This window comes from Pygocentrus nattereri, chromosome 6, assembly GCF_015220715.1.
Source record: "Pygocentrus nattereri isolate fPygNat1 chromosome 6, fPygNat1.pri, whole genome shotgun sequence".
Classification (NCBI taxonomy): Eukaryota; Metazoa; Chordata; class Actinopteri; order Characiformes; family Serrasalmidae; genus Pygocentrus; species Pygocentrus nattereri.
Genome location: NC_051216.1, coordinates 12,451,120 through 12,572,432, shown reverse-complemented (window position 1 = coordinate 12,572,432; position 121,313 = coordinate 12,451,120). Strand labels below are relative to the sequence as shown.

General features: G+C 39.4%; 2 protein-coding genes and 1 long non-coding RNA gene across 3 annotated transcripts in view; 2 read left to right on the top strand and 1 right to left on the bottom strand.

The window, feature by feature from the left end:
* Positions 1–13,621: 13,621 nt before the first annotated feature.
* zgc:113337 (uncharacterized protein LOC503741 homolog) lies at positions 13,622–47,888 on the top strand. Its single transcript, XM_017713475.2, has 8 exons — positions 13,622–13,721; positions 15,258–15,321; positions 17,009–17,084; positions 17,747–18,067; positions 21,610–21,939; positions 27,412–27,696; positions 32,228–32,329; positions 44,421–47,888. The coding sequence occupies exons 3-8, from the start codon at positions 17,015–17,017 to the stop codon at positions 44,423–44,425; spliced, it is 1,113 nt and encodes a 370-aa protein (XP_017568964.1). The 5' UTR covers positions 13,622–13,721; positions 15,258–15,321; positions 17,009–17,014; the 3' UTR covers positions 44,426–47,888.
* Positions 47,889–57,727: 9,839 nt separating this feature from the next.
* On the bottom strand, positions 57,728–63,873 carry LOC108436783 (B- and T-lymphocyte attenuator-like). The gene is made up of 6 exons (XM_017713476.2): positions 63,600–63,873; positions 60,606–60,944; positions 60,470–60,496; positions 59,816–59,950; positions 59,640–59,671; positions 57,728–58,795 (listed from the first exon to the last, which is right to left on the bottom strand). Exons 1-6 carry the CDS (start codon positions 63,685–63,687, stop codon positions 58,505–58,507), a joined length of 912 nt encoding a protein of 303 aa, XP_017568965.1. The 5' UTR covers positions 63,688–63,873; the 3' UTR covers positions 57,728–58,504.
* A 50,526-nt stretch (positions 63,874–114,399) lies between these two features.
* LOC108436784 overlaps positions 114,400–121,313 on the top strand; it is a 12,048-nt gene continuing 5,134 nt past the window's right edge. The window contains exon 1 of the long non-coding RNA XR_001858551.2: positions 114,400–114,494. This is a non-coding gene — a long non-coding RNA (uncharacterized LOC108436784). The remainder of the gene's footprint in view (positions 114,495–121,313) is intronic.

The window sequence follows — 121,313 nt, the reverse complement described above, 5'->3', positions numbered from 1 at the left end:
AAAAAGCAGTAAAATGTACATAAACCATAGTAAAACATATGTCAACCATATGCATTAATATTAATATATGGGTTATGTGTGAATATTCAATAATTTTGTATTACATTAAAGCTGCAGCCACTATTTTCAGAGAATGACCTTCTGTGTGCTGCTGTGTTTCCTATCACTCTATTAACAGGCTCCATACTGTCTGTGATAGTTTCTGAGCGTGTGCACACATTCAGAAAAACGATTTATTATGGAAACACTTGCTGTTGATTCGGTTCGGCAACCATACCAGTTTACTCAAGCATGAGGTAACTTCCTTTTCTTATATTTTCAAGATAATAAAATTTGATTGTTTTCGGTGAGAATTTTGGTCAAACGGTATCTAAATCTGCCAAGCTCCACTTTGTTTCATCAGCCTTCCCATCACTGCTAGCCTCAAGCCTTTGGTCATTTCATAACTATCGTGAGGATACCAAGGTTATCAGTAGTTCAGGAAGAGCTTTATGAGATGTGGAAACAGAGATGACTAAGCAGTCAGCAGTGACTGGTCTCAGAACAGCTGTGACTAAACTGCCCACTCTGTTAATCTCTGAGATGCTATGCTGTCCAGAAAGGGGCCTACACACTAAAGGCTGACGCAGCATCAGAACCAAAGACCCCCAGTGTATTTCAATTGGGATACTGCGTTAGCTCTGTTGGACTAGAAATATGCCTGTATACAGAGAAAGATGCTCCGCTGAGCCTTGAAAAAGATCAAAACATTTAAACTTTTGCTGCAATGGATTATCAAGTGGAGGCACATCAACCAATAGAAACGTACAAGCAGAAGACGGATGAAAATCCATGATGGAGGAAAGTAGTGACACTACTCTTTTCCTGTTGTATTCTGTCCTTGCATTGTCTAGTATGTAGGCACCCTAATGCTGCATTCACAGGTTTTGAGGTACTCGGACAACAGCAAACCAGATATTCCACTGTTTTCAGTGGAGCTGTGAAGGAAATTTCTGCCATCACCAGTGTCAACAGCCCAGAGACCGCAGCGGTGAGTGGAACGCTCAGTCAAGAGTTCAGTTTTCCCAACCTTTGCCGTCGACCACAGCGGAGGAATAAACAAGATCTTTATTTTTGGGAGCCATGGATGTCAAACATCTTGTTGTTGAATTCCATAGTTGAAAACAGTATTGTACAACAAAAATAAAAGACCCTTTCCAGGATAAATAAACTATATAGACTGCTAAAGCTCTCCTCTAATTAACACACATTTACACTGGCACCACCATCGACCACAGCAACACTGGCATAGCGTCATGCCACCATTGGCCGTCTACTATGGTGAGGTGCTGAATGATGGTCTTTTTTCGACATAAACCTGTGAACATAGCACAAGTCTAGTCCCAGTAGCTGCTCAATATAGGCTACAAACTTATTTGTATTTAAATACAACCTTGTTAACTGTATGAGTGTTCATTCTTCATATAAGCTGAGGTTGGGTAGAGACAGACTTTTATAATGTAGATTTAATATATTGTGGTGTCAGAACACAAAGCCCCTCGTTTAGCCTCGTTTAGCCTTTTCCAGTAACCCGTGAGGAATGAGAAGAGAAAGAAAAAGAGAGCAATGAGAAAGACAATGACAGAGAGAGGAAATTAAATAAGGTCTATCTGAAATTATCACCTGATTTAGCAACATTTTTAGTTGAAAATAAATGTATAAAGAAATACTTAATTACACTCGGCGGCATGGTGGCGTGGTGGGTAGCGCTGTTGCCTCACAGCAAGGAGGGCCTGGGTTCGATTCCCCTGCCGGGTAACCGGGGTCCTCTCTGTGTGGAGTTTGCATGTTCTCCCCGTGTCTGCGTGGGTTTCCTCCGGGTTCTCTGGTTTCCTCCCACAGTCCAAAGACAGGCAGTCAGGCCAATTGGACATGCTAAATTGCCCCTGGTGTGACTGTCTTTGTCTGTCTGTCTGCTCTGCAATGGACTGGTGACCTGTCCAGGGTGCATCCTGCCTTCCACCCAAAGACTGCTTGGATAGGTTCCAGCACCCCACCATGACCCTGACGGAGAAGCGGCTTGGAAAAACGGATGGATGGATTAATTACACTCAAACAGGGTAAATCAGTTTATAGAACAGTAACGGCAGTTTAAGCAAGCATTTATGCAAATGAAGGTGCACTGGTTAGTTTATTCACTATGGGATGGTGGTCACTTTTTTGCAAAATCTACCTCACTAAGAATGTGATCCTAGTTATGACCCTGTTTTCATGCTCAGAATGGTAGGTAATGTTGAAAATCTGACTTTTAACAATGACATATTATTTTAGACAAACTTTAGATTAAAAGTGGGACAAGCGTTTTGTTGCCTTGGCCTTAAAGGGTTACTGGCTCTGTGGATTGACTTTGAGAAGTCAAAAATGTTATAATGTATTAATAATGTATAATATCATCACTTTAGCGGAATCGATGAAATAAGGACTTGGAGAAATGTTTCTGTGTGTTTCTGTGTGAACTGATACAGCACTCTCACAGTGTAGGTATCATGTAGGAAGAGTGGGTGTATATAACTGCTTATATGTCACTTGTATTTTGAGCATCATAGCACCTACATGGTGAAACATGTGCAGTATAAATAGACACAGGGGCTTTCCGCTTTTCACAGAACATTCAATTTAATTCAGTTCCTTTCTGTTGCATTTGCACAGCACTTGCAGAATGACCTCATACTCAAAACAGAAACCCATCTTCCACTGGACTGCATCAGATTAGGAGACGGGTTAGGATATAAATAAAACACACAAACAATAAAGATCCAGAAAGATCCACAGAGAAGTGATTGGTGTTGAGAACTGTGAAAGATTTGATAGGCTCATTGTGCTGAATATATGAGGCATGTAAGATATGATAACACAGTCAGAGCAGATCAGGCAAACAAGTTTAGTTACATGGCATATTTCATATACAAAGGCAATCCAAAGTGCATTACATACACTAAACCACAAAGGACATCAGAAGGAAATTAAAGACAATGTGCTTAAAGGGGAATTCCTCAGATTTTTCAAAATCTCTGTGTATTTCAGTATATGTATTTTTATAGGCCTGTAAATCTCATCTGAAAACTATAGTAAAAATGTCTCAGACACCAGGTATCGGATTCAATGTAACAACTTTCTGATAGAGTGCTTTCAGAGGCATTACACTCGGACGTTTGGTTCCTATCATCACCACTGCGAGTAATTGTGACTCTGTAATCTTCTCTAAAACGCAGTATTTCAAATCAAACCACCCTGAATTGCTTTATTTACATCTTAACCATTTATTTATATGCATAAAAAAGCAGATGTGATAAACTGGAAACTGAATCCAGCTACAGGCCATTTTGTAACATTTGGCCATTTGAGATATTTGGCACTGGTAGCCATGATTACAGTGTAGATAGAAAGGTTTCGGTTTTATAGAATTTCTGGTTCAGTTTTTTCGTGTGTAGTTACTGTTCCCTTTTTGAAAACATTTTGCGGAAGGTGTGATTTTAACATGGTATCTCAATGTTCAACAGCAGGTAGCACCAAGGAGTAACAAACCACCAAGTTTGAGGTCAGTCTGGGCAGAGTTCAGCTCTGGGCAGAGTTCAGCTCTGTTGTGGTCTTGCAGGCTTTATGCGCATGAGGACTGCAAGGCTGCAGGATGTCCCACTTCACATTCAGGCATTTGAAAGACATTCACAAGCCCCAATCATGTGCCTTATTGAGGGCTTTGGCAGCAACCTAATTGCTGTAGACTCAGCAATGGCCTCTTAAACAAAAGTCCTTAAAATATGCAAAGACCAATCAGAGTCAAAGTATGTTTACAGCTGTCTGAGCAACATGGAAGTGAAGAAATATTCACATGTGAGCTGAAATGCTTTTAAGTGGTGATTTAACCTGCCATTATGCTGCATTATGGTTGTAATCTGAAGTGAGCCGTTTAGGTTTAGGTTAACACTGACATTTATTTGCTGTTACAGTATCTTTCCCCAATTCATTCACCTACAGGGTACGCAGCTCAACTAAACACTGTGAAGTTGTACAGAAAGTATTAAAAAACCTAAACATGTGGATTTAAAGTGTAATTCAGCGAATAACTTCCGTGTTTTATCACAGCAATGTTCTGAATAGTTGAAATCTTACAAGCATGTGTACTTTTAACCAATGGCATTTTAAGCAGCCCCTTAGCCATTCATGCATTCATGCATCTGGACTGAAGATTTCAGTTTTGACCACTAGAGGACAATGTTGCTCTTCGGTTTAAGCTGTAATTGACACCACTGTGTTGATTCCAGAGATGTAACATCCAGATGGTCCCCAGAAATTTCATTGGTGAGACAATAAAAGGTCTTCTATGCTCACTGTATAAGAGATTTTATCTGACACAGGGACATCCAACGCTCTGAGGTGAATGTAAACAGTTTTGCATGTGAATGTAACATTCCTGGTGTCAAGTAAATGTATATCAATTAGCTTTTATTATGATTTCACATTTTACATACAATGGCTTTTACAATATATTATGCAATATATTAGCATCACTGTAAATAAACAGGTTCCACAAACAGTCATGCCATAGAATGATCATTTGTGGTTCTGTCTGAAAATAAGACATATTGCAAATCCGGGGCGGCACAGTGGTGTAGTGCTGTCCCCTCACAGCGAGGAGGGCCTGGGTTTGATTCCCCAGGGTCCTCTCTGTGTGGAGTTTGCATGTTGTCCCCAGGTCTGCGTGGGTTTCCTCCCACAGTCCAAAGACAAGCCAAGTCAGGTCAATTGGATATACTAAATTGCCCCTAGGTGTGAGTGACTGTCTGTGTCTGTCTGTCTGCCCTGCGATGGACTGGTGACCTGTCCAGGGTGTATCCTGCCTCCCCTGCTGGGATAGGCTCCAGCACCCCCCCCGCGACCCTGACGGAGAAGCGGCTTGGAAAATGGATGGATATTACAAATACAGCAGTTTAGCCCCGCCCTGAAGTTATAAGGAATGTTTCAGCCTGGACTGCCTTTGGGATGAGGAACAGTATAGGGCAGCCAATTAGAATAGAAGTCATTTACATATCTCAATCGTAAAGGCACAGTAACAAAAACATCCTATTTGATTCTGAGAGAGATTACAAAACGGTTTAGTAAAAATTAATGAGTAAAATTAATGATTTTTTTAGCGTAAAACCCCACAAACATCATAAGTACAGTTTTAATTTATGGACCTATAAAAGTTAAGAATGTTGAATACGTGCTACAGGACTGGACACTGGACCGAAGTTTTTCCACAAGTGTCACTGCTAAATTAAGAGAGGTTCCTCACCCAAAAAAATCCAGCCAAAAGCAACCCTGTGGTCAGTAACTAACCACTATTGAAGAGCTAGAAGATAGGATAAGAGATGAGCTGTACACCAGCAAGTTGGACCAACAATGAAAGAATATCTAATTAACTGGCTTTGTGTATAACTACATTAAAAACTCTTTGAAACTCTTTAATCTACCCTTAACTCTCTCCTTAAAGATATGACAGGTACCCATATTTCCTTGCTGGAGGGAGAGACCTTTAACTTTGATCTGTCGGATGTGCCACGTGGATCCAACATCACCTCAATTGAATGGAGACACAGAAAGAACAGAAGCACATTGCTGGCTATTATTAACCCAGAAAATAACAGTATTGAGAAATTTGCTCAGAGGAGTAGACTTGAAATCATGAAGAATGGATCAGTCTACATCAGAGATGTCCAGCAAGAAGATGCGGGGAACTACACTCCTATAAAGCAGGACTCTTCTCTGTTCCATGAAAGTATGAATAGTTTACTGTGCTTACTGACCATTCTGGATAGGACTCATTTGGACATTACATATCCCTCTGTTCTCCCCTCTTAATGAGAACAGCTAAGCTAAGCTAGCAGTGATTTGAAAAAAAAAAAAACACTTTTGAATATTCTAGATAAAACATGGAACCCAAATGAAAAGTTTTCAGAGTTATATGATACTGTATTCAACAGTAGGGAAGGGCAAGGAAATGTACCTAAAATCCAGTTGGCTTTCAATGATTTTAGTTGCTCATAACATACACAGACTTTATACGGCTCACCATGCACATCTTTACTAACTGTAGTGCTTGAATGGCTATTAAAAAAAAATTTGACAGAAAAATCAGCTGCAGCACAACCCAATATAAAGTACAAAAATGCAATGCACTGGGTTTAAGAAATCAACCAATCAATGAATCGTATTTTCCTTTAGAGAACAGTCTTACTGGTGCAGAGTGTCCACTTCCGGGGAAGCCTGAGGTTGAACTCCATCGCTGCCTTCATCTGATTCTATTCTCCTATAGCATCCTGGTGATGTTGAGCTCACAGCAGAGCAGCACAACTACAGTCCAGTCCATCCAAAATACAGCTGGTGAAATAAATACATTCGTATATAGACATACATTCTGCACCCAGTTTATGCTACTCCTCCATAAATCTGTGATGTGCAGGTCATGTATATGTATTATGTGTAATGCTCTACTTCTTTTCTGCTTTAATGCCCAGAACTAAATGACAAATGATAAAATAAAATTCACTACACGCATGTGGTGTCATTTCTAACATAGATATACCCAATTATAAAGAAACATACCAAGTCCTGTTCAGAATTTGGGTAGAACATGTAGAGGATGAATACTTTCTTGAGCAGCTGGCTACTTCATCCACAGCACAGGTTCTCAACATAGACGTAAAAAAAAAAGAACTAAAAGCAAAATAAAGTAAAAAAGACATAACATTACATAACTAATATAATAATAATAATAATAATAATAATAATAATACATTTTAATTTTATAATGCTCACTGCCCCCTAGAGTGTGTTCACTAGTGTGTATGTGGTGTTTCACTGCATGGATGGGTCAAATGCAGACCTGAAATTTCCCCTTTGTGGGACTAAGAATCACTTAATTAATTGATTATTAGTATGATTTAATGTGTGTGTGTGTGTGTGTGTGTGTGTGTGTGTGTGTGTGTGTGTGTGTGTGTGTGTGTGAATGAATCTTTCAGTTAATCTGTCTTACAGATAGATAATGTATCATGTTGGAAATATTATATTATTATTATTATTATTATTATTATTATTATTATTATTATTATTATTATTATTATTATTATTATTATTATTATTACAGTAATATATTTCAAGCACACTCCATCCAAAGGACAGGTACTAAAATGAATCTACAGAACCCTCCATAGATACTGGCACCCCTGGTAATCATGAGCAAATGAGCAGAAAAAAAAACTCTTATCTTTGCACAAAGTATTAAATGAAGGGGTTGCAGCAAAAAGTAAAAGTAAGATTTTTATTAACATTAATTAACATTAACATTAAAACAACAATATTAACGGATAATTACATGAATTTAGATGTGTACATTTGGGATACTGCACACTCATGATATATCCTAAGGTGTTCTGTTATTTTGCCTCTTTATTAATTAGGGTATGACTATAGGATCTGTGATCTCAGATTTATTGGCACCCTGGTCATATTACTTTTTGATGACTTTCCAAGGGAAAGTAACTTTAATTTACAATTTCTGTTTATATGTAAAGTTTAAGATATTAGAAAAAGTATATTTTAATTCAGGCATTAAAACATGTGGAAGTCTGTCCTCTGTAGAGGTTACGTTAACATAACTTCTCTTAGAAAACCAACAAAACATAGGATTTGACCAAGGGTGCCCAAACCTTCTCATACAACTGCGCGAGAGGAATCTAACTATTCTGTGAAGTTAATTATTTAACCGCTTAAACTTTTCATATCCTAAGGTTAAGTGATTACATGGAAAACAGTGCTAACTGGTTGAGTTATGTTACCACCCTCAGGGAATGTGTGGTTGTGTTTTCTTTCTTGTTGCTCTCTTGACTCTTCTGTCTTTGCAAGAGGATCTGAGCCTGTAGAACTGTGATTGGTTGCAGCAGGGGGCACTCCAATTACATCAAGGCTGAGAGAACAGCATTGAAGGTTTGGCTGATTTGCTCATGTCTGTTTCATCAGCCTGCCTGCTGACCAGACCAAAGATCTAACGTAATACAACAACAAACTTATTATGGGCCAAGATTATGACAACATAATGGTAGAAAACACAAAAAAACATATAAACCTGTCTTTGTATTTATATCAGTACTAGTAGTAAACTCTCACACCCAAAACAAACTCATGACACCCAACAAGTATTTTTCAGACTGCAACAACTACACATCAGATGAAAAGAACAAAGCTGGCATGGTGACCTAATAACATCAAAACTGGTTATGTTTACGATACGTTAAATTCACTGTAGTGTTACAAATAAGATGCCTGACTCAATGATGCAAGAACTGTGCCCTGGATTGACTTGGCTTTTGTGTGTATGACCTGAAGAAGATTCTTTTTCATCATCTCATGCAGGATTGAGGCAAACTTGACTCACTACCGCCTCAAAGTGGTATTACGAGACAGGATGAGCCTGGACTTGCTGGTTAGGATGTTAGATATCTCTGCAACAAGATGCAGAGACGTCTTTGATATAATGTCAAAACTGTTATTTCTCCACATTCCAATGATAATTTGAGTTAATTTTGGAATGTTTTAAGCTAAAATTCTTACTAATTGCTTCTTTAAGCTCATTGTTTCATTGTTGTCTCACAATAATTTAACTAATTTAAATAATTCGAACTGCTTTATATTCATAAGTACTTAAATCTAGTGTACATATTGCAAATTTCTCTTTATCTTTGTTTTAAATTATTAAAGTGTTTATTCTTTTACATAAATGGTTGCAACTGTAACAACTGCAATTTCCGTCTGGGATCAATAAAAGATTCTGATTCTGATTGTGTGTCAGGTGTAATACCCGTCCTCGCCTGAATACTGACATACTCCCTAGCTGCAATCTGACCCCTCGCCTGCAGCTCATTTCACCTGCCTATTTAAGGACCTTCATATCACTGGCTCAGTGCGGAGTATTGCCAGTTTACCTGCATAACAAGCCTTGTTTCCTCACTGTTGATGTTTTTGGATTGCTTTGACCCTGTTTCTGTACTCTTTGACTGCTTCTGGGTCTCCCTTTGGTGCTTTTGCTGGTTTTGAACTTTTCTAGTGTTTTGACCTTCGGACTGCTTTTTGACTCTGATTGTGGTTTTTGTGTATTGAAGGTAACGGGATTATGGATTCCAATCAGCCTGGAGAGTCTTCCTTACATTGTTCTAGTAAACAAAATGTCGAACCAAGTTGCAGTTACTTTAAACACACATTCCAAGACCTCCCAAAAGGCTGGTGAGTTCCAAATCATTTTTCCCTTGAACAGAACAGAATCAGGGTGCTTTTGCGTCCAGCCTCTCTAATCTGAACCTAGATCAGTCATCGTGCTATTTGCAATGCAAGAGGCATAAACTGATCCCGAATCCATGTTCTTACTCTCAGAAATGTGATGAATATTGTCCTACACTTAAAAAAATGAAGAAAGTAGGAGCACATGAATAGATTATAACTAGATTAAATCAGCTGGATAAATTTGCCCACTTACACTGGCTGATCTTTAACAGCGTGGATAAGAATTTAATGTAGAACATTAATAATCAGCCACACCAAGACAGATTTGAAACAGGAGATAAAGCATTAATGTAGACAGAAACAGGAAGATTGCACTAAAAATGCTCTTATAAAGAACGATCACTGAAGTGATTTAAACCCTCATGTTCATGAGCTCATGAGTAGTAATCTGGCTCATTTTCTGTTTTTGAGTAGTTTCTTTGCAAAGCTCTGCAGGTATGCATCCAAAAAGCCTTTGTAAGCTCATGATCCCACTGACATACACCAACATCACTCTAAGACAAACAGCCCCAGACTTTGACTTTTCCACATCTGTGCTTTACAGTACACTTAGCATTGGTGTGGGAGGGTTTTTCTTACACTCAAGCCCCTCCCCATTTTGTCTGAAAATTAATATAGTGACTTTTGTTAGGCTCTAAATGCTTAACATGTTCAAGGTCTGTGTAAAACTCCTGGAGGACTGGCACTGTTTCACTGTGTCTTACAGAAGAGATTTGATTATAAAGCATCAGCTTGATCTCATGGTGCTGCTGTTCCTCATACTCTGACTATTTTTGCCTGATCCTTTTAGTTTGTCATATGACAGCCCCAGCAGATCTGTCTGACTTGAAAACGTGAAGTAGTTTAGCTTTTTACAACGAGCAAGACTGTGAAGTGGAGACATGCATGGAACAACGTAACCAAGGGCTCAATTTAACACAGACTTTTTATGTTGTGAAAGAAGGTCAAGCAGCAGAGCTTCTGGCCACGTTACCACATTTCCTAGCCACAGACTCCTGCCAAAATTCAGAGCGATTCTTCTGCAGTTTAAAGACTGAGCTGTTTGCGGCATATCACTTTAATCACCATCTTGTTTCTTACATTGTAGCACCATTTTTAAGCAGGTGACAAGCTCACAGCAAGTGCTAGCTGGGCTTAAGTACAGCCTCCGTACTGCGGGGTTAGCTGTTACACAGCGTTACAACTAAGCCACATTTAGTAAACAAAGACAAATACAGTAAATTTTGTTGTTTTGTTCCATATAGTTACGCAAATGTTTAAATAAAAGAGAAAAAAAATGAAAACTGGGATTTGTTTCTGCTCTGTTAAGATCTTTCAGATGTTAGTGTTTTATTTTACAGTAACAGTTGTTAAGCTGAAGTTACTCTGAAACAATGTTCCATATTTTACTGATGTGTGATGTTTTTTATTTGCTGTCCTGCACTAGACAAAAATTAATTTGTCAATGTTTGACACATATTTGATATATATATATGTGTGTGTGTGTGTGTGTGTGTGTGTGTGTGTGTGTGTGTGTGTGTGTGTGTGTGTGTGTATGTATGTATGTATGTATGTGGGGCAGTCATGAGCTCAAGGTTAGGGAACAAACCTCATGACCGCAAGGTCACCGGTTTGATCCCTGAGCTGACAGTACCCTTGAGCAAGGCACCTAACCCTCAACTGCTCCCCAGGTGCTGCAGAGAGGCCTGTGTGTGTGTTCACTAGTGTGTATGTGATGTTTCACTGCAAGAATGGGTCAAATGTGGAGGTGAAATTTCCCCATTGTGTGACTAATAAGGGTCACTTAATTAATTGATAATTAATATGATTTAGTGTGTGTGTTTGTGTGTGTGTGTGTGTGTGTCTCATAGATAATATATCATGTTGGAAAATATGTTTGTTACAACAGAATCATATTGAATTAACTTTGCTTGCACTAATTCATCAGACTTTTCTACAAGTGTTTCAACTCACCTGTTTGTTACACTTGAGTCCACCCACGGGGTAATCTGTAACATTGCACTTGCTGCCATTTTTGGCCATTGTACATAAAAGGTAGGTACAAGGAGAGTTCGAGTGTTCATTTGTAGTAGTGATGTATATGTTGCTTGTATAAAAATATCACTATCATCATTATTAACCTCTTAACCCAGATTGGGTCGTGGTAGCAGTTGGGAGAGCAGAGAATCCCAAGCGACCCTGTCCCCACAACTTCCTCCAGGTCATTCTCGGCGAACCCAAGCCCCAAGATATAATCCCTCCAGCTGGTATATTTTTGTATAAAAATATGATCATTCCAACTTAAGTATTTTTAAAATTGTTCAAGAAAAACTAAATGTCTTAGGTTGTGTCCTGCTCTCCCCTCCTCTGTACATAAGTTCTCCTCTGTTTCCCAAGTCCTTACAGAATGCTAGTGGCATTGGCTGCACAAAGGAGAAAGCTTGGTTTATTTCTCAAAAAAACCCTTTGCCATGTTTGTTTTCGCTTTGGTTACTCATTCATCGCTGGCTTTGTTTTCTCACACTCTCAATGGCTGCTGCTCATTACTGCTGCTACTGCTTGTTGTAAAGGTTCTCACACCATAAGATTCATCAAAGAGAATTTCAGGCCTCTTGACAGTATTGGGGTGTCTGCAGCAGCTCGCAGACTGAGAAACTTCACACTTCACAAGAACAAAGTGAGCGCACAAAGAGATTTGTTGCTGATGTTGCCGGGGTTTGCAGATTTCACTTCAACTAGAAAATCAGGGCTAAAATCACTCCACACTTGGCTTAACTGCTAACATCTCACAGTGTTTATGCACAGGTCTGCTTTTGGAGTTACACAAAAGACAATTATAGGAGATTTCTTAGGATTAGGGTTGTTCCTGCGACAAGAAGAAACATTGTTTTTTCATAATTAAAATCAGATCTGGGTAACTACTGTAGGGTCCTGTTCATAAGGCTACACGACCCCTACATGAGCTTGTCATGACAACTGACATAACCCTACATGAATGCTTATAAATACTTATTCTGATACGTGTTGTTCACTATAAAAGGTTACATTTGCCCATTTTTCATCAAAGTTAGCTAAAGTAGCCTTTATGACAGACGATGCCTGTTGGAATAAAGATTTATAAACAGTTATGTAGTGCTACGTCAGTTGCCATTGCAAGCTTATGTAGGTGTCATGTAGTCTTCTGAACAGCACCCTACAATAAAGTGTTACCAAATGAATCTTTGTCTACCTAACAGCACAATAATATAATAACTTTGCCAATAATGTTAAATGCAGTTTGGTTGAATTCTAAGAGTCTGCTACCAGTTTGATGCTGAGCTAAAGGTCTTTTTCTCTTTAATAGAGGTAATATTGTCAGTCTGAAGAGCTTCATTGAAGTTTACTGATGAATAAATGGTTAAAGTGTCCAAATAAGTTTTAGGGCTTAAACAAGGGTTGCAGTATCCTGATGTTTTTGGGGGCCTCACTAATGGTTAAATGGCAAAGGTGCCCAGATACTTATGGGGCTTCACTAATTGTTAAATGATTATAGTGCCCAAATGCTTATGGGGCTGTACCGAAGGTTAAATTGTCAAAAGTATCCAAATAATTTTAGAGCTGTATTAAAGGTTGCAGTATCCATATGTTTTTAGGGGCCCTGATCTGATGTAAGATCAGATTTACACACATAAAACAATTTCCTGCGACCTCTAACCTTTCAAATCTCAGAAGTCCGGACCTGGGCATGTCCTGGTCTTTGGGGTCATATCTCAGTGAATGCAAAGAGTTCAGTGTTGAAGCAGATATCAATGTTCTACACTGTGTCATACAAGAAAACCTATGAAAACACAAATCCGTTGTTTATTTGAGTCTAATGATTCAAATCTGATTACCTTTCGGCACACTGACAACATTGCTCATCTCTCCACAGATCACAGACTCTTAGCATAATGAAGTTACACTGAAATTCTCATTGGAGGTCACCAAAGGTTGCAGCGTCCAGATGTTTTTGGGGGCCTTACCAATGGTTAAAGTGTTCATATACTTATGGAGCTCTATCAAAGGTTAAATGGTCAGTGTCCAAAAGAATTTTAGGGCTTTAACAAAGGTTGTAGCATCCAGATGTTTTGGGGGCCATACCAATGGTTAAATGGTTAAAGTGCCCAGATACTAGAACCCACATCTGCTCATTTCTTAGGCCTCAGACTGACCAGCAGTGTTGTTAGAGAGAGAGAGAGAGAGAGAGAGAGAGAGAGAGAGAGAGAGAGAGAGAGAGAGAGAGAGAGAGAGAGAGAGGGGGTGGAGTAGAATAGAGCAGTGCCCTGTGGAACAGAACAGTGCAGTGTAGTGGAAGACCTGGGAGAGCAGAGAGAGCAGATTTTCCCCACAGCTCTACAGAAACAGTGAAGGTAGGAACTGGATATTGAACTGAAGAACATTGAGAGGTTTCTATCACTTCTGTGATCTATCATTAAGTGCTCATTCTTAGCTTCCTGCTTCTGTCTCCGCTCATGTTTTATCTCCAGACTTATTTTGGTGGTTAGATATCCGAGAACTCCGATCAAAGCCATTAACAATCAGCCAGTTTGAGTGGGTTTAATTCAGCCATAATCTGGTCATTTAATTATAATCTACTGTCTACACTGTTTTTAGCACCAGACCATATGTGTTCAATTTCTCAGAATAAAACTGCAGATCTGGGATCAGCTTATGCTTTTTACACAGCACATGAACTGATCTCAGATCAGCGCTCTTGTTCTGAGATGCTTGATAAATATGGGCTTAGCTTCAGTTCTGGTGGTAATAAATTATGTTTGCTGGAACATGTAAACAAAAACAAGAACATACATGTATACGGACAGGAAGGTATTAACCGTAACATTTTCTGATTTTAGCCATTGAATTTGAGCAAAATATGAAATGTATGCTGCTCAGCTGCACTCAAACAAGTGCTGCTTTGACTTGTCAGTGGGCGTAAATGAATAAAATGAATAAAATCAATGCAATTACATCAGCACAGTTGCTGCGTTACACAGTTCTTTTCAAAAGAAAACTGAAAATGTAATAAGTTTTATTCATGTGAAACATTCAACACTGCTTTTTTTCCTTTTTTTACTGGTTGTCAGACCTCACACTGGTTTATTATCACTTGTCGATTCTCATAGTAAAACTACGTGTCAGTAAAACTATTTCCCACCAACTGTATCTTTTAAAACATACGTCTGGACGTCAAAAACAACTAGAATAACTGTAGCAGCTCAAAATACTGCTTAAGTAACTTGTAGAACTGCAGTGGTACGTCTTAGTATGTCCATCTCCCAGCATAGGAGCTATAATCAGTTAGACTGCTCTCTTTTCAGGATCCTTTTAGTCTAAAATAAAATAAAAAGCCTCAAAAGGTGAGCGGTGTGGCCAATCACAGAGCAGCACAGATGCAGTCACCCATCAAAAGTAATAATATTAAATGCAAAACAAAAAGTAACTAAAAAGTAAAAAGTAAAAGTAGGTTCCTTATACATACAGTGTACCAAATCAAATCAAATTTATTTGTGTAGCGCTTTTTACAACGGATGTTGTCAAAAGCAGCTTCACAGAATTCCAGAAAAGACAGAGTTTTAACAAGAATGTAAACAAGAATACCAAAAAGGATCTGGACATTGGATCTAGAAATGTCAAACCAAGTGGCATGTATGGATTTTCATCATTTTCCTGTGATTGTGTTCTAACAAAAGATCAGATTTCCTCAAATAAAACACTTCCCCACAACCTTTAACCTTTCAAATCCCAGACGGCTGGACCTGGGCAGGTCATTAAGGTCAAACCTAAGTGAGCATAAAGACTTCTGTGTTAAAGCAGATCTGTGTCATGCAAGAAAACAGTTTATTTATTGGCATCTAGTCTTTCTTATGTGTTCACCTTTTGACCTTCTGCTCATCTGTCCACAGATGACAGACTCTTAGCATAATGAAGTCACACTGAAGTTCTCACTGGAGGTCATCAGGCTGGAATGTAAGTGCTGTGTTTGTGTCCTTAGCTGGATGGTCTACTGTGTATCATTTTAGACGACAAACAGCAGTTTTGTTTACTGTTGTAAGAAAGTCTTCCACCTCCATTTTTGTCATTTTATAATGTAATTTCAAAAAATGCCAGCCGGTGATTACACTGTGTCAAAAATTCAAATGACATTGTTTAAAAACATTAAGATTTAAGATTTTTATTAAATTTTTATTTAAGATTTCACCATGTACCAAAGACAAACAGTCCCCCAAACACCCATACCACCCATCCTCGAGACATACATCAGTAAGACAAACTTGTATAAATTCTTTACAGATTCTATAAAAAGCTCAAATACATATTACAGAGTTACATTTTTGGCTTTCATTTTATTCACATATGTCAGGAAGGGCTATCAAATCCTATAAAATCTCTGAACAGATTTTTGAAGAGAGTATCTTATCTTCTCTGACTTCCACTGAGGATAATTAGGGAGAAAAGGGTCCTTCCACCTAAGCAGTATCAATCGCCTGGCCAGCAAAGTACAAAAGGCCAATAAGCATTTATAATAATTTATTTGGGCACCTGGCAGTCCAACACTTAATGCAATATAAGCAGAATAGTGTATTGGTTCTGATATAATCTTAGGCATGTCCAAAACATAGGTAGTAAACTTAAAGGGTCTTGCTTGCACTTATCGCATGTAGAGTCGAAATCAGATAATTTTGGACAATCTAACCTCACACCAATGAAGTCGATGTGATGCCTTTGAAAATGGAAGACGAGTACATTCTTCAAATAATTCTGCAAAGTTTTTTCTGAAATTTGCTCATCCATGTCCTCTTCCTACCTGCTCTTAAGATCATCTAAAGCTGTCAAATTATGAGAGATTAGAAGCAAAGTACATTTTTTGGGGATACGAGGTTTTGTTTCCAACAGTGACAATGTGCAACTTTGTCATAACATGTTTCCAAGCTTAACTTACACTTCATAAGTACTTTCTGTACTGCTTAATTTACTTTTAATTTCATTTTAAACCCTCTTAATTAGAGATACTGCTTCATAGCTCAAGAAGTATTAGGTCGTTGGGCTTTCTATGCCTACAAATGTCTAGTGGTGCAGAAATAATTAAATAAATGTAGCATTTTTAAAACTGATTGCGTGAAATGTTATGCAAAATTTTGGATGCTGTATTATTTAATATAAAGGAATTTTCATGTATGTAAATCAGGAACTTCACTCAACATTTCAGCATAGAGGATAGATTTTTCTCTTATTTTTAGTGTATATTGCCAAGGCATTTTTTTCCCCAGCAATTCCAACAATTTCCAAAACTTGCCAATACTTTGGATGCCTGTGTCATACAGAGAATTTGGCAAGTGCTTGAGCTGTCATGAATATATTGCTAAAGGTATCTACATACAGTGTCAGTAAAGCCTTAATGCACTACCAGTGTCTGCTTTGTTTTCATTGCGTTGCTTTTATCAGGACCATATTTTTGTTCTCATTTTTACAGCTATTTTTATGTGACAATGACAAATGATCTTTGCTTGCAAAGTACTTTACTACTCAGCCAGAGAGACAACATTAAATTGATCATGATACCAGTTGCATAGTGTGAAAGCTTCGGCAAATATTGTGATAAAATATTCTTGCTATGTTTCCCACACGGTTAAGTATGTTTTTCTCTCTTTGCCAGGCTAAGATGTTGGATGTCACTCTACCAAAATGCTTGCAGCTGTTTGTCTCCCTGGTCATTGTGTCCAGAATACATGGTATGTTTTTGAAGAATGTTGAAGAAATAATAGTCTTAAAGGTTTCCCAAAAAATGAAAACATTCCTTCACCCCAAATGAACCCAACAGAACATATGTGGTGCCTGAAGTTTGCTTATTAAGTTTTGCACTGGTACCATGAAGCTAATATTGCTAAAAAGTAATGGCTGCTTCTGTACAATAATTAGCATGATGCACTAAACTACATGCCTAAATCACCACGTTTCTTCAAACCATGTCATGTTGTCAAATAATCTCAAATAGACTTGCTTGTGTGGTTTCTGACACTGAATGACATACTGTTATCTAGAAAATGAACAAAAGTACAGTATGAAAACAAAAGCCATGAATTAAAGATGGGTACTACTGCTCCTTTTACCCATGTACTCACTGACACCTCGATACTTCAGTATGATTTAAGGTGTGACGATTTAGTCATGCAGATTACACAGTGCTAATTGGTGGGTATAAACATCCATTACTAGTTAGCTGCAGAAGCCCCCAGTGCAAAACTAAAGAAGCAAACATCAAATACCAAACATGTTTTGGCTGATCAAATACATTTGAAGTGAGGGGGAAATTGTGTACATTAGAGTTTTCACCAGACTGTCACTTTAATCCCATGGTGGTTTGCATATGTTGGTCATTAATGGTGTGTGTCAGGCAGGGTCATGGCCCCAGCGCGTCTGGAGGCTGTTGTGGAGCGTCCCTTCACGATGACCTGCACACTAGTGAGGGCTAAAGGGGAATCAATCAAGCAGGTGCGATGGCTGGACATGCAGAACCAGACACTTATCTCCTATGTGCCTGGACAGCCGGCCAGTGTGAGTGGACAGCAGCATGTAGAGCTAGGAAGTGAAGCACGTGACATCAGCAATGTGATCATCAAGCGCGTCAGCCACAGGGACGAGGGCTGCTACACCTGCATCTTTGACGTGTATCCGTCCGGCTCCAGAGATGGACGCATGTGCCTCATGGTCACTGGTGAGTCCTGAGTGAGCACACAGTGAAAAAGAAGAGGCTTACTGAAGCAGTCCATTTAATCTGGTGTCCCACTACAAAGCATGATTTAGGTCCCCCACTGATGCACTAACTAAATCAAATGTATACATCATATCTACACCATGAATAAAATGTATAATCAAAAGAAAATGAACTTTATATATATATATATATATATATATTATATATATAGTAAAACATTTTAGTTACAGTGGACTGTATGCATTTAACAAGAAAATGTTGTGCTTTACATAACATTCACGTCTAAGGAAAAGTAGTCTTACTATTAATGGTGGGTATTTGTGGATGTGTGAAAACTGGTTTGCTGGTTTGTTAAAGGGAAAAACAACAAATCTTCAAGACAAGTGGCCATTTAAGCCACAGGCTGTGCATTTCAATGGCCAAAACATGAAATGTGTGAGCAGTACTTCTCAGCCCTGGCCCTGGATGCCCACTGCCCTGCACATTTTACTGATTTTCCTGCCCCTTTAGCTCAATAATGGGCTGTTAATGAGCTGATTAATTGGATCAGGTGTGTCTGGAACAGGGAAAACACTAAAAAGTGCAGGTGTAACATGAAGAAGCGATGATGAGGTGGACGCATGTGCGAAGAGAAGCAGGATTTATTATTGGCAAATCCAAACTCGGGGTCTAAACTGTCCAAGGTCACAGAGCAGAGAAAAGGAGGGAAAGACATAATGAGGAACACAAGATAAACACAACGGAGGCCGGAAGGAACAAACACCAAACAATATCAAACACTTCAAACATCAAGCAAATCAAACAAAGACCAGACTAGGGAAAATACAGGGCTTAAATACAGGGACACGTAATGAGACACAGGTGATTAACATAAGGGTAACAGGTGAAAACAATCAAAGGCAGGGTCTGGAAACAAGGGGGCATGACCAGGAAGGAAGCAAAACAAAAGCATATGGACAAGACCAAAACCAAAACAAAAGCACATGGAGGACTGGGAGGGGCCAATCGTGACAGCAGGGCAGTGGGCCTTCAGAAACAGGGTTGAGAAACACTGGACTAGAATACAGCTAATGGTACTGTGGACCTCTGCCCCTAGGTACTGTTTATTTGATTATTGTGCAAAACCAAAATTAATCAACCCCTTAAAATACCAGGATTATTGCATGCTAAGGTTTATTATCCAGTGACTACAGGGAATTCAGTGCAAACAGGTTAATTTATTCTTAGGTGAAAGAAATGTACTATAAAATGTTGGCCCACTGGGGGGCTCTGGCCATTTAATGGGTTAAAGTGGACAAGTACAGTAGACCAGTCTAACTTCAGAACTGGGCTAGTTAACATGTGCTTGCAGTAAAATGTATCAGAGTTAACAAGTTAGAATACTTCAGGAAATTCCCTGTGCTTTTGTGCTTCAGAGCATTTTGGTGTGAGTATTTGGTCAGTTAGTGGACTCTGACCTGGTTTTAATACTGATTGCTTTTAACTGCGTGTGAATAGAAGTGTATTTGTTTGCCTGGCTTTGGGGCGTGAATGAGATTCAGTAAAACTATGTAAAAACTATGTTTTTTATGTCAGAGAGTTATCATGGACAAAACCTGGAACAATTTGCCCTTTGCCTTTTTTTCCAGTCTCAGTTCATCAAGAAGGAAAAAAAATCTTTTGGAAATCTACAAAAGCGTCTCTGTGGAGTTTTCTAAGAATGTCAGAAGCTTGTTGCCAATAATCTGGTTCCACTCTATTTACCACCATTTTTCATAATCTTATGGTGTACTGGCCTGCATCACATCTGTGAAGAGCTCCAAACTTTAAACTGGATGTCAAGAAAACTTTTATTCTGCAGAGAATAAAGCAGGTTTAAGAACAGACTTAAGAACATCTCTCCTGAAATTCAGGGAGTTTGAAGCAGAGGAAAAAGGCTTTTCTGGGAAGGCTTTACCATAGATCATGGAACAGTGTTGCATTCAGAGCATTAGTGAGGTCAGGTACTGATGTTGGATGATCACTTCTGGATCACTCCAACTCCTCCCAAAGGTATTGGACGGAGCTCCATCACTCCAGAGAACACAGGCTCACTGCTGCACAGCTCAATGCTGGGGGGGCTTTATACCCATCTGCCAGATGCTTGGTATTGGGTGTGGTGACCTTATGCTTATCTGTGGCTGCTCTACAGCGCTGTATTCCGATGCTTATGATTTGATGATTTTACAAGTTGTACCTGCACATTTGAACACCTGCATCAGCAGTGCCTGCCCCTTAAATAACTGAAATCTCTAGATACATGGTGTGTCAAGGTTCATTCGGACATTAAGCACAGCCTATATTTTGATTTCATCCAAACAGAAGTGAGAACTCGGACACTAATTCAGGTCATGCTGTATGTTGTATGAAGATGAAGTTTTGAGAGTTTTTACAGGTTTTGAGACGACTCCCTGGCTATTTATCTGCAGACTCATGATTCAGCGTGTGATCAACAAGTTACTGAGTTGATTGCGTCAGGGCTCGTACAGTTTCAGCCAGTCCCAGTGTCAAACTGATTTGTTACCGCTTCTACAGTGGAACTGAAGAGATCCAGAATGATTGGTTGAACCCATTATCTGTAATGTAAGAGGACACATTGTCTCAGACCTCAACACATTTCTATGGTTGTTAGATTCACTTCAGGAAAACTGAATTATATTTAAAACACTTTTGTCTCCCAAAACTCTACTGCCACCAGAAGTATACTGACCATCTAAAGCTGAAATATATGTTTAGTCTGGATGTCTCTATTTGCTCTGATTGCTGCTGCTCTTAAGAGAATAGAAATGTAGCAACATTAACAGGCCTGTCCCACTCTTTAGTAATGGTTGGTCCCTTTGGTGGAGGCTGCAGGAAAAATATGAATTTTAGAGATTAGAAACAGCTGCAAGGTCAGATGGAGGTCTAACTACTTTTAAAAGCTGAAAGTAATTAGATTTCTACCTGAACAAATCAAGGGTTGATAGGTATAACTAGGTACAACTAAAAATAAATAGGTACAACTAATAAATTTCAAAATTGTTTGATTATAGTTCAGAAATTTGGAATCACTTGTTAGAATTTGTACTATATGTAATAACTTCTATGGTGTTGAGTTAAGTATTATAAATTAGTTTTTTTAAGATGTCTTTTTCCATATTTGAGTATTTTGGGAGCAAAACATTATTAAATTAATAATTATAAACTGCAATTATCTATTTATAATGCATCAAGTTCACTTATCGAATATAAGGTGCTCTGGATGTTGATGTAAAGCTTTCTCAATCATTTTAAAATCGTTTGCTGCTCTGTTCATCATTCTGCAAACATTTAAAACTTTTCAAGTGGTCTTACTAATTATTTGAAATCCATGAAGCTGTACAGGACCAGCCTATTAGATTCATTGTATAAATCAACTTGCACCCAGATTTGTTTTGTGTTGCTAAAAACATTGATTCCAGTCTTTTAAAGATTTGTGTATATAGTAGTGTTATTTCATTCTCTCTCACACACACACACACACTCTTTCTCACTCTCTTTCTCAGCATCAGTGGTTCAGGATGGCAATAAGACAGCGGTCAGTGGGAAACAGGCATCTCTGTCCTGCCGGTACGGTCTGCCTGAGAAGGTGGATCAGGTCTTGTGGAAGAAGATGGCAGAACGTGGTGAAACTCTGGAGGTGGCGTCCTATGCTAAGCGAGGTGACCCCACCATAAACGAGGATTATGCAGACCGCACAAGCCTGAGCCACTCTCTGTCTGACTCACAGCTCTCCTTACGGCCAGTCAGGGTGGAGGACGAGGGCTGCTACACCTGCGAATTCCACACCTACCCTGAGGGCACAAAGAGCGCCACCACCTGCCTCACTGTGTTTGGTATGTTCTATAGATGATCAAAAGATGGTTCTGTGACTTTGCCTGGTGTTTCTTAGCATTTCTAGAAGGGTTTCAATTTTCAAATTTACACCCCTGCAGGCATCTATAGGTGATTGGTCTTCCATCACAATCCTTTAAGTTCTGCATTTTAAGCAAATTGTGTTCTATGATTGTATTCAAATATCCCAACAGGAAAATGTTACACTGTTATAAATGCAAAAGCAAATACTTAAAGTTTAATGTTTGTAATTGTTGCTAGCATAAGAAAAAACTGTCCGTGTGTAGAGAAGCTCCAACATCTGTTTCATCTCTCAACACCAGTGAACGATGGACTGATCCCACACACTCATTTATACAGTATGAAATATTGCTGGGATCTGGGATCTTTTCCACTGGGTTGTGAATGTGTGTTAAATGAATGGTCTGGTGGAAAATCAAATTTATAGAATTTTCCTCTTACTTCAGATGTAATCAATCGTCCAAGACATATTTGCTGTCAAAATTTTGTTTCTTTATTTTTGTGCGGGAGCTAAGAAGCTAATGTTGCTGATTTGCACTTGAAGTCAATGGTCACCTGAATCTTTTCCATATATACACACTGCATCCAGATCTTCATTAAAAAGGTACACAGACATGTTAATGAGGTTTAGGACACAGTGTGACATACTATAAAACACTATAAAACTGATTTTTTACCTCTAGTGTCCGTTAGCAACAGTAACCTTAGGCCTCCAGCTCTAAACTGAAGCAGCAAAATTTGGACATTAAATATGTCTTTATTAATCAACTAGATCTGGACCAGATAGGGTAAAACTGTATGAATTTTAAAAATTGTATAAAATCTTTCTCAAACCCTTAAAATGGCTTCTTACTTACTAAGGTTTATTATTCAGTATTATTCAAAGCAAACTGTTTGAGCTATTGTTAGTTTATGGAAGTGCGTAATAAAACTTTTGGCCTGCTGGTGGGCCCTGGCCATGTGAGGTTAATGTGCTATTTTTGGCAAGCGCTTTGTCTGACTGGTGTAACACTCTGTAGGAGTGCACTACATGCAATTGAAAGAACGAATTGTCTCATATACCACAAGGTGTGCATTTTCTAGTCTATTAGGCACTCGTGGTGTTTTGATTAATCTCAAGCAGTGACCTTTTCTGCCTATTCTACTGTTTGACTATTCAGATTTTATGCTATGCTATTGCAACATGAGTATGTGAATTGGGTAGGAACACAAATCCACCTATGGGTGGGGGGCAGTGACAGACTGGTGAGAGATAGTTGAAGACAGTGACAGACTGAGGGGAGAGAGAGAGTGACAGACTGGGAGGAGAGAGAGACAGTGACAGCCTGAGGGGAGAGAGAGTGACAGACTGGGAGGAGAGAGAGACAGTGACAGCCTGAGGGGAGAGAGAGTGACAGACTGGGAGGAGAGAGAGACAGTGACAGCCTGAGGGGAGAGAGAGTGACAGACTGAGGGGAGAGAGAGTGACAGACTGGGAGGAGAGAGAGAATGGCAGACTGAGGGGAGAGAGGGAGAAAGACAGTGGCAGACTGAGGGGAGAGAGAGTGACAGACTGAGGGGAAAGAGAGTGACAGACTGGGAGGAGAGAGAATGGCAGACTGAGGGGAGAGAGGGAGAGAGACAGTGGCAGACTGAGGGGAGAGAGAGTGACAGGGAGTTGTGAAAGGAGCTGATTGTAGGAGGCTGCTGCTGCGGGAGATGTGATTGAGGCTGTGGGTGAAATGCATGATTGTGTCACACAGTGAATCTCTGTGCTCTCCCACTGCCTCGTTTTGTCTCACCATCTTTCTTCTTTTCTCTCTTTTCACTTTGTGTTATCTTTTATTCCAGTATGCAGACTTCTATGTGCCAAAGAATACCACCTAAATCACCCTGACATTCCAGTCTCTCTCTCTCTCTCTCTCTGTGTTTTTATTCACTAGGAGAGAACATTTATTGCATGCAGTTACCATACCACACACTTGATTTGTAACAGACTTACTGATTTGTGTTATTATGGTTTTCAGTCATAGAGAACACACATAAATATGTTTTTTTTGCCAGTTTTATTGCACAATTTCTATTTATTTATTGAGTTTAACATTAGTGGAAAATTCAACATAAATATGCTGTAACTTTTGCACAGGTCATATGTTTTATTTTTCCCCAATATGATAAATTCAACATATAAACAGTAATCATAAAAGATCAACGCAACATTTAATTTAACCAGGGGTGTCCAAACCTTTGCTTTTGACACACCCAGAGAATGATTACGTCCACAATTTTACAAACTTACACAGCTTTACACGGCACATATTTCTTATCTTTTCAAAAAATATATACATACACTATATTGCCAAAAGTATTCACTCATCCATCCAAATAACTGAATGTGTTCCAATCACTTTCATGGCCACAGGTGTATAAAACCAAGCACCTGGGCTTGCAGACTGCTTCTACGAACATTTATGAAAGAATGGGTCGTTCTCAGGAGGTCAGTGAATTCCAGCGTGGTACCCTGATAGAATGCCACCTGTCCAGTAACTCCAGTCGTGAAATTTCTTTGCTAGTAAATATTCCACAGTGAACTGTCAGTGGGATTATAACAAAGTGGAAGCGACTGGGAATGACAGCAACTCAGCCACGAAGTGGTAGGCCATGTAAAATGACAGAGCGGGGTCAGCGGATGCTGAGGCACATAGTGTGAAGAGGTCACCGACTTTCTGCAGAGTCCTCCAAACGTCATGTGGCCTTCATATTAGCTCAAGAACAGCATAGAGAGCTTCATGGAATGGGTTTTCATGGCTGAACAGCTGCATCCAAGCCTTACATCACCAGGCACATAAAGCGTCAAATGCAGTGGTGTAAAGCGCCGCCACTGGACTCTAGAACAGTGGAAATGTGTTCTCTGGAGTGACCAATCACGCTTCTCTGTTTAGCAATCTGATGGATGAGTCTGGGTTTGGTGGTTGCCAGGAGAACGGTACTTGTTTTATTTTTCAGCAGTTGGAACTCTTAATGCTTCAGCACCAAGAGATTTTGGACAATTTCATGCTCCCAACTTTGTGGGAACAGTTTGGGGACGGCCCCTTCCTGTTCCAACATGACTGTGCAAGACATGGATGAACGAGTTTGGTGTGGAAGAACTAAAAACACCTTTAAAACACTTATAAAACACCTTTGAGATGAACTAGAGCAGAGACTGCGAGCCAGGCCTTCTCGTCCAACATCAGTGTCTGACCTCACAAATGCACTTCTGGAAGAATGGTCAGAAATTCCCATATCCACACTTTTAACCCTTGTGGAAAGCCTTTCCAGAAGAGTGGACGCTGTATAAGCTGCAAAGGGTGGGCCGACATCATATTAAACCCTATGGATTAAGAATGGGATGTCCCCCTTAAGTTCATATGCATGTGAAAGCAGACGAGCAAATACTTTTGGAAATATGGTGTATCTCCACTAAATTTGCCACTGATGTTTTGTCACATGCTCAAGTCATTTAAAAGCAACAAAATAATACCCAATTTATGTTGTTTTATTTCAAATGTGCTTATTTGAAAACCTGATTAGATGAAAGAATACTAAGCTGAGGTTGGAGCAATAATGCGCCTGCCTCTAATCTTGATCAGTCTCAGATTGTCTCAGAAGATACACAAGAGGGTGTGGTCATGAAATTCTGCACAGTTAGTCTGAATAAGAAAGAAACTTGTGGCGTAGATTTACAAACCAAACTTAACTGCTTTAGCCAACACAAATACTCATACTTTATATAAAAAAGCTTTTCTCACAGGTTCAGCTAATAGAGAGCAGGCCGTATGATGTCTTGAGAGACTGTGTATTGCAAGAACAAAGCTTTGCTTGCTGATGCATACCAGGCATTCTTCCCAAGCATACACCCGCTCAGAGTGTTAGATATACTGCTACCCACACAGATCTCTGCCTAAACTGATGGTTCGGCCAGTAAATCAATTTCCATCTTACCCCAAATGCAGCTGATCAGCCAAGGCATGATCAGTGTCTGGAGTTTGCCTCTTTACTTTTGGATTGGGTCTCAAAAGTTAAGGTAGTTAACAAGCAATGGGAGTTTAGCGTTGTGCCAACTACGTGATCATGCATCAACATTACGTTATGTTGAATTATTTGAATAGACAAACTTTTGTGGTTTCTGACATTGTTTGATACTGTTTTCTATAAAAGTGAACATGCATACATTTCATAGTAAAAAAAGACACTAAAAACAATAATTCCAGCTGAATTATAACCTGATTTTTCTTACTTTTGTCCGTTTTTATATCTCGTCACTTTATACTGTATCAAATTTTCATGATGAATGGACCAATAGAAATGACCCAATATGACAGCGAAAAAAATCTGGTTACATTTCCTCCTCCTGTACTGTTTTAAAGATACAAGGTTTTGTTCTGACAGTGACGAGTGTTATACAGCGTCAGGAGCAACATAAACAAATCTATTAGAGATTACTTTAAGGAGCACTCTGTCCCAAAACTAGCGTTTAAAACTGCACTATGTAAGATTCTTTTTGGTAAAATTGCCAAGAGAAAAAACATTTCTGAAATGTGGTGTCCGTGAGCTGCTTCAAATCTAAAATAGTTTGTGTCGGTTTAGATTTTGCTGGAGCTTTTCTGATGATGTCATATGTCTTTATGTATTAACGTCACAGTCACAGGCTCAAAAGGTTTTAGATGTCATTCATAAAGTTCTGACTGTTAATTCATCCACTCAGGGAAGGGGTCAGAGGCACAGCGGACATTAAAAAAATTTGTTCAACATGTTTGTGCAGTTACACATTCCCACCATGGATATATATGTAGCCTTAATATGTTATTTGTAATAATATATAATATACTGTATTGCTGCACTACTTTAAGAACCCCCCACATCACTCCACCCCAACCCCCAAAATACTGTCTTCTAACATAGCCGCTTATGTAGTGGTTAACAAATACAGACGTTATACTCAGATTATACTCAGAGTAATGTCAACAATATAGATTCTTTCTGAAAGTTAATGGACATTTCAAACAGCTCTCATGTATTAACACCAAAGTGCTTTTAGTTTTTCAAAAGTTCTTCTCACCTTCAAGATACATAGAAGTGGAACTTCTCAGGTTTAACCAGAAACTCCCACTCTGGATACATGAGTATGGTGCTGCCGTAGTTGCCAGCAGACTACAGATGGAGTGATAAAAACATTTCCCATTTTTACCTGGGCTCTTTGAAGCAATGTGTGATGATTTAGACATGCAGTTTGCACAGTGCCAATGGTTTGATATAAGCCTCCACTACATGATAGCTGCAGTAGCCTATTAGCTCCAGTGCAAAACTAAACTTCTGCAAACATTTGTGGAAAAATGAGAATGGGATTGATAAAAACATAATTTTATACTCTTCATAAACTCTCGCTCTGCTCTGCTCATGTGGTTTGTATTGTATTTTCCTTCCCTCATTAGTCCTTCCTAAACCTCAAGTGAGCTACAAAACCACGTCTCCAGGTGTGATAGAGGCTAACTGTACAGCCGCGGCCCGCCCAAAGGCTGAAATTGTCTGGAACGTGGAAGGAGACAACAGGACCCTGGGGCCTCCTGTGTTCACCGTCACACCACAGGACGACGGCACCATTCTGGTCATCAGCACTCTCACTGTACAGGCCAGACTCCTGAAGGACGTATCTGTCAAATGCCTAGTCCACCACAAAGGGCTGGAGTCTGCCATAGCTGTATCCATGAACACCAAGAGTGAGTATGAAGATAAGGGTGCTGTTAGAGTGCTGGAAGGCCACAGTGTGGTCCAGTATCATTCGTGCTTAACCATGCAGGAACTTTATAAAATATACCTGAATTTCATTCTAAATTTGTTCGGCATACAAATGATTTATAAAAGCAGAATGTTCATGAATGATTAAGATCAAGTGACCCTTATTAGTCCCACAACGGGAAAATTTCATCTCCACATTTCAACACATTCGCGCAGTGACACAGCACATACACACTAGTGAACACACACTAGGGGACAGTGAGCACACTTGCCTGGAGTGTTGGGCAGCCCTATCCGCAGTGAGTGGGGAACAGTTAGGGGTTAGGTGCCTTGCTCAAGGGTACTTCAGTCAAGTACTTTTGGCTCGGGGGATCAAACCAGTGACCTTCCTGTTACTGGGAGAAGCTTTGCACTGTAAGTACCATTTTACTAAAACACTTGCATAAACTACTGCTACAGTGCATAAGTAACTTCTGTCTAATACGTCATGTTATTATTTTTTGAAGATGGTGCTACATTTTTCCCCTGCCAGACAGGTCTTGAATCACATACATTTCCCAAAGGACTCTGCTACAACAGCTATTTCCACCAGTACACACATCATTGTTTTATGTTTGAATCATTGTCTCCAATAGTATAACTATTATATTATAGTATAGACTTGTCTGGCTGTCTGGAACTGATGGCTTATTTTACACCAGGTCAAAGCTTGACTTAAAGCCAGACTTGCTAATGATTGGAGGCCTACTGATAGGAGAATGTTCCACCAGCAAAAAAGACAAGTTGATGTTGAGGTTTTTGTCACCTGTGCTAAATGTAGTCTCTTAATATATCATCACTGTCCAATTAATAACAAGTATCTCCAAAATATTAACTTTAGAGGAGAAGTCAAAAATACTCTTACCTTGCAATGTAAATCAATGTAAAGAGGTGTTGTTTAAGTGATTTTAGAGCATTTCTGTGGGTCTAATTGTCATGAAATTTTACACAATGTAAAGGACGGCTGGTTGAAACAATGTAGAAAGCTAAAAATCAACAAAAATGGAGATATAGTTTTCATTGGACAGTGACGATTCACATTGATATTACCAAAATAATGATGTACAAAACTCTCTTGCACAAAATAGCAATGATAACCAATATACAATATCCTTAATGTGGTAAAGCAGGTTATGCCTTAAGAGTCAATGAGCCAGATGATGATTGTGCTTCATTCAGTGTTGAATGACTATTTGTAGTTAGTATATTTCTCTAATGCTACATGGTTGTGCTTGACTTTATTGTGCTATAAACAAGCCATGGTCATGCACTTCCAATCCCTAAATCTATGCCATGCTACATTTACCTCCAAAATGCTACAGCAATACTGCTAATGAAGTACTTGATAAACTCAAACCTCTCATAAACATGTAAGAAGTATGTATATCAGTGCTGGAAACTGTAGCTGAGTGTTTGAGTGTGTTTGCGGCTCAGGAAGTAACACTTAGCAAATGTTCCTTTATGCTTAGTCATTTCACACATTTTGGGCATCAGATTATATCTGGACAGAGATTATAGAGATTATCTACCTGAAGATGCACCCACATCTGATCGCTCCAACCAATTCAGGAGATGGTCTGAGATACAGTAGTTTAGTCAGATGTTATACAAGCATTAATGTATCTGTTTCTTTGAGCTACATTCATGAACCAAAACCCCTCCCAGCACTGTGACTCCTCCCTTGTAATGTTTTAGGCATCTGTCATCTTTTTGAGTAGAACAGGAAAAATCAGGAACAACACTGGTGACCAGTTGTTATATATGAGCTGATGTGCCTCTTACGCGCCACATAGCAATCGCATCAGAGTAACAAGAGATGCATTTGACTACCAATTGTAAATGCCTTGGCCTGCTAGGTCCAATCCTAGTGCTGCAATTGCCTGCAAGCAAACTCACAGAGAAAAAGGAAAGGACAGAGAAGCAGATTTGATAGTTAAAAGTCATGTTTTGGGTGGAGCAGTCTGACACTGTGTTTCACAGCCTACTCTGGGTAGGAGAAGTCATGGCGATACTGTACAATGTTTCCAATTTTCCTCAAAATTCTTCTCATAGACCTAATGTTGCATTAAAAGCTCAGGGGCTAATGATTAAAGACCCAGGGCTGTAGCCCAAAATAATGTTCAGCTCGAATGTCTTTGACGTTCAGTGTTCACCTCTCTCTGTGCATGTTTTTCCTGGCTCAGACCCCCAGAACTCAGCTGCTCTTGGACAGAAATATTAGCCAGACTTAAACCCAGAAAAAATAGAAGAATGAATGTCATCTGGTTTTTTAAAGCCAAGCCTTAGAGGTTCTCACACGCAGAAGATGGGTGGGGAAAAAAAAGAGACAAATGTAATAAACCGCAGCTGCTTGAATAGCAGGTACAATGAAAGTCTTCTCTAGTTATCAACTGTGGCTATTTGGACAAAAAGCCTGTTTCTGCCCTCTACTCTTCACCTTTAATAACGTGATATCCAAAGAACACAAAAGCCAAGAATATGTAGATGCATCAGGAATGAATGTTACCAAGTCTCCTTTTACTCTTAAAGAAATGAATAATATGTTTCCATAGCGATGTGAACGGTGTTCTGAATGTGTGGACGTTCACCCAGAAACTATAGGAGGGCATCCAACAATAAAGGCAGCATGAAGCTTCTTTTAGGCTGTGACAGAAAACATAGAAGCACACAGAAAGCTTCAGTTCCACAAACTCATCAATTTTACTATGCTCACCAACTACTCTGGGGGCAGATTTGAATGAGGTAACAGAGATAAAGACAAATAAATTATCAGTTTATGTTAGGTAGGATAGGATTGATGTGCAGACTTAAAGGCATATATTCTATGAATGTGGCTACCAAGCAAAGACAGCACAATCAGTCCAGCCCTTAAGTCAAAGAGGACACAGTAGGAGTCATGCTCTTATATCAAGCCTTGACAAAGTTAATGTGATATATTCCTAAATGTTTATAAACCATTGACAAGAAGTGCTGTGTGTGTCTTACCCTTTTGACCCACATTTTCAGTTGCCAATCTTAGTCTTTGCTTATTTTATACACATGCCAGCTGTTTTTCTTGATGCTGTTAAAAGCATCCAGGCATCAGTTTTAAAGGGCCCATATCCCATTTTTCTTTGTTGTTTGTCCCCTGACGACCCTTTTGTGTGATTCTATGTACCAAAAACAGCTGTTATCAAATTTCACATGACCATTTTCCAACCTCTCTTCATCCCTTAGAATTAAAGAATCCTTATCACTGTTTGTTTATACGTAAATAAGCTCTGCTCTGATTGGCTGTCCTGCATTGTTTCTTAGTCAAAAAGCAATCCAGACTGAAGCACTTCTTGTCATTTATAACTTTGGCATGAATGGGTGGGGCTAAACCACTGTAGGCTGAATGTATTACATCACCAAATAAATAAATAAATTAATTAAAAAGGCAGTTTTTACAGCTTAGTTTCCTTATATGGGCTTTATGGACTGGAGAGTAAAAGGTACGTTGTTTTGACAATGTTTACATCAGTAGCGAGCTCTTAAACGCCAAACAGCAAGGAGTACCAGCAGCAGACCTTTTGCTCCTTGGCTGATCCTGTCAACACGGGGTATCGTGGTGTAATTTTAATTAAGCTCTGGTGTAGGTTTGTCCTTGGCTGATTAACTCTGACTTTTCATTCGAAGTCAATATAAAACGCAGTATGGATAAAAACATTCGCACCAATGTCCTCCTCACTAGCAGTCATGTTACTCTCGGCTTCAGTCACAAACCAACACGCCAGCTTGCTTTTGTCACTAGCTTAGTTTCCAGAGCCTGCGTGTCCCCACAGCAGGCAGAACTTGTCATAAAGTTAGCCATAACAAAGCCCACCCCTGTAGAGGGAAGATAAATGGTCTCTCATTGAATTACTACAGCTTGGCCCTCTGTAAATTTATAGCTGGACCAACAATCACTAACATCCTTTCCAGCAACAGCAGGTACAGCAAAATTCTGATGGGGGAGACAAAGGGGCTTCTTTAATTTAACCCTTCACAGTCCAGTACAAATGGAATAGGCAGATTTAAAGGATTTATTTGCTAAGATTTGGATTAGATGTTAATTGTAAAAATTTGATCAGATAAAAGTAGAACTGCTCAAATTTTAAAATATCATTTTTAGAATCTTAGGCCCTTTCTGAGGGTATAGAGGGCACTGATGGTTCCCCTCTGGTTTACATACAACTTCAAAATCAGTTTTCCACGCTAGGGGCCTTTTAAGATACTTGAAGTTTCACTGTGAAAGATTCTGACACTCTAATAGAGAATGTGACCTTCTGTAACAGCAAGTGGTGATGTTATTGAACAAATGATTAACTATGATTTGTTGAAGTTTGCTAGAGTAAACTGGCATGAATTAGTGTATTGCAAGTGGTGATAATTAGTACCATATAAGCATTTTTAATTAAACATAGAAAAATAAGATGAACAACTTAGCATGCATCTCTCTTTTCTCTCCCTCAGTTGGAACAGCGCTGGCCATCTTGATCTCTGTAACTGCAGTGGCCTTTCTGCTGGTCATCTGTCTTTGTGTCTGCCTGTGGAAGTGCGTTCTGCGTAAAGATGGTAAGTCTGTGTGTGTATATTATTTCCCACTGCAGCCAGCAGGCCTGAATTTGTTCTCAGTTCCTATAAATTACTCTTTTCATTGCCAACCTCAAGGCTGTGGTATGAGTTTAACAATGCAGAGGGTAAATAATATTTGATGCACACCCTACAGAGGACATCCTATTCTGCTATAGACGTAACAGCAAATTATTTCTCAGTAAAACAGCTCTGCATATCGCTGTCGGAGCAAAACCTCATATCTCCAAAATGTCAACTTTACAGGAGAAGGAAAAAAACATGCATTACTTTTAATGTAAGTCAATAGAACCAGAATTTTTTCCAAGTAATTTTTGGCCATATATTTTGGTCCGTCCTTCATGAAATTTACACACAATATAAAGGCCAACATGCATTTTCAAATGGTCAAAAACTGAAAATCGACAAAAATAGAGATACGAGGTTTTGTTCCGACAACAGTGACATACAGCAAAACTCCTGAAGGGCAGTGGGGCCCTCAAAATAGGATTGAGAATGACTGTCACACTATTTTTCTAATCAACAATAAAGAAATGGTTTAATCAAAAGTCAAATATGCATCATTTTACCCCTTCCTTGTACAGAAGTCGATCAGCAAAGCCATGTGTTGTGTCTGAACGCAAGCTGTGAGGCTAATGCTGCTAACAAGTAATGGAACTGCTATAGAAGCCCAAATCTATCAACTGGACAAACTACAAGCCTAAATCAATAAAATAAAATCTGAAGATTTTCCAAGGTTTTTGTATAATTAAGTAGTTAACATGTATGCAAGGTCATTCAGAGTGGTTTGACCTGATGTTCTGTTCCAGAAACATTGAGTCAGAATTGTTTACTGTGGTGGTGATAAGAACCAGACATCTGAAGCTTTTAATGGCTCTAAAAACTACCTCGCAGAGAGTTATAATGCTAAATAGTTACAATTGTGAGACAAAATTTTGGTCTAAAGCAGTTATTTAAATCCATTCAATGCAAAATCGTCTGCAAAGAAAACTTTTAATCAGATTTACCGATTTTTGTCCGTGTCAGCATAACATAAACCTCAGAATACATGTTTCACTGGTGGTTTCGGATAGTAAGTGTAGACATTAGCAAGTCTATAAGCACACCAGGGGTTGTAATGTGGTTTCTGATCCTATGACATACTGTTATATGTATAAAAATGGGCGATCAGTGGGCGATTTCTTCTGACTCAAGCCCGTTCTATTTCTGGAAAAGTGGCTCTAGGAGTCTTTTGAGAAACTATTCAACAGAGGGACTCCCTCAGTGCTATGTGACAACTGCGGTGACCCTTTGTGTACTGGGGGCAGGCACTGTCATTTCACTGACTCTCCACAGCTGGTCAAACATCCTCATCCTGGTGTGAGTGCTTGTCAGCAGTTTGCAATAATGTCTTTGTGAAGTTTATGATTTTCAGTGCCAAATAGGGAGGGAAGATATGGTTATTCCTTAAATAACTGCCTGTGAGAATGTGCTTATACTGGGGAAAAAATAAAAATAAAAAATCAGGATATCCCAAGGACTGCTAGCACAATGGCTGGTTATTTGTCCCCAGAGCACTATTAGTGGAGATGCCACTGAACAAACACTCAAAATAAAAAAAAATTTAAAAAAAGCTTTAAATATCACATGATCTGAATTGGGCCAACACCAGACGAAAATGCTTTGGATGGAATATTGAATTTGATCTGATTCAAAATGTATCACTTCATTAATAACAATGAAAGGTAAAGTAGGTCACATGACAACAGTAATGCTAACAGTATACTAGAACTGCAATTCCTTTTTTAGTCTGTTTAGTAGTTAAGATATATTTAAGTTTATTCCATGTAAAATTCCATGTCTTTCCTTGGACTTGGAAAGTTGCGCAAGTCATGTTGCTATTGTTACAACCCCATATTTAGTCTAGGGCGCTGTGGGATCAGTAACATGCCACAGTCAAAGACTGACCTGGTGATGAGGAGTTCAAAGCTTGACAAAGCAACCAATAGAGCTTTTGAAGCCTTTTATTAAAACAACCACCAGCCACACTGAAAGAATCAAACTGTGCCAGTGCACGCCCGCTGGCCTAGGCAACTACAGAGTAGACGTGTGTGGTGCAGATGTACAGGCACACCTCTCTTACCTGTTTGAAACCCCAGGTTATACAAATAATCAAACAATTTTTTGTAAAACTAAAGTTAAAAGTGTGCAGGGAAAGTACCAAAACTAAAGCACTTCCCCAACACAAGAGACACACTCTGAAAAGCTGCGCCAAAAGACTCACCAGCAAAATACTTAAAGGACACTCCCAACACAAGAGATTAACCCACAACACACATGTAATCAGTTCTCTCTCACTCTTCAGCCATCTTGAAGACTTCCTTTTAAGTCTTAAGCTCCTCCCCCAGATACACCAGCCAGGCCTCTGACTGTTCCGAGGTCTTCCACACATGAGCACCTGTGAAACGAGAAGGACTAGAAGAGAGACACACACAAAAACCCAAAAAAGCATGCTTAAACGTAACACTATGTACTTCTTCCTGTAGGGTGTTTTAGTAGTTTGATGGTACTGTCAGAAGGCCTTCTCAAGCCAAAGTGGCGTTGTGCTATATGGCTTTTTTTCACATGGCCTGCCGTATGCTGGATCATTGATATTAGTATTGGCCTTGTAGTTCAGGCCATAAATATATGTTACTAGCCCCTCTGAAGGAGTTTGTTTTAACATATTTTACCTGGTACATAGAAGTTTTACAGTTTCTCAGTAAAGAGCCCTTGCAGCTGCTATTTTCCATTTCTGCGGTCTAACTGAAACCTGGTTAAGCTATGCCTTATATTTATAGTCAATGACATATCTACAACTTACTGAAGGCCCCATGAAATTTCTCATGAAATTGGTCTCTCCAATTGGAAATCTAAATGCGACTGGTTGATCATACTGTCACTTCCAAATTTTCTTGGAAGGTAATGTATCCGGCCACTCCTCAGAACTCCTCAGAGAGCTTGCTTTTCTTTATCTACATAGACACCATAGTGAAAAAACCCTGATTGACAATTTAGCATTTTCAGGATCCTGTTTTGCTTCCAACCGAAATTTAACAATGAAATAAAGTATTATAAATATGATTACAATACTAACAGAGATTAAATAGAACAAGCTGAATGATGCTATTGGACAAAAATGAATACAGACATGTATTTTTTTGTTACTGGAAATTGTTAGGCTTTCTCTGAAGATCTGAAAAGGCCTGTGGGTTTCCCGCTGGTTCTGTCTAGGCAGCAGGCGAAGGGACAGGCCCAGGTTCTCTTACAGTTCAGTTTGAACCTCCGTGTCACTGTTGGGTGGCAGCATATCTCGCTTCTGTGTTTCTGGCTTCAGCACGAAGGAGGTGTTCTTCCCCCGGCTGGAAACATGGCTGCTTTTTTCCTGTGAAAGAAGCAGGAAGGTGGGTGAGTGGCGGCGGTTCAGCCACTGGCTCAAACTTTCCCAAAACACACAAGCCTTAGTAGGAGTTTTCCCATCATTTTTATCGATTGGCTGAGTTTCAGATGTTCATTTCGGTAGTTTTGACTGACATGCAGTTTCATTTACTTTTTCAGTTGGACTGTTATTTGAAGGTGTCTGTCTCAGTTGGGGAACTACACTGGGCTTCACAGATGCTTTCTGAATTTTGTCACTATGCGGGGTAAAACCCACTATTGGGCTTATTCAAAATGATTGTATAACTAAAACTAAAAATGTGAACATGAGGGAAATACAGATCTGAAGATATGCAGCCATGATTTCTTCACACTGAAATTCTGAACATTCTTCTGAACACCTTTTTTCACTTATGGGTTTACCCAAGCGGTTTATGGAAAATATTTGCACTGGTTCACTTGAGATGCCTTATTTGAATGAGCTGTGTAACATACAGTCACTGTCATAACCGAGCCTCATAAGAAAAAAAAGGGATTTTTGACTTTAAACTACATTAATTAGATTTTCCTTTTATTTTCCAGTGCAACCAATTTTTGGACAAATATTAGGGTTTATAGACTCTACAGATCTACATGTAAGCTTTTTCCTTTTTTTTTTCTTGGAGCCTCTGTGCTCACAAACGGGTCTGTCAGAATGTACAGATTCTTCAGATAGTTTTGCAAAGCCCAAACCACCACTACAGATCAGTGCCAGAATAACCGGCAACCACTCTGGTTTGTGGTTGCCTCTTTAATGAAACGATGCAAGTGGCGCCAACCACAGATAGTTTTGAGGTTTATATGACAGGCAGAGCAGTCAAGCCAAACACATTTCTCAGTAATGCAGGAAAAACTCGGAATTTGGCAGAAAATTTAAGAAAATTTCAAACACTGTGCCAATTGATATCTGTATCTACCAAAAGTTAGAACACCAAACTCATTTTAAACATTTTGTACCTTGGCCTTCACATTCCTTGGAAAAAAAATCCAGATCTGTCATTGGTTTGTATAACCCCAATTCAAATGAAGTTGGGATGTTGTGTAAAACATAAATAAAAACAGAATATGATGATTTGCAAATCCTTTTCAACCTATATTCAATTGAATACACTACAAAGTCAAGATATTTAATGTTCAAACAGATAAACTTTATTGTTTTTTGCAAATATTCACTCATTTTGAATTTGATGCCTGCAACACATTCCAAAGAAGTTGGGACAGGGGCATGTTTACCACTGTGTTACATCACCTTTCCTTTTAACAACACTCAATAAGCGTTTGGGAACTGAGGACACTAATTGGTGAAGCTCTGTAGGTGGAATTCTTTCCCATTCTTGCTTGATGCACAACTTCAGTTGCTCAACAGTCCGGGGTCTCCGTTGTCGTATTTTGGGCTTCATAATGTGCCACACATTTTCAATGGGAGACAGGTCTGGACTGCAGGCAGGCCAGTCTAGTACCTGCACTCTTTTACTACGAAGCCATGCTGTTGTCACATGTGCAGAATGTGGCTTGGCATTGTCTTGCTGAAATAAGCAGGGACGACCCTGAAAAAGACGTTGCTTGGATGGCAGCATATGTTGCTCTAAAACCTGTATGTACCTTTCAGCATTAATGGTGCCTTCACAGATATACAAGTTACCCATGCCATGGGCACTAACACACCCCCACACCATCAGAGATGCTGGCTTTTGAACTTTGCGCTGATAACAATCCGGACAGTCCTTTTCCTCTTTGGCCCGGAGGACACGACGTCCATGATTTCCAAAAACAATTTGAAGTGTGGACTCGTCAGACCACAGGACACTTTTCTACTTTGCGTCAGTCCATCTCAGGTGAGCTCGGGCCCAGAGAAGCGGGCGGCGTTTCTGGGTGTTGTTGATATGTGGCTTTCGCTTTGCATGGCAGAGTTTTAACTTGCACTTGTAGATGGAGCGATGAACTGTGTTCACTGACAGTGGTTTTCTGAAGTGTTCCTGAGCCCATGTGGTGATATCCATTACAGAATGATGTCAGTTTTTAATGCAGTGCCGCCTGAGGGATCGAAGGTCACGGGCATTCAATGTTGGTTTTCTTCCTTGCTGCTTACTTGCAGAGATTTCTCCAGATTCTCTGAATCTTTTGATGATATTATGGACTGTAGATGATGAAATCCCTAAATTCCTTGAAATTGCACGTTGAGAAACGTTGTTCTTAAACTGTTGGACTATTTGCTCATGCAGTTGTTCACAAAGTTTCGAATTAACCTGTTCACCTGTGGAATGTTCCAAACAGGTGTTTTTTGAGCATTCCTCAACTTTCCCAGTCTTTTGTTGCCCCTGTCCCAACTTCTTTGAAACATGTTGCAGGCATTACATTCAAAATGAGTGAATATTTGCAAAAAACAATAAAGTTTTTTCCGTTTGAACATTAAATATCTTGTCTTTGTAGTGTAATCAATTGAATATAGGTTGAAAAGGATTTGCCAATCATCGTATTCTGTTTTACATAACATCCCAACTTCACTGGAATTGGGGTTGTACATTGGTTTTACCCTGCAATAAAACAAGTGAAATCATCTCACATCTAGTCAGAATGTCCAGTGTTGCTAATTTTGTTGAATGTATGCATTTGGAACAAATTCAAGCAGTGTGCTGGCACTGCATGTGTTCTGCATGTGCTGCACCCAGTGAATTAACTGTGCCAGCTCATTTGTTCATCTACAGTGACTCCATTCAGATTACAAGCATAGTGCAACTTAAAGTTAAATGAATGAACCAACGCTTTTTTACTCACGTCTCAAGGTTTTCCAAAACCTATCAATTTTATTAACTTACCTGTATCTTCAGGGATTATGGGTAAGAGGCAGCCTCCACTTTGATCACCATATTATATAAAACAAAATCCCAAATCTAGCTGCAGGCTTGAGTGATGACAAGTGGGCAGAGCCAAGTGGAGCTGGAGCTGGTGAGTTTCTGTGGTGTCTGTCTACAACCCTACTTCCAAAAAAATTGGGTTTTTGTGTAAAATGTAAATAAATGTCAATAAAAACAGAATGCAATGATCTGAAGATCTCATAGACCTATATTTTATTCACAATAGAACAGTGAACACATATCAGATGTTGAAAGTGAGCCATTTTAACATTTCATGAAAAACATGAGCAGCTTATGTCAGGAAAGTTTACCATTGTGTAGCATCCACTCTTCTTTTAAAAACCATTGCTAAATGTCTGGGAAGTGAGGAGACCAGTTGCTGCAGACAGATGTTGTCTCATTCTTGTCTGATGTAGGATTCTAGCTGCTCTGCAGTCCTCGGTCTTCTTTGATGAATTTTTTATTTCATGATGGACCAAATGTTTTCTATTGTTGAAAGGTCTGGACTGCAGGCAGGCCAGTTCAGCACCCGCACTCTTCTTCGAAGCCATGCTGTTGTGATGGATGCTATATGTGGTGTAGCACTGTCTTGCTGAAACACTGAAGGCCTTCCCTGGAAAAGCTATACATTTGATTCAGCATTCATGGTGCCTTGACAGATGTCCAAGACACCTATGCCATGTGCACTTATGCTCCCCTATACCATCATGTATGCTGGCTTTTGAGCTGTGTGCTAAAAACAAGCAGGGAGGTCTTTACTCTGGAGGATGCAGTGTCCATTATTTCCAAAAAGAAAAATGTATCATGTTCTTTATTACAAGAGTAAGGACAGCGTAGAAGATCACCATTTTCGTGACAAGGAAACAACTGCACTGATAATATCTCAGCCTTTGGTGTTTAATGAGGCAGGGTACATATTTAATAAAATTTTGATTAATCTGACCACAGGATACTTTTCCACTATGCCTCGGTCCATTTTGAATGAGCTTTGGCCCAGAGAAGTTGATGCCATTTAAATGTGGATTTTTCCTTATATGATACAGCTTTAACTTGCATTTGTGGATTGTATGGCGAATTGTATGGTGTCCACAGACAATGATTTCTGGAAGTGTTTCTGAGCCCATGCAGTGATTTCCAGTACAGAATCATACCTTTTTTCAATGCAATGCTGCCTGAGGGCCCGACAATCACGAGTATCCAATATTGACCGTCTGCCTTGTCAAAGATGGACAGAGGTTCACCAATCTGCAAAAAATGTAAAGTTGCAGAGACTTCGGATTGTCCACCATCATCAAAGGATTTAGAGAATCTGGAGAAATTCTTGTATGCAAGGGACAAGAATTTCTCCAGATTCTCTAAATCCTTTGATGATGGTGGACAATCCAAAGTCTCTGCAACTTTAAATTTTTTGCAGATTGGTGAACCTCTGTCCATCTTTGCTTCTGAGAGACTCTAAAATGCTCTATTTATAACCAGTCATGTCTCACTTTCAACATCTGATATTGTTCTATGTTCTATTGTTAATAAACATAAAGTTCAATGAATTTTTCAGATCATTGCATTCTGTTTTAATTTACATTTATTTACATTTTATACAACATCCCAACTTTTTTTGTAGAAAGGAGACACTGTAACATTGTGTGTAAATTTCATGATGAATGGACCAAATTAAATGTCAAAGCAAAAGAATTATATATCTATTTATCTATATATCTATGTCTATATTTTAATATATATATATATATATATATATATATATATATATATCTATATCAGTGCAAACTGTTTGAGCTATCCTTAGGTTACAGAAGTGTCTATTAATACTCCACAGAACAAGAAAACTTTTTTCTCAATGCTAAGCTTTTATCTGAAACAATAAAAAGCTTAAAAAATAAAACACTTCAGCAAGACTTCCAGATAATCTATTATGCGAATGATCCCATACTGGAATAATGGTCAAATCTTACTTTGCTTCACAGAAGGCCTGGTGAGATATTGTTTTATTTAATCCCATTAACTGTGACATTTTGTAAGTGCTCACAGTCTGCTTTGGGAAAAGGTTGTTATGGAAAGGCCATTTCTCAAGATTCCACAAACATCTCTTAAGGACTTCCCGAAAACATTTCCTGTTTCTTATTCTCAGTATAGTCATCTATTGCCACCCACATCCCCTGCTCAGCCCTCATTTATGTCACTGTGTATGTCAAAGCTGATCTTTTAGTAGCTGAGGTTAAGGTGAGGGCTGGGTTAAGTGGAGCACAGCAGCAGTCATACAGTAGCACATGACAACACCCCACAAAGACAAGAATACAAACTTGTGTGTGTGTGTGTGTGTGTGTGTGTGTGCTAACATGCTGCACAGAGAGTGCTGAGGTGACCATCAGGGGCTGCTGGGAAATTTGTGTAATATAGAACAGGGGAACTTGCACAGAGACCACACGGCCCTTCAGTAAATGCATTACCTCATGCTGCTACATCTGGAAAGACCCACTTCAAAACGTAGAAGCATTGTGAAATCAAAACCCATCAAACTAAATTTATTCAAAAATCAACAACTACTGTATTATCTACTTACACTGTTTATATACTCACTTATATGGCACCATATTGACAGAGGGTTCTATCTGTTTCCAGCACTAAATGCAGGGGCTGGCTTTAAGTCACAGTGATAACAATAATTATAAAACTTGAACTTTTTCAATATAGATCATTTTGCATTGAGGTACTTTCAGCAAAATGATACCATTCATTGAAGTATTTGCTTAAACAAATTGAAACAGTTGCTACTTCAGTACGTCAGGCGGCAATGTGTGCCTTATACATGCTAGACAGTGAGTGAGAAAATGTCTAACCATTCACTCACAACAGCACAAAACAGTGGACAATTTGAAGCGTTGCACTCCTTTCAATTAGAAAGCATTCTGGTTCTCCTGACTTATCACTGTGTGGTTTGTGCCATAATAAGTAAAAATATTGAGGTTATGTATGAACTGTGTAATCATATCCATAATCTAACTATTCCCTCACAAGAGTGAAAGAATTAAAAGTGTTACGCTGCTTTTAAGCAGAAATTAGCAGTAGTTTTCACCAAGGAGAACCTTGTTCACTTGATATATTGCATTGGTGTGGTCCATGTCAAAAAATAAGAAAGGTTGTGAAACAGTTGTAGTTTTTAGCAATCAACTGGCATCTGTCTGTTTTGTGTATTTAAAACACAAATATGGCAGAAGAAATGTAGGTTATTAACTCACTTTCCATTGATGGACTGGTCAGCCATGATAAAAGTTTGACTGAAAATGTCAGTGTCCCTATTGTCTGCACTGAGGAGAATAACAAGGCCTGTCCACCTCACTGTGGAATTCTTCAGTATTGTTCAGCATTCAAATACCCAAAGTATTCAAATTTTATGGGGGGCATTTTTACATTTTTTTTAGCAAATTTCAGCTTGACCATACCTCAGGAAACCTTTCTTCTTTCTCTGTTCTCCCTGTGTATGTGTGCTCCACCTATGTCACCCCTACGTATTTGAATATTGCTGCAGCTGGTGGTCTCTGCCTGCAGCATGTTTTTTTTGTCTGTATGGGTGGTGTTATGGACCTTACTCACTCTCTGACTAATTGCACAAACATAACGGCTCTATCACACATATTTTCCTTTTCTTGCCAGTTCCTGTTCAAATAAAGCCGGCAGTATTATTTCTGTGTGACACCGTGTCCTGTATGGGAATGTACTAGATCCGCTGCTTCGTGCGCTCGGGTGGGCGCTCTGTAAGGCTGATGAAACAGGAAATTAAACAGAAGTGAGACAGGCTGTGGTTTTGTATAGTAAGGCCACTTACTATAGTCCAGGTTTGATGAACTGAGTCCTTATCATGTGTGGGTTGTGAAAGTGTAAGACGAGAAACGATGTCATCACTGTTTGGCTTAATTTACATGCTTTTCTTCACTTTTATCAACACCTTCACCTTTTTATCCTAAATTCCAACACTAATTTGTTACCTTTATGCATTTTTAACCCTAGTTGGTTTCCAATGGTATATATGGACCTTTTTACCAAATTTGTTAAAACTGCAGTCACGAAAAAGGAGTTTAGATATTTACAAGGTATTATGTTATGATCTACGTAAATGTACAACATTAAAATAGAAATAAGTTAAATACACACAGTCACTATTTATATATACTGTTTTCTATCAGGAGGTGACTTTGTCTACGTTCACATTACCAGGTTGAAGTGGCACAAATCTGATTCTGATTTTTTGCCCTAATGTGACTCAGATCTGATGTTTTCAGGGCTGTTTGGACCCATAAATCTGATCTTTCCAAATCCGATCTGAGCCACTTGGTCCTAGATCGCATGCATACATCAGATTCATGGCCATGCGATGCTCAGATCGGAATTCCTTTTTTCCACTACGCATGTGGCATCATGCAGCGTTACCATGGCAGCAGCGCCAAACAAAAGTTAAAGGCTGTAAAAAATGGAAAAGCAGCACATCTCACCTTTTTCACCATCGTCTTACTCTACTAATGAAGCAGAGAGATCATCAGAGTTGATGATCTTCTCAGCAAAGCTCGTTCTACTCTTTAGTTTGTTTGCTGATGACGCGTGAGATTCATTCATGTGACATTACTGAGTACGAAGTGTGTATGCGGGTCATTTCAGGGCGCCGGTTCGTCAAGATTAATGACAGATTTGAGTCACTTACCTAAATGATTGTGAAACATCACGACAAAGAGATTGGATTTGAGCAAAAAAATTTGGATTTGAGCAATGAGGCTTGTAATGTGAACATAGCTTATTACTCAAAAAAACAAAAACAAAAACAAACAATGTTGTCCCACGTTTTCATGTCACTACTAAAACACAAAGAGTTTTAGTCTGTGGATGGATCCTTATTTTAGCCCCATTCCTGCATCTCTGTCCCTCATTGCCAAGGGTGAGCAGTTAGATCCCATTGTTTTGAAGTAAATGTGTCCCAAATTCTGACAATCAGTGTGGACCATGAGGAATTGTCACTACCGAAACACATCTTTTGCATTTAGATAAACTTTTTTTGCATTATATTGTGGTTTTATGTTTCTACAGCTGTTCAAAGCTGCTAGTCAGGTACTGGTGAGTACTTTTGATTTCCGCTCAAAATAACCAAATCAATCACTACCATGTCATTTGGTAAAGCTTCCGTAGTGTCATGATTGTTTTAGTAGTGACAAAATGGAATGTTCAGTCGTTATTTTGATAAAATTAAAGCCAGTTAAAACTTTCAAATATCTTTTCAACTCTGACCTTAAACCAATTCAGTTGAATGATCCATGTACCATTAAATGCCTATTCGTACTTTAGGTTCACTTATATCTCGCTTGTAGCTCAGAGAAATAAGCAGATAATAAAGATTGGCAATTGCCAAGTAACACCACCTTTGTGTTCATAATTAGAAAAGGAAAGGATTTATTATTAATTATGATTAGATGAGAGGTTATTGTGTTTACAGCATTGGCTTGCAGAAAGAACAACCACCCTTTACATTTTTCTCCCACTTTTTTTGTCATTGTTTGACATCAAAACAAAAGTGAAGACTCAAACATGCCAATGCAATCAATTCCAAATGGAATTTCATAACTATGTAAGTAATTATGTAATTACTGTGTAATTGGCAACAGTAAAATGACCAAGCAATGTGAACATGACTATGTTGGTAATAATCAAGTTCCATTTCAAGCATTTTGACATTTAAAATGGATCTATAACAAAACAGTCCTCTGTCTGTGTCTATGTGTTTACAGACTGATGCGTGTAGACCACTAGAAGTTTCGGAAGAGGACGGCGATGAGCTTCACCTCTAAATCCAACCGAATATTGAGAGCACAGAGACTCGCCCTGCTTCCCCTATGGATTCAACAGCAAACTCCTCAGTATGACCAGCCATGTTTATTAGGCCTGACACCCAACTACACACTGTCCAGAGACGGAAAAAACTACAGGAGGCAATGCGCACTACATGAGTATAGGGTGAATTTTGACTATAGTTAAAAAAATAGTAATATATCTGTTGTTTATCTTACTTATTTTTGCATTTTATACCCAGTGCTGTGTGTAAACTTACATTTGACAAATTTAATACATCCACGTCTGGAGATTTAAGGACACATGCACATATAGCTACTCTGACACACGCAACTGTATCTGTAAATTCTTCCCAGGCTGTTATGTGTGAACTCGAGCTGGGTTGAAATGCCAGGAAAGTTAATCCAGCAGTTTGCTTGAATGAGATGTTGTAAAATGTCTGACAAAGTTTCAGGTATGAACAAAGGTCTGAATCAAAGAGGAGGGCGTTTTGATGATGTTTTTGTCCTGTAACCACACATTCTGCTTGTTATATGGTTTAGTATTATAAATATGCCTTTGTGAACCAAATATTATAAGTAAGAACATCAGCTGTCCATAATGGCCTTTGTAACATGCAAGGTGAGGCAGGATGCATGCACAAAACTCGGGAAAAAATTATGAAAACTAGAGTAACAAGAATAAGCTCATAAGGAAACAGACCTAGAATGACAGACACAAGCACATGTAAGATGAGGTGATGAACAAATCAGGACTAAATATATATATATATATATAGATAGATAAACCAAAACTAGTGGTGCACCGAAATGAATAACTGAACCCAAGGATCAGGACACACTAGGCCTAAAAAAAGTTGACAATAACACTCTAAAGACCCTAAAATTACTACAATATGTAGACCGTAATATGTGCCAAAAAAATCCAACATCCTCAACAACAGTAAACAGTTGGTCGTTCAAGGCGATGAATTCCCTAATTGTTTCAAAACTTTACCAGCTTTATTGTTGTTTGTGACTTTAAGAAACTGTAGCTACAGAAGGCATCTAAGTGCTCACAAGTATTTTATTTTCTGTTTCTGTTGTTTTACTGTATTCTGCGTTTTCAGGCAGGATGTCACGATTTCAAGTGGAAAAAAAAACTAGTGAAGAGTTGAGAGGGTAGAAACTGTGAACTGGTTCCACACGACTGATATCTTCAACCTTGATCTGCTGCTGCTCAAACTGTTTCAAAACATCTGTGCTGCCATGCACAGGAAGGAGGAGAAAAAACTGTGCTTTCAATGACTAATTATTTAGTTATATAGTTTCATTGCCATTAAAATGACTTTTCAAGACGATCCTGACACCACATCAAATGACTGCTTGGGCCACCCTTTATGTTATTGTGATTTATGTAGCTACATTTTCTCCTGTTGTGATGCCCCCAATTTTACACAGAGCTCAGTTTCATTTCATTTCATTCATATGAAAGGATGAATTGATTGTAGATAAGGAGACAGAATCGCATTCCTTGATGATTCTGCAGTGCTTCTAGGACAGGATGAGTGAGGCATCACATTGGTTGTTATCATAGTGGCTACACATTAGATTTCATAGTCTTAACTCACACAAAGCACATTAGAAAAGTCAAATATACAATAAAGACCCATAGCTAGATAAATAAAACACAAATATAGAGATATAGAAAAAAGGAACTCCAATAAAAGCTAGAAAATTTATAAGATGATGATAAAATGTTGCAAATGTGTAAGTAACAAGAGATTGCTGAGTATGGTGAGAACTATACAGCATATTAAAAACGGCTGCTGTTTAACTAGTGACGTGATCCAAATGTGTTGTGTGCAGCTTTGAATTGCTTTGTGTGACTGTCAACATAATATAAATGTGAAATTATGTTGCAGGCAACTCATAACATGCAACTAGATGTATAAGTTTTACTATGTCAAGTTAGCCTGACAAACACAAGACAACAGTGATGGGAATGATATGGGGGCGGAGCCAGATTGTTCAAAAGAATCAAAGCTCTGTATGATCCATTGACCCACCCTTTTTCATAGACCAGATAAGAGACTTTGTATTTTCAGATTTTTTCTGATATGTATGAACTTGCTGAACTTGGCATTGTTCCAGCAATAGACTGCAAATGCGAAAGGGAGATTCTTCAGCACTGCTACAAAATAGCAGATGATGTTTTTGGTTTTATATCTAAAAAGGCTTCATGCTTGTGGCTTTAAGAATCTGGTACTTGGATCACTATTATGGCTTTATGTTACAATCTCCAAGTTTAAGTAGACGCCGAGGGCCTTTATGGTGCTTTGCACTCTCAAACAGGCTTTGCTGCTTCTGTCAAATACGATTTTCTGTAATTCCATGCTGCTTAGAAACATGTCTAGGCAGAAAGGTACAGCAAGGTTATGAATCTGTTGACACTGTTGCTGTTGAAACACTGATTCTGTGTTTGCGTCACTTTCCTGGAAATCTGTGTGTGTGTTGAAGTCTTTGCAGACAGGTTGAGTCTTTGTGCTCTCGCTGTGTGTGCAGCATGCAGTCGACGGCATCAGCTGATGCAGCAATGGGCGTCAGGAGAGGATGGTAACGGCGCCGAGTGTTCCAGTACAGAATGCATTAGCTATAGTGTGTGGGTTTGGGCATCTGTGTGTGTGTGTGTGTGTGTGTGTGTTCAGTATATGAGTCTGGGTGTACGTGTGTGTCTGTGTGCTTATGTAATATGTGAAATGGTGTTGTTTTAACTCATAATGCATTACATTGTTTATATGACTGGTGGACACCAGTGTGTTGTATAGATGCACTGGGCCAATGGTTGCACTTAACCACACATTACTTCTGTTTGTGATTATTCATACAATTCACAATATTTGTGCCTTTAACATGCAGTGATGCTTTCTTTTACAGTCCCTTAAGTTCTCCCTTAAGTATCAATCAGGTATTGAACTCTGAAGTACTAGGTAATTATTTTGGGTAACATGATGGAAAGTCCCAAGACACTGTAATGTTGGAAAATTGGTAGGGGTCACTTTGCTTGAGAGCTGCTATATAACACTGACGTAACTATGCCCGATATCGTAACCAGAGTTATCATAACAGATGTTGGTCAGTAATATAATATAATATAACAGTGCCATGTTACCATAACCGATATCTGTCATGACAGATGTCATCATGTTTGATGTCATGACAACTTACGTTGCATGATACATTTTGTTATGTACTCTGTCATGACATCAAACAGCAAATGACTGCCATCTGCCATGACATAGTTATGGTTATGTCAGTGTTAAGTACCCGGGTTCACGTTTCCTGCCTAAACACATGACATTACAAATTATGGGTTAATTTGTACTCACTGTGTTACTAACTCCGAATAATTATCCAGTGATGAGATAATTTATGTCCTTTTTTCTTTATCTTAAAAGCTAGAACCTGTTGGCATTTGGGTTTAATTTAGTCAGACTATCTGGGTACTTTGTCACATTTAACCCAAAATAATCACTTAATGCTATGAAGTTTTTGCCAAACACTTACCTAGTCAACCCCTCAAAAGGCCAGGGCCTAAAGTTTCATTACACACTTCTATAACCTAAGAACAACTCAGCCACTTTTCAGTGAAGCCTCTATAGTTGCTGAGTAATAAGCCTTAGTGTGCCTGTGATTTTAAAGGGTTAATAGCTAAAACCTATTGGTCATTTCAGTATATTTCTTGGCACACACCATCAGATGTACACATTTTCATAATAATTACCTATTACTTTATTTTCCTTTTTTACCTCAAAATGATCTAATTAATACAAAGAAGTGTCAGTAAAAAGAATCAGATGCAGTACCATTTAAGTTTCTTTTATAGCTTTAATACTATAAAACCAATTTAGTAGTAGATGTATAGCATGATTGTATATTGCACACCCTGTACTTTCCATGGTTCAAATCGTCAGTAGGACAACTGTAAATAAACACAATGAAATATTGTCCAGGATGATGAACAGAGCTGCAGAAGATTATAAAATGACTAAGAAAGTCATAAAACATTGAGAATTAAGATACATTAAAAAATCCTACAATAAATTAATTCAATGAATCCCTTTAATGGCCTGGGCTCACTGGTGTGCCCAAAGTTGTATTACATGCTCCTATAACTTAAGAATAGCACAGGCATTTTGCATAGAAGTCCCTGTAGTTACTGAATCATAAGCCTTAGTGTGTAATAAGCCTGGGATTTTAATGGGTCAATATTAGAAGTATTAATAGAATTCATCATTCAAAAGTGGTGATCACTTCTCAAGGCAGATAGTATGACTTAAAATGGATGTAAATAGATAATTACATTACATTATTTCTCATTTTATCCACATCTTGTTGACAGAATTCTCAAAATATTGAATAAAAGTAAAAAGTATCTTTTGCAATATTAAAGTTCACATTATGTATCATTGCACATAAAATAGTAAAATGATTGTTTTACAATGGTAAGTGAATCCAAACCTTTGAATTCTAGTTTAGATTCTATTGTATTACTCTTAGCCAGAGCTAAAAAGCTCTGCTTTTTACATTTCACAGATAAGTTTAGATTTTTTAGAGTTAAATGTCGACTGCGTCCTGCATTTCTCTGCTTAAAGTTTATACGTTATAGAACATTAACAACAAAACTGCAAAATTCTCTGCTTTATAGTGTATTTACTGTGACTGAAATCTAACAGGAATAGTTTCAGAGTTTCGAATCATGTTCCTTTACATCATTTCTGTATGTTATTTCTTATATACTAGTACCTTACATGCAGAGAGAGCAACTTTATTCATCACTGCAGTGTTCTAGAAAGTGTCAGAGGGCAAAGCAACACACTGTGTGTCAGAACATCAGAAACAAAGACTGTATAAAAGAAAGTATTATATTTACAGAATTACTGCTAATAACAGGCTATTCAGAGTATCTACACTTAGAGACCAATATACCAACGAGAAACTTGCAAGTATTGATGTAGACAAACAACAAAAAAAAAAGGTTCATTTTTGTCAAAAATGTAATTGTAAACACTTTCTAAGGTTATTTTAAACACTGTCAGTGTGGATAAATAGTATAATATACACCATAATAAAATTTAATCTGAGAACGATACATATAGTCTTATTGGCACTTTACATTTACATTTTCTGTAATAGATTCTGAGCCGTGCAAACACGGTTCATTCCTCTGATATGGAATGAAACCAATGAGGTTTTTGAACAGGAGATTTTGGACAGTGTTGATTTCTGCATTCCTGGCCCACCTGGTCTCGTTTAGAGCAGAGAGACGGAGATCTGATTTGTTTTTTGTCTTGGCTTTCATGTCTCCAGGTCTGCAGGGCACATGCCTACAGCATCAGAAAAATTCACAGCAGAACAAACCCTGGAGCTCTGGACCGTGATGACCTTTTTTAAAATCACTGTCCAACCTGTGAGTGTGTCATGCATGAGGTGTTATCTTCGTGAATCTGAGCGTGACGGATTTCCAGGAATGAAAAAAGCTGACGAGCGGTTCTTGTGACTTGTGTCACACTAAACCCATTTCAGGCTGCAGTGTTTGAGTTAAATGTGGATCTGGTGAAGTTGCCCTTATGTTTTTTCCAGCGTTGTCTGGTTATTCCCAAGGCAAAAAGTCAAACCAAAAGTCAATCAGCGATATACAGCACTTTCTGTCATCTATAATCACACCTTCTTTCCACTGTCTATCTCTCTCTCCCTGTCTCTCTCTCCCTGTCTCTTTCTCTCTCAATCTCTTTCACAAACACACACGACGACCCACTCGGTCAAACATATCTTTCATATGTATTAAATACATATGTTGCATTATGTTGTGTGTGTATATATATATATATATATATATATATATATATATATATATATATATATATATATATATATATACACACAATGGAAATATGACATTTAGCTGCTAATTCTCAATTAATTTATTATTTATTAGCTAAAATAAAATATACACAATATAAAATATGCCATAACTTTTGCACAGGCCTTGTTTTATGTTTTTTTTTCTTTTCCCCAAAGTTATTACATATAGCACATAACCAGTACTTGTGTATTAAAATGAACATGAGTGTGTTCTGGATTAGAAACTTCACTCCAACTCAGTCCAGTGGTATTGGATGTATACTACACTCCATACTGACCCTTGGCATTGGGCATGAGTGTCCCAGAGTGGCTTGTTGTTTCAGAAGGTTAACAGTGTCTGAACATTTTTGCCCAAAAAATATATGAAAACACAGATATACATACATCATTCTCAGATCAGTATCAGTTTGTCCTGGGTAAGACCCTCCTCACTTCTCCCTCCCTCCTTCCATGACTCCCTCCCTGCCCATTTGTCAGAAGAGCTTTGTTCTCTGAGTGAACAGAAGAACAGACAGTGGGTTGTTTGCAGCTGCACGTACTGACTGAAAAGCGCCCTAGTGTGGAAGTTGGAGGGTAAAGTTTTAACTGTAAGGACGCTTCTGTATACCCACTGCTCCAGTCTCCCCCTGCTCTCATTATTACTGTCACTGTTATGTTCTGTAGGACAGTCACACTTTTTCCACTGTGAATTTTTTCTTCAACGCTAAGTTGACATTTGATATGAAACCAGAAACCTCAAGTTCCCTTTTTTCTAACAAAAAAACCCCCAAAATATCTGGCAAGACCAAAAGTTGTGCTTCACATTCAAATATCAAGACTAATTTGGGTGATATCATTTACATGTGGGGCCTTAAAGATCAGCTCTAGCTCTAGATGATAGGAGGCCCTAAGCAAGAGTTTATGTTGGAGACTTTCTCTCCTACCAGGTGAACTTGACTTAGCTAAATATCTGTTTACTTAAACTGTTATTCTAATAAGATGATGAATAAATGTACTGTAAAACCTTTACAAAGTATGTGATGCAGAATGTCTCAAAACAATCAGCTGATGTGTCTCAAATTACAACCCCAATTCCAATGAAGTTGGGATGTTGTGTAAATCATAACATTTCAAATTGTTTTTGGAAATCATGGATATTGTGTCCTCCGGGCCAAAGAGGAAAAGGACTGTTCGTATTGTTGTCAGCGCAAAGTTCAAAAGCCAGCATCTCTGATGGTGTGGGGTGTGTTAGTGCCCATGGCATGGGTAACTTGCACATCTGTGAAGGCACCATTAATGCTGAAGGGTACATACAGGTTTTGGAGCAACATATGCTGCCATCCAAGCAACGTCTTTTTCAGGGACGTCCTGCTTATTTCAGCAAGACAATGCCAAGCCACTTTCTGCACATGTTACAACAGCGTGGCTTCGTAGTAAAAGAGTGCGGGTACTAGACTGGCCTGCCTGCAGTCCAGACCTGTCTCCCATTGAAAATGTGTGGCGCATTATGAAGGGCAAAATACGACAATGGAGACCCCGGACTGTTGAGCAACTGAAGTTGTACATCAAGCAAGAATGGGAAAGAATTCCACCTACAAAGCTTCAACAATTAGTGTCCTCAGTTCCCAAACGCTTATTGAGTGTTGTTAAAAGGAAAGGTGATGTAACACAGTGGTAAACACGCCCCTGTCCCAACTTCTTTGGAACGTGTTGCAGGCATCAAATTCAAAATGAGTGAATATTTGCAAAAAACAATAAAATTTATCCGTTTGAACATTAAATATCTTGTCTTTGTAGTGTATTCAAAGAATATAGATTGAAAAGGATTTGCAAATCATCGTATTCTGTTTTTATTTATGTTTTACACAACATCCCAACTTCATTTGAATTGGGGTTGTAAGCAACGGTCACATAAGCAGAGCTATACATGAAAACGTCATACAAAAATATGATATATTAGTACAAGTTATCATTACAATTGTGTGTAAATCACTTTCGCATGAAACACAGATGAACTATGAGGTACTGATGAGCTCATATTTTAACTGCATGCAATGACCAAATATTTCTGTAGGGGACTAACATTGAGTTAAGCCACTGTCAGCATTACATCCATGAAAATTCAGCTGGTTACACTAAACTGTTCTGTTGATTCATTCCTTTTTTTGCAGTGAGAAATGTTTTCACTTTCAAGCATTGGGTCCTGAAATGATGTGTGCATGTCTCTGGGAGAAATTATATCATTATATTGGCATTATATTTTTGCTTGCTTTAATAAATAAGACTTAAAACAACATAATCTGCCAATATAGTGAGATCATTTGTAATAGGTAGTGAAATTACTTTTTCTAGGAAATAATAACATTGCTAGAAGTAAACATAGACCTATTTCAATTTGACTGAAGTAATTGGTAACTTATATTGTATTAATTTTTTGTATAATTACCCCAACACTGGAGCTATCTATACTAACATTAACAGTAGCATTATGTACAGCCTGCTGAACCTGTAGTGCTCTCTGTTTTGACTGAGAAAACTAAGTTAGCTCTGAAAGTGCTTCTCTCTTTATTCATTTCTCTGCTGCCATTGGATGACTTTCGATTTTTCCTCTGAACACCCAGAAATTTACACAGAAGAATCTCCTCATCTAAAAGTAGATTGTTGCTTTGACCTGTTTGAAGTAGTCTGTCTTTACATAACCCTTTAGAATTTCCTATTTCTTCATAAATTTGACTTAAAACTTCATCAGCTTTTCACACAAGTCCTAAAAGTAGATAATGAGAATCAAATAACACAAATGAGACAAAAGTATTACACACTGTCATTTATTTATTTGCGGAAAATGATTCAATATTACATTTCTGTGAGTGGCAAAAGTATGTGAACCTTTAGGATTAGCAGATCATTTGAAGGTGAAATTAAAGTCAGTTGTTTTCAACGAATGGCATGGTGATCAGGTGTGAGTGACCGCCCAGTTTTATTAAAAGAACAGGGATCTGTCACAGTCTGAACTTCACAACACATGTTTGAGAATGTGTATCATGGCATGAACAAAGAAGATTTCTGAGGACTTCAGAAGAAGAGTTGTTGATGCTCATCAGGCTAGAAAATGTTACAAAAACCATCTCTAAAGAGTTTGGACTCCAGTCCACAGTCAGACAGATTGTATACAAATGGAGAAAAATCAAGACCAACAACGATCACACCAAGAGCAAGGTGTCTAGTAGTCCATGAGGTGACAAAGGAACCCAAGTATCTTCTAAGCAGCTAAAGGATTGTCTCGCAGTAGCTAATGTTAATGTTAATGTTCATGAGTCCACAATCAGGAGAACACTAAATAACAATGGTGCATCCTTATCTCATCTGTGAAACATGGTGGTGGTAGTATCATTGTCTGGGCCTGTTTTGCTGCATCTGTGCCAGGACAGCTTGCCATCATTGATGGAACAATGAACTCCGAATTATACCAGTTAATTCTGTAGGAAAATGTCAGGAATGTCAGGATCTGTCTGTAAGCTAAAACTCAAAACAATGTGGGCCATGCAGCAAGACACATGTCATTCAACCAAAAATGGTTAAAGAAGAATAAAGATAATGTTTTGGAATGACCAAGTCAAAGTCCTGACCTTAATCCTATAGCAATGTTGTAGGACCTGAAGCAGTAGTTCATGGGAGGAAACCCACCAACACAGCATAGTTGAAGCACATTTCTGCAGAAATATAGGAAATTCTGGATTTATTTGCAATTGTTTTCATTAATTGAAATGTACTTTCTATTATTTTGTGTCAATTTTACTTAAAGTAGTTATTTAAGGACAACACAATTTATTTATTCCATGATTCATTCATTTAATTTTATTTAATGATTTAAAGTTTTCAGTTTGTCTACACAAAATCTACACCCCTGTGTAATGTTCTGGGGAGGAAACTTCATTTATTAACATCTCTGTCTCCTTTTTCATGAAACTTTCAGTTTCAGTTGCCTCAGCTTGTTGACAGCCACACATTTTTGCTGCACCTTTCAAACCTTGCACCTCAAACTCCTGCAGTTAGTTGTTGCACAGTTTGTGGTCCTCTATGCAGCCTTAGAAAATCGAACATTAATTTCAGACGCTTTGTGATCATATATTGAGGTCACGTCAAGATGCTTATACGTACATCTTGCCCTCTGTTTCTGTCTGTGGGAAACTGTTCTTTCATCCTGTACTTGTAAATAATGACTTGCAACTGTAAATAATAACCTGTATCTGTAAATAATAACCTTTTTAAAGAGAGTAGTTGGTTCAAGTATGAAAATTATGATGAAGAATGTCAAAAATGAAGGAAAAAGATGGCAGTTGATGTGTAAAGGTTGCCACACAGCTATCTAATGTGTTAAAACTACGTGCTCCAATTTGACCGCCTACAGTTTAATGGTCTGTGTGAACCGTGGCGTTGGGTAAAACCAGAAGAAAACACACAAACACAGACCATCTTAAATTTATAACAACATCATTAGGTGACATTACGTTCCCCTTATCTGTAATTGTCATCACAGATGCCATGACGTTTGATGTTATGACAGCCAACTGGAGTACACAGTAAAAATTAGCAGGTGACGAGCTGTAATGACAGCATTCTGACATGTTATGACAATTAATGATAACTTGTAGAGTCGAGTCTGATCAAGACTAAGAGCAGATTAAGATTTTTTTAGAGTAGGAAAACAAAAAGACGTGGGAAAAACTGACATTCACTTGTAATGCATTATCATTCATTATACACATATCCTAAATATATTATTATTGTTATTATTATTATATTATAGTCTTAGTCCATCGTAACTTTTGGAAGTAAATGGACGTAGATGGTTAAGGTTATTCTCTGTCCCTCTTCTCTAAAATGAATGTAGAATATAAATAAATATAAACATAAACTAAATATAAACAACATGCATACATTTTTTATTAAATGAAAACATAATGACATTCTCATCTGCCTTCAGACGATGTTTGAATTTTGGAACTAGTGAACATCAACACTGTAAAAACTAGCTGGGACTTTTTCTATCCTCCAACCCCACCAGATATTGTCTCCTCAGCTGTGGCTTTGCAGTGCTTCAAACTCACAGTCTCCTGATGTTGGGGAGACTTATTAGATTATTAGGCAGGTGTACCACATGTGATTGTACTACTTTTCTAAGTTAAACAGCAAATATTTTCTACAGTGTATTAAAAACATATGGACATGAAATCTGAGCCTTCACCCAAATAGACGATTTTGAGTTTAAACCCCAGTGATGCCATAGCCATTAGTAAGTGGTTAGAGGAGATCTGACAGGATTGTAGGGTAGAAAGAGTAGCAGAATGTGAGAAAAAGCACTATATTACTTACCAAACTGAGAAACTGAACTATACAGTCAACTAAGAAGTGAACTCTAGTATCATTAAGTTAACTCAAGAAAAGCAGAGTAACCAGTTTCCTTATAATTTTAAGTTGAGGTGACTTCCATTTCTAACAGTGAATAAACAAATAATACCCGGTTAAGCCATCACTGAAAGGACCATTGTACTTAAACATGCAAAGAAAGGATGGTTTTATTCTGCTGAAAGACATGATTGATATTCAGTAATGATAGAAAAAGTTCAGCTTCCAGTTTCCTCAGACGGAGGCATTGCCCTCATCTCATCTTGGGAAGAATGTCTAAGTCCACCTTACCCTGAGACCAAGACAAGAGTCCACATGATGTCAAGACCGATACCAGACAGAGACACCGAGTTTCAAGACTGCTCTCAAGGTTGAGACTGGACTCTATGACAGTACAAAGACTGGAGTACTGCAACAGTAGTAATATGACTCTGTTATATTACTGAGCAAAATCAGTTATGTCAATATCACGTAGTAGAGTTCAGGTGTTCACATTCACAATGACTGTGTCATAATCTATTAAAATTGCATCAGTAATATTTTACTTAAATCCGGCTACATAACATTTACATAACCATACCATAAATGTTACTGCAGATGTTGTATGCTGTCATAAGATGTCAAGACAGTTTGTCCAGTAATATAACAGTGTCTTGTTGTAACTACCAGTAATTGTCATGACAGATGCGATAACGTCTGATGTTATGACAGTTAACTGGAGTATGCTTAGCACAAATTAGTATGTGCAATGTGACATAAGCTGTCATGACATCAAAAATGGTCACATCTGTCACGACAGTTAACAGTAATGGTGACATGACACTGTTATATTACTGACCAAACTCTGTCATGATGACTCATAGCAGCACATGACATCTGCCATTACATGTTTATGGCATGGTTATGTCAATGCTTTGTAGCAAAGTTCAAATTGTCAAAGTGGTGCCATCAGAATTTTAATATCGATGCTATAATGAACGGATGACTGTTGACACATGTTTCATCAGACAAAAGGAATCTGCCATGAAAACATTGCACCCAAAGTGTGAACTTTCTGTACTCTGCATCGGTGGAAACACTTATGTGATTGTCATTCCATCATCTTAGCTACACAGACAGCATGTTTGAAAACCACAAAGTGTGAAGACCCCGACACACACCCCTACTTCATCTCCGCTTATGTGTCACAACCTAAATGACTAAAAGCAGAACAGCGGTTTGACACTCTTTCCATTAAGGCTGTATGAGTAACATGAGCTGGTAATTATATAAGCAGGGGCGATTAATATCAACAATCATATTAAAATAGAACTAAATCATATCTGTTAACAGATTCCATCAGATATTTGGAAACATTTCACTATAAAAGTCAGATATCAAACACCTACTGTAAATCAAGTCACACCTTCATTCATGGGCAGCGGAAACTGACACACACTGACATATTAGTTTTCCACTCAGTAAATCAAACCCATGCTCATCATTATTAGACATTAGTCTGTTGGAGAGGTTACTCATTGCTTTTAAGCTTTATCAGAGTTATTACAGTTTTCCTATATTACTGAAAGTGTAGTTACACAATTACATTACTAGTTATGTAAATAAATACAAAAATGCTTTTCATTCTGTGATAACATGTTTGAGACTTCAGATTTTTTTTAGTTTGTTTTAATATCAACAAAAGACAAACATGGCATAACTTAAAGGAAATTTTTCTCATCAAATTCAAATAATAATAAAATGTTTCCTCTTCTACTCACAAACACAAATGTGGTGGATGTTTAAATGGCCCATATTATGGACTAATTTTCCTTGCTTTTTTAAAGCAAAATAATTAAAAGAAGTACGTAAGTATTGCTATAGTTTCAAAACATACCATTCACTCCTTAGTTCATAAACTCCATATATGGAAAGTAAGCCGCAGTCTATTTTGAATCCGGTGTTTTTGTGATAACACAAAAAAAAACAATGCATTTACATTCATTCACTGCGTACAGCAGCTTAGCCCCAGCCATTCATGCTGAAGGTATAAGGTGTATTTTGCCTTTTTCAACAGGGCACCAGACAGTACAGCCAACTGCAACACAGTCTCAAAGATACAGTAACAAACACATTCTGTTTAATTTTAAAGAATAAAGAGATATTTATGCTTTGGGATAAAACTTCACAAACATCAAAAGTTGACCACTGGGGGACATTTATACAGAAGAAAAGTTATACAGCTTTTTGACTAAATAACTGCCATTTGGCCATATTTTGGAAAAAAAAATTATTTAAAAGATATATGGCTAGAAGAAGGCTGGGTTCGGTTCCCCCAGCCGGGCATCTGGGGGTCCTTGCTGTGTGAAGTTTACATGTTCTCTCCGTGTCTGTGTGGGTTTCCTCTCACAGTCCAAAGACATGCATTCAGGCCAATCTGACATTGTAAACTGCCCCTGGGTGTGTGTGTGTCTGTCTGTCTGCCCTGTGCAAGACTGGCAACCTGTCCAGGGAGTTTCTTGCCTTCTGCACAATGACTGCTAGGATAGGCTCCACCATCCCCTGCCACGCAGAAGGATTAACGGCTTAGAAAATGCATGTGTGTGTGTCTGAGACTTGAACAGTCTTGAAGGAAAAGGATGATGTAGAATTGACAGTAGAGACATTGAGGTTTGCTGGTACGTTGTTGCTCCTAATGTTCAGGCTGCTGGAGTTCTGTTTAAATCTGTTCATATTGTTTCTAAAATTCTGCAACTTCAGCAAATTCGTATGGATGCGTACTCTGAAAGCTGTTCTCGTGAAGGCAGGCTAATTAAAGAAGTTTCTCGGGGTGTGAGATGTTCCAGAGTGGCATAAACGATCTGCTGTGGCCCTTGCTCACCGCTGCTCCTGCTCAGTGTGCTCTTCTGATCCATCACTGGGTGCTGTGAGGGCATGTCAGGCTCTAATGTTTCTTTGGATGTGTCAAAGACTTTCTTTCGCTGCTCTGGCTTTTCCTGGCTGTGGACGTGCCCATTATATTTTAAAATGTTAGGGCAGGGTGGTACCTGGCAGGATATCACACAGCAAAAAAAGAACAAAACAACTGATTAACCCCTTAAACAACTTATTATTTATTTTTAAATCCTACATCTATTTACTCAGTAACTCTTACGAATTATTCAGTACATAGTTTGAAGTATGAAAGTAATTATAATATGAGAGTAAGGAACTAAAGTGTGGACACACATACAGGGAATAAGGCATACTTTACGTAGTGAAATGTTCATGCAACTTTAGTTGCTTGAAACCTGCGTGCACTTGAGTTGCATAATGTAAAGTGTCCTGAAACTTAACTGCAACAGTTGCAAATGTCTCAGTAAAATGAGTGAGACATCAAATAGTCTATAACAATAATGGCTATTTACATATTCATTTTTCAAAAGCTTAATATAAAACAACAGTTAAAAAAAACAGAAGATCTAAATAGATAAATTAGTTATAGATATAGAACAAAAGAACGACAGTGGCAGCTGGAAAAACTGTAACAAAGATGAAGAGAATGCTGTGGCCTTGCAGATGACTTGCAGATGGGAACAATTCTGTATTTCAAAATACAAGCTACTAATTTGTCTAATTAATGCATCTAAATTACGTGATATGTTGAATGCAACTTTGATTGCTTTGCTTTGTGTAATTACTGAGTTGCACAGAAATTATTTTGCAGAAAACTCACAACATTCAATAAATTGCATTAAAATCTCACTGTGGAAAGCCAACCTCAGGGATTTAAAGCTGAATATGACACAGAATAGTTTAAGAGAGAGAGAGAGAGAGAGAGAGAGAGAGAGAGAGAGAAAAAGAGAGCGCGAGAGAGAGCGAGCGCGAGAGAGATAAGCTTGCATTGCTTACTTGTGTTCTCTGTTTTTTAGCTTTTCTTGAACCTAAAAAGGAAAAGACCAAATATCATGGACTTGCACACTGTATGATAATGAATGAAATGAACATACAGGTCTATCCTCAACTTTAGCATTCCACGTGTAACACCAAAACAATTGAAAATCACAAATGAGCAGCATATTACTCACATATGCTTCCATGTAGGCTCAGGAAAGAGATTAACATCACAAGAGTGAACAGGCCGAGGATACCCGAGCAGATCATGATGTAGGGCACCCATGTGAACATAGTACCTTTCTTTTCAGTAGCTGAAGTAGAGTTGACTGTCATATGGATAAAAAAAGGCAATTCTTAGAAAAGAAATATAAACTTGTGATACCAGATGATATTTATGGGAAGACAATCAAATCTATAATTAGACATGAATAGACAGGTTTCAATGTTAGGCCTCTGAAGTAGTAACCCTGAGAAGGTGCTTTTAGACTTTTCAAAATAAAGCTCCCTAAAGAACCTTTCAAATGACAATTCTTTAACATTGAAGAATGTTAGAATGTTTTTTCTAAACATTGAAAGAAGTGGCACTAATAAGAAGTAATAACTAAACAATCAGAGGCATCGGAGTAACCCATCTGACAAAATGTTCTTCTGCACATAGCGTACAGCTACACATTTCCACCACAAATGTCTCCCAATCTCCAAAACTTATGCAGTATATTTTTTTGTTTGTTTAATAGTTTTTTTTTTGTTTTCTTTTTTTACAACCACAACCCATTTAGGAACATTTATTTTTAAGTGTGAACTTCTAACAAACATATACAATAAAACAAATTCTTTTCTCTTACTTCCATTAACAGTGTCCAGGTTTGTATCTGTGGAAGATAAACATTCAAATCAGCATTTCACATTCTTTTCACTGTAACTTTTCAGTTGCTACTAAATTAAACACTGTAAAAACAAGAAAATAATACATTTTCTTACCTGAAATAGACACATTAATGTTGTGGCTTTGTGATGTAGAATTTGACCCGGCAGCTACACATCTATAAATGCCACCATCCTGAACTGATACATTCTTGAAGCTCAAATATGAGATGATCTCCTTCTCGCCTGCAGTGGGATGATCCTGTGTAACTGTTACTTGATCTGTTTCACTGACTGGTATCCACTGGTCTGAATCATCAAGTCTGGACCATCTAACAGTTGGAATCTGCTCACAGTAACTCACAGGGCAGGGGACTCTTAATGGGCTTTTACTTGAGCCTCTGTAAACAGTGCTCTTGCGAACTCTGACTGCAGGAACACACAGACCAGTAGAACCTACAAGGAACAGAAAACTGCAGTGAGTCCCTAAAAGGCTAAAAATGACATCTAATTGGGTTGAACTGAATGCGTGACTGGCACACTGTTAGTGATCTTAATTGCCCTTTTCTCAAATGCTGTTAGTGTTGATGTATGGCAGATGAACAAGTGCTTAAAATGAATGCAAAAAAAATGGAATCAGTTGATCAATCACAGACCAACAGATCGCAAGTAAGGACTTTTCCATTCTATCCTGTATGATTTTGAATTTTGGCTACAACAACTGCGAGCATCCTTTTCTCCCAACATGAATTCATAAAGTATTTCCCATATGGAAAAAAAAAATCTATATACATTTTTGATATATACTCTATTATGTAAATTCCATCTATACATACGTGCATGTATTTCAATATATTGACATATGTGAATATTTTGGAATATATTTTTAATATTGAAAAAATTGCATAATTTATTGTTTTTATTCCGCCCGATGACCACTGGGATAGGCTCCAGCACCCCCGACAACCATGAGGGAGAAGCGGCTTAGAAAATGGATGGATTGTTTTTCTTCAAAGTGATATATTTTGATACATATTAATGGCAGTGGCAGATGCTCATGTGTGAGTGAAATATAGTTCAATCTTGTTACAGAATGGGCAAATATTGGTCCAGCATGGTGCATCTGTCCAGTTGGGGAACTGAACCCTTGTTTCAATGTATGGAGCAGCAATGCTATTCACAACTGTAGATAACTACCAGTGTAGGGTTTTTTGATTAAGATTTGTTTTATGTATTAAAAGACCCAAAGCATTTATTTGAAATACAGAGCAAACTAATACAGTAATTCAACAGATAGACTGATATTTACTTACTAATTATATCTTTAATAAACGTTTCAAGTAACCTTGATTTTCTAGTTGGCTTCCTAAGGAAAGAAATAAATAATAAATACATAAAAAGCTCAAATCTCCCATAATGTCTATGATACTATAATCTAAATAACTATAGCATTATCAGTTATGTGGAAAGACTTGACCAAATATGTTTGTGTGTGTGTATGTATATGTGTGTGTGTGTGTGTATATACACACATATATACACACACATTTTAAATCTTAAATATCAAATTGATATATTTTGCACATAAGCTTTATATATCAAGGAATATACATTTCTGTCATATGTCTTTTTGTATTTCTGTTAATTGATTGACATAGAAAAATGCTGTTGTCTGTGGTTTTAACTGCCCAATACCTCCATACACTGTCAGATTATGAAATAGTTATTACTTTTAAATACTTAATGCTGAGATTATTATTTTCTGCACATATAAGGATGTGGACATGCCACAGTAGCTCTGAGTACATGTTCATCAGGAGAACTTGATGGAAACTGTTATGAATTTGCAGGTTGATCGGTCTGCAAGACTGTTTCCGTTATACTGTACACCTGTCTTACATGAAATGTCCTTTGAAGCTTACTAGTGAAAGTAAAGGCTTTACATAGCAGATTTCAAATTAAAAGGCAATTCAGTGTGTTTTACAAGAACAACACAACGCTAAATAAAGACAAAGCACTTAAGAGTGAAAAGCAACAATATTAAAAAGAAACTACACTTTTAAAAAAGATAAACTTGAAATAGTTCTGAATAGAACCATGAACACTCCAAGAACCCTTTGCACGATTAAAGGGTTCTTTGCATCATGAAAGTGTTCTTCAGGTTGATGGAAAATGTGCTGTTTATGGTTCTATGTAGAAAGGGGTCTATACAGCATCAAAAAGGGTTCTTCTACTGTTACAATGTCAAGCTTGTAATAATAGAAGAACGGTTTCAAAAAGGTTCTATATAGAACCATCTATAGCACATACTCCATCCTCTCTGAAGAACACTTTCACAATGCAAAGAACCCTTTAATCATGCAAAGGGTTCTTTAAGTGTTTATGGTTCTCTATAGAACCATTTTCTTTATTAATTATTAAGTGTGGGTAACCAGTGGTCTGGTGTCTTATACCTATGCCTCCTCCAGCACCCTAAGTGAGGAAGAATCAAGATATTCTTCAAAGTGTTATAAAACCTCTAAGACATTAATCAATCACTGGATAACAGTGCTAACAGTTAGCCTACAAGAACACTTTCCTCACCAGTGTATCACTGTTGGATCAACATAGGAAAATATAAAAGAAGATATAGAGTAAAGCAAATGGAATAGAATTAAAAAGTGCTAAAGTGATACAAAGTGCAAAAAAAATAGATTAAAAATAATTATTAAAAGAGTTAAAAATACATAAAAGCAAAAAAAGAAGACAGAAGCAAAAAAAACTACTTTACTTTTAATGTAAGTCAGTGGAACCAGATGTTTTTCCAAGTATTTTTGAGACATTTCTTTTGGTTCATCCATCATGAAATTTAGGCACAACATAAAATGAGACAACTATTTGTAAAAGATGCTTTATATATAAAGCTGGTATGTTGAAATGATGTAGAAAAATAAAAATGGAGATACCTGGTTTTCTTTGGACAGCGACAATATGCATATAACTTAAACAACGTCTTACAAAGTCACACTGTGACATCGAACATAAGTAATCAGCCTAAATATACAGACTGACCAAACTGATGGTACTGTGCTTGAAACACAGCAGCTGCTGAATGAAGAAAAGCTGTCTTACCTTGAGCATCTACACTTCCAAGGAGAATTAAAGCCAAGAGTACGCCATTTAACACTGAGGTCATGTCCAGAAATGGTTTATCCATCATGAATGAAGCAAAAACTGTGTAGTAATGTGTAGTTTCATAACCAAAACAGGCTCATTGTCAGGGTTTCTGAAGTCAAAGTCACTGTGGCCATATCTCTGACACTCTACCTTCTCTCTCTCTCTCTGTGTCTCTATCTCTGGTTTTCATACACACATACACAAGCACACAAAAACACACGTTATTACATGTGTGGTTTCCATTTCCTTCGTCTGGTTCCAGTCATCTTGACTTCCGCCTGCCATCTTACTTCCCCTGTGAAAATGAAGTGTTGTTTTATGTAGTCAGCACATTCTGAAATACAAATACAATATACTGTAATATATCTTCAATACAGTGGCTTTTTTTGTATGGGCTGTAATTTTGTATTAGAGATCTTTATTACTAAATGTGTTTTCTTTTAATTTGTGCCTTTTTCCTATTTACTGTTTAAATAACACTCTTTTATTGTAATTACTATGAGCGGCATTTGAGTATGAAAGGTGCTACATAAATAACGTTAATGATAGTAGACAGTATCTATGCCAGGCAAAACTATTAACACTACTGTGTTGTTCGTCATATGACACAGCTGTGAATAACTCTCTCTCCAGAAACTCGACTTGTGTTTACAGCTGTAATTCATTTAAAATTATTTAATATAATGAAAGTACAAAACTATCAGTACTGAGTTCAGTTACAGTGGATGCAGCTGTGTGCACACCGTTTGTATAGTGTATAGAAAAGCACTGCCAGTAGAACAAGACGCAGCCATACACAAGCCTAAAGTCAGTATGCCCCAATGTCAAGCGTTGTCTAGAGGGGTATAAAGCCCCCAGCATTGGGCTTTGGAGCAGTGAAACGGCTACTCTGGAGTGATGGAGCTCCATCTTTGGGATGATTTGGAGTGATCCAGAACTGATCATCCAACATCAGTTCCTGACCTCACTAACACTCTTGTGGCTGAATGCAATCCAGGATTGCAGTGAGCTGTAATCCTCACAGCAATGGTCTAACATCTAATGCAATCTTCACAAAAGAGTAGAGGCTGTTCTGCAGCAAAGAAGGGACAAATACTCCATGATTTCAGAAGAAACATTTGATGAGCAGGTACCTACAAACTGCCCAGACAAAGACAAATCCTGAGCCCATATCCAAAAATGTTGGCACACTGTGCAAAATACACACACACACACACACACACACACACACACACACACACACACACACACACACACACACACACACACACACACACACACTATGTAATTTGCTTATCCTTCTAGGTCGTGATTAGGTGATGGAGCCTATCCCAATGGTCACTGGGCGGAAAACCACCTGGACAGGTCAAAATATAAATACAGACTGTAAAAATATAAAACAAAAACATAATGCAATGATGTGCAAATCATTTAAACTCTATATTTAATTGAATCAAATGTTTTATGAGAACTATGAATTTTTTGAATCTATATGTTCATTTTGAATTTGATGCCAACTACACGTTTCAAAAAAGTTGGGACAGGGGCAAGTTTACCGCAGTGTTTCATCACCTCTTCTTTTAACAGAAGTCTGTAAGTGTTTGGGAACTAAAGACACCGACTGCTGTAGTTTTGACAGTGAGATGTTTTCCTGTTCTTGTTTCATATAGGATTTCAGCTAGTCAAAAGAGATGTCATCTAAATGGCAGTATGTTGCTATGAGACCTGTACGTTCACCATTAATGGTGCCTTCACAGATGCGCAAGTCACCCATACCATGCGCGCTAATGTACTCCATATTATCACAAATGCTGGCTTTAAAACTGTGTGCTGATAACTTTTCCACTTCGCCTCAGTCCATGTTAAATGAGCTCAGGCCCAGGGAAGGTGGTAATGTTTCTGGATCCTGTTTATGGTTTCTTATACTCATGGTAGAGGTTTAAACTGCATTCGTGGATGCAGGGACAAATTGCATTCACAGATAGTGGTATTCAGAAATGTTACAGAGCCAATACTTGTTTTCAGATTGGCAGAAATAATTGTGTGTTTATAAATGAAATGAAGTGGAGCAGGCAAAACATGAAATATCTTATGTTCATATTGTCTACAATGAAATACAAGCAAAAGAAAATGCTTCATAAACTGCTTTCTTTCTTATTTGCATTTCCCATACTGTCCCAACTTTTCTCATTTGGGGTTACATTGTAATGGCAAGTGCTGCTTTTTTATACAAAATCCTTATTTAAAAGCTTCTTGAAAACTGAAAATTTTAGTTTCGCAGTCTTTTTTCCTGTGTCAGTAGTCAAGTCAAGCTGAGCCTCATGGGGAAAGTTCAGTCAATGACAGCAACTAAATTTAACTGAAAAATTGTTTTAAAAAATAAACAATGCAAACCTAAATATAACTCAAACTAATGCTGTGCTATTCTTAAACACAAATGGTTTCTACAATGTACATCAACAAATTTGTTGGTATTCTTTCATGAATTAGCTTGAAACTGAAATGACATTTTCACTGAAATAACTTAAGGATGTCAAAAATAATTGACATCCAAAGGTTGTTTATTCCATATTTAATAGAAAGCAGACTTTGCTTTTGATTTACCAAAATATTTACAATAACAAAACAAATGAAAATGACATGGATAAAAATGATAGAACCTTTAACCTAATGCTTTCTTGTACAACATGCAAACACTGCAAACAAGCTATTTCTGTAGCTCTCAATGAGACTTCGGCACCTGCCAACAGGTAGTCTGACAAACTGCTGTCTCAGGTTTCAAGGGTGCCGTCTTCTGACTGCACGTTTCAGCTCTTTCCACTGATGTTCAATAGGATTCAGATCAGGGCTCAGAGACAGCCATTCCAGAATAGTCCAATGTTTTGTTTCTTTCATTCTTGGGTGCTTTTAGCTGTGTGTTTTGGATCATTATCCTATTGGAGACCGATGACCTGTGACTAAAACAGAGCTCTGATACTGGGCAGGACGTTTCGCTCCAGAATGCCTTAATAATCTTGAGATTTCATTTTGCCTTGCACAGATTCAAGGCACTCCATGCTAGATGCAGCAAAGCAGCCCCAAAACATAAACAAGCTTCCTCGACACACTAGGCTTCCAGCTTCTGCACCTCAGGAGCTGTACATCAGAAGAGGGCAGCACTGTCATGTTTGCCCTCATGTGGCTGTTTTCCTCCATGGACCCACTCTAAGTTAACACCACCTCCAGTTCTGCTTGTTCTACCCTGGCTCTGCTCTGCCCTGACTATCATTAGTTTCCTCTGATTCAATTGTGTTCAATGTATAAGTAGCCCCCCCTTTTCATTAGGAGCTTAAGGATTTGCTTATTCTTTGTTTGAGTTTGTATTTTGTCCCTTGTTTTTCTAAGTGTAGTGTTTTGGTTTCCTATAGTGCAACTACTGTACATTAGCTATGGGTAAATGGCCTTGAGTTCTAAAAGGACTTATAAGAAACTCAGCACATGCATTCTGTCTCTATTACTCCACTGTTAGGCTAACTTTAGTGTTGGGGTGTCTTACAGGAAGAGTTTATGGTTCATATCAACTGTCAGTACACAGCAAACAAAAAGGTCTTAGTGTTGACAAAGAAGCAAGCAAGCAAAATGTATTTATATAACGCTTTTTACAACAGATGTTGTCACAAAGCAGCTTTACAGAACTATCAGTGTTACAGAAAGAAAAGAAAAGAAAATCCGGGTCCAAGCCAAACTTTTCGGAAGATGTGCTGCTGAGGTCACTCTCAGTAGTTCACTAACAGTCCAAGCCTGCCCTCTTGTGATTTGACACAGGCATTACACTTTGCTTACTAGATATCTCACTTACTGGATGACATTAGCTTTTCCTGTTCCTGGCCCTGGGGACTCTGGGTGCACTGCAAAAACTAGATGGCATAATGCAAAATGGAAAGGTCAACCAGGACTGCTTTGTCACATGACTAGAATGGATTCAGCTCAGAATTTGATGGAGAAAATATGGTTGATGTGAATGATAATAAGCTGGCAAACAAAACAGTGATGTGAATGATGTAAAGTGACAATAAAAGAAGAATGTGTCATTAAATGCTACTGCAGGCTAACTGTAAGTGTTCAATGCACTGAAAACAGGTGCATCTCACACCCTCCTTTCAGTTTAGACCCTCTTAAAAGAGACACGGAACTAAAGGGCATTGGCATTCCTCTAAAATTGCCTTCAGGTCTTTCTTCCGGTGTTGGTGAAGAATTATGGGTGACATTAGACTACAGTTTTAAATAGGTAGCACCCCAGATGCCATCCCAAAATTTCTGCCACATCAAAGGCAGAACAACTCTCCAACAACCACCCATTATCCCTCCTCCACCAAACTTGACACTTGGCACAATGCAGTCAGGCAGGTAATTTTCTCCTGGCATTCACTAAACCCAGACTCATCCATCAGACTGTCAAACAGAGAAGCGTGATTCATTACTTCAAATAAAACTTTCCCGCTGCTCCACAGTCCAGTGGCAGTGTGCTTTAAAGTCACAGAGGCATTCTACTACCAGTGTTTGTCTATCAAGACTGAAAGGCTATGTGCTTAATTTTATCCACCTGTTAGTAATGGGTGTGGCTAAAACACCTGAACTCAATAAATGAGAGATGTGTCCCAAACCTTTTGCCTATATAGTAATATAAATAGTGTTTCCCCATCTGATTCTGATATTACTCAGCTTATGTGAACATTAGCAACATTTGCAAGTGCTTTAAACACCACAACCAGCAAGCAAAGTGACACTAAAGTGAACTACTCTCTCTGCTACTTGTCATCTTATTCTTAGGGTTATTTATCATATCTCAGTTAAAAGCAATGTAGAGGATGGTAAAAGCTGCTGCTGTCCATAGACCAACATTTTATTTCACATGATTCTGGAGCATTTCTATTCCTCAATTTTTTATGGTGTGGTGTGCTGGGGCAGAAGCATGAAAAAAAAAGATGAGATGCGACTGGAAAAGCTCGTCAGCCATGCAGGGTCAGTGGTCAGAGTGGAACTAAACTCTGTGGCTAAGGTGGCCGAGAGAAGGACATTACACAAAATGCTCTCTATTATGGAGAATGATGGTCATCTGCTGCACACCATCATCATGGACAAGAAGAGCATGTTTAGTGACAGGCTACTGTCACAGAGCTGCTCAACCATCAGACTCAGGAGATCCGTTGTCCCTAGAGCCATTAGGCTCTTCAACTCTGCACAGTGGGGTCAGAAGAATAAGAAGAGAAGAGGGAAGAGGACAGATGAGGACTGAATCTGAATCTCATGCTGAATCATAGGCTTATTCTATCTGCACATATGGACACCTGACTTTACATATTGTCCTTTCTGTACCCCCTACTGCACATCTTGCACATCTGGAGACCTAGACCTTTTCAGTATCAATATATGCATATATTTATTCAGTATTGTTATTAAATGCTCTTTTTTCATCTCAGGTTATAGATCTTACTGCAGATTTTGGTAACACTTTACATTAAATGTTGACTAATTAACATGTAGTAATGCATTAGTTAACATGAACAAGACATGAAGTACTGCATTAACAATGGTTACCTAATGTTAAGTAAACATGTTACAACTGCATTAGTTAGTGTTTTCATATGAAGTGCTGACTCATTATGTAATGCATTTATTAACATGAACAGCAAATGAGGTTCTACATTGATAATGATTAACTAATGTTAAGTAAACATGTTACAAATAAGGCATTATTTATTTTCACTTTACATCAGGTATATTAAATTCACTGAACAAGACCTTATAAACCTCTAGTAATGTTTAGTAACGCATTTTAAGACATTACTGGTTTTAAAATAAAGCATGTTATGCTTTCGGAGTATCTGAGTTTCCTTTGAGGAAAATGTCTTTTTATACTTAGTTTCTAAATGTATGGTGACTTCCCGAAACTGTTCCATTCACACATGCATGATGAAATTAGGAAAAAGGAAGTGAAATTGGGTAGGTGAGTAAACAATTTCGGTTTGCTTCCCCATCCAGGCCTGACTGATATTTCTGAGAGAATGGTATTTATAAGTCTTTCTTGCAATACACACAGAAGCATATCTAACATACATCATAATGTAGCATATTAACGTAAGCTTTTATATATAAAATAATAATAATACTTAGTGCTCATTTACATACATAAGTAATGAGTAACTTGAAAAGGTCCAGTGAAGCTCAGTACATCCAGAATCTCTCAGCATAGGAACCGAAGACTATATTCTTAGCTTTTTATTCCCTTTTGCATCTAAAATAAAATATTAAAGCTCCAAAGTGAGAGATGTGAGCAACAAAGAAGCAAAACAGGAGCTGAACCACTTCAACAAGACGATACAATGAAACCCCAGCAAGCAACTAAACCTTAATGACTGAAATGGAGCTGAGGGAAAAGCAGGGAGAAGTAAAAGTGTTATTATTTAAAAATACAGTACAAAGTAAAAATACTACATCAGTAAATGGAGGTAAGCAAATAAAACAAGTTAGTGGCTACCCATTCGTAAAGCATCACTTCAGCCAATGAAACTATTACTTAACATTGCTTTTTCAAGCATTATGTAATGAAGCTAATGAAGTTGAAACATGTTTACTTAACATTAGTTAACCATTATCAATGTACAACCCTAATTCCAATGAAGTTGGGACGTTGTGTAAAACATAAATAAAAGCAGAATACAATGATTTGCAAATCCGTTCAACCTATATTCAATTGAATACACTACAAAGACAAGATATTTTATGTTGAAATGGATAAACTTTTTTTTTGCAAATATTCACTCATTTTGAACTTGATGCCTGCAACACGTTCCAAAGAAGTTGGGACAGGGGCATGTTTACCACTGTGTTACATCACCTTTCCTTTTATCAACACTCAATAAGATGTGCAAGTTATCCATGCCATGGGCACTAACACACCCCCAGACCATCAGAGATGCTGGCTTTTGAACTTTGCACTAATAATATATAATGCAGTGCTACTTCACAGTCATTCAATCACAGTCAACTGTCACAGGCATTCAATGTTGGTTTTCTGCAGAGATTTCTTCAGATTCTCTGAATCTTTTGATGATATTATGGACTGTAGACGATGAAATCCCTAAATTCCTTGCAGTTGCACGCTGAGAAACGTTGTTCTTAAACTGTTGGACTATTTGCTCACGCAGTTGTTCATAAAGTGGTGAACCTCGCCCCATCCTTGCTTGTGAACGACTGAGCCTTTCAGGGATGCTTCCTTTATACCCAATCATGACACTCACCTGTTTCCAATTAACCTGTTCACCTGTGGAATGTTCCAAACAGGTGTTTTTTTGAGCATTCCTCAACATTCCAACTCTTTTGCTGCCCCTGTCCCAACTTCTTTGGAACGTGTTGCAGGCATCAAATTCAAAATGAGTGAATATTTGCAAAAAACAATAAAGTTTATCCATTTCAACATAAAATATCTTGTCTTTGTAGTGTATTCAATTGAATATAGGTTGAAAAGGATTTGCAGATCATCGTATTCTGTTTTTATTTATGTTTTGCACAACATCCCAACTTCATTGGAATTGGGGTTGTAGAACCTCAGTTGTTGTTCATGTTAATAAATGCATTACTTAATGAGGCAACACTTCATATGAAAACAACATCAACTAATGCAGTTGTAACATGTTTACTTAATATTAGGTAACCATTGTTAATGCATTACTTCATGTTAGTTAGTCAACACTTAATGTAAAGTGTTACCCAGATTTTTGTATATTTCTGTTTGTTTATATGCCTGTAGATAGGAGTTTTGCATTTATTCTTCTTTTTATATTGTGTTACCCTTATAATTATTACTGTGCTGTGTTGTGTGATGGCTACTGGCTGAAAGATTTGAGATCAATACAGTAAGTATCGGTCCATCCATCTATGTGTTCAAGTAAAGTACACCAAAAAAGAAAAATCAACAAAAATGCAGATACATTTTTTTTACAACGAAGGTATGTTGGAAAATTAATACAAATACTGAACAGCCCCAGCCCCATGTGTGGTCTCCAGTTCAGTTTTAGCCACCCTCTTAGTGGTTATCCTGTCAAAAGAGACAAATGACAAGACGACCTTATCTGGTTGAACGTGAAGTTTGAACATTTTTCAGCTTTATCTGGGAGAATCAGTAGAGGAATAAAACATTCTGCAGTAGATCAAGCAAACAGAATCTGCGTCCTGCTGTAGGATATAATGCCCTTTCGAGCAGAATGCACTCTACTGCATCTAACCTGAGCAGCATCTAACCATTACATAAGTTTCCACTTCAACACACAAGAAAAGGGACAGATAAATGAGCGTTTCCCAGTTTTACTTTCAGAGGCATTTCCATTGTTTGTTGTTTCCCCTGTTTTGAGTACAAGCACAGATTGCACGTCCAGTTTGAGGCTAATTTCAGCCTTGTGTATCCTCCCTCTTTTGTTTTCTTGTTTAATCTGTCACATGCTAGACAGCGCATTTGAACTCACTTACTGGTATATGGATAACAACGTCTTATTACATTTACACTTAAATGCAGTTAAAGTTCATCACTGATAACTTCTACATGTGGTTTTAGTGATCCAAACATAATCTGCTCACAATGTATCCCGCGGTGTTTACACTTGCATTTTCATGCAGTCAAGTGAAACCTGATCACTGAAAATGCATGTTAGGCAAGGCAAGGCAAGTTTATTTATATAGCACCTTTCATACTCTGAGTCATTCAAAGTGCTTTACAAATGAGAAAATACAGAGTTAAAAAAAAGTAAAGTAAATTAGAATAAAAATTAAAAAATGAAATTAGGATAGCTAATTAAGTCAAATCAAGTTAAAAATTAAAAGTTAGATTAGGATAAATGCAAATGATGATGAATAATGTTAATGAAAGGTGCAGGCCCAGTAAGTCCCTGAGGTCTTATGCAAAGGTAGCAGTAGTAACTAGTAGCAGTTGTATGTAAAACAGGGACGTCATGTGAACCCAAAGTTTTGGGTGCAATGGAGTCTGTCACGGACTCCAAGTCAGAAGGAAGTTGCTCTGTCATGTGGTCTCCCAGTGGAGTCTGGGAAATGAAGTCTGTCTTATTCCAGGAGTTTGCCAGATGCATGACAGATATAGAACATCTTACAACATACATCTTGGCTTTCTTCCAATAAATCAACATGTTTCACCTGCACTGCCCTTTCTTTTATCCATAAATGTCACACAGACTCTTGATAAGCTCAAGTTTTTTAGTTTTTTACAAGTCTTTAACCCAAGTTTGCGTTGTCTGTTTTCATCTACTATGACAAACTTAACATCGACGGGCTGATCTTTCAATGACAAAGTGACTCTGCACATGCCTGTAATGGGAATTGGTTCGTCATTGTATGTTCTCAAGTATATCTGCTTATTTTGGACTTTGGGCTTTTCTCGTAATGTGTGCAGGTCTTTTGATGGCAAGATATTTACCTGTGCTCCTGTGTCCAAATTAACTTGAATTTCTGTTCCATTCACATGTATGAATGTAATCCATTCATCTTTATTATTTGTCTCATGAGTTCCAATAACATATACAGTATCATCATCCCTTTCAGGATATTCCTTTATAATCTGTACTTTTTTCATTGTGAAACAAATTGATTTTGCAAAGTGATTCTATATGCTGGACATTTCCCGGGTACATGTCTTATGCCACACCTTTTAGTTTATTTTCTTTACCATGAATTTTCTATTATAAATGTATATTTTTCTTTCCAATCCCTTGTTTTTTGTATATTACTTGACAACATTGTTAATGAGGGTCAACCTCAGTGTACTCTGACTTTAAATAAAGATTGATTGTTTGATTGAATGAAAAACTGTATGTTTGTAAGTCTTCCTAACCAAAAAGGATTATTTTCAACTTGGTGACAAAGGTACAGTGTACTTATCTCTGAGAATGTCTCTCTCTCCCTCCCTCCCTCCCTCCCTCTGTCTCAATGAAAAACCAGGCAGTTGGGTAAGGTTAGGTATTGGATAAGGTTGGGTAAAGTTAGGTTTTGGATAAGGTTGGGTAAAGTTAGGTGTTGGGTAAGGTTGGGTAAGGTTAGGTGTTGGGTAAGGTTGGGTAAAGTTAGGTGTTGGGTAAGGTTGGGTAAGGTTAGGTGTTGGGTAAGGTTGGGTAAGGTTAGGTGTTGGGTACGGTTGGGTAAAGTTAGGTTTTGGATAAGGTTGGGTAAAGTTAGGTTTTGGATAAGGTTGGGTAAAGTTAGGTGTTGGGTAAGGTTGGGTAAGGTTAGGTGTTGGGTAAGGTTGGGTAAAGTTAGGTTTTGGATAAGGTTGGGTAAAGTTAGGTTTTGGATAAGGTTGGGTAAAGTTAGGTTTTGGATAAGGTTGGGTAAGGTTAGGTGTTGGGTAAGGTTGGGTAAAGTTAGTTGTTGGGTAAGGTTGGGTAAGGTTAGGTGTTGGGTAAGGTTGGGTAAAGTTAGGTGTTGGGTAAGGTTGGGTAAGTTTAGGTGTTGGGTACGGTTGGGTAAAGTTAGGTTTTGGATAAGGTTGGGTAAAGTTAGGTTTTGGATAAGGTTGGGTAAGGTTAGGTGTTGGGTAAGGTTGTGTAAGGTTAGGTGTTGGGTAAGTTTAGGTGTTGGGTAAGTTTAGGTGTTGGGTAAGGTTAGGTGTTGGGTAAGTTTTGGTGTTGGGTAAGGTTAGGTAAAGTTAGGTTTTGGATAAGGTTGGGTAAGGTTAGGTGTTGGGTAAGGTTGGGTAAAGTTAGGTGTTGGGTAAGGTTGGGTAAGGTTAGGTGTTGGGTAAGGTTGGGTAAGGTTAGGTGTTGGGTACGGTTGGGTAAAGTTAGGTTTTGGATAAGGTTGGGTAAAGTTAGGTGTTGGGTAAGGTTGGGTAAAGTTAGGTTTTGGATAAGGTTGGGTAAAGTTAGGTTTTGGATAAGGTTGGGTAAGGTTAGGTGTTGGGTAAGGTTGTGTAAGGTTAGGTGTTGGGTAGGTTTAGGTGTTGGGTAAGGTTGGGTAAGGTTAGGTGTTGGGTAAGTTTAGGTGTTGGGTAAGGTTGGGTAAGGTAAGGTGTTGGGTAAGGTTGGGTAAAGTTAGGTTTTGCTTAATGGAAGTAGCTTATAAAGTCTACTTCATGTAACACATCAACAGTACATCTCCACCGTACATCTTTAAGATATTCACCTCAATGTATTCAGATTCTGCACTACTGCTGCTTCACTGCTATGAAACTGACAAACTATGTTAACAGTTTATTAATTGACTATAATTAATCAAATAAAGTCAATTTTACAAGTTATCACACCACAATGGCCTCTGAAAGCCTGATGCAAAAGGACATTTCCTCTGTACTGACTGACTACAGTATGATGAATCGATCGAATGCATCTGTTATGATGGCCATATGGCACAAAAATAAACAATATTTGTTTTGTAAGTCCTACATCAGGCCCAAACTGTTGTACGTCCTGAAAACACTTTATAGCAGAGCAACATCTCTATGTGGAGAACAACATCTTGCCTTGCTGAACATTAATGTGGGTTTAAATGAAATATGACTCTGACATTGTCACTGACATTCTCCACATTGAAGGCTGCCGCAAAGCTCATCTGTTGTGCCAGTTCTCTCACTGTGAAAAAAGAAAGAGGAGAAAGTGCAGATTTGCACTGCTTTACAGTGTTTTCAAGACATACAACACACATAGTTTATTTTTGTGCCATGTGGCCATCATGGACAGATGCAATCTATCGATTCATGATACTGTAGTCAGTCAGCACAGAGAGAAATGTGACAGTAATAGGCTACTTTACCATAGCAAAGTAAGTCATAACAACCTAGTTTAGTCATTTATTAGTTTTACAAGAAGCTATTTTTAGGCTGTTAAAGCCTGATTTACTACAGCTACATTACGATCTTCATAGCTATACCAAGAACTACCAAACTATAGCAATAATACACTTAGCTTATAGATTTTTTACTAGAAACATGAGCCAAACTGCATTTACCGATCCACCACAGATCTACACATATGAGCCAGGTTTAGGAAGTGCTTTGCATCTAAAAAGGGCCTTTTATGATTATTCAGCACAGTGTTGTTTGATTTATATACTTCATAAGCTGTTTTGGAGTGGTCTGTCACTGATTTACTGAAAGGATCCAAGCCAGCTATATTTGTTTAGCTTACATAATGAGCACTGTTACAGAGAAGCTCAAATGTTTGCTCCTGCAATGTCCCAGTGAGGAAACCACAAGGCAACCAGGCCTGAGGGAAAGCACAGTGGTGAGCTCTTAAGACTGACAGTGTATTCTGGCACACATTCAGCATTCCGCTGAGATTACTGTCTTAAATCATAACAGCGCAATCATAGTCGAAACACAGCACTTAACACATGCAGTGTTAGATACTCTTGCTAAACAGGCTGTTAGAAAGCCCAACAGGTGAAACGTCATCTGCTGGTAAAACGGCATTAACGCAGTCTGAACATGTCAGGACATGCCCAGTCATGAATTTGTCATGACCTGAAGCTGCTGGGACAGACTGAAGCTGCTGGGACTCTCCATGTGTATTTGCCATATCCCGTGTGCATTCTTAAACAAATGTAAGCGATTTCCATCTCCTTAGTGATAGATAATTTGATTATTATTACAGTTTGTGTTAAATGGAAATATATTGTGGGAGTTTGGTTAGCTTGAGTTAGCCAAGTAGCCTGCAGCTCAATAGTTGTTAGCTAGCACTGCAGCTAACTTTGAATGCCTGTAATGGCTTAATAATGACGAATATTTCATTTGCAATGTTTATATTACGACTCGGTTTATCCGACTCGGTTTATTGTAATGATTGTGACTAAGCTTAATTTGAGAGTTTGAAACGTTGACTTATTCGTTGTCCTTTATACCATATAAAGTTATGCTGTTACGCATGTTTACCTCTGCGAATATTACGTTGGCAATTCTATACTTTTCTCCGCCATTGACATTACATGGCTGTTACGGTATTATGCGTAAGTGGCAATTTGTATCGAAGTAAGGAATCTTACTAGTCAACTTCTAACTGTATGGCAGGTTATTTGTTAATGTTTAAATGTAATTTGAGGAAGGTTCTCATCATTTCTAACACATTGTATTACTTTTCAGTATATTTTCAGACCACACACACACACACACACACACACACAAATACACACACATTCACACGTTGCAAAGGGATGTCAAGATAAAACCCTTTAATAAAGAAGAAAGCATCTCTCTATCCAAGTGCCTTGATTCTTTAACGGGGATCATAGTCCATGATCTGCCACCTCAACCAGCAATCCTTCTTCCTGAGTCTCGCCCCCTCAACATTGGTCCTTCGAGCCGGATTGAGTGCAGCCTAAGAGGAGGATCATGGACAATGCAGCATCAGACAACGTAGAGCCCCAAAGACGTCCACAGAGAGAACATCACTTACCTGCTTACCTGGATGACTACGAAGTTGGATTCCAACCCTCTGCAACCATAGACCTAACAACTGCTGTTTCCTGCTCTAACAGCCATCGCAGCAGTAACCATAGCAGGCCGTCCAACAGAAGTTCCCACATCCATAGCAGAACTATGTATAGACATACATGTTACTCAGTCGGTACCTATCCCACTCAGGGTCTCTCTACAACTCAAGCTGCAATCCTGGAAGAGAGAATAAAGCAGTTGGAGCTGGAAGATATGCGCTGTATGATCGAGCATGAAACTCAAGCTGACTTTGAATGTGAACTGCTGGATGGTCAAGCCAAGGAAGCACAGCAACTCCAAGACGAGGCACTCAAAGCCAGAGAAGCACTCACTAAGCGGCTAGAAAGAGAGCGGCGCCTGAAGAGGGCTGAACAAGACCTTGAGATCGCTAAGCTTCGTTCTTCTATGCTTTCCAGTAGCTGGGCACCTACACATTCAGCTGCGCACTCTGACAAGTCAGACCCTTTTCTGGGCTTACCAACACCAGAGCAGGTGAGACAGGTCAACGAACGTACAACCTCTTCCCAGCTACGGTCAACCCAGTTACTTCCACCACCTACTCCTGTTGCGCACTCATTCATTTCTTCCCTACAAGTGAAGCAACATGCCACTCCAATCTCTATGGCACTTCCTGCTGGATCATAGCAGCTGCAACCTGCGGCCACCCCAGCGAGACCAGCTTCTCCTACAGATCTAACAGCTCAGCCCCAGAGTCCAGTACCCATGGCACCTATGTCTGTGAGACTACAGCCTGTGCCACACCCTTCAGTGCATGTCACCTCAGCACCTCTAACCCATCACGCGCCTCAAGTGGCATCAACCTTTGAGTCAAACCACCCTAGTCGCCTAGCACCGGCGATGAGTTTGCACTCCAACCTACAATGTCCCGCTAATCCTGTAGAGTCTCAGTTCTCAACAGCGTACCAACCCGCGTACAGCTACAGCCAACCAGCCATGGAGCCACTTAACACTGCTCAGCATGCCAGCCACAGAGCTCCACTGCCTCACTCGACTCACCATGGGAAACAGCCTGTGCCAGTTCTCTCTGCTCCCTATCCTGGTTACACACCACTACCCGGAACTGAGTTACTCATAGCATCAGCCCTTGGAATCCCTCGGCCTTCCCTTCCAGTGTTCGAGAGTGGTCGGGAGAGTGACTTTGCTCTGCTTAAGCTTGCACTAGGCAACATACTGGGGAGCAACCATCACCTCAGTGAGCAATATAAATATCAGGTGTTGATAGGACACATTAAGCTCCCAAGCGCGCTGCAGCTTGCCAAGGCGTACTTGCATGACCCGGCACCCTATACGAGTGCGCTGCAGGCTCTACAAGATAAATACGGGCAACCACGACAGCTGGTCCAGAGTGAGCTAGGTGCTATACTCAACGCGCCTGCTCTAAAGATTGGTGATGCCGACGCCTTTGACTCATTCGCCTTGTCAGTCCAGTCCTTGGTAGGCATGTTAAAGACACAATGGATAGAATGGGGGGACAGAATGGATATGAGCTCCACTGTGGTTCCCACGTTGATCGTCTGCTCAGTAAGATGCCCCCCACTTATCGCAATGGCTTTGTTGAGTATTGCCTACGATATGGTATTCTACAGACTGGCACCGACAGAACCTACACCCTTTTGGACTTGGCGACCTGACTCCAAACAAAGTCACAAGCAAGGCGGATCTCCAGTAGAGCGGCAGCACTGTATCAGATGAATACCCCCCGACCAGCTCGAAGGGATCAGCGAACTGCTCAACCTAAAGAGAAGCTAGATACTGTTTGCTTCAATGTAGCTGAAAGGCAAGAGACATCTTCCACAGAGCTTACGCGGATGAAGGCCAAACCCAAGTTCAAACCGTTCTGTCCCTATTGCGACAGTCAGGACCACTACCTTAATTCCTGTGAGGAATTCAAGAAGTTGACCACCAATCAGATCCTGAAGTGGCTTCAGGATGGCAATCGGTGTCGAAAATGCGGACGCAATCACCCCGAGGACCGGTGCACACTTAAGCGCCCCTGTAAAACTTGCAAGGAGACACACCTCACCATCTTGCACGAGTCAGTCCAGGAAACCAAACAGAAAGTGTACGCAGTCAGCCTACATCCCACAAGGGTATTCCTGGATCGGCCCAACAGGTCTCAAAGAGTAATGCTCAAGGTGGTCAAGGTCCTCCTCAATAACTGCGACCAAATGATGGAGACTTACGCAGTACTAGATGACGGGTCAGAGAGGAGCATTGTTCTTCCTCAAGTGGTGCAACAGCTCAACCTCATCAGCCATCCAGAGACTCTTCACTTGCAGACTGTGCACCAAAGCGTTAAGCAACTTAATGGCGCATCAGTCTCCTTGGAGATATCATCACCGCTGCGGCCATACGAGAAGCACCTGATACCCCACGCCTTCACCGCCAAGGGATTAACTCTTGCTGAATACACTTATCCAGTTGGTGTGCTGCAGCAGAAATACAAACACCTCCGAGAACTTCCCTTACTTCCTGTGAACCGTGTTCAACCTCTGCTCCTAATCGGGTCTGATATGCCCCACCTGATCACTCCAGTCCAACCAGTGCATGCAGGACCATCAGGCGGACCTGTTGCCATCTGCACTAAGCTGGGCTGGTCTCTTCAAGGGCCAGTTGATACTGTCCATTTCTTACCTGGAGTCCAACAATGCCTGCACATCACCACAGCCTCAGCTCCCAGCAAGCTCCTCAGGAATGTGGAACGCCTTTGGCAAATGAACACCTTGCCCTACAGTGAGAAAGCTATCACTCGCTCGAAGGAAGACCAACACGCTCTCGCTCTGCTCCAGACAACCACCACTAGAGTGACCGTAGATGGCGTGCCACGCTACGCCACTCCTCTTCTTCGCCGTGCAACCAACATAGCTCTCCTGGCTCCTGCAGAAGCAGTACTCCCCAGGCTTCGCAGCACAGAGCAGAAGCTTGCTAAGAACCATACACAAGCTAAATCTTACTGTGCTGAGATCAGGAGGCTGGAGGAATCAGGCTACGTTTCAAAGATCTCACCAGAAGAAGCCAGCCAGTCACCAGAGTCGTGGTTTATACCACACCATATGGTCCACCACAACGGAAAGGATAGAGTCATCTTTGACTGTTCTTTCCAGTACCGAGGGCAGTCACTGAATGAACTCCTGTTGCCTGGACCGACCTTGGGACCTTCACTTCTAGGTGTCTTACTGAGATTCCGTCAGCACTCAGCTGCTGTGAGTGGGGACATAAATAATAATAATAATAATAATACATTTTATTTAGTAATGGCGCCTTTCAAAGCACTCAAGGACACCTTACAACGGTTAAAAGAAGAACGTTAGAGTATAAAAGAGGATAAAAAACAAAAAACAAATAAACAGATAAACAAATCAACATACATTCAAATACTTTCAACCAGACGAGAAACAAGACAAACAGAGAAAAGTGAAGATGAGGAATCAGGAGTATGCAAGTGTGAATAGATGGGTTTTAAGCCGAGATTTGAAGGTAGTTAGACAATCAATATTGCGAATTTGGGTAGGAAGGGTGTTCCAGAGAGACGGGGCAGAGTGGCTGAAAGCTCTAGCTCCCACGGTGGACAAGCGGACTGGAGGGAGAGTGAGCTGGCCAGCTGACGAGGATCGGAGGGTGCGAGCAGGACTGTATGTCTTAAGGAGATCAGAGATATAAGAGGGAGCAAGTCCATGTAGAGCTTTGAATGTAGTTAGTAAGATTTTATACTGGATCCGGTAGTTGACAGGGAGCCAGTGGAGCTCTTTAAGGACAGGGGTGATATGTTTGGTTACAGGCGACCTGGAGATGATCCTAGCTGCTGAATTTTGAACTAACTGGAGTTTATGTAAGTGTTTCTGAGGTAAGCCGAAAAGAATAGAATTACAGTAGTCTAGTCTCGATGTTACTAATGCATGGACCAGAATAGCTGTGCAGGATTGGCTGAGGAATGGACGCAGTCTGTTAATGTTCCTAAGATGGAAGTAGGCTGAGCGTGTGATATTGGAAATGTGTGTTTTGAAGGAGAGATGGCTATCAAGAACAACTCCCAGACTTGTAACCTGGGAGGACGGAGAGACAGTGGAATGATCAAGATTCAGAGTGAAAGACTGACTTTTTGCAAGGATGTTCTTAGTTCCTACTAGGAGAATTTCAGTTTTATTGGTGTTTAGCTGTAGAAAGTTTTCGGAGAACCATTTTTTTGCTTGGTCTAAACATTTTAACAGAGAGGAGGGTGGGAGAGTATCATTGGGTTTAGTGGAGAGGTAAAGCTGGGTGTCGTCAGCATAACAATGAAAATGTATTTTAAATTTCCTAAATATTTGGCCAATTGGGAGAAGATAAATTATGAATAGGAGAGGTCCAAGAACAGAGCCCTGCGGAATGCCACAAATGACTTTAGACATAGATGACTGGCAGTTCTTGAGGCGAATGAACTGGGAGCGATCATTGATATAGGAGGAGAACCACTTAAGCACAGTATCGGTGAGCCCAATAGATTTTAGACGATCAAGTAGTATTGGGTGGGAGATAGTGTCGAACGCAGCTTTTAGACCTAAGAGGATGAGAATCGTAAGCCGACCTGAATCAGCTGCCACTAGAAGATCGTTGGTCACAACATATTGCATAGATCAACAGAGTGCTTTTGAGTAGATGATGTGGCCGGTGATTGCAGCATATTGTTTACAGAACAGAAAAGGACACGGGTGTTGCCCTCAGAAGCCATGAACAATGTCCGGAAGTAAGCAGATTTTGCAGCAAAGATAGCTTCCTTGTAGTGCGTTAAGTGGCTGTTGTACATTTCCCTGTGTACTGTAAGTCCACTTTTCTTGAACAAGCGCTCGAGTTGTCTCCCCTGGATTTTAGGTGGCGCAATTCGGCGGTGTACCATGGTGCACTACGAGCAAATGAAACTGTCCTTGTTTTTAGTGGGGCGAGTTTATCCAATAGGTTGTGTAGCTCCGTGTTATACTGGGATAAGAGAGTCTCTGGGGAAACAGATCCTGAGATCCATTGTAGAGAACTCACTTCAGATGATAATAGAGTCTGATCAATGTTCTTTATATTACGGAATGAAATGACTCGGGAACTAGTTTCCACAGCAGGTAGTGTTGCAGTGAATGAAATCAGATAGTGGTCAGAGATGGGAAGTTCCGTGGCTGTACAGTTCGAAGCAGTGATCCCAGAACAGCAGATGAGATCAAGAGTATGCCCTTTGCAGTGGGTTGGAAAATCCACAAGCTGTTGCAGGCCAAATGTGTCGATGCATGACAAAAAGTCCTTGGTAGTTGTATTATCTTTATTATCCATGTGGATATTAAAGTCTCCCAGGACTATTAGGTTCTGAGACATAGAGCAGATAGATGTTAAAAACGTAGAGAAATCATTTAAAAAGGCAGCATTGAACTTTGGTGGACGATAGATTGTGGTTAGGATGGTAGGAGTAGGTCCATTGATTTGGATTGTAGCAGATTCGAAGGAAGGCTGATGAGTTACAGACAGTCTGGACACTCTCCACTTCTCATTATAGAGAATAGCGATACCGCCCCCTCGCCCTGTGACGCGGGCTTCACTGGTAAACACAAACCCGGAAGTGATGCACTGATTTAACTGATAAAACTCACCGGGTTGCTGCCATGTCTCCATTAAACAGAGAAAATCAAAGTTATGGTCCGTGAGTAGATCAAAAACCAGAGGGCTCTTATCAGAGAGAGAGCGAATATTCAGCATTCCGATGTTGACGCGGTTCACGCTGTGGACGCTGTTAGCTGACCTAGCCAAGGCAGCCAGCACGTCCCGGTTAATAGACCGGGCACAGCGGCCACTTACTGGTCGCGGTAAAGAAGTCCAAAGAGATCGTATCGGCTTGCTGTCATCGAATGTAAATCTGCGACGAGATCCGCGGTGGACATATTTACGGTGTGGGAGACAGGAAATATCCCGATGGAGAGACGGTGGTAGTTCTAAAGACTGAGCCCGAAAGCGTAGCCGTAGAAGTTCTTGAGCTGTATATTTAAAAGTGGGCATATACGTCGCACTAAGCATTGCACTGGATAGAATAAAAGAAAAACAATAAAACGAAAAACAATACACGAAGATTCGATAAAAACACGGTAATGGTAGCGGCAGCCAAACGCGCCAGCGTGCACCATATTGTGTCAGCAAAGCATGGCATTTTTATGCCATACATAAAGGCAATGTTCCATCAGATCCGTTTGCAGCCCACTGACAGACCAGTGCTGAGGTTCATCTGGAGAGACATGCAGAGGGAGGAAGAGCCAACTATCTATGAATGGCAGGTGCTGCCGTTTGGCACTACATGCAGCCCTTGTTGTGCTGTATATGCTCTCCAACGTCACATTCAAGATAACTGTGGCGACAATTCCAACTTGGTCGAAGTTGTGGAGCACTCCTTCTATGTGGACAACTGTCTCCAGAGTACCCACACTGCTGCGGAAGCCAAAGCTCTCATTGACAACCTACACAAGCTACTCCTGGAAGGAGGATTTGATCTCCGGCAGTGGGCGAGTAATGTGCCAGCAGTAATCGAGCATCTTCCCCCAGAAGCCAAATCAGACAGCTGTGAGCTTTGGCTGTCTAAGGGTAGCAACAACCTGCAGGAGTCGACCTTGGGCCTCCAGTGGAACTGTCTCACCGACTCACTAGGCTTTAAGCACCGTCCAGTGGACCACCTCGAGCCAACCCTGAGGAATATTTATAGAGCTCTGGCAAGTCAGTATGATCCACTGGGCTTTATCAATCCTTTCATCACCAGGGCTAAAGTCATCATCCAGGATATCTGGAAGCAAGACATCGGATGGGATGATCCAATTGAGCCTCAGTCTCTGAGAGAACAGTGGATCGATTGGGTGACGGAGCTTCCTGATCTCATCCACCTCCAATTTCCACGAACCTACGCACCTCCATGTGCCGACGGGCCCACTGCATCTAGGGAGCTTCACGTCTTCTGCGATGCGTCAGAAAGAGTGTATGGTTCAGTAGCCTACCTACGCACCGCCTTTGTGCTAGCTAGATCGAGGGTTGCACCGAAGAAACGCCTTAGTATGCCACGTCTGGAACTTAGCGCAGCACTCACTGGCGCTCAGCTCGCCAAGCTTATCCAGACAGAGCTGACCATACCCATTCAGCAGACGTTCCTCTGGTCAGACTCCACTACGGTGTTCCAATGGCTAAGATCAGAGTCGTGCCGTTACAAGGTCTTTGTTGGCACACGTATTGCAGAGATTCAAACTCTAACTGAGGTAGCCAGCTGGAGGTATGTGGACTTGGCGAGGAATCCAGCGGATGACATAACACGAGGCCTGAGGCTCTCAGATATGGCGCATTCGCACAGATGGATCAATGGTCCAGATTTCCTCCATCAGCCTCTGGACCAGTGGCCGGCTATGCCCACAGCAGCAGATGATGAATTTGAATTTGAACTCCGGAAGTCCACCCTTGTCGGTATAACATCCGAGACTCGGAACCGAGACCTACCTGATCCGGTGCAGTTTCACACCTGGAAGGAGCTAGTCCAGGCTGCCTCTAGTGACTGTCAGGCTGCAGACGCTGCAACCTACCTCTTCGCAGAGAAACTACTCCTGGCCCAGGCTCAGCAGGACTCTTTCCATGAGGATTTAAAGGCCCTTAAAGCTAGTCGACCTGTTTCAGCTAATAGTCGCCTGATCACACTCGCACCTGAATATGACAAGGCCACAGGACTACTTCGCGTTGGGGGTAGACTCCGGCAGGCAGAGGATCTGGAAGCAGATGCTATCCATTCGATCATTCTGGATCCAGCACACCAGATCACTAAGCTGCTGATTCAGGACATCGACGACAAGCTTCTCCATCCGGGGGCCGAACGGGTGTTGGCCGAGATGCGACGGCAGTACTGGGTCCTGCGTGCCCGGGAGGCGATACGGAAGCATAAGGACAGCTGCAGGGGGTGCCAGCTCTGGCGCGCCAAGCCAGACGTTCCCAAGATGGTGGATCTTCCACTCTGCAGGCTGCGTATCTACAAACCACCATTGTACTCCACGGGAGTGGACTGTTTTGGCCCATTCACTGTGAAAATCGGCCGCAGAACCGAGAAGCGATGGGGGATTGTGTATAAATGCCTAACTACCAGGTGCGTCCACCTCGACTTGTTAGAGAGTCTTGATACGGATGCCTTCCTGCTGTCCGTGCGCAGATTCATAGCCAGGCGCGGCACTCCGTTTGAATTCCTGTGTGATAATGGTACCAACTTCGTTGGGGGAGAGCGGGAATTACGGGAGGCCTTGGATGCCATGGCACCCGAGCTGCAAGATCAGCTAGCAAAAAAGAAGATCTCCTTCCAGTTCAACCCACCAGGTGCCCCACATTTTGGTGGGGCCTGGGAGCGAGAAGTCCGATCTGTTAAAAATGCACTCAGAGTCATCCTCCGTGATCAGTCAGTACCAGAACCGTTCCTGCACACCGTTCTCGTTGAAGTGGAAGGGATTCTAAATTCTAAACCACTTGGATACGTTTCAGCTGACGCTGCTGACCCTGACCCAGTTACGCCACACGTTCTACTTATGGGGCGTCGTGATTCCTCATTGCCGCAGGCCCTGTATGACTCAAGCAGTATTCTGGGGACACGACGATGGAGGCATAGTCAGGTGTTAGCAGACAACTTCTGGTCAACCTTCATCCGACGGTACCTGCCAAGCCTACAGGGACGATCTAAGTGGCAGACTGATGGAGGCCAGCTGGCCATGGACCAGGTCATTCTAATAGTTGATCCACAGCTCCCACGAGCGCTCTGGCCAGTGGGCAAAATGGTCAAATTACATCCTGGAGCAGATGGGAACATCAGAACAGCCACTGTAAAGGTTAAGGAAAGGACCTACCTTCGACCTGTCGCCCGGCTCATCCAGCTGCCTAAAAGCAGTGACTCTGAGGACGGCACTAACTGATGGGCTTTCTCTGGGAGTTCAAATGTCCTCAGGACGGACATTTGGGGGCGGCTGTGTTAGAAAGCCCAACAGGTGAAACGTCATTTGCTGGTAAAAACGGCATTAACGCAGTCTGAACATGTCAGGACATGCCCAGTCACACTGAAACCTGAAGCTGCTGGGACAGACTGAAGCTGCTGGGACTCTCCGTGTGTATTTGCCATATCCCGTGTGCGTTGACGATTGTGATGCCACTGATGTCAAAATGTCACTTTGTTTTAAAGGGGCAGTTATCCCAAGATGACAGGTTGGACAGCAGGTCTTGGACATGTTTAACCCCTTACCATTCCAGGCTTATTATTCAGACACCACACAGACTTTAATGCAAACTAATGGAGCTTTTCTTGGGTTGTAGAAATGTGTAATAAAACTTTGGGCCTGCCAGTGGGCCCATGGCTTGGTAAGGGGTTGAATATTTTTTGGATTAATTTATTAAAATGGCAAACATGAATGATCAAAATGCCAAAGTTATTAACACATGTCTTCGAAACTAAGAAAATATAGAATTTTTATAAAGATTGTGTCATTTAGCCACTTAAAGGAACCATTCAACTAAACCATGCAGCACATGCATGTAAAACAATGGTGCACAAAATGTATTTTAAAGTGAAACTTAACATTTCTATTTATTAAAATAATGTGTTAAAGTGTAAATTCCAACAATTATACAGAAATGTGATCCAGATTGAAATCCATCTGAAGTATCACTGACATGGATCATCACCCATTTTCATGTTTTTACTTCAATGATCTCCATGGCTACACTACATCCACTTCCACTTACAGTACACCTATTTCCAATTTGACACTATACCTATTTCCATTGTTACACTACACTCAATTCCATGGTTACAGTACACGTTTTCATGGTCACACCACACAGGTTTATACCACACCCATTTCCGTGGTTACGTGGTTACAGCGCACATATTTCCATGGTATTATTACACACTTCTGTAATCCAAGGAAAACTTATTACACTGCATTATAGGCAATGTAGTTCCTGAATAATAAGCCTTAGTATGTAATAAGCCTGGATTTTTAGGGGTGAAAGTTGCAGTGTGTGTGCATACAGGGGCCTGTTGGCACATGCTGATAAGTGGCATGAAACCAGGTGAAGATAAAAGTGTTTACATACTCAGAAATGTGCTTCAGTGCTTATTACACTAACTGTGGAATTTTCACTGCAGTTTTTACATAGCAGTTTTATGATCTTGCCTTTCATACTAATCTATTTGTCTAGCTTACTTCAACCACACTCACTCACTTTCACTTTCCTCTAGCAGTTTTGGTGGGGTGTTTGTCACTGCATTGTGCCCTGGGGACAACAGTCTCATGTGTCAAATTTGTCTCTCCCTCTAGACAACACAGCAGATGATCAGATGTTCACTGTTGCTCAGAGTTTAACCTCTCACTATTTTTAAATCTCATCCTTAAACTCATGTTGGACTTTGGTTAAGGTCAAACTCTGACACCATGCCACAGTAAATGTGAAACTCTTTGATCACAATGTTGTAAGTTGTTATTTTGACAGAACAGAACAGACAAACCTTACCACCTTCTGTAACCCCTTCGTCAGTGCTTAGTTATTTACCACCACAATTTGTGACTCATGAGGTGTGTTCCATTCTATCATGTGCCAGCAACTGTTTCACTTCACGTTTCAATATCACACTTCACACTCAGTCTTCTCTCTTCTTCTTGGGAGTTTACCCCAACCCTTGCTGCAATAACAGTCTCTATTCTTCTGGGAAGGCTTCACACTAGATGTTGGAACATTGTAATGTTCTAATATCTTTGACACTTGGCATTATTCATGGTCACCTTAGGCATGAGGTGCTGTGTAACATGTAGCATAGTACAGTGAAACAGTATATTTAGCATATTTCATGTAAAACCACCCTTTAATGGGAATAGTTGGGTTTAAAAGTACAGCTGCAATAAACAAGCTTGTCTGTAGACATTGAGACATTGACATGCGAGATTGGTGTCCTACGGCACAATGCACCCAGTGACAAACACCCCACCAAAACAATCATCAAGAAATGAGCCATTTCCAGGAAAGCACATGTAAAGGTCAAATGTAATGCAGATGGTGTGAAAGCTCTTCCATATATAAATAACCTGTCTGGTTTAATGAGTCATTGGGCTGTTTTTTTTTTCTTTCACAGTTATTGTTATTACCATAGATTCAAGAGATTCAAGATTCAAGAGTTTTATTGTCATATGCACAGCAGGACAGGCAGTTACACTGTACAATGAAATTGTTACTTTGCTGTTCCTCCATTTACCAAATATAATCTTAGTATAAACTTAGAAGAAAATACTAAAAACAGTAAAAAAGGACAGTTATATGCGAAAAGTTGAAAGAAAAGTTAAAGTTACATGTGCATATGTGTGAGTATGTAGAGCAGCTGTTCATAAAGTGCATATTGCCATGAACAGATGTAAACAGTAGAGTTCTGTGCAGTAACAGATGTAAACAGTAGAGTTCTGTACAGTAACAGATGTAAACAGTAGTGTTCTGTGCAGTAACAGATGTAAACAGTAGTGTTCTGACAGCAGCAGTACAGTATATGTAAGGTGCAGTTATTGAGTGCAAGGTTGGCCAAAGTTAAACCTGTTCTGAATGGGAGGGGAGAAGAGGTAGTGAGTGAGCCTGATGGCCTGTGAATAGAAACTGTTCGTCAGTCTTTTAGTCCTAGACTTCACACTCCTGTAGCGTCTGCCTGAAGGTAGGAGGGTGAAGAGTCTTTGCTGGGGGTGTGTACTGTCCCTGATGATGTTGTGGGCCCTCCTGATAACCCTGGTGTGAAACATGTCCTGTAGAGAGGGGAAGGCTGCTCCTGAGATGGACTGGGCAGTTTTGATGACACGCTGGAGAGCCTTCCTGTCCCGAGCAGTGCAGTTTCCATAGCAGACCATGATGGAGCTGGTAAGAACACTCTCGACCGCACTCCTGTAGAAGGTGGCATGCCAAATTTCCTCAGCCTTCTCAGAAAGGGCCTGACCACAAAAATTGTATTTGGTATAGGTGTGTGCATATGCGAGAAAATATGTGTGTGTGTGTGTGTGTGTGTGTGTGTGTATGTGTTCCTTCTGCCTTATCCCAGAAATAAAGTGTCTAAAAACACAAGAGACTTTGCTCAGTAAACTGCCATGTGTTCTTATATAACATACAACACAGACAGTTCAACAGTCACACGCATAGAGCAAAAACAACAGCACAGTAACAGGAGAAAGTGACCCTCAATATTCTATGGTAGCCTAAACAAATATGTCTTTAAACTGGATTTAAAACAGCTATCAAGTTTAAATTCCTAATATGGGAGTCAAATGACAAACAAGCATTCAGGGTTAAACTGTAGCCTGTAGCTATTTTTTTTTTTTGGTTGCACTGAACAAACGATTAAATCTAAGATAAAATCTGAAACTTTATTTAGTTGATTTTCCATCTCTGGCAGTGTGTCAAGAAACACACTTGTTTCTGCTTATTTACAAGATGCTCAATGTCCATATGCCACCTTATATTCCACCAGCACTCTCAGTCAATAATGGAAATGATCAAACTCGTTCCACTGACAATCAATGAACTGTGAAAATCTCATTGTAGTAACCGTGCATCAGCATGTTGGAGTGTATTACAGGATACTTTAAAGCTCCACTAGCTTATGTCACTCAACCATGGTAGCGAACAGACAGTACCAATATATAAACAAGCCAAGGAATGGATGATGCTAGGGCCTAATCTCATTTCACCCCAAGCCCAACCACTTGGCCCTTGGTCATGTCTATGTGTAGGGTGTCCTGATTTTTTGTAGAGATAGAGGGGTATGGTGAAGTGTTAGGGCTACATGGCACACTCTAAACACTCTTATGAGAAAAAAAGAAAAACTGGCACAGGCGACCAAAGAAACCCACAAATGTGAACATTGCCTCTGTAAAAAATATGATAACCATCATATTATCTTAGTTTAATGTCATTTCAATGCATTAAGGTCTTTTCCTCATAATGAACACCAAATTGCTAATAGTACGCCAAAGTCTCTAAATTTCTCTGTTCCACCTTAAATGGTGCAGGCTTAGGCACCAGAATCTAACTGCTGCACTATTTAAGGTGGAACGGGGAAATTCAAACAAGAAGCTGACTTCAGCTTCATCCCACCAAGGAATTAGGGGTGGGTGATAACAAATAATTGTTAACCACATATTCTCCATTAATCTGAAGAAGGATTTCACTATTCAAAGAACCATTTAAGCATGCAAGTGGTACTTTGAGTGTTCCTGGTTCTATATAGAACCACTGTCTTTATTAAAGATCCCTTGAAGACTCATCTTTTGTAAGAGTGGAGAGGCTGGAAACCTTTACTTTACATCAATAAACAGCGCTGGTTAAAGTTATTTCCTCCTCAAAACATTTACTTCTATACTAGATCAAAGGAATTTTACCAGAAATAACCAGGCCTCTTTTATCAACAATAAACTCCTCTCTTAGCCTTGGCTATATACCAAACACTCTTAAATATTCAGTTTTTGATTAATGAAGCTAATCTTGATCCCTTTGAACTATCACCCATCATACATGTCTTAAATCTTCCCTTTATGCAATAGATTTTGTATTGTAAGTTCCTATTTCCAAGGCATCACATACATGAAACTGGATGTCAAGTTTCCTACACAGCTCAGACAAAACAGTGGTTCTTTTTGGTCAAAAAGCTGCTAGAAACAAACTGTCTCTTCCTAATAGTTTCTCAGTTGTATCAGGTACATCTGTAAAAATACCTTGGCTTCCTGATCAATCTCAATATGTCTTACAATAGACATATAAGCAATATTACTACAGTAGCTTTTCTTCATCTTTGAAATATTGCTAAAATTGCTAAACATAAAGTTATGAAATGCACTGTCTCTACAAGATGCACAAAAGCTAGTTCTTTTAAAAAAAAAAAAAAAACCCTTAAGAAGCTTCAGTTAGTCCAGGACACTGCGGCCTTACAAGAGCTAGAAAGTTTGACCACATCATCCCAGTTTCATCAACAATACATTGGCCGCCAGTTAAATTCTGCAATGAATACAAAAATCTCTTACTGATATAAAAAGTGTTGATATAAAAAATGGATTCGCCCCTCAGTACCTGGGTGTACTTCTGTCTTCTTATGAACCATCACGCCTACTTAGATCACAAGGAGCTGGTTTACTATTAGCATCTAGAATTAATAAAGCTACATTGGGGGGAGAGCCTTTCATACAGAGCCCCCCAGTCTTTAAGTCTAGGCAAAAAACTTACCTGTTTAGTCAGGCATTTGGTAATGAATTAGATAAAAGATGCAGATCTGTGGGTTCATTGCACAGAGTATCATGTAAACTAACAATATTATTTCAAACACGCACTCAGGTTCGTTGAGGGTGGAGTAGAGGGGTGCTGACATCTCAGGAAGCACTCAGAGCTTTGTGACTTTCTTGCTCTCCCTTTTAATTAGGCTGTAGTCCAGGCCTACCAACAATGCATTGTTCTCAGTCACCCAAACAGCACCAGTTGTGTTTCTTTGTGGAACTGAACAACTGCACGTCCCATATGGTTTGATGCTGGTGCCCCATCTGCCTTGATCAGATGTCCCTGCTTGCCTACCTTTCTGGACCTATCCTCCTCTGGTCAAACTACCTACAATATTGTTGACAAAAAAGGACACAGGAGCATAATAGCAGACCTATACATCACATAGGTCTGCTGTTACACTCATGCGTACCGATAAATCATAGTATGTATAATGTAAGCGATGATGATATTATTATTAGTAGTAGTAGTAGTAGCAGTAGTAAGCATCAGTCATCCTCCTGATAATACTGGTAAAGTGTATTGGTTCTGGTTGTGGTGGAGTGTATACTGAGTGTTTGGCTGCTGCTACTCACCAGTGTTTTGCAGGGTTTTGTGAGTGCTCTGCAATGTTTTCTTTTTGCAGGACTATTTCTCCCAGTGCTCACCGCCATTCCTGGATTTTCTATCTATTTTTCTAGTCATTTTCAGTAGTTGAATCTTGCTTTGTGATAATGGCTATGGCACACCTGCTTCTCACCTGTGCAAGCCCTCTTCCTCTTCTTCTGCACAGTGACTGCATCTGTGGTAAGTGTGTCTCTTCCTCCTTGACTTGTTGCCAGTTTGTTCTGGGGTATGTCACAATCTTTTCTGCTTGTGTGTGTTGTTATTAGTTTATCGCCCTACTACACTTGCTGCTGGCTTCTTGTCAAAATTTCATTAACTCAATCATCGCATCTCTTGTCTATTCTACATTTGTGCTGGGTGACTTTAAAATCCATGTCAATACTAAATACTCTTTCACATCTGAGTTCAGTTCAGTATTTTAACTTGAATGTTTTAACTTGATTCAGCACATTGACTTTCCAACTCACTTCATGGTCATAGTCCTGATTTACTCTGTTCTGCTGGTTTGAATGATATGTCTGGCTCTGGCTCAGTCTCTAGTACCTCCAATCATAAGCCTATTCAATGTAGTTTTTTACATTTGTACTCCTAGCAAATCATTTCTACCTCTTCTACTCCTTCTCTTCAGTCTTCACCCCTGTCTGACCTACATAACCTATTATCTCCTGACAGTATGGTTTCCCTCTATAATGACACTACCACTACACTGCTTAATGATCTAGCCCCTTTAAAGAATAGACTTCTCTCTACCACCTGCTCATGCTCTTAGTTCACCCCTTAACTGAGAGTCCTGAAGGTCACTGGTTGGTGTCTTGAGCACCTTTACAAGAAAACTGGCCTAACTGTCCACTCGCTACTTTACATCCACAAGAATAGGGATCCCCTAAAACTGATCACTCCAAAGACTAAATGGTCTAATCTAGGTAATCTAGGCCGAAAACACTCTTTAGAACTGCTCCTCCATCCTCCTGTGTCAGCATGCCCCTATCCAGCTGAGCAGGCTTTTCTGTAATACCTTGAAAACAAAATTGATCAAATCTTTTGTTTCTTTTCTTCTATTTCTCAGTTACTTCCCTATATTAATTTTCCTACTCCAGGCACAAATCTTTTTTTAACTCTGTGTCCTAGTGGGTTTCATGTGGGCACTCCGGTTTCCTCCCACAGTCAAAAGACATGCAGTCAAGCTAAATAGACATGCTAATTTGCCCTTGGGTGTGAATGTGTGTGACATTCTATTTGTCCTGTTTTTTCCCTGCAATGGACTGGCAACCTGTCCAGGATAGGCTCCGGCTCCCCCCACAGTGCAGGAGGATAAGCAGCTTAAATCATCTGTGTCTTTAAGACAAGTCAGTCAACCTCTGCTGAACCACTGCATGCTATGTTGATGTTTAAATCTCAATAATCCATAAAAAAGTATCAGCTGCACAGGTTAATTATAAAGTTCTGGGGGACAACATCCCAAAACAATTCCACAATCAACTAGGCTGATTTCTGGATCTTTCCAGGCCCAGCCAACGCCCTGTCCATGACCAGTTCTGCAACATAATCAATCAATCAACATTTATTTAAACTTGGAATACATTGAGGGAGACTATCATTTACAATGTAGCTGTAGTAATAATAATAATATCATAATAGTAAATGTAATACTTAGCCATACAAAAAAAACTATTAAATTTGCAACACTGTAATAACTTAAATAAATAACAAATCAAGGAATAGGGATAAAATAATTTTAAAAACATAGTTAAAGAAATGAAAACAAATTAAATATGTAAAAACGTAAGTTGGTACTGGCTGAAGTGAAAGTTGATTAAAAAAAAGAAATAAAACAAATAAAAAAGAATAATAAAAGTGAATCAATCATACTTTCAGTCAAAACAAGAGAGAGTGAGTGGGCGTGGTTATATCCGGGCGTGCAGTAAACCAGGGGAGAGAAGCCCGACTCGAGTCCGGACTGAAGTGGGCTTGGAGTTGCTCGAAAATGCCGAGTTCTGCTCAGAAAGTTCTGCTCGCCGGCTTCTGGATCGCCGTGGCTGAAGGTAAGCGGGAAAGTGCGTGTGTAGAAAGTTGGTCACTTTCTTCTGAGATAAGCCACGCGGACTGTCGTTGTTTGCGTTGTTTGTCTGTGGGTCTGTCTGTGCTTGGTTAGCGGTGTGTATGATGATAGGTGTGTAATGTCTGAGGGGGACGTTGTGGTGGGACTTAAAACCGCTTCTTGTTCGAATTTGCCCGTTCCACCTTAAATACTGCAGCAGTTACATGCTCATCCCTCGTGTTACTGAACGCAACTGCTGCACCATTTAAGGTGGAAGGGGGAAATTCATACAGGCAGGCGGCGAACAGGAGTTTCTGGAGTTTTAAAGCTTACCTGAAACACGTGATCGTCGATTAGTCAAAGGGCATGAAATGGTTGCGCTGTAAATAAAGTCACTCGGAGTGGTTTGGTGAAATTGCTCCGTCCTACAGAAACCAGCTGTGGCAGAACGGAGGGGGTGACAGGAAGCAGATGTCCTCAGAGAAATGAAGGGGTTATATATGCGTGCTGACTCATTGTTAATGATAGTTTTGTGATGGAGGTTTGACATAAAATGTATTTTGATCCATTCCTGGCGGAGGGGTACATGCAGGGTGTTGTAAGGCAACATAGTCCCCAAAGAAAACTTTTTTTTCTCAAATGAAAACTAGAGCTGCCAATAAAAACTCAGACATTTGAGGTTCACCGGTGGTTTTGGATGGTAAATAAAATAGCTGTGTTTGTGTTGTAGACTTGGTGACCCCTGGTTCCTATCAGCTCCATTGTGAAGAAATCAGCATCTGTAAGCCTTTCTAGAGTATACCATCTCACATCAAACCACTCCGAATGACTCCGTTTACATCACAACGACTGAATTATTCAGATTTTTTAAAATTTGGTGGATAAATTGTTGTTAAAGTGCTATCACTTCATCGATTTTTTTTTTTCAAATTTTTTGTGTTGTTTAATCGTCCAGATATAAACATTCATGCAGAGCGGTTTGGTGTGAAACGCTCTGTTCTAGAGGAACGTACGGAGTCAGAACTGTTCACAATGGTGGCGAAATTGAGCCAGACGTCTGAAGTGTTTAACGCCTCTAAAACCTTTAAGCCTCTAAAATTACACTGAATACACTGTGAATAAACTGCCTGCTGTCTGAGATGTTTAACTAGAATTTGGCCTAAAGAAATGTTTAAAATACAGACCTGGTGGAGATGTACATACAAGGTGAAATACTCCCCAAATGAAAACTTAGTTTTTCAAACTTACCACTATTTCAGTATTACCAGCATATGTCTAGAACTGAGAAGATGCATGCAGACTCACTGGTCATGTTGGACTGTAAATAAAATGCCTTTGTTGTAGTTGCTGTGACCTCTGATTCCCATTAGCACCACTGTAAAGAAATCCAAGTCTGTAAGTTTTTCTGAAACAGGGCTGCCCAGTCCCAGTCCTCTTGATCTATCACCCTGCAGAGCTTAGCTCCAACCCTGGTCTACTACACCTCACCCAGGTAATGAAGGCCTTCAGGGACATTTGAATATTAGATCCTGGTATGTTGGATCTGGACTCTCCAGGACGGTGGATGTTCAGGATTAAGCACCGCTGCTGTACAATGTACCATTTTACTTATGTTTGATATTTAACTCTAAATGGCTTTGCATCTTCAGTTCGCATCTGCAGGTCTGGAAAATCTGACCTCAGGCTATGTTAGGTAAACCAAGATGTCCTTTGTATTTACTCAACCTCTGTTTGTTAAACAAGTCATAGCAGTTGTGAGATCTTTGTTGCGTTTGGCTCAAGTTACTCACTCAATACTGTAAAGACAGAAGTACATTTGAACAAGTTATTTCAGACACAATTTCCCCTCAAAATGAGCCCTAATCATAATGAGAAATATGGCACTATAAAATTTTATTATTATAACCCCAATTCCAATGAAGTTGGGATGCTGTGTAAAACATAATAATAATAATAAAATAATAATAAAATAAAAACAGAATACAGTGATTTGCAAATCCTTTTCAACCTATATTCAATTGAATATGCTACAAAAACAAGATATTTAATGTTCAAACGGATAAACTTTTTTTTTTTTTGCAAATATTCACTCACTTTGAATTTGATACTTGCAACATGATCCAAACAAGTTGGCACAGGGACATGTTTACCACTGTGTTACATCACCTTTCCTTTTAACAACACTCAGTAAGCGTTTGAGAACTGAGGACACTAATTGTTGAAGCTTTGTAGGTGGAATTCTTTCTCATTCTTCCTTGATGTACAACTTCAGTTGCTCAGCAGTCCGGGGTCTCCGTTGTCATATTTTGGGCTTCATAATGCGCCACACATTTTCAATGGGAGACAGGTCTGGACTTCTGGCTCTTTTACTACGAAGCCACGCTGTTGTAACATGTGCAGAGTGTGGCTTGGCATTGTCTTGCTGAAATAAGCAGGGACGTCCCTGAAAAAGACGTTGCTTGGATGGCAGCATATGTTGCTCCAAAACCTGTATGTACCTTTCAGCATTAATGGTGCCTTCACAGATGTGCAAGTTACCCATGCCATGGGCACTAACACACCCCCACACCATCAGAGATGCTGGCTTTTGAACTTTGTGCTCATAACAATCCAGACAGTCCTTTTCCTCTTTGGCCCGGAGGACACAACGTCCATGATTTCCAAAAACAGTTTGAAGTGTGGACTCGTCAGACCACAGGACACTTATCCACTTTGCGTCAGTCCATCTCAGATGAGCTCGGGCCCAGAGAAGCTGGTGGTGTTTCTGGGTGGTGTTGATATGTGGCTTTCGCTTTGCATGGCAGAGTTTTAACTTGCACTTGTAGATGGAGCGACGAACTGCGTTCACTGACAGTGGTTTTCTGAAGTGTTCCTGAGCCTGTTTTTCTGCCTTGCCGCTTACTTGCAGAGATTTCTCCAGATTCTCTGAATCTTTTGATGATATTATGGACTGTAGATGATGAAATCCCTAAATTCCTTGCAATTGCACGTTGAGAAACGTTGTTCTTAAACTGTTGGACTATTTGCTCACGCAGCTGTTCACAAAGTGGTGAACCTCGCCCCATCCTTGCTTGTGAAGGACTGAGCCTTTCAGGGATGCTCTTTATACCCAATCATGACACTCACCTGTTTCCAATTAACCTGTTCACCTGTGGAATGTTCCAAAGAGGTGTTTTTTGAGCATTCCTCAACTTTCCCAGTCTTTTGTTTCCCCTGTCCCAACTTCTTTGGAACGTGTTGCAGGCATCAAATTCAGAATGAGTGAATATTTGCAAAAAAACAATGAAGTTTATCCCTTTGAACATTAAATATTGTGTTTTTGTAGTGTAATCAATTGAATATAGGTTGAAAAGGATTTGCAAATCATCATATTCTGTTTTTATTTATGTTTTACACAACGTCCCAACTTCATTGGAATTGGGGTTGTAGTTTGCTTTTTTCGCAAGGTTGTCTGCAGTGAGGCGGCACGTGGCGCGGTGGGTAGCACTTTCGCCTCACAGCAAAGAGGGCCTGGGTTGGATTCACCAGGCGGGCCACCTCTCTGTGTGGAGTTTGCATGTTCTCCCCGTGTCTGCGTGGGTTTCCTCCAACAGTCCAAAGTCAGGCTGATTGGACATGTTATATTGCCCCTAGGTGTGAGTGATTGTATATATCTGTGTGCCCTGCAATGGACTGGCGACCTGTCCAGGGTGTATCCTGCCTTCCCCCTGATCGCCAGATGACTGCTGGGATAGGCTCCAGCACCCGCCCACATCCCCCCACCACCCCCCCTCGCCTCCAAGAATGTGAGGGAGAAGCAGCTTAGAGAAAGTGTGTGTGTGTGTGTGTGTGTGTGCGCGTGTGTCTGCAGTGACTATTTAGGACTTCAGTTGTATTTGAAAAAACTTCAGTTTTTCTAGGCAATGGCAGAAACTGTAGCCATGACACAAAGGTCATGTTCTGATTTATGCTGTGTAACGTCTTTGTGTGTTTATTTTCTTCTACAGCCACTCTCAAACAGCTTCATGTTGAGAAAGTTGAGAATCCAACTCATGCTGAAGAATACCGATGTGTTTCTGATGGTGATGGTGTTGATCCAGCCACTAACTACACCTGGTACAGGTAACTGAGACTAAGTTAACTTTCTCTCAGAGCTGCCAAATTGACAAATAGCCCCAAAAAAAAAGATAAATAAAAAATGACACATTAACTAATGCAATCAAGATGTTGAAGTGATAATAAAAATTAAGTTCAAATTAATACCATATTTACTCAGCTATTTTAGGGGTTAATCCAACCATAAGTCAAAGACAATATCTTACAAATAACAGCGTTTTTACATTTTTTTATTTACTTAAGCGCATGTGTTATAAATGTAGCCATATGGCTGTTCTGCTTCAAGTGAATTTGTTGAGAAAAGAAGTAATCGCAATTTACACTTTACTGGTGACAGATATTGCTTAATCAATTAATAAAGCAATAATGTGTTATAATCTATTACACGGCATTAGTAAAATGACTAATTATAAGAAAATAACATCAGTGAATGCAGTGCCTCTTTATTAGATGAAATTGTTCCTATCTTTTGCTGGATTCAGTTTTTCCCCCCAGTTTAGTCATTATCAGATCCCACCCATAGATTGCAACTCACACGGTGTCTCAGCCGGAGAGCAGAGGGACCTTCCCCCTGTAAGACATCTAAACACAGACAGCTGTGGTGATCACTGTAACCATGGCAACATAAACAACTCAGAAACAGTATAGAAACAGTTAAACAAGAATATCGCTGAGAAAGCCAGTGAATTTATGGAGGTGGCAGATGAAAACAGCAGTTCATTACGTTCTTCTGGGTGTATATTAGAGCACTGTTAATAAAACAACATCAAATGTGTTGAATTCATTCATAGAAATGTTTAGGTCAACAGTAAATTACTGTTATTATTATTATTATTATTATTATTTAGAAACAAATGTATAAGTCTGTTTGTCTGCCCTGTGATGGACTGGCGACCTGTCCAGGGTGTATCCTGCATTCTGCCCAGTGACCGCTGGGATAGGCTCCAGCAGCCTCCTGCAACCCAGAAGTATAAGCAGCTTAGAAGGTGTGTGTGTGTATTCAGTAACAAAAAAACTATGCAAGCTACCATATTTTCTGTCTGGTTCTCAATAATCCTAGAGCTATGTGAGCTGATAATCATTAACCAAAATCATATTTGAAAGCGTACAAGTACAGAGCCAATGAAACGCAGCTAGCACCTACCCAGTAAGTGCAGGAGGAAACCATGGTAAGTGATGTTTTGGTGGAGAAAATCACTTACGAATATGAATATAAAAAAAGTAAAAAGAAAAAGAAAATAAAAATTATATATATATATATATATATATATATATATATATATATATATATATATATACACACACACAAAGAAAATGCTAATGTACATGGTACATACTGTGACAGCAGCATATTGTAAAAGGATAACTACACAGAGTAAAACATGTACAGTAACTGTCTGTGCAAATATGAATAGTGCAGTAATAGACTGTGCAAATATAAATAAATGATTCAGAGGGCTGCAATGTGATTATAAGACCATTATCAATGCATCTTTTTTCTGTACAGGAGTTCTATTTTCCTAATGTCTGAGGACTTGGTAGTTTTATTTGTAATGATCCATAAGGTAAATGCATTATCATCATCATTATCATTACATATACTTTGCTTTAAATATCTAAAATATCTTTTATTAATAAATCAAATGGAAGTGATGTGGCAAGCGAACTAGAAGACTCTCATTCACTGAGATGCTGCTACCACTCATCTGCGATAAAAAGCGCTGTTAGGGTCGCTGTGTCAGTAAAGTATCTTCGAGACTGGACGCTGAATCTCAGGAGACTGAAGGTCACATAGCAACGAAGTCTCGCCTCGCCAGCAGCTACGAAAAGACAGAAAATAAGACGAACATTTGGAGATTGTTGGAGTTAAATCTCCTACGAGAGACTGTCTCCCTAAAAAGTTGCCAAGTTGAAGTCGCTTCTCTTTCAAATTTTCCTGTTCCACCTTAAATGGTGCAGCAGTTACATTCAGCACCTCATGCAGAATTTAAGGTGGTCACAGCCTTTAGGGGAAGTGGCTCTTCCTGAGCCTGCTGGTGTGGGGAGGAGGCTCCTGTAAAGCCTGCCAGATGGGAGGAGGGTAAAAATTCCATGGTTAGGAGGAAAAATGTCCTTGATGATGTTCCTCGCCCTGCCCAGGCAGCGCTTACAGTAAATGTTCTCATTGGATGGTAACTGGACACCTTTGATGCATTGGGCAGTTTTCACCATGTGCTGGAGCACTTTGTAGTTACATGATTGAGATCTCACAGTGTCTGTAACCATGGCGACATGAACAGCCCACAGCAGCAGGCTTTTTACATTTGTTTTTATTTTTATTTCTGTAGTAGCTTCTTTGTTTGTTTGTTTGTTTGTTTTTCTAGCTTGGGTCAGAGTCACACTTTGATTCAATGTAAGATATCGGATTGTGGAGAAAAATTGATTTCAACACGGATAGTCACCATAACAGAGCTGAAGCTAGTTTCGTCTCCAACATGTCATGTACATTTTTTGTTCCACCTTAAATCATGTTGCAGATGGGGGCATCTTTGAGGCAAATTAGAATTTTTTGTGCTTGCAATGTGACTGGACAGGCCCTATGTGAGTTTGTGTGGAATGCCCCATTGAATTATACATATATGTATATTTTATATGGATTGCCACAGACGGAAAGGGTAGAAAAAAGGACAAAAAAACAAACAAACAAAAATAAAAACAACACTTTTGACTATTGTGTCTATAAATGAAAGTTATATAAAAGCCACTGTCATTATATGATGAATATTATGATTAATACTTTAATTAAAGAAAATATTCAACCTTGAGGTGTGTAAATGAGTAATATTAGTAATGGTATACAACTAATCATAACTATCTATGCACCTGTCTATATAATGTTTGCATACAACTGTGTGTAGTAGATACTTTGGCTACTATATTTAAAGAACTGACTTTGGGAATCTCTAATTTGACTCTTAAAAACTAATTAATGGTAAAAAGAAATGGACACTTGTAGACATACAGAAATATCATTTTGTGTAACATTTGTCAGTGACAATTTATTGGTAAAATGGAATAAACTCTATTAGATACTTATTGAAGGGCCTGCTGTTGAACTGGCACCAAAACATTACTTTACAGTGAATTATGGCTAAATATGATTAGACACTTGGTGAACACTTGCTCTAAAATATGTGCATCACAGTTTTTCCTTGAAGTCATATTGTGATAAAGAGATGGCTAAAGGAGTGAATGCTATCTGAACAATCCTTCTCATGTCTTGCTTCTCTTTTTGGAATGTCTTCCATCAGACTGGCACCTTTACTGCCATCAGTGCAGAACTGTTTTCAGGAAACCAGCTTTTGTACTGATGGCCTCCTAAACAAGCATTCTGTTCACTGCCTCAAACTGGGAGGCATCTTATTAAAGGACTAATGTTTTTGTTATTGTGGTATGCAGTCACATGCAAAATGGATGGATTTTCAAAGTGAAAATAACTTTTTTTTAATCTTCATCCTTTACAGAGAAAACACTTCTGTATGTTTTAATGCCCATTTACAGTTTATTTGCTAAGGTCCACATACTGAGGGAAAAAATGAAGCATAATGTGACCTGCAAAAAATATTTTAAAGATGTTAAACTCAATAGAATAACGTGATCATAACAGGAGTTGATGCTATTCGGTGGAAACGTGCAGTGAACATACTTTCCCACCAACAATTTTTTATAAAGGATCATCACTCAAACTTCAGCGGTTGAGCTGTTGAGAAATCAAAGTGTGCTCATGCAGAAGTGAAAGCCTAATGAGCTGAATAAAGCTTAATCCTTAGTTCCTGTTTTATTGTGCTGATGATTCCGTGTCCAGATGTAAATGTGTTTGAAACGGTGATTGCTTTTTGTGATATTACATGCATGTATGCCCTCCTTAAATGCCCAGTGAGTGGCCACCAAACCTTCCACACTCTTCTGCATCTTCTCCTACTCTGTGTTCTTATGAGTCCCTAGGTTGCCAGCTATTCAGTACAATTCTTTTTCTACTGCTAAGTATCCTGCCCTGCATCTAAATATCAAACCAGCTACAGTACAAAGAAGTACAAACTCAGAAAATGTGTACTTTGTGACTGTTTTTTTGTGTGTGTGTGGGGGGGGGTGTTGACCCAATACCCATATGGTCTTCTGTAGTAGGTACATATGCCTTCTGAGGTTGCTTATTCTTGGCTCTTTCTGTCTAGGCAGGACTGGAAAGCTCTTCCTGAAGGCGTGAAGGCAGAGGAAAACAGGCTACACTTCCTGATATTAACCTCTGAGCTTAATGGTTTATATTTCTGTGAGGCTGAACATCATCTGGGTGTAACCAGAGCTTCTTTGTATAAATACACCAATAAAGACAGCTTCCTTAGTTGGATGTTATCTAAAGACAAGACAAACATGTGGGTTCAGGCTTTAGATTACATAAAGCAAAAGCTTACACAGTTCTGTCAGTCTCAATCACTTTTGCCTCTTTGTTTTTGTTCATTTATTGTTTTGTACCTAATTTACCTCATTAACAAAGGGCCCGGACCTGCTGGTGGGTCAAGACATCTATTACTAGCCTTAAGATAAGAATAACTCAATAAATAAAAGTTAGCCATGAGCATTGTTTCTCAGGTTGTCACAGAATAGCAGGCCTTAGAAAGCCTTAGAATTTAGAGATCAAGCCATTTAACTAACACGCCTGGCATTATTCACTTCCACTTTAATCCAGACATCACCTTTTTCTGCAGTTTTAGGGCTGTGAACTCTGCTGAAGCTTCCTTATGGACTTGTGTCTTCAGTGCTGGTCGGCTAAACTCTGACGGCAAATTATCATTCTCATTTTGCTTGTTTTCTGATTGCTTTTGGTGTTGTCAGAGTTGGTATGACACGTGTCATACCAACACGTGTCAAGATGAAAAACAAAACCTCTGATTACATTGTGGGGTCGTGGGCACAGCTGGAGTCATTGCATGGAAGGCAGGAAACACCCTGGACCGGTTCTTAATTTTGTCGCAGGTTTGCATCTCCAGTTGGCCTGACTGCATGTCTTTGAACTGTGGGAGGAAACCCACACAGTCACCAGGAGAACAAAGAATGGACCCTGGTCAAAAGTTAAAAAAAAAAAAAAATCCTACAGTTATCCATTATTTCCCACTATCATTGTCGCCACTGACTAACTGAAGTTTATCTGGACCTTTGAAAGCTAGAAATTGGCTGTAACTAGACCTTCAGAACTTATAGTTGAATAAATTACACTATTTTTCCACATATTAAACTGTCAATTTCAAATATGAGATGGTGCTGTGATCTCTGTGTATATTTGTATGATTACTATCTCCTGTCTTTCTTGCTGCATCTGGGTCAAGTATATACTTAGGCTCTTGCATATTTGTATTAGATATATTTAGATTTTTTAGGATACATTTTCTAAGTGGATAACAAATCACTTTTGTAAGACAGTGTGAATAATAGTGCCTTAAGTCCTATAAATGTAAACTTATTGTATGTACTCTTTTATGCAATACATCCTATACATTTACATTTACAAGATTTAACACATTTTAGTTCAGCTTCAGTACATTAGTACCTTTGTACCTTTTGTCTTACCTGTGTTCTGTTATATTGAGTGACTCTAAATGCTTTATTTTCTGGATATGATGTGTCTATAGTTGCATTCAATCAATCATGAATAAAATAGACACTTCAGAATACAATGCTTTAATATACTGAAGTCTTTATTATGGTGAACAAATGGAAATAAAAGAGTTCTATAAGTACTGATGAGGTGCACAGTATGTTCAGAAAACTGTACTATATTGTATCGACATTTATCACAGTAATGATGCATACAGTGGGGGAAAATATGTATTTGATACACTGCCGATTTTGCAAGTTTTCCCATCTACAAAGAATGTAGAGGTCTGTAATTTTTATCATAGGTACGCTTCAACTGTGAGAGACAATCTAAAAAAATCCAGAAAATCACAGTGTATGATTTTTAAATAATTAATTTGCATTTTATTGCATGAAATACGCTCACCAGCCACTTTATTCAGTTGCTTATTAACACAAATAGCTAATCAACCAATCACACGGCTGCAACTCAATGCATTTAGGCATGTAGAGGCGGTCAAAACAACCCGCTGAAGTGCAGACCGAGCATCAGAACGGGGAAGAAAGGGGATTTAAGGGACTTTGAATGTGGCGTGGTTGTTGGTGCCAGACGGGCTGGTCTGAGTATTTCAGAAACTGCTGATCTACTGGGATTTTCACGCACAACCATCTCTAGGGTTTACAGAGAATGGCCCGAAAAGGAGAAAATATCCAGTGAGCGGTCAGTTGTGTGGACAAAAATGCCTTGATGTGAGAGGTCAGAGGAGAATGGGCAGACTGGTTTGAGATGATAGAAAGGCAACAGTGACTCAAATAACCAACCAAAATCTCTGAGGAACATTTCCAACACCTTGTTGAAAGTCTGCCACGAAGAATTAAGGCAGTTCTGAAGGCAAAAGGGGATCCAACTGTTTACTAGCGAGTAACCTAATAAAGTGGCTGGTGAGTAAGTATTTGATACAATAAAAAAACAGAACTTAGTATTTGATAAGAAACCTTTGTTTGCAATTACAGAGCTCAGATGTTTCCTGTAGACCTTGACCAAGTTTGCACACACTGCAACAGGGATTTTGGCCCACTCCTCCATACAGATCTTCTCCAGATCTTTCAGATTTCGGGGCGGTCACTGGGCAACATTGAGTTTCATCTCCCTCCAAAGATTTTTTATTGCGTTCAGGTCTGGAGACTGGCTAGGCCACTCCAGGACCTTGAAATGCTTCTTACGGAGCCACTCCTTCGTTGCCCTGGCTGTGTGTTTCGGGTCATTGTCATGCTGGAAGACCCAGCCACGACCCATCTTCAGTGTTGTTACTGAGCGAAGGAGGTTGTTGGCCAAAATCTTGCGATACATGGCCCCATCCATCCTCCCTTCAATACGGTGCAGTCGTCCTGTCCCCTTTGCAGAAAGGCACCCCCATTTTTCATGTTTGGCTCTTGATAAGCCTCCCTATTCAAACATTTTGGGTAAGGGGTTTGCTTTAATGTTCTGCTCAACCACTAGTCAGTCACTATATGTGCCACAAAGTGCCATATTGACCATTTGGTAGACATGGATATTTTGAAAATTGTGGGGTCAGAAAAATGAAAATAAATAAATGAAAAAAAAAAAAAAAAAAAACAATAATTTTTTATTATTGCCGTAAACAAGTAAAAACACAGAATATAAATTCCACTGCTTTTTCTTGGTGAGGACATTAAAGGGTTAAAGAAAATCCACCCATAAGAAGATTCAGTGCAAGCTGGCAAAAGTGTGGAATCTATAAGAAAAAGATATACAAGATATGTATCCTGACTATGGTCAAGATTTAGTCACAATTTAATTCTATTTAACACTGTCCTCAGTGTTGTGCCAGTTCACACTGAAAATGAACTAGTTCAGAGTTCATTTCATACTAATAAAATTTTATTAGTTTAAGTTCATAGTTCATTTAAAAAAAATGTAACCCAAGTTCAAATTTCCAAGAACAAACTAGTTCACGTTCATGTTTTTATTAAATAATAGGCCGCTTTTCTTTTATTAATAGAACCTCTTCCTAGCCATCCATTACCAGCCCAAAATCACTGCTACTCATAAACTAAATGAATTAGTCAGTAATACTTTAACTGACTGCACTGTTCAACATTTTCTGTAAGCTACCTGCTTTCTTGACTTCTGGGTGACTGCAAACTAGGTGGCTTGGTGGGTTTTCGACCTTAACATTACTCAGAAGCCGCAGATCTCGCAGATAACAAATGGCAAGGACAGAGATTTCAGACAAACATCAATGATTTAACAAACTGTCTTAACTGTATAACTTAACACTTAAACTTAACAATTTCTCAGTTGCATCAAGCTCATCTGTTAAAAATCTTGGTGTCGTGATAGACGCTGATCTGTCCTTCGACACACAGATAACTAATATCACTAGAACAGCCTTCCTGCATCTCCGCAATATTGCTAAGTTAAGAAATGCGTTATCCCTACAGGACACAGAAAAACTAGTTTATGCCTTTATTACTTCAAGGCTAGATTACTGTAATGCCCTGCTGTCAGGATGTCTCAGCAAAAGCCTCAACAAGCTTCAGCTAGTCCAGAACGCTGCAGCCAGAGTCCTCACAAGAACCAGAAACTTTGACCAGATTAGCCCAGTTTTATCAGCCCTGCACTGGTTACCAGTTAAATTTCGCATTGATTTATAAAATTCTATTACTGACCTATAAAGCTCTAAACGGACACGCCCCTCAGTACCTGAGTGACCTTCTCTCCTACTATGAACCATCACGCCTACTTAGTTCACAAGGTGCTGGCTTACTACTGGTACCTAGAATTAATAAAGTTACATCAGGGGGGAGAGCTTTCTCATACAAAGCCCCCCAGCTCTGGAATAATCTTCCTGTTAATGTTCGGGAATCAGACACAGCCTCAGTTTTTAAGTCCAGGCTAAAAACTTACTTGTATAGTTAAGCCTTTGGTGATTAGTCTTCTCTGTCAGATCTAGACCTGCCAGAGTCTCTGCTGCTCTGTTATACTGTAATCTGTAGTCAGCCACTCTTTACAGAACTGAATGAGTTTTTCTTTCCTTTCTTTGACGAGCTGATCAGCTGCCCATCTTGTGTGTCTGATGCTGTTGCCTCTTCTGCCTTGATCAGGTGCCACTGCTCACCAGCCTTCTGGACCGGCCTGACCATCACTGAGCTTCTTGCTTTACAATGCTGTGCAGTCCTCACCCTCAGATGCTGCTGCTGCTGCGGCTGCATGATCATAAATGAATCAAGTTAATCGCTGCTTTTCTTTTTCCCACTTTGTACTATAACACTTTATACTAATAATGTTTGCTATCCAGCTATCCAGTCTAAAGGGTGCTTCTTCTTGTCCCCAACGGTCATAAAATCATTTTTATCGTGTGCATTATTGCTCTTAATTATTATTTGCTTTGAATTAGTTTTTACAGTGTACCTCCTCATCTTCCAACAAGGAGGAGATACGTTTCCATAAAGATGAAAGTTATTTTGGTGTGTAGTAGGTGCATCTAATTTTAGGAAAATGCAGTTGTGATGAGACATAAGAATTGGTACGATTTGGGCTTTAGAGACATTGAGAGAGTCAGTCTGAAATTAGCCAGACTTCCTTTCCTAGATTTTGAGATGCCTGATTTGTTGGACCAAGTGGACAGAGGGGACAAGAGTATTTTTCTCCCTCCAAATGACACGTGGACCAAAATGAGATATCCCGAGTATACAGGATAAAATAGTGGCCAGTTTAAGAGGGAAATGTAAAAAGTGTCATTTAAATTTCCACCAAAATAAATTTTATTTGAATCAGCCCTCTTACCCCAGACATAAGGGGGGAGTACAATTTTCGCAAATGTCAAAACAGCATTACCAAATTTGTACTCCCCCTGATACAGTCCTCCCTGTAAAGACAAAGTATATATGGCTTGACCTACATACCAAGATAAATCACTGGAACATGCTTGACATGAAGTACACTATGCACACCAGAAATAACAGGGGGAGTATCATTTTAAACAGCCAAATTTAATCCCCCGATATGATCTTCCCTGTTGAGACATGTGCTTTATTTGGCTTAAGAATACACACCAGAGTAAATTTGGCTTGAGTCAGACCCTGCTCGCCAGAGGTAAGGGGGGAGTATCATTTTGGCAGGTTTTAAAAACTCCCCTTGACTATATAAAATCTGCTGACATTTACACCATTCAGGCATTACATTGGTGGTGTGTTAGTGTGTGTTGCGCTGGTCTGAGTGGATCAGACACAGTAGTGCTGCTGGAGTTTTTAAACACCTCACTGTCACTGCTGGACTGAGAATAGTCCACCAACCAAAAATACCCAGCCAACAGCGTCCTGTGGGCAGTGTCCTATGACCACTGATGAAGCACTAGAGGACGACCAACACAAACTGTGCAGCAACAGATCGTTTTAGATCTATCTTTACATCTACAAGGTGGACTGACAAGGTAGGAATGTCTAATAGAGTGGACAGTGAGTGGACACAGTGGTGAAAAACTCCAGCAGTGCTGCTGTGTCTGATCTACTCAGACTAGCGCAACACTCACTAACACACCACCACCAAGCCAGTGTTACTGCGGTGCTGAGAATGATCCACCACCCAAATAGTACCTGCTCTAAGGGGGACCTGACCACTGAAGAACAGGGTAAAAGGGGGTTAAAGTATCAGAGAAAGAGATGGACTACAGTCTGTAACTGTAGAACTACAGAGTGCACCTATATAGTAAGAGGCCGTTGGGGTGAAAATGCCAGTGGCAATGGTAACTTGCACATCTATAAAGACACCATTAATGCTGAGGGTTGCATCACACACATTTTAGGGCCAGATGTGCTGCCATCTAGACACCTTTTTCAGGGACATCTCTGCTTGTTTTGTTTCTTCAACACCGCGGCAAGCCACATTCTGCACATTACAATAGATGCTTCACAGTAAGAGCATGCAGGTGCTAGACTGGGCTGCCTGCAGTCCAGACCTTTCACTCATTGACCGTGTGTGGGAGGTTATGAAGAACAATATACAAAAATGGAGACCCTGGACGGTTGAGCAGCTGAAGCAAGAATGGGAAAAGTATTCCACTTTCACAATTACAACACTTTGTGCCCTCGGTTGCCAAACAACTGCTAACTGCTAAACATGGTCCTGTTCCAACTTTTTTGGAATATCTCAGATATCAAATTTCTCTCATATATATCAAATATATACAAATATATACTTAACATTAAATATCTCATCTTTGTACGGTTTTCAATTAAATATAGGTCAATACCGATTTGCAAATCATTGCTGTGTGTTTTTATTCACATTTATCCTGCTGTCCCAGCATTTTTTGGAACTGGGTTTGTGCTATCAACTCCACCTTAAATGTTTAGATGATCCCTTCTAGTGTTTTGTTAGCACTGTAGCATTCTAAATGAAACAATGGTTAGTGTTCTGTACTTAAGTGGCTGCTTAAACGACACTTAAGTGACACTTCACCTGCTGACTATACCTGCCTTACTGTAGCAGAAGTTTTCCTTCTAAGCAATAAACATATTTAAGTTATATTATTCTCATATATGTTAAATTCTCATAACAAAACGAAATAGAAAAAAACAATAGGATGATATTAAATTTGTTTTTAACAGATGAAAAAATATGAAAAATTCAGTTTCTTCACTTTTGGTTCATTCAAAGTCCTCTCTTCAATTTTGGATCAGGCACAGTTTATTTTTGCTCATCAAATAATGAATATCAGTGTCCTCATCCATATTTAAGCATACAGGTAATAACAAATACATTGACATTAGTATGAAAAGAATAGAATTCTCCAGTAATTTCACATAAAAATGCAACCAATGTATGAGAATGATCATTTCCAGTCCTTCAGAACAACTTGTTTCTTCATGGCTTGCTGTGTTGGTCATCATGAGTGCACATATTATAAACATTGCTTAGTGGTGGCTTTTGAGGGTGTTAAGCTGAGTTGTCTTCAGTATGCTTTATAAAGACGGGGCTGGTCTCAACCGGCGTGAACACGGCCGTGGTGTACTGCAAAGGAGAACAAGCTCATGAGACTGTAGAAGAGGAGACCATAATACACAGAAGAAGAAAAGCAGCTTCTTGCTTGTATGTTTCACAGGGTTCCTTAACCCTAAAAGTCATAATATAATAGACACTAGTAAAGACTGCTACTGTGTTCTTCAGATTAATGGAGAAAGTGTTGTATATAGTTCTATATAGAACCTTTTTGAAAAGGTTCTGCTATTGTTATGGTGTCAATCTCGTAATGACAGAAGAACTTTTTAGGTGCAATATAGCAGCCTTTTCAAAAAAGGTTCTATATAGAACCATTTTCTTTACGAAAGAATAGAGAGAGTACATATTTTGATTGAATACTAAAACATTTTTTAAAATTCTGTTCTGTTGTTTTCAAAGACTTCATGTTACTATGATGAAACATTTTAACGTTTTTTTGCATGAAAAACAATCACTTGAAACCACAATTAGCAGTTAAAACTATGTTAAAACACAAAGAACGTTCAAATGATCAGAATTGGCTTTCATTTTCTATTCAAAACAGATGATAATAGATGATAGTAAAACATGTGGTGTGCTGACTGCTACACGGCAGAATTATCTGACACAATCTTCTAGTCACTATAACTGCATGTGTTCCATACTAAATTTAGCAAGTTGAAAAAAAAGGAGAAAATAGCTTTTCTGAGAGAAACAGTCCAGCGTAACAGTACAGTATGTCCTCCATGAGCTGCACCATACTAGAACAAGGCCTGAAAATGATAAAGTACCAGCTTTAATTTGGTTTGTTCAAACTCCTCTTATTAATTCATGCATTATCCTTAGTCATGTTACATATCACTGTTGGCGTATCTCCAAAATGGTAACTTTAAAGGAGAAGGAAAAAACATACTTTACTTTTAATGTAAGTCAATGGAACCAGATTTCTTCCCCAAGTAATTTTGGGCCCTTTTTTTTTGGTCTATTCTTTATGAAATTTGTACACAATGTAAAGGGCTACAGATGTCAAAAACTGAAAAATGTCAAAAATGGGCATGCAAGGTTTTCTTCCGATAGCAGCGATATATTTGTTAAGTGTGCAAAACGAGTGCGTTACCCTGAGGCAACACTGTGTCATAACGTTAAAATAATTGTGTCTGGAATGCAGCATGTGCTGAATGTAGAAAGGTTGGCTTACTTTGAGCGTCTACATTTAAAAACAGACCAAAAGCCACAATCACCAGACACATCAGAAATGTGTTCTCCATAGTGAATGAAGGGTTGATCTAATCGTTACACTAACAGGTTCAAATCCAGAGCAGGTTCTACTTCAAAGTCTCTCTCTCTCTCTCTCTCTCTCTCTCTCTCTCTCTCACACACACACACACACACACACACACACACACACACACACACTCTGGCCAACACAACAATGTATTCAACATCACCTTTTTCACTCAGCATTGTTCTGCTGTTCTGTAAAATCTCATATCTGCTAAATACACTCATGAGAATCCTGAAAACATTCTGGTACAGTCCTGCTGTAATTTAGTATATATGCCATGTACAGGTAAAATATCTTTGATACAGTTTTGTTAATATTTACTATAGTTATAATTGTTATGCTAGTATAAAAATCCCATTTTAGTAAATTACATCTTGAACAGCACATAGTGAGGCAGAGAAAAGTGCTGGCATGCTTTCAAGTCCATTAGTTTATCTTCACTGATGTGAAACATAGCATTTTTAACATTTTAGGCCTGTACCCCACACAGTCGCCTCCAGCTACCTAGCTAACACATGCTATATCAGGAATTACACATTCAGTAACAGTAGATGTGGGGTGAAATTGTAGATTGAGTTCAGTAATAACAGTGTCACACTATCATCACTTGTAATTGTCATGACAGCTGTTTGATATCATTGGTATAAAGTATAATCAGCCATCAGATTGAACCTGCCTCCTTGTTTCTACCCTCATTGTCCATTTTATCAGCTCCACTGACCATATTGGAGCACTTATACAATTACAGACTGTGGTCCATCTGTTTCTCTGCATACTTTGAAAGTCCCCTTTCACCATGTTCTTCAATGGCCAGGACCCCATTGTGTGAGTGGTGGATCATTCTCAGCACTGCAGTAACACTGACGTGGTGGCGGTGTGTTAGTGTGTGTTGTGCTGGTAGGAGTGGATCAGAAACAGCAGCGCTGCTGGAGTTTTTAAACAGTGTGTCCACTCACTGTCCACTCTATTAGACACTCCTACCTTGTCAGCCCACCTTGTAGATGTAAAGTCAGAGACGACAGCTCATCTGCTGCTGCACAGTTTGTGTTGGTCATCCTCTCGTCCTTCATCAGTGGTCACAGGATGCTGCCCACAGGGCAATACTGGCTGGATATTTTGGTTGGTGGAATATTCTTAGTCCAGCAACACTGAGGTGTTTAAGAACTCCAGCAGCACTGCTGTGTCTGATCCACTCAGACCAACACAACACTCACTAACACACCACCACCATGTCAGTGTTACTGCAGTGCTGAGAATGACCCACCACCCAAATAGTACCTGCTCTGTAGGGGTCCTGTGTGGGTCTGCTACAGTCTGTAATTGTAGGACTGGCCCTGTACTGCTGTCGCTTCCAAACCCACTAAATTATGCAGCCATGTTATTTGGTGGAATCATGTTTTGTATGAACAAACATTATTAGAATGTGAATTAAAACATGCACTGATGAAAATACACTAACCGTATCCCACAGACATTAAATAAATGAAGGAATGAGGGAAACTGCTGCATTCATATATTCTGTCTTCGTGCACCCCTTAACTTTGCTTAAATCAAACACACTCATTTAGCAGTATCACAAGGTTGGTGTTTAGCCTTAAGGGTTCAGAGCCAGTCAGCCTTCTTTTAAAATGTACAGTAGCTGTTCCAAAGGAATGATAGTCATGTGTATAGAATGAGTAAACAAAATAATTGTCTCTCTCAACTCTGTGCACTTTCAGAAAGGATTGTATATTCAATTGAATCATAATTAACATCTCACTCTTGTGTTATTACCATTTTATTACATTCTGTATCAGGCCAGAAGTGCACATTGTACATTGGCCTATATTCACAAAGCTTCACAGACCAGGAATACCAATCTAGGATCGGACTCATATGACTTTACTCAGAGGAACAGGTTCTAGATCAGCATTCCAACTCTTGAGAGGCTTTGTCAGTAAGGGCGAGTGTGTGTTGTGCCTTAAAAATCTAAATGCATTGTGTTGAAGGAGAAGTCCATTCAGCATCTCAGAGTTTAAGATGTAAACAAAGTCATTCAGAGTGGTTTGGTGTGAAATGGTTCATTTTAGAGAAACTCTGATTTCTTTACAGTGGTGGTGATGAGAACCAGGGGTCACCATGTCAACAGCACAAATGTAGCCTCTCTTTTTGGATCTGCTATCCAAAAGAACTACATGTCTTCTGAATTTTTATATGTACAGATGTTTTTTTTTTTAGAATCAGGCATTTTAAACCACTCTGAATGACTTTGCTTTAGGTCTTAATGATTTTAATAGTGCAGAAATTTAAAAAATAGATGGAACTGTCCTTTAAATAATACTGTCCACTGGTTCTGATAAAAAGTGATGGCCCTACAAAATGCGTAGTCGTCCAAAACAGATAACAATTTTTCTTCCAAGAGGAGCCACAACTCATCTGTGTTGGCAAATTGTGGACTAGTATTCTGGACGTGAGCCTAAAGCGGAATTTGGCTGAGTCTTCATTTTCCATGCTTTTTATTCAGTTGAGATTGACAACACGCTTAAAAGATGATTCTTCAGGGGTTCTTTTGATAAAGAAAATGGCTCTAATATCAACCTATGAAAACTCAAAGAACCGTTTGCATGATTAAAGGGTTTTTTGCATCATAAAGGGTCTTTCAGATTGAAGGATGTGCTGTAAATAGTTCTATATAGAAAATTTTAAAAGGGTTCTTCTGTTGTTCCAAACTTGATAACAATAGAAAATAAAACCCGTTTTGAAAATGTTCTATATAGTATCATCTACATTATTGAGAACTCTTTCATTATGCAAAGAACCCTTTCATGGTTCTATATAGAACTGTTTTCTTTACTAAAGAACACGTGAAGAACCATCTTTTTGTAAGAGTGGATGTGGCATTAGGAAGAGAGAGTGATGTGAGGTTCAGGCTGTATGACTGGATATTTACTCACACTTTACTTTCATTTTCCTGGCTTTAAGTTGTTTGTCTTGCCCTCTTTTTTTAGCCTATCGAGATAACTCTTTAGTTCCACACCTTAACTCACTCTTAAAGGACTTTTAAACTGCTGTACTTATGTATTAAGCCTGAATGCATAAGAACACTTTGCCTAGTTACTCTTCTAAGCATACACGGATTGCAGTAGTGCTCTAAACAGAGAGTCTAGTTTGATCTGTTGTTTACATGATCACAAATCTCTGAAGTTTACATTTGTTGCTAAACCACCTGTACACACTAATCTGACCACAACTACAAGCACAGATTGGCACATTGCTGAGTACACTAGCCAATCACAGAGCAGGAAGGTGTGGTCACAGTGAAAACCTCAAGTGTATAAAATATCATGGCAAAAGCTGCCGCTGCAGTGCTGGTGCTCTGTGCTTCAAGATGACTCGCTGTCATCCTCTGATTTGCACTTTATGGACACTTGTCCTCTCTGGATTCACTCAAGGTAAGTTTGAGAAGTTGGACTTTGTTCAGATTGTCTTGAGGAAGGTTGACACTGCTGGCAGAGTAGAGACTGTAGATTAACACACAGAATACAAACACATCATTGTATTTTCAGTAGTATAGTATAATAATCGCTGTTATTGTATTTAGTAATAACGTCTACAGTGTAGACTGAGAATCTACTATGAGGTTTTTCTAGATGTTTTATTTCTTGAGAATGTGAAAAATGTTTTGATGTACAGCACTTCCTCGATAGGTTAGCTGCCTCAAGATTTAATCAACACATTTCAAACACAGGGGATTCTGGATGTTGATTTTATTAGATCTTTAATCTCAACGTTCTTCAATTTTCTCAATCACATTCAATTCACCTTCAGCTCTGTTCTTTATCCTGGACTGTCTTAACATTTTACAGCTTTCAACAAACTAGCTGATTCCTACAGTAGTGCCATCATGAAACAATGATTTTAGACGTGAAGCTGCATTAAATATGGTTTTATATTAATGAAAAAAGTGATTCAAAACTAATGAATGTCGCACAGATGTGACCTGTACCTTACCATTATGTGAAATTGTAGTGTATGTGTTTATATTTGTTTTTCTTTCCATTATGGGTAGAGTCATGTGCAAAGGTTTGGGCACCCTTGGTCAAATTGAATATTTAGCTGATTTTACCTAGATTTTAGTGTAAAATTTCTATTTATTTGCTGAGTGTAACTGTGATGTGGAGCGAGGTAGCGGATGCATGTGCGGAGGTAAGCGAATCTTATTGAGGGCAAATCCAAAATCAGGGTCATAACAGTCCAGGGTCAAAGAGCCAAAACGTAGAGAACGTGGGGTAGACATGACAAACCAGAATCCATCTTAAACACAGACAGGGATTCAAACAACCATACATACAGCTATAAAGACCAAGACATCCAACAAAGACCGATACAAAGACCAGCAAACACAACGTGCAAACACAGGGCTTAAATACAACAGGGATAACGAGGGACAGGTGAGAAACAATCAGGAGAGGAGTTACAAAACGAGGGGGCTGGACTAGAAAGATCAAAACAAAAACACACATGGACAAGACTGGCAGGGGCCAATCGTGACAGTAACATACTGGGGGAAAATGAATAAATTAAAAACCTAACTGTGCTCTAACTTTTGCATAGGCCACACCCCCCTCAATATGTTCAATTAATTTAAATAGTGCATTAAAATGAGCAGAGGCGTGTTCTCTATAGAGGATATGTTCATTTATTTCCACTTTATGTTATGACATTTGAATGTTTTACATGTGTGTCCAGCAGGACTTAATTGACTCAGCATAATCTGTTTTCCAAGGCAGATACTCTGACTTCCTCTGTCTCAGTCAGTCAGTCAGTCTGTCAGGTTCCTGTTTTGCATTGTTAAATCTCTAATACCAATCTGCTTCTGAAAGTAACAACCTGTGGAATCTAAACGTTTCAGTCAGACCACATTCATTTTCCATAGTTCCTCTCCAGATCCTGAAGACTCAGTCATGAGATGAAAAAAATAAAGCAAGCAAGATTCAAGTTGTGATTTTAGAGCAAGGCTGATCAAAATGTGTCCCACAAGCCAAAGCTGACCTATGAGGACGTTTGATCGGGCCTCTCAGAAAGCCCACCCCGTCACCCAAAGAGAGAATGAACACGTTTTATACTGTGTATAACTTACTGAACTCTTATTTTCCTTTTAAAATCGTATTTTAAAGATTTGTAGTTATAATACATTATACAATGTTCTAAAGTGCACTTTTAAAGCTTGATTTGAAGTCAGGCTGCCTTTATTTGTACATTGGTTTTGGACCCCTGGTTTAGAACAAGAAAAGGTGATCTTCGAGAAGTTGAGGAGGTTGAAAGTTGCAGATTTGAAAAGTTTATTCCTTTTGGATTAAGTAATAAAATAATGGGAATAAATTACATTTAAATAAATAAATACATTTCCTTCAAGAATCCATGAACACATCATTGCTCTCTCTTTGGCTATTGTCTCTCTTCAATTTTTATCAGTATCTGTGGACTGGGGCGTTGGCTGGGCACGTAAAGATCTAGAGCTAATCCAGAGATTAGTCATTCACTAAAACGCTTCTTGCCTAAAGCCAAAACAAGAAACTCTTCTAATTATCTTGCTAAAACAAAAAACATTCCATCTGTGTAATGTGTCCTGATAAAGGTTGTTAGACAGACAGAGAAACATGGGCTAAACATGTTTCTCACATGCAATATCAGGCATGGGTCTGGCTGGTTTTGATTTTGGTTTTGGTTTTGTTTTGTATGGAGTTTTTACTTAAAAAGGTAAGTGACTGGCTGCCTTTTAATATTAATGTCCTTCAAATTTAAAGTTAAAAGAACAGAAACACATTGTTCTGTTAACTTACATGTTCAATGACCTTGAACTTTTATAAGAGCCAGTTTACTTCTTATAAGTCACAATGTTTAGTTTTACAGTGGAGGCAGTTTCTCTCACATGAGAATGACAGTCTCCCTCTCTTGCTCTCTGAGCCAGAGGAGCACGTTAATGTACCCCTGAATGGACCCCTGATTATGTGGGTCATGCATAAATAAGCTGGAGTGATACATGTCGTGTTAATGTGATGAGGTTCTGGGCTATTTAAAAAAACATTGAAGGCTGTAGCTCCAGAAGCCCAGACCAGACAAAGCCCATTTCTGTGTAGAAGGTCTTCTAACAGAGACTTAAAAGATTCAGCCCTTAGTTATATTTGCTTATATTTACAGCTGTGAGTCTTGGCCAGTTAAGGTGGAGAATAACTGCATTCTGTCAGACTTTGCTGACATCTTCAATGGAAACCACATTTTCAGTAACCTCCCAAGAACCAATGAGTGGTCAAATATTTGTTTATTTAGTGTAAAAACTACAAGCCAGATGATAAAACTACACATGCACACTGTTGCGTGTGCTCAGCTGATCCAGCTGCCAGCAGCTTATTAGTTGAGCCAACAACCTTTATGGAGGCCCAAATATGTGTCACTGTAGTCTTCTGGTTCACATAAAACTCTCCAAAATAAGACAAGTGAATTCACTGAACTTGTTTCAAACTCCATAGCATTCCAATCAAACAGGAAATACAGCTCATTTATGACCTCAGCTGTTGTGAAAGACACTCAGTGAGCAGAAAAGCAGTGATCAAAACTGCATTGCCTGACAAAAACCAACATCATTCTGCAACGGATAATACCACATGGGCTCAGGAACACTTCAGAAAACCACAATCAAACAGGAAATACTGCTCATTTATGAAATCAGCTGTTGTGAAAGACACTCAGTGAACAGAAAAGCAGTGATCAAAACTGCATTGCCTGAAAATCCTAAACCCTACATCTCTAAACAGTCCCACAACTCCTCAACCCTTTCATATACAGTGCTTACAGGTTGGTGAAAGCATATGGTAGGATAGGCGTGAGCTATACATCATCTATACGGGTACTAGTGTTACACAAAATTAGATTTTAGCTTCAGTTTTATTCAGTGTGATAGAAAACTAAAACTTACCTACAATGTATGTTATTTGTTGTTTTGAAACAACAGTTCAAAATATGTTCTAAGCAAAAGGTCAGTTTCTATTCTGGAAATGGGTTTCTATGTGGTCAACTGTCATAACTGGTCATAGTACTGGGGAAGTTTCCCCATTGTTGTGTTTTTAGGAGAAAGAGAACTAAACAGTTCAAACAAAACAAGCGACAGGTGAGTGGAAAATGTGGGCGCCCCTGGTCAAATCACGTTTTGTTGAGGAAATAATGCATAAGTACCATTTACCACACACACTTTCTAAGCCGCTTCTCCCTCAGGGTCACGGGGGGTGCTGGAGCCTATCCCAGCAGTCATCGGGCGGAAGGCAGGATACACCCTGGACAGGTCATCAGTCCATCGCAGGGCAATATAATTTAACAGGCCTGGGAAAAATACATAGAAATTTTGAGCTAAAATTAGCAGAAAAATACCCTATTTAAATTTGCTGGCTGTAGAAGGTGTTTTAACCTACAACCCCAATTCCAATGTAGTTGGGACGTTGTGTAAAACATAAATAAAAACAGAATACGATGATCTGCAAATCATTTTCAACCTATATTCAATCGTAAACACTACAAAGACAAGATATTTAATGTTCAAATAGATTAAATTTATTGTTTTTTGCAAATATTCAGGCAGCGCTGCATTAAAAACCAACATCGTTCTGTAACGGATATTCCCACAACGGCTCAGGAACACTTCAGAAAACCACTGTCAGTGAACGCAGTTTGTCGCTCCATCTACAAGTGCAAGTTAAAACTCTGCCATGCAAAGCGAAAGCCACATATCAACAACACCCAGAAATGCTGCCGGCTTCTCTGGGCCCGAGCTCATCTGAGATGGACTGATGCAAAGTGGAAAAGCGTCCTGTGGTCTGACGAGTCCACACTTCAAATTGTTTTTGGAAATCATGGACGTCGTGTCCTCCGGGCCAAAGAGGAAAAGGACTGTCTGGATTGTTATCAGTGCAAAGTTCAAAGCCAGCATCTCTGATGGTGTGGGGGTGTGTTAGTGCCCATGGCATGGATAACCTGCACATCTGTGAAGGCACCATTAATGCTGAAAGGTACATACAGGTTTTAGAGCAACATATGCTGCCATCCAAGCAACGTCTTTTACAGGGACGTCCTGCTTATTTAGGCAAGACAATGCCAAGCCGCATTCTGCACGTGTTACAACAGCGTGGCTTCATAGTAAAAGAGTGCGGGTACTAGACTGGCCTGCCTGCAGTCCAGACCTGTCTCCCATTGAAAATGTGTGGCACATTATGAAGCGCAAAATACGACAACAGAGACCCCGGACTGCTGAGCAACTGAAGTTGTACATCAAGCAAGAATGGGAAAGAATTCAACCTACAAAGCTTCAACAATTAGTGTCCTCAGTTCCCAAACGCTTATTGAGTGTTGTTAAAAGGAAAGGTGATGTAACACAGTGGTAAACACGCCCCTGTCCCAACTTCTTTGAAACATGTTGCAGGCATCAAATTCAAAATGAGTGAATATTTGCAAAAAACAATAAAGATTATCTGTTTGAACATTAAATATCTTGGTAGGTTGAGGTTAAATAGGTTGAGAAGGATTTGCAAATCATCGTGTTCTGTTTTTATTTGTTTTACACAACATCCCAACTTCATTGGAATTGGGGTTGTACTTTCATTTAGAAAGTCAACAAAAACGACTCCTTAGATACTGTGATATATCAGGAAAATGTTGATGTTCAATTTGAAATATCAAATTCCAAACACCTGATTTAACATTAGTCAATTTAATGTAGTTATTTACATTTGGAGGCCAGTATTCCATCTTAGCCCTGCGATGGACTGGCAACCTGTCCAGGGTGTATCCTGCCTTCTGCCCCATGGGATAGGCTCCAGCACCCCCGTGACCCTGAGGGAGAGGTGGCTTAGAAAATGTGTGTGTGTGTGTATGTGTGTGGATTCAGTCTTAAAGAGCTTCCAGGACTGATGTCCCGGCTGTCTTCTCTCTTCATTGTAAAGTATCTGGGCGAATTACAGCCACACAGATTACACTGGAATGAGTCGAGTTGTCGGTTAGATTCAGACTCTGACATTAATCACTTTGATGTCTGAGAGAATGTATCTCTAGATTAGTGTCTTGCCTGGAAAATACATACACTGCTCATTGCATAAACCATTATGGGTTTCCAGGACAGGGATTAGGCCTGGATTAAACAGGATGTGAAGATTCTCCATTGAAAAGACAATGTAGTCCAGAACTAGACTTAATCCCATTCTGGGAAACTGACAATGACATTACAGCAATTATATGCTAGGCACAATTGCAGTGTGTTTGGAAATCCGTAGAGGAGGTTTTAGTGTTTTTCTTGCATATTACATTTCCTCTGAGGTCAGCTTAACATTTGTGGATTGGTGAATCAAAAACAGCTGTCAAAATGCCACATTTTGTCAAAGGTGCTGTGGGATCAGTAACATGGGGTTTTAAAATTTCTAACCTGATGGCATGAAGAACAAATAATTAGAGCACAATAGAAACACTGATAGCTATGATACATATTACGACTTTGGGAGACGTAAAATACAGACGGCACCCGAGAAAACAACACAAAGCCACACTTGCCTGATCTGAAACGAAGTACTTGGCTACACAAATAAAACTGAAAGCTAAATGCACTACACTTCCCTGGCCAATAACCAAAAGTACATGGGACAGTGCCCACACTTACCAAGGGAGCTAGACAGAGTCGATTCCTACATGGTGCAAATCTATAGGCATCCCTCTTAACTCTTTGAAACCCCAGGTGGTTAAAATTATCAAGCAGATACCATAAAACAACCTCTAACACACCCTGACACTAGGGACTAAAACCAGAGCTCACATGTGGTAATGGTCTTCTTCGCCTAGCTTGAATGTAGCTTTTAAGCATTAGGCCCCTCCCCCAGTAACAGCAGTCAGGATTTTGATTGGTCAGAGGCCTTCCCCATGACTGACAATAAAAGCAGATAGGTTCTCATGTATCTCTAAAATGGCAACTTTACAGGAGAAGGAAAAAAACTACTTTTAATGTAAGTCAATGGAACCAGACATTTTTCCAATTTTGGGTTACATTTTGGGTCATTTCTTTTAGTCCATTCATCATGAAATTTACACATAATGTAAAAAGTAACAGGTATTTTCAAATGATCTCAAAAACTGAAAAATGTCAAAAAAGGAGATACTGGCTGTCTTGTATTGTGTGTCATTCATAAAGCAGTTCAGACTAAAACACCTCTTATAGCGACAGCATGGATGAATGAGGC

Coding starts and splice junctions, on each gene's coding strand:
- zgc:113337 (XM_017713475.2), top strand. CDS start 17,015: ATGTTGGATGTCACTCTACCAAAATGCTTGCAGCTGTTTGTCTCCCTG. Junction 18,068..21,609: donor CATGTGCCTCATGGTCACTG/GTGAGTCCTGAG, acceptor TCTCTTTCTCAG/CATCAGTGGTTCAGGATGGC. Junction 27,697..32,227: donor TGTATCCATGAACACCAAGA/GTGAGTATGAAG, acceptor TCTCTCCCTCAG/TTGGAACAGCGCTGGCCATC.
- LOC108436783 (XM_017713476.2), bottom strand. CDS start 63,687: ATGATGGATAAACCATTTCTGGACATGACCTCAGTGTTAAATGGCGTA. Junction 59,951..60,469: donor CCTGGACACTGTTAATGGAA/GTAAGAGAAAAG, acceptor TCCATATGACAG/TCAACTCTACTTCAGCTACT. Junction 59,672..59,815: donor GAGCCTACATGGAAGCATAT/GTGAGTAATATG, acceptor TTTCCTTTTTAG/GTTCAAGAAAAGCTAAAAAA.